Raw genomic sequence first — 116187 nt, 5'->3', positions numbered from 1 at the left:
ATTTGAGGTATTTTCTTAAAAAAAATTAAAAACCACAAAAAATACACCAAGTATCTACATTGTTGAAAAACACTGTTTGAACCACGACACTAAAAATAAAAAGCACCAATGTGTCCTTTGTAGTTGGTGAAAGCTAGTGCCCTCCAGATAAAGTAGGGAGTGTAGCACTCCTTAAAAGTTAACCTACTATCAAAAGTTATCAGATAAATTTAATTTATTTATTATTGTTATTATTTTTTTTTGTCATGGGCTGAACAAACAAACCAGCACTAACAAAAAGACTAATTCTTCTGTGACTCTGTTATTGTCGATGTGATGTCTTCAAATATTTTCACTGTTTTGTTTGCTGGCAGGTGCTTCCACTATCGTTTTAGCTAGCTATAGATTTTGATGCTCTTGAACCCACCTTATTCCATTTCTACCATAAATGACCATCAAAGTCCGAAAAATTGCTGCCATAGAAAAGGAAGACGCATGTCTGTGCTGATTAGCTAACTCCAAACGCAAAACGGATTCTGTAGAAGAACCCCGGTTTCCATGAAGAGATGACGACACAGTCAAAGCACAATATGCATGGCAGTTACAATAAGTCCATTATCTTTTATTTCAAATTAACCTCAACGTGTACGTAATAGAATGAAAAATTAAAATACAATTATATTTAAACAATTATTTGTATTATTTTTTTATTAATTTATTCAAAAAATAATTAAATTCTGAAGCTCATTGGTATAAAATATTACAGATATAAAACTAAAAAAAATTTTATTTGTATAAAAATGAGGCTAATAAATAATTATTCTATTTAATATATAATTAAGAGTATTTCTTTCTTTGCCAACGAATTATAGTTCAAATGACATAATCTCTTTATATTCATCTAAGAATTGGTAAAAAAAAAAAACACTTCTTTCCTTTATTAACTTTTTTAAACATTAATTATTTATTTTACATGCAATATAAAAATAAATGAATATAATATTTATTGAGTAGAAGTAATTACACAAAAAATTTTGTTGTCATAGTATTTGAACGAAAGAAAAGAAAATGTTATTTTAAGAAAAAATAATAATATATTTTTAATAATATTCTTAATACAAAATAATAAATTTAAAATATTTTTTTAAATAATATATATTAACTAAAATAATATAATTATCCCAAATAATATATTATAAATATAGTAAAATAACATATTTCAATAAAAAAAATTGTTAATAAAAAATTATATAAATATTTTTTTACATGAATTTTTGTTTCGGACAAAATAAAATTATTATATGTTTGTTTGCTTTTTACGTTGTATAAATATTTTTTTAATTAAATTTATATAGTACTAAATTTTTTATCATTCTGTTCATATTTAATGTTTTAATTTTGTTTCACACAAAATAAAATTATATATATATATATAATACAAAATTTTTTATCATTGTATTTATATTTAATATTATAATTTTATTTCATATAAAACAAAATTTATTTAAATTTTAATATTATATATATATATAACACAAAATTTTTTATCATTGTGTTTATATTTAATATTATATTTTATTTCACACAAAACAAAATTTATTTAAATTTTAATATTATATACATAATATATATTTAATATTATTTTTTAAGATTCTAATATATCTTTTTTTTTGGATTTAGTACATGAATTTTTAACTTATTTTTTATATATTATTTATTTTAATTCTAAAGCCGAATAGCTTTTTTTTTGTACAAACATATTATTTTTAATATTTATATACTAATTTTTTATTTTGAACTTCATCCCAATATCTGAGACTTGCCAAAAAAATTTAAAATTTGTAAAAAAAATAATTAACCTGATTAACAGGTTACCTTTTTAAATCCAGACCATTCAAATAAAATATAATAAATGAAGAGTTTAGATTTAACGAATTCACAAGGTGTGCAGCACTCCATACTTAGGCTGGGTTTGGTAAAGCTTTTTCAGGAGGTGCTTGTGCTTTTAAAAAGCACAAGCATGTCATTTTGCGTTTGGTAAATTAAAAAGCTCAAGTGCTTGTGCTTGCGGCTTTTAAAAGTTAGGGGTGCTTTTGAAAGCACCTAGGAGGGAGCTTTTCAAAGTTGGCTTGTGCTTCTCAAAATTTAAAAGTCTAATATAACCTCATATGTTAACTAATTTTCAAATTTAATGTTTGCATTTATGTCTATTATAGTATTTTTAAATTTTAAAAGCTATTTTACCAAACACAATTGATGTTGCTTATGTTTATTAAAAGTTGTTTTTGATTTGATTTACCAAACATAAATGCTACAACTTTTAAAAAGCCATCTTTTAAAAGTTAACTTTTATAAGCTACTTTTAAAAAGTAAAAGCTTTACCAAACTAAGCCTTAGTAAGGAGCGTTTAAGGATGAGCCTGTGTAGTTATGTTTTTGTGAAACTAATTCTATGCAAAATTAATTTTAATTTTTAAGTATTTTATTTTGATAGTTCCGATTATGGCAAAAGTAATAAATTTCTTTTCTCTTGGAATCTATTTGAGTCCACAATTAATTTTGATATCTAGAATCAGGAAATGGATAATGCCACTAAGTTTGATAATACTATTTCAGTATTTCTTTTTTCTTCAAATTTATGTATACATATAATACATAAAAGTTATGTATGGAGTGATATTTTATAAAAAATGGTAGTGATAGTATCATTTTTCATATAATCAAACAATATAACTTCTATAACATCCTCAAGCTAAAAACAATTTTTTTTCACTCTTTTCCATTTTCAACAGTTTATTCTCCATTACTAACCATGGTAAATTTGGAATAACAGATCTCAGGGTTAAAATAAGAAATAGATCTATATTCCATGGTAAATTTGGAATAATAGATCTCAAAGGGGAAAACCATAAATCCTTTACAACGAATAAAAAATTATAAGCAAAATATTCAAGTTGTATTTACAGTTTGAATGAGAAGTACAATAGCTAATTCGTTGGGGGTGTCTATATTCATCAACTAGTGAGGAACTTGTTGGGAAGTAAGTGGCTTAATGTCTCTACTTCGCATGAAACTCAGAAATTGACCAGGCAGTTCTTCCAATAGAGCTTGCACCACTGAGATACTTCCCCCTGTCAAAATAGCAGCTTCCTAAGGTTTAGGAATGAAAACAAAACAGCAATGTTTTTTGTGTTCACATTTCATACTAGATTGAACTACTTCAGTGTACAAAAAGTTAACTAGAAATGTTGCATATAATAGTGCAAACATAATTTTTTAAAAACAACTTCACAGAACAATTGTACTTACTTTGTACTTCTCTCATAGGGACAAACTGAACGATATCTCGTGTAGCGATACGACCACTAGAACCCTCTAACCGACGGCCATTATCAGCATCCAACACCTGCAAAACCCAACAAGCACATGTTATGTTATTATCTCTACCTATATGAAACTGTTAAGAGCATTCCAATGCTATTATGAATAGTTAATTTAGTGAGTTTGGAAAAAATTATTGGACAGGATTAGAAGGTAGATCACCTCCATGTTGGTGAAATCAGCACCTCCAACTCCAACTATAAGAACTGATAGGGGAAGATCAGATGCTTTCACAAGAGCATTTATTGTTTCTTGAAGATCCGTAACAACTCCATCCTATAAAATCAAGCACATTACTTGATTAGTCCTTCATCATAACCCCAAAAGGGAAGTTCTTTGAACAAGAAAACCACTTATACCCAATTGCTAAAATCTTCTCACCGTTATGATAAGTAATACGTAATACTTGGATCCATTATGTGATGCAAGGGACTTGGCAGCCATTTCTGCAGCAGTGTTGATAACTGGACCAAATAAAGTGGGTCCTGAGAGTGTGACATTGTGCAGAGCAGTTGCATATGCATCCATTATGCCTTCAACTCCTACAACCTACAACAATGGAAACCTACCTCTTAAATTGTTTTTCTCTTCAAGGTTGGATACTAGAAGCAGTGTTTCGTAAAATATAAATTACAAGTTGGTATTATTTGTACTCACTTCGCCCTGCACACCAAGTCTGGTTTCTTCACCCTTAGACATGGTGTAAACGGACGAGTGAATACAACAAAAATAGTTTTTCTTTTTGAGAATGATCTTCAAAAATTGAAAATTTTTCTCACCTCGGAGTCTCTCGGACTACCATTCAGATTAAAACAGTGGGAAACGGCACCAGCTGTGCTTCCTCCAAAGCCCCAAGCAGGAAACTTCCTATCAGAGTCATAGAACTGAATAACCTCCCCAACCTCCATTATAGCCTGCAAAAGATTGATATTACTATGCTGATTAGTGATTAGGCAAGAATTTTATATATACAGCATAATGTCACCTTATTATATTAGTTAGTCCAATCATATATCATTGTATTTTCAAGAATTTTGTTTTGAAGCACTATCACTATCATTATTGCAAAATAGCAGACCATATTCTATTGTGCTCCAAAAATTTCTGGATCAGAACAGCAGTTCAGAGTCATTCATTGAGAACAAAGTATAAAGCTTACCCTTTGATATGAATTTAACTGACCCGAGACATCAATATAATGCAAAGAATCTGAATATCGAGGATTTCCATTTGAAGCTGGACAAATTTTGAATCAGTTAGCATGATATAAGATGAATATGTAATTTCAGTAATCATCTTCACCAAGATAACAATATTTACTTACCAGTGAAATCCACAGCAACCATGAAGTTCAGTTCAAATCCACTGGATACATAATCAATAAAGCTGAATTGCTCCTTTTCACAATATTGATCCACAAAAAGTTGACCCTTCAGCATCTGCATAGAAGAAATTCCAAGAACTATGAGATTAAGCACAAAAGTGGACCATAAAATGTAATTCTATTATTGCATGGTCAATAAGTACCTTCTCTTCTTTTCTGTGGTGTGTGGATGGTATGAACAAATTTGTGCCTGTTCTCTCTTTTTTAAGCCTTTCTAGGTCTGCTATTGATGATCTCAGTTTACTGAAGGCAATAAAAATTGATATCAATATATATATATACACTTAAAATCTATGAATGAAAAAATGAAGGCTTACAAGAGTTTTGAATAATGAACAAAATAAAGCAATAGACAATAATTGCATAACTACCCAATAAGCACATGGTCACCACTGCTATTGAAATCAAAACACTCAATGAGTAATGGATTTTCCTGAAAAGTAACAATTTCGAAACTAGATAAATATCTTGCTAATGTGAGTAATCAAAATGAACTAGTAATCCATATTTTTTAAGATGATAAACCCACTTTACTTCCAAACTGACGGGAACTAAGGGTGACTGGTTTCCATGTTGGATTCAAATTGTTGTTAATAACTTCAGTCTTGCAAATTGGAACAGAACCTCCACTCTCAACTACTCTTGATATTCTTAAGAAGGGATCCTACAAGGAAAACAAAAAACAAATATGAGAAGTTTTACAAATGCAAACAAATAATAAGTAGAGAAGTTGTAGATGGGGATTGAATATGTACAGATTTTGAGAAAATGTCCTTGTTATCCAAATGTGAACATCTTAAGATCATCTCAATAGCAATCTTTGAAGCAACAGTCTCCTCAGCACGAACAGTGAGTGCCCCTAAGTTTCTTGAACCACCATTCCTGGTTTTGTTTTGGAGGTTTAAGGTTATGCTTCGGCTATGTTTAGTCACTATCTGAAACCACAAAGAAGAGGCACCAGTGTCAATAAAAAGCAGCATCCAAGTCACTTGAAAGTAGAGTTTTTCACAGAAATGAAATAGAAGTAAACTAATACAAATATTAGACCAAATTAGCGTGCTGGTCATCAATGGAGGTCAATAAGTAGAATGAAACTGACCTCAGATAAAGTGCAACTGGCTTGCCCAAGAAAGTCTTGGTCTTTCAGATTTAGTGTCTACAAGAGAATACAAAACTTTGTTTTAAAATATAAATTTTACCATCAAATAATAAATTTGGTTGGAATGTACACATTACACAGTACTGCTTTCTTATTTACTATTTTAAGAGTTTATGATTAAGTGATTATGGGGAACCATTACATACTTATGTTTTCAACTAACAAATTATTACCCTTTTGTTAATTTTTTTCCCTCTTCAGTAATTTTAGCAGGTCACAATTTCGCCTTGTCTAACCCAATTGAAAATTATCTGTAAAATCCTGGTCTAAGCTAAGGAACCAAATGGGGCAGAATTAATGGTTCAATTAAGCATAAAATGTTAAAAAGATATATAGTTCTTATTGTCTAATTTTTACAAACCTTAGTGGCAATACCATGATATTTTGAATCAACATCGTACACATGAAATCTGTAAGAGGGGCCAAATGACAAGTAGTTCCGAGTTAGTTACTCAAACAAGAAAGAATGTGAACACAATGTATCTCATAATAGGAACAGGAAATTAAATTATCAAAGGGGATAGCTTACTCAAGTGGTTGCACAATCTCAAACTGAAAAGCAACAGTAATTTTCTCTATCCACTCTGGATTCAAGTTATTCATTATGACCTCAGTGCGACCCAGTTCTTGCAATTTTCCATGTTTCTTTTCATATACAACAACCATGGGATCACTCTGAAATAAATTTTGAAGAAAAAGGAATTGAAGTAAAACTATACTAATAATGAATTAACAACTTGCAAGTACCAAGGAGTATATGCATCTTTATATACCTTTGATGTAATATCCAGATCAAGTAAATTTGATGCTGAAAAAGATAACTGCAAAAAGTGATTAGAAGAGCATAGATATTAGTTCGGCTTGTAGCTGTTTCAAGTTTCAACCATAAAGAGCAGTTTATATGGAAAAAATAATGCAGTGCACACAAATAAACTTAAAGAAATGACAAATAAATTGAAAGACACATAAAATACTAAACATGCTTAATCAAAATGGTGAAAATAACACCAGAATATTGCAAAAATTTTGACAAGCCAGTAAAAAAATGTGTCAATTTTTTCATCAGCTTGTCCAAAATTCCGATGAAATTGCTCACAAGCAGAATTGAAATCCTGGAATATGCTATGCTACTCTTCAGGGAAATCTGAAGATAAAAGCTCATTAATGATCTTCAAGTTTTTAAACATTCACTTTTAATATTTTCTAATAACTATCCATATTTAACATTGATTTTTATTTTCCACTTTTATATTCTTGACTTTGTTTTTAACAAAGGAAAATGAATTTTTGAAGATATAACCATTGAGGCATTGACCATTGTAATCTATAAGGAAGATAATCAATCTACCATTCTCAAAGTTTGATGTAACCTTGGTACCTTACTCAACGGATAATTTTATAAAAAGTTTTTGTGTGAAGAAAATAAAGAAAAATGTATAAGACAGAAATGAAAAAGAAACTAAAGGCAAAAAAAAAAATACTAAGCTATTTGTATGCTTTATTTTCTCCACATAATTTATCTTTTTTATGTGAGTTGAAATATAAGTTAAGAAAATAAAATTAAATTTAAGGATTGAATGCACGTATTGATGCTTTTTTTACTTATTATTTTGATAATTTTATCTCTTTTTAATATAGTAAAGGTATACAAGGAGCAGGAAAGACGGAAATAATATTTTTATTGATTGGAATTTTTTAATGAATGTTTTAGTTCTCTCAAATTAATTTTTATAACGAAAATATTCGAGTAACATCTCTTATTTTCTTTGTATTGATTCTTAATTTATAATTTTTTTTATGTATTAATTCAAATAAAGATATCTTCTATAAAGATAATAATAGAAAATTATTAGATAATTTGACATATTTAATTAAATTATTTAATATATAATATTTTTTACATGTTAGATATTATCATAACACAATCACAATTTTCATATGAATATGAATAATCACTTTTTTAATTATATAACATAACCTATTTATATCTCACTACTATTAAATTATGACTGAACTCCACTCATGGGAACATATATAGATGTATGTATGTTAGCTTAGTTTACTATAGAATTTTCTCAAAAATTAAGAGATTAATAAAGTAATACAATAATGAAATAAAAAATTAACCATCATTAAATTTATAATTTTTATTATAAATAAATTTTATTATTTTAATTTAAAACCGATTAGATATTTATTATTTTATTTTACCAGTCTCTTCATTCTAGAAGAGTTTAATCTTGCAATACTAAACTAATTATTATTCAAACTAAAAATATTCCATTAATAATGAAATCTCAATAGAATTAAATTTGCATCAAGCCGTGAAAAAGCATGAACAAATCAAACAAGAATTTATAGCGAGGGAAGTAAATGCGGGATATTTTTTATTTAAATAAAAAATTTATATTTTTTAATTTAATAATAATAAAAATAATTATTTTTTATATTATATTTCAATTTCACATCGAGAAACAATACAATTTACTTGATCTCTTTATATTATTTTATTGTGACTATATCTTAAAATCTAAGCTTGAATTCAAAAGCTATTGGAAGAAATCATTTTATTAATGACTTAAAAATTTCTGTAATGTAAACTATATGGGATCAAGAGGGAATTTGCGAGGATATGGAGTATGGAGCTTTTTGTGGAAGCTGACACTAGAGGTGTTCGTAATACGGTTTAGTTCGATTTTAAGAGAAAAAGTCATCCGATCCGAACGCTTAGATGAACTTTTTTTTGGAAATCTGATCTGATCTGATCCGATTACAAGCGGGTTGGATCGGTTTAAATTTGCGGTTTTTTAAATAAAAAAATTAAATACATATAACAAGTCTCAACATCAAATTTTAAATATCCAACAATGACATAACAAATCTTAACAATATCTTAAAAAAATCAACGATAACATAACAATAGAAATAAAATTATAGCTTAGTTAAAATAAATAATATTTTGAACATAAAGTATTTATTAAATAATAATAATACATGAATAATAGAAAAATATATAACAAATTGAATATATTATAAATATAATGGTAAATATAATAATAAAATAATAATATTATAGTACATTGTGCGATTTGGATTGGATTGGATCGGATCGGTTATGAAAAATAGATCTAAAATTCGATCCAATCCAACGATTTGCAAAAAAATAGAATCCAGTCAAATCCAAATTGGTACGATTTTAATCGATTTTCGATTTAAATTGAATTAGATGAACGATTTAATTTAAATCGGTACCATTTCGTCGGGGGATTTGAGAATGAGATGTCTGGAGAGTGGAGATTGCCACTCGTTTTTTGAGAATATCATTTTTAATAAATTTTAAAAAATTGTTAATTGATTTGTTTAAATTTATAAAATTGTAAAAATATATATTTTTTAGAATTTTAACTAAAATATAAAATTTAGGTTATTATTATTTTTTTATTGATAATTATGTTTTAAAACAAACTATATTTGTAGGTAAGAAATGTTAAACAAAACTTTCTATTATTCAAATGTGTGATAACAAAATGCAATTCTTTATATTACTCAAATCGAAAAGCATGAGACTTTTAATAAAAAAAAAAACAAGTAAATGTAGGTGGATTTTTATTTGGAACTAAAATAAAAAAAAGTAGTTTCTCAAATGAGTCTTAAAAAAAATGAATAAAATAGTTTATTTTTAAATATTAAATTGATATTTAAGAGAGGAATGCTAGATAAACAATGATTATCTTGAATAATATGGAATAGTCACTGATCAAATAAAAATACACTACACCCTAATTTAATGTTATTAATTAAATTTATTCTTTTAACCCTATTAATTCACATTGTTCACATATTATTTAAAAAAATTGTTAGTTACCTATACTTTTTCTATCCTAAAATAGTAATTCATCTTGTTATTGATAAAATGATTTCTAAAAAATTTTAAAATTTAATAAAAACATTCAAACATAGACGTCATATTGAAAAAAAATGTTGATTAAATTCAGTAATGATGGCAGAGAATTCTAATGACATTTTCGATAAAGAGAGGAGCTTGAAATTGTGACGATGACGTTTTTGTATTTTGTCCATTTCTCTCACTCAGAATCTGAACAACAATCTCAACAGTTAAACAGAGAGGCGAGAAATTGAGAATTGGAGTTAGAGTGAGAGGGGTAAAGTTGGTTATTGTCGCAACTGCAAACTCTTTTCCTCGCAGAAAAGGCCAAGTTCTTTCGATTGTCAGACCAGCAGCGTTTTTTATTCAATGTGATTTTATATTGTTTAGTTTGGGTATTTTTGTTAAATTTTAAAATCTTTTAAAGATTATTCTATTAATAATAAAAGTCAAATAGTACTTTATGAGTGCTAAAATTTTTTAGATATCAATTTAATATTTATTTTTTTATTTTTATTTTTGTTAAATAAGTCTGTCTCAAATCTAATTATTTGTCTATATAAAATGACTGATTTAAGAATTTAATTTTTTTTAAATAACTAGAGCTATTGATTTATCTACTTTTTTACTAAAATTTGACGCGATTGATATTTTTAACAAATAAAAAACTACGAATTAATTAGGATTAAATTATTGTACTAAAAATTCTTTGAAATTTAGAATATTACTTAAAAAAAGATAGAGCTTATGGAGTTATGGTAGAAGGCTATACCTCAACCTGAGTGAACATTGGCTGAAACCCTTTGGTTTTAAAGAAGAAATCGACGGCGTCGTTGTGGGCTCCATTATTGTTATCACCTTGATTTTGATTTTGATTCTGATGTGAACGAAACCCTACTCCCACTGCTTGCTTTCCCCCTTCCAAATCAGAAAAGCACCCTCCCATCACACTCGATCAATGTAACAGTAACCCTGACAGTGACGCGTTTTAATCCAATTTATTTCCAAGATTCCGATTACTCGATTATATTCTACCCAGATGAAACCACAATGCTGCTCTTTGAGTCGTTCTAATTTGCTTCTTCCTTTTCTTTTATAACTGAAACAAAACGCGTTGTATTGTACCGTTTCAAGAAAGCTTTATATTTTTGTATTTTTTTGAAGGCTTCAAAAATTTGGAAACTTACAGCAAATCAAATTTGAATGACTCTTAAGTGAGTCGTGTGTATCCTTATGACTATTATTTTTTTTTTTTGGTTACATTAGCATGATAAGATTTGAATATAGAATTTATAAATTATTATAAAAGCATATTGTAAGCATATGTCATGACTCCCACGTCAAGGCTTTATCATGTAGGATATATTTATTCAATGATAAATGCTATGCTATCTAAAAAGTGACATTTATTTATTAAAAAAATTAATATTTAATTTAAAAAATATAAAAAAATAATTTTTTAAAAATTAAAAATTATTATAAAAAATAAGTTAAACAAAATTTAGACAACTCATAAGTATTATAAAATTGTCTTATTCAATACATCAAATTAAATATGGGTTAATAATTAAATTAGTTTTTAAATGATCACCAATTGATTTATTTTTTAAATTGATCTATAAAAAATTAAAGTAATTATATTAGTTCCTAAAATAATATGTAAATTAAATTATTTCTTTCAATCTCTTAATTTAATGATGACATATCATATTAAGCGTCTTGATACATATCATTAATCTATCATATCATTATATTTAATATGATTTAATTAATAGAAAGAACAATTTAATTTGCAACTAATATGACTAATTTCATTATGTAGAGATCAATTTAAAAAATAAATAATTTTAAAGAATCAAATTTAATTATTAATCCAATAAAATTTATATAAAAAAGTTTTATATTTTCTATAAAATATTTTCATTTGTATAATCCTTGAGCAGAAGTTAATCTGCCATTATGATGCATGATTTATTTGACCGGGTAAATAAATTAATATTTTAATTATTTTAATTTTTATTATATAAAATATTTAATATAATATTTTTATTTTAATAAATAATAATATATATATTTTAAATTTATTTCAAGAATACATAATAAAAATAAGATTAGATACATATAATAATATTTAGATGTATTAAAATTAAAATATGTTTAAAAAAAATAAATTTTTTATTAAAATATAATTAAACATAAAACACATGTGTGTCGAACAAATAAATATATTTTATATTATTATTATTATTTGAATTAAACAAATAATTATCATTAATTTGTATTTACTTGTAATAATTATTGTTAGATACATTAGTCAAATAGATTAAACTATACTATATTATTTTAAAGATGAAAATATACATTTTATAAATAAAAAATATAATGTAAATATAAGGAGAAGAATATAAGGAGAAGCCAGCAGGGTAGTCAACGGAAATAGATTTTCTGTGTAATTGCAAGGCAAAGGCAGGCGAGCGCTGCTATGCTTCGTTGTTTACCAGCAAAGATGTGGAAAATAGTTGGCGACTAATATAGGAGAAAATAGGGGTGTACATGGCCCAGTCTCATTCAAAGATTCGGTTTGGTCTCGAATATTTTAGGAACTAGTTTAATGTGATTTTATTAGGTTTAGTATTGGGTAAGAGTCTAAAAAATAGATTCGGTCTTTATTTTGAATCGGATTCGAGCCATTACTTGGGTAATCCGAAATCGGCCTAGTGACTCAGTCATCATACACAATTAATATTTTGTATTATTAGTGATGGATGATGGCTATTCTTATGTGGAATTTAAGTATTGTAAATCTTAATATTTTGTGTTATTAGTTATTATAAGACTATAAGTTAATATTTTATGTTTAAAATGCATAAGATTTTAGACTAATTAATGCATAATATCATGTTATTTGTATTAATTTAAATATTTGGTGTTATTAGACAATATTAGTATTGATTATCGTTATGTTTTAATTTTAGAGAAGAGTTGGTTCTTGTTATATTTTTCTAAGTGAATTTTACCACGTCAAATAATGGTTGGAGTCTTAAAAATTTGGATATTTTCACATGCTAGCTTATAAAAAGATATTAAGGTAGTGTAATGTTGACGGCTCGGTTTTCACCCAGTTTTTACCCGATATAATCGTGGCCCGAAAGTATAATCGGGTTTAGGGTCGGATTCGGATCTCATAAATAGACTCGGTATATATTTCGGGTCGGGTCTGTGTTACATCAAACCCGGTTTCACCCGACCCATGCACACCTCTAGTAAAAAAAATATAAAAATTTAATTTTTAATTATTTAATATTAGTCAATTTTTAAGTTAGATTTATAATTTAAAATTTAAAGTTTTTCTATTATTAATAATCTTATTATGTATCATTATCCATTAAAACACATATTAATTAAATCTTTAAAATAATTAACTAATATTAATCGAATAAAATTGATTCTTTAACGTTATTTTTTTCTTTTTGTGGCGTAGACTTATGAATGTTTATCATGAAACTCCTAGGCTGACCCCCTTCCTTGGGTCTCCTTGGAAATTTGCTTTAATTTGTTCACAGGATACCACGCTATACAAACAAAGTGTCATTATTTATCCTGGAGACCTGGACTAAGAAAAAGAGCACGCAGGTTCTGAAAACCCAATGACTTATTAAATCGATAATAAACTTACAAATTAAAATATTTAATTGAAATTTAATAAAATAATATATTTATGTATATAATATATATTTTTTTAAAAAATAACTTTTATATTTTATTATTTTAAACTAGATAATTACTAAAAATTTAAACTAATTCAATTAATTGATTATTTTTATCTAATTTTTTAATTATTTAACCGATTTGTTTTTAATTAATTTTTTAGTTAAACCGAACTAGTTTAGTAACAAATTTTCGATTAACTTGGTTAAATTAATCGATTCATACGAGTCAATAATAATAAGAATAAAATAGTGTACATAAAGAAAAATTAAGAATTTAGGTTCTTTAAAATGAGAAAATTAATAAAATAATAAGGTGGAGAGTTAATTACAGTTGAATTTTTAATTTTTATGTATACCTCAATATTTTGATAATGTATATTAGAATAAACACAATAAAACTACACAGTCAAGCAATTTTATTAATTAAGTCCCAACTAAATTAAATACGCACACATTTTTTTAACGTAGTCATTGTTTCGTTATCGTCGTCTTCTTCTTTGTCATCGTCTTCTTTGTTTGTTTAATTTCTTCTCCTCATTCTTTTTTATCTGCATTTTCCTTCATTATCATTATTATTGTCCTTGTTTTTTTCATTTTCTTCTTCTTTTATATATATTCAAAAAATTAGAGCACATAAATTTTGATGTACAACACAAAAATTTTGGTATATAGCACAAATTTTTAAAGACTACATGAATATACACAACACAAAAATTTTAGTACATCACACCGAAGATTTGGTGCATAATACAGAAAATTTGATGCACAACACATATTTTTAAAGGATTACATGTTCAAAATATTGATACCCAATCCAAGAAAATACATACAGCACAAAAAATTTTGAAGGATCAGGACCACAATTAACTCATCCAACCAATAAAATATATTCACAGCAAAATTTTATATGCTATTTGTACAAATTTTTGTGCTATGTATAAAATTTTTTATGCTATATTAATAAATTTTACTATATGTAAAAATTTATGTTACGCGAAAAATTTTTTGGTACTGAGTTACTAAGTGTCTATGCTCTCCAATAAATTTTACTATATGTAAAAATTCATGTTACGCGAAAAATTTTTTGGTACTATTGGTACTATGTTACTAAGTGTCTATGCTCTCCAATAAAAAAATTCTGTGCTGAAAAAGCGTAGAGAAAAAGCGATGATGCATGTGCGCCTATTTTTTTTATATTGAACTTGTACCAACTTGGTTGGACTTGACTAGAAAAATACTTGTATGTGTAATATAACCCTTTTAAAAGTATTAAGTGTACGCTAAAATTAGCTACCAAAAGTAGTATATCTGTATATAAATATATATAATTTAACTAATGTGTATTTTGTATTTCAATATGTATTATTGACCGATAATTAATTTTGATAGCAATTTTAGTGTACATCTAATATAGTAGTGGTGGAAGTTTAGTATCCACTATCCATAACTGGACTCCACAGCAATGTTGCAAACTAAAAGGAGCTTAAATAAGTTGAGGATGGTAAAAGAAGTTCTTAAAACACTGTAACATAGCACCCATAACCATTATTCATTCATTTTCCGCCAACAAAGCTAAGCCTTGATTCACTGCTACAAAATGCAAATAGTGCCCACAAATTCCAAATCATGCATGTTTCTCCATAAGTTGTCTAAACAACTCTTCCGGTGCTGAAATTGAGAAAAGAAAAGAAAAATCATGTCAGCTATGTTCTTCAAATTATTTGTTCATCAATGGGAATTTAAATTCATGTTAATTATAATTACCAGGTAAGCCAGTGAAGTTTTTGTACTGTTCAAAGCCTTGGCGGATCAACATCTCTGTCCCATACACAATGGCAGCTCCGGCTTCTTTTGCCTCACGCAAGAGCCTGGTGTCTTTTGGTGTGTAGATTGCATCAAACACCAAACAATAATGCTTCAAAGCATGCTGCATATATGTTTAATCATTGAGTTCCTCAGCAAGCTTGCAGAGTTTGTGATTTTTCTTATTTATTGTTAAAAAAATAAGAGATTGGGAATTAAAAAAAAAAAAAAACCAAGAGTATACAATAGTGATATATTTGTCAAACTAATAACAAACTATTCAGGTTGATAGATAATAGAGTAAATTGACAATTAGATCCTCGAAGATATTGACTTTGGACTAATTTGTTCTTGAAGAAAAAAAAATATCAATTAGGTCCTCCAAGATAACAAACGGTGAACATGTATGTCCTTCTGTCAATAAATAATGCGAAATGAAACTGAATTGTCTATATATTCGTTATTTATAATGGTGCATGTCTCATTACTATCACATGAGTAGGAAAATTATGTAGTTTTGGACTTATCTTTTGAGTTTTCATATATTATTTATCAACTGTTCTCTATTTATCATAAATCCTATTAAAATAAGTGAAGTTTCACTTTAAAAATTGTTATTTACATGACTATCTTTCATAGATAGACATATCAAAATAATTAACAGTACATATAGGTATCACCGTTAGGTTTTAGTTGATGAATTAATAGAAAAACATCATTTGTCCACCGTTTGCTATCTTGAAGGATCAAATTAATACTTTTTTTTTCTTTAAGCACTAATTTATTCGAAGTCGGAATCTTCGGGGACCTAATTGTTACTTTAGATAATATTAAATGATCAGTTTTTGAAAGATTCTTGTAAAGTGAAAGGTTTCGTTAACGGCTAACTACTAAGTATAGTAATGTCGAGTATATCTGATTGTTGTGATAATTCTTAATTCATGAGTTGTATTTGATGATGAATAATAGTTAATACAAATGGGTGAAGGAACAAGCCTTAGGTATTGGAGTTTGATCCATGTTAGGCTTCATTCCGACAGAAGTTGTATTTGCAAGTACCATCCCTTCTTCTGGATGGAAATTTTCCACTTCACACAATGGCAGAGATTTTCCTCCAACTTTGTTAGCCAATTCTTTAGCGCGTTCTGTAATAAATAGACAACAGAAATTGTTTAAAAGTCTCTATACTACTCCCTCAATTTCGAAATAGCTTTTAATTTGAACATAACTTTTCTAAGATGGATGGAATAGTTTTAAGGAAGCATTTATCTGAATATCACTGCAAGATCCATATTGTCATACCAAATGTGCGGTTAGCTACCACAACTCTTGCCCCTTTTTGTGAAGCACCATATGCAAGTGATTTCCCGGCACCACCTGCTCCCAGAACAACAAACAGCTTCCCAGACAAGGGCGATCCGGGTGCCGGTTTTGCACCCTCCAAGGCTGTCATCAAAGAAACAAGAATCTAATAAACCATAATTTGAGAAATATTATTAACCTGAGTTTGCATTAGTTGGGGAATCTCCAATCAAGAACCTCGTAATCCATCCTCAATAGCGGTAACAGCGCCGATGTAATCAGTATTAAAAGCTATTAACTTCCCATCAGGCCTTCTAACAATGTTATTGATAGCTCCTATTTTCTGTAAGAATTGAAAGAACCATTTGTATGATCATGTAAAGTCTAGTAAGAACTATGCTGCACTTGCTTGTTTTAGAGAACATTGATTAGTACCTTAGCAATATGATCAACCTCATCCATGCATTTAAGTGCAGCCTCTTTATGAGGAATTGTGCAACTGCATTGTATAAGTAACCAATTCAACATATCAACTACATGTATAGACATTGAAAAACTTGAACCGAATCAAAGAGAAAGAGAACCTGCATCCAGAGGCAAAGTCAGGGGATGAGTAAGTATTGAAAAACTTTTCAACATCATCCACCAAGAAGTGCATATAAACTGCATTCAGCCCAACTGATTTGAAGGCTGCATTGAACAAAAGCGGACTCTTGCTGTGTCCAACCGGCTTTCCTATAATTCCATACACTTTAGTATCTGGTTTTATAAGCCTGAAATTGTACAATTCTAGCAAATCCTTTACTGTGGTTTGTCCCGGAGCCGAGACAGTATCTGCATCTAGTGCACCATAGGTGAGATAACCACCAAACTTCGGGCTAAGTAATCGCGAAAGCAATCCCCTTTCGCCTAGTGCGATTCCTATGGTTGGGATCTGGCATTTTTTTTCATGGTATATATAATATGGTCAATCAAATTAGTTCCTACTTGCTACACATGGATTGCAATTATGCATGACTTACTTGGGAATGGACAGTGATTTGGAAAATTCGGGCACAATCAGTAATGTCTGATGCAGTGGTCACTATCTTTGCAATGTCGGCTCCGGTGGATTGTATTCTTGCTATGAGATTGGCAATTGCCTCAGAGGATGGAGTGTCATGGAAGTTGTGTGAAGAAACTATGACTTTGAAATTATCAGGCTTCTTTCCATGTATGGAACTGTTGAACTCATGAGCAACCTGTATACAAAGGTTGGAATCATTAACAAATTAAAACTTGCAACAAGTCATAGAATTAGCAACCTATTCAATTATCAAGTTAGGTTGTCTACATTACAAACAGGGTAATGCTAGGGAGACAAAAAAACAGTCAGAACTTGCCTTATTTAGCATTTATTAATTGTCGCAACAATTAATGAATGCTAAATAAGATAAGTTACAGCTGTTTTTTGCTGATTTTCTTTGGTTATCAAACATTTCCGTTACAAAAAGGTGTGACCCTTTCTTGGACCTGCATTAACGCCGGATGCTTGTGTACTAAAGTACCCTTTATTGTCTAAAATTAAAAATCTCATGAATGTCTTATTATTTACTAAATGTTTAATTATTTTGTTGGTCCTTATAGTTTTACTAAATTTATAATTAAGTCTCTATACTTTTTTTTCTTTCAATTAGGTCATTTCTAGTGTAAAAGTCCAATTGAAAAGAAAAAAAATATAGAGACCTATTTAAAAATTTGATGAAACTATAGATACCAAGAAAACCTTATTAAATAAAAAAGTAGGTACCTGAAGTTCAACATCAATGTAATCAGCCCCTAATTCCATTGCTAAGCTAAGAGCATCCTGTCTTCTGTTTTCATCTCCTTCGTATCGACCGCCTTCCCATTTCGGTCTGAAAAATGAGCACAATCACAAAAATTGAAATTCTTATTCAAAGAACATGTAAGGAATCAAATCTTGGATTGTGCAAATTGAGTTTGAGTGTGTACCTATAGGTGACAATAGTGGGCAAAGGACACTGCTTGATGAGGGTTTGGAGATGGAATCTTGGGTTGAAGTTTGTCAAATAATCAAGGCGAATCTCAACAAGATCAGCACCAATTTCCTTGGCTCTTGCCATATCAACCAACATCTCATTAACGGTGGTTCCAAGAACAGGAGTGCAAACAAGTGTAGCACTACTACTACTCTTTTGTAAATTGGATGTGTCAACCTAACATATATGAATATGAAAATACTTTGAACAATGGCATCTAGCTACTAATTAAACATGCAAAATAATGATATTATTGAACGAAAGATAATAGTACCGAGAGGCTTCCCATCTCAGCTTGATGAGTAGTTCTTGCAAGATGGAAGTACAAAGTTGGTGAGTTGAGTTATTTTGATATATTATTTCATCTGCTTAGTTAGCATGCAAAGAAAAGTAGTTGAACCCTCAACTGAAATGCCAGTTGCTTCTTTTGTTTGGAAAATTTATTGTATATAGAAAAGTTTAACTTACTATTTTTAGCATATATTTATTTGGGTGATGAATGATTTTGGTGCTTAAGGTAGATCCTGAAAACTTTTTTCATCTCTACTCTTTTTTTTTTTTTTTTTACATTTAAAACAGTCTCTAAGTTTTAAAATTATCTTTTTTATTTAAATATTAAAATTTAGATAAAGTATTAAATTGGTCCCTTACGTTTGAGTGTAATCTTATTTTGGTCCTTAAGATTTAGAGTGTTCTATTTGAATCCAAAAAAATTTCATTTAAGTTCAATGTAGTCCAATTAAATAATTAATAGAATGTCTTACACGACAGCAGTACAAGAACAAATTCAATAATTTGGATAACAAGTACAAGCTCCAGAGCCATAAAATCAACCGTGGATGTATCAATACATTTATTTATCATTTTTCTTATAATTTAAATGAAATATTTTTCATAAAAGTAAGGAGAATGAGAAATAAATGTATTGATGCATCCACGGTAGATTTTGTGCTTTTAGAACTTGTACTTGCTCTCTAAATTATCGACCTTATTCTTGTACTACTGTCATATAGGACATTCTGTTAATTATTTAACTTTGACCTTACGGTGAAACTACATAAAAGCTAAATGAAATTTTTTAGATTCAAATAGGACATTTTAAGCCTTAAGTGCCAAAATAGAATTACGCCCAAATGACCAATTTAGTACTTTACCCTTAAAATTTTGGACCAAATTACCCATAACAAAAAAAATAAATAATAAAAAATAAAAGAAAGAAAGTGTTTCTGCTCCTGAGAAGGAAGAAGGGAAGAAGAAGAAGGAAAAAAGAACAAGGAGGAAGGAAAGAAGAAGAAGAAGTTATTCACGATTCACTTCTGTCTCAGCTCCATCTCAATATGATTTTGGTCTCTAAAGTAAGGATAATTTTAAAATCAAGTTAAATTTCAGGGACAATTTTGTATAAAAAAAATTTTGGGACGAAAAAAGTTTTTAACCAATACCTTAGAGACCAAAATCGTACTTAGTCTTATTTATTTATATGTTCTTAGAATATATTTAATATGGGTTAATACTAAATTAATAACTAGTAGGTAACATTTATTTTCAGAGTCTGAAATTAAAATTAGGAAATTGAGACTTAATATTATGTTTAGTGGTCAGAGACTAAAATTAAAATTTTAGTCCAAAAACAAAATTTAATCTCTTCAATATCTCCAAAAAAAGGGATATAAACAAAAATTTTAATAATATTTCTTTTAAAAAATATTTTCATTTAATTTTTTAAATCTATTCCCTCAATCTTTCTATTTATCTTAAACCTAAATATAATATTAAAATATAATTTAATTCAGTATATTTTATACTAAATATAATACAAAAATTTAATTTAATTTTTATCTTTTTATCTCTTTTTTAGTTTCAACCTCTCTTTCAAACGCAACCATAATATCTTCATTGATTCGTAATGCCATAGACCCATAATCAACCGAGATTCATAGATGAATTAATTAATGTAACCCATTTTGTTTGCTGAGTTTAAAAATGTAAAAAGAAAAAATAAGTAAAAATTAAAAGGGGAGCAAAGTAAAGAAAAAGTTGAGTTTGATTTACCAGCAGCGGAAGTTCAAGAAAACATATGGTAGACTCAGAACTAGTTTGTTTCGTTGACAAGCTCGTGTGTCATGTCCTAACCTAGAAATGCTAAGCAGCAATTGCCAAATTAAACAAGATTTGATTATTCATGATCACATAGCATATTACTCTATCTTTTCGTCAACAACACATTATTAATCCTAGTCTTAACTATGTAGTAATATTAGATCAATTTAGGTTAACCAAATAATTAATTTATTTATCCGCTTAAGTAAATATTACGAGTTCGAATTCTATTAAAAATAAAAAAAAAAACAATTAAAACATTCATTTTTCCTTTTTATATTATTATTATTATTATTATTATTATTATTATTATTATTATTATTATTATTAGAATAATATTTCATTGAGAATAAAATTTATTATTTTTTATCAATATTTGCCAATTTTATATTTTTAATGCTAAACTTAAGATTTTAAATCATAAATTCTAATAATATAAAAATAAAGTGTTGACTAGTATAGATAAATTATTATTATAGGGTCACAAAAGGATGAATTATTAAAGTTTGGGTCTTTTTTTTTTTTTCGGTCAAGTATTTCGTTGGTCTAGAAAATATGAATAATTAACTTCAACAAAACTCTCTTTCTTAAATATGAATAATTGACTTCAACAAAACTCTCCTTCTCTCTAGGGCTGATAATATTAATTCTATTTGTGAGTATTCAATTTGATTCACATATCGAATTGAAATTTGAGCAGGATTAGAATAAATTCTACCAGAACAACCCGCATTCCTAATATATATATATATATATATATATATATATATATAGTGAAGTAGATGGGAATTAAACCCATGTACTCTCCTTTTTAAAATTTTGTAGAACTAGTAAACCAATCACCTTAACTAATATTATAAACATTTATTTTTTCATAAATTCTATTTAAAATAAACTAATATATAAAACAAATTGATTTTATTACGGATAGAATAAGATACAATTTGGTGGAGAACTTTAGAGTGTAGATAGGATTAGAGTTAAGAGATTTTTAACAATAAAATTAAATTTTATGAAGATTTTTAACTCAGGTATAAAATTAGGATTGAGCACAAACCTTATCCTATTATATCCATTGTCGGCCTTATTTTTCTCATTTTTATGGTCAACATTATTTCGTTGCTTTGGTTCGAGGTCAACCTTCTTTTAGTCCAGTATTTTCTATTTTTATAGTATACCTTGCCTTTTCTCCCAATCCTAGATAGCTACCACACAACACATTGACACACCCACCATACATTACAGCAACAACTAGGATATTTTTTCGATCGATTGCAGCCGGTAGGACTCGAACATAAGACCCCTAAGTAGGAAGGAAGAGATTATGCCATTTAAATTATAGCTCGTTGGCCTATTTATTCACTTTTAATTGGGGGCTAGAATTGTATAAGAGCTCTTTTTGGGGTTAGCCTGCATGTTTGAAGAATTATTGTTGAACAATTTAAAGCACTCAAAAAGGTTGTATAGTTTTCCTGAATAAAAAAAGTTGTATAATTTTTCTCTTTTATTATCAGAGTAAGTTTAATTTGAATTTGACCGAGTATATATATTGAATATAAATAAAATCTCTTTATATATAAATGCTAACTAGTAGTAGTCTCGATGCTTAACAAGTGGATGCTGCCTATGATCGACACTTGGCATCACAAAGTTGTACTTTTTTTAGTATATATAAAATCCCTTTATATATAAAAGTCTGTATGTATAAAAGCTATCCCTATCAGAATAATATGTTTTAAAAAGTGGAGCTACATGCCAAAAAGATACACAGACTTCACATCCAGTCATATTCTTTTCTCACTAAAAGTTTTCATGTGCTTCCTTTTCAAAGTTTCTCCAGCAAAACCTTGGACCCAATAGGAGAAATATATGATTTCTTTGCTGATGTGAATGCGAAGAAGTAAGCATGGAACTTTAAGGTATATGTTGTTAGAAAATGGGAAGTCCTTAGCAAGTTTGGCCAGAAAGAGATTTTCTCGATCGAAATGGTGCTTCAAGATAGCAAGGTATGCTAACTAACTGAGATAGGTTTTCTTTTATTAGTTATTCTTTATCACTACATCTGGAACATTGACAACAAATACTGTATTTATATGTTACTTGAAAAAATCGCAGGGGACAAGGATGCACGCCTCAGTCCCTATGCCCATTTTTAAGAAATGGAGTCGTGACATAACTGAGTTTTAGATGTATACCATGAGCAACTTTATTATTCGACATGGAAAGAACAAGAAGACAAGTCACTTTTAAGTGGATCTTGGTTTTTACCCATAGGACCATTGTGAATCATGTCCAAAACCCAAGTTTTTCTCTGGTCGCATGGCACCTTAATTCCATTGCAGAGAGCTCTTGACAGTTGAGAAAGTCGAAGAATCTGAACTATTTGGTGAGAAGTTTCTTTTCTTTCAAAGCAAATTTATACTTGCTCATTCATTGTAAAAGTACTAACAAGTGGTATGTCCATGTTGGAATGTTACGTAGATTTAATAGTCGAAGTTGTTGGGAAGGAAGATCTAAGGGATTTGATTACTAGCAAAAGGATGAAGACTAAAGGTTTGGTGGTAATCCTGCAAAACTTAGAGTATGTTATGAAATAAATTTATTTTATTTTTACATTTTGACTATTTAGATTTTATGGAGAGTAGTATACCATGTGTTGGTGTTCATCAAAATGTCAGAAACAACCGTATCAACTGTATTTTGTTTGGTGATATGGTAGATCTCATTCTCCCTCATGTTGAAGATGGGAGATTAAAGCCATTGATTATGGTGTTTCAATATTTTAAAGCACATAGGTGAAATGGTAAGGGTTAATAAAATTGAGAAGCTAACAATTTATCCTAACATAATATGTACTTTACAAGTTATAATATGCAAATTATAACTAACCTCGATGTTGTGAAATAGGTACTACGTCGATGCAGAGTCATTTTTATGTATCAAAGTTGCCTTTTGACATTGAAATTAAAGTTGCTGGGTTTAGAAGCATGTACTCTTATACATAACATGTGTTTTTTATTATCTACAGTCATGCATGTTAAAGTTATGCGACATGGTTTAATAATTTTGATTAAATTGATATCGTGGATTTTTGTAGGATGTTATGTGGTACAACATCCAGTTTTACTAGGATAAGTCAAGTATCTTTGCAGGGCCGATGGTTGGGTGTTGAGGATTTGAACCAGGGATCTGCAGTTGCAAAGATCATCGTAGAAGTTTTGAACTCTTTTGAGATTACCCTCTCCAAGTCTCATTAAACTTAGCTGTTCATTAACATGGAGTGTTACTTGTTGATATAGACAAATAGTCGTGTTAATAATTTGCTATGGTATGGAAAGCTGTTATAGTTAAAGAAACAACATATACAGTGTACTATAAACTATAAAATGCATAGACACAATGTGTTGATATAAACATATAATATATATAAAATTGTTATTTTAGCAAGTGGAAGAAACTATTCTAATATGACGTTCTCCATGTCCCATTAAAACTAATTGTTTATAACATGGTGTGTTATCTATTGATATAGATAAATAGTGATGTTAATGAATTGCTCATGGTATGATAAGATGTGTTAGTTAAGGGAACAAAATATATACAATGTACTATAGCTTTTAAAGTGCATAGACAAAATGTGTTGATAAAAAATGCACACGTAGTCAATTGTTTAATTAAATGGTAAGAAACTATAAAAGCAACCATTCAGAAGGAACCATTACAAGGAATAAGTTCAAATACTGCTGCAATATCGCTAGGTATAGTTTTTAGTAGAACTAATTTCTACTTTATTTAAGTGCTGCCCATATTATTATTAGCCATGATTATCATTGTCAGAAAATGTATAAGTTTATTGTAAATAGTTTTACTAAGTAAAGTTTAAAAACATTAGCTACAATTGACTCAATAAAAGGAAAGACCTTATATTTAGTTTTTTGTATAATCTAAAATACTAATTCTTAGAAAATATTTTCATTCGTAAATAAACATGACCGAACAAGTAGATTTTTTGTTAGTAAATATTACGGTTATGTAAATGGATCGTATCTAGATTCATTTTTCCAATGGGTGCCAATTGTCAGGAAGGTCCTGTATAGATTGCTGCTACTATAGTATCCATAAATGCAAATAAGAGTGATTGGTATTACAAGTCATATAGGAGGTGCCCAAAGAAAGTTGACACTTCTATTGAAAAAAGATATGAATGTACCAAGTATAGACACACATGGATGTGTCGTCATTAGGTACGTGAAATAAAAACCTATGAACTTTGATAAATGCTAACAAATTTTTCATTTCATTTTTTTCAATGCTTCATGTTATCACTAATGCAACCAATTTCTTTTTCATGCAATAATAAGTACAAACTTGAGGTGATGGTATATGATGGAATATGGAGCATGACTTTGTTATTGTGGGACAAGAAAACAACACAATTGGCTAGAAATACTGCTAAAAAAATTATGGATGATGAGATAACTTCACAAATGATTAAATTATGTATAATTACCTTTAATTTCTCATGTTTGTGAGATAAAACTTATTAAATTGTACTTTATGTAAAGGTTGTTGATGAAAAATACTCCCACCCTCGATAATATCGTGGATAAAATGGCGCTATTCAAGATAAATGTTAGAGCGGCAAACATCAAGCAATACGATTAAAATTATACGGTTAGTTAGGTATGTAATGATGAGGAGCTTGTGGAGAAGAACATGCCCAAGGAAATGCAGACCAATTCATCTACAAACATCACACTATGGTCTCTTTTTCCACGTTAAATATTGTATTAGAATTTTACATGTACGTTATGAGTTATCAAGCATAGTATGTAAACAGAGATATGTGACTTGGGTAGAAAAATGGCTGTAGAAACTCGGTGGATATGTCAGGCCATGTTGTCAACCTTAAAACTGATATTGATCCTCATTTTAGCATGGTAAGAAATTAAGAATATATGTAAACTTTTTCATTTCAATAGTCGTCCATAAATCAATGTTGTATTGTGAATAGTTGACTAATGAGGGTCACTTATGTGTAGGATGACCTTGAAGATAACGTGTCAAGTGGCTAGTGTAAAATCCCGGCTAAAAATGCTTTCAGTGGGATAAACAATGCTGCGAAAAGCTTGCCCTAGAATGAAGAAGAAAGTCAATTTTCCACTAATCGTTTCAGTAGGAGAGCTAGGAAAAAATAGAAGATTCAGTTAATTGATGAGGAAAATTAACTAGCGAGTATAATGGTGTGCAAGATTTATCCAGGACTGTATTGGTAACTACTCTAACGATAATTACTTGAATTAAGTAGTAGTAGTAGTATGTGGGTTATTTTATGAAAATTTACTTGAACTATGTCGTAGTACTATGTGGCATATGCTAACCATTTTTTATTTGAAGTTATCAACATTAAATTTTTTCCCTATCTATAATCTAAAGATTTATTTAACTTTCTGGGTTAATATGTGGCAACAAAGATAACAACGAAAAAAGAAGGTATATTTTACAAGGAAGTCATTTTTTTGTTACTGAATAAAGGAAAATATCACAATAAATGATAATCTCTATTAGATCAATCATGCTAAAAACGCCTGCTAAATAATACATATTTCTTTACAAAAGCTAAAAACGTGAAAAAAGTGAAAAGGAAATATACGTTGCAAACAATGTATGGCGCAATTATATTTTCTTACAATTTGCAAGTAAATAATTTTACTACACCAGATAGTAAGAAATAGGTCTTTACAATTAGGTGGGCATCAATAACTAGAAAAACTCCATGGTAAACCTTCCAATTGTATATGACTAAATTGAAGTTAAACAAATAAAAAGTATTGACAATACCAATTGTAGTAATAGTAAGACAAAACATGACTTAGGTTTTTGAGTGTTAAAAGCAAATACGAAGGAAAAAAAGTTATACAAAATCTTGATAAAAGTAGGGTCTTCTTCTTAGATGGACAGATGTCAGTATAATAAGTTTTACTAGATGTGACAGATCTATATGGATGATATCCAAAAAAATCTTGAAGAAAAACTCACGAATCATTGCGTAAAAGATGAAGAAAAAATCAAATTAAAGAACCAACTATTTTGGAAAGTAGATTTTATTAGGACAAAAAAAAGACTCATAATATCATGAATAAATGGTGAAATTTTTAATATTCAAGCATATCTATGATAAATTAGTATATTACAATGTCAAAGCAATAATATAAGTGTAGTAAAAAATAGTATACATGATCAGTATCCGTGAATAGTGTGTATTAAATTACAGGACGCATGAATGCCTTTTTTGCTTTTCTAAATATTGACAAATGCATGGTCTTGGAATGATATTTATTAATATAGATTGGTAAAAAGAATACATAGACATATCAAGTTGCAATGAGAAATTAAGAAGTTTACAATAGGGGTGTAAGTTACCGAACCGGACCGAAAATTATCGCACAACCAAACCGAATTTTACAACAACCGATTGAAAAACTGAAAAAACTGGTTTTTTTTTCGAACTAAACCGATCGGTTCAGTTTGGTTTTCGGTTGCCTTTGCTAAAACTGAACCGAACCGAAGAGTGAGGGTTCAGTGGAGTGTATTTTTACTAAGTTGCCCTTTAACCTAGGTATAAAAGAGCAACTCAGCCACATAACCTAGCTTTCTTCTTCTCATTTTACGCCGCAAACCCTAAACTCAGTCTGCCAGTCACCCACACTTCTCTCCCCCATTCTTCGAAGGTTCCGCCTCCAACCTCCATGCTTGAGAGAAGGAGAGGCTGAGGGAGACACAAAACTTGCTAGTCGTCGCTCGAAGCCTCGAAGTCGTTCATTCATTGCTGTCACAGGGTTCCCGTCGCAACAAAGCCAAAGCTGAGCAGCACTCCAATGTCCAACCAGTCCGTCGCGGAGCAAGACTCCAGTGGCCGAGCCGCCGAGCAACCAGTCCCTCTCCTGCAAAAACCCAAAATGCAACAGAACAATGTCTTCGTCGGATGTTAGATTTTGTGCTTGGTTATATTTTTTTTACAGTAATTAACTAATTAATGTATATATTGTCAACAAAATCCTAGTTTGTAATATTTTTAGTGATATTGGTACTTGATTTAGTGGGATTTTTAGTGATATTTGTACTGTTATGTGAGTTTCTAATTGTATGTTGAGAAACAAAGGTTTTGGTGCAAGGTGTTGAAGGTGCAAGGTGTTGAAGTTGTTATCCAATGCAAGGTGTTGAAGTTGTTTCAACAATAATGCTTGTTATCCAATGCTTTTGATCCTTTTTTTTTCAAACAATTGAATAATGCATACACATATGCAGTTATGCACAAAAATAGTATTAAAACATAGAAGTTATTTTAACTTCAATTAATTAAGCTCATCCATTAAATCATGTACTGCACTTTATTGTGTTATTGATATTAAATGTCATTGCTATTCTTTCTTATTGTTGAGTGCATTCTTATGCGTTTAAGTCATCAATTCATTATTGTTGCTCAATAGTGGAAGATTTTAGTGTGGGCAACTTTGTAAGCAACAGTGTTGCTGTGCTGCATTATAACACAATATACATATATGAATGATCACAGAGAGAAATGAAGAGAGAATCAAAATTGTCCACTAACAATGGTTGATTTTGAAATTTTATAGTGTAATGTGCTTGTATCCATGCTTTAAAGGATTAATATACTAGCTATTGGTTTATTTTATATACAGGTTGTCTGTACCTTTTTTCATAGTAGTCTAGTTTCATCTTTGTTTATTAATGAACATGCTTACTTTGAAAAAAAAAACACTATGCATATACTCTTATAACAAATATCATTTTGACTTCAGTATTGTTATCAACCAAATTTATTTTCTTTGTTAATATATAATTAATTGTTGATTGGCTGCTTATGAGCTGTTGTGGTTTTGTTGCTGGAAACAAAACTGTTGGTGCTGTTCATGAGTTAAAAATGCTACTTTTTCATTGTTCTGTTTATATGTATGCAGCCAACAAGCAATGAGGTGCCCAATGAGTCTGGTGAAGATGAGAATGAGTCTGGTGTGGATTCAGATTAAACATGGTGGCTGTTTGATTTTTATTTGTTTTAAAGTGAATGTTTCGGTTTAAACTGTGTTTATTTTTGTTGTTTTGCTAGACATTTTTAATTGTCTTTGTTTTATGTTTAATTAAGTTAAATTTGTATTGGATTTGGATGTAATATACTCTTGTTATTCTAGTTTATTGAAGGTTTTAAACTTTATTTTATGGTATTTTAAATTCTGATAATTAGGTGGAAAAAAACTGAAAAAATTGATCGAACCAAACTGCTGTTGGTTCGGTTTGGTTTGGTTCGGTTGTTCAAACAGCAGCCAACCGAATGGTTGGCCTCTTTGTAGAACCGATCAGGTCGGTTGGGTTGGTTTTCGGCCCAAAATCGAATCGAACCTAGCTAATTACACCCCTAGTTTACAATGCAGCCAGCGTGTTTTATTATGCAGAGGTGCGGGAGTAGCATATTTTAAGCCCACATATCAATAACTTATGGCAATGAAAATATTTTTTTAAAGAATAAATAAATAATATAATATTTATTGAGAATCGCAATCTTGATAGCTATGAGGTTGATATACATATGATGAAATTCCTATGAATCTAATGAATCTAATACACCACCTAACTCCACTTCCTTTTCTTCCACCTAATGATTCTAATGCTCCTCATTCTCTTCAGATCAAAGTCATGCACAAACAAAGGAAACGAATAGAGAAAAGAACAAAACGAAGCTAAAGAGGAAGGAAGGAGCTATCCGCAGCAAGAAGATAGGCGCACCACCTCTCATCACTCTGAATCTTCGAAGCATCCTTGTTGGGTGAGAACCAGCAACTTTCCTTTTTCTTCTTCAAATTCAAAGAAAGAAATCTTGTTCTTCCCCTTATTCCACCTCTGCCATTCTAATTTCAATTCTTGCTAGAATAGTGGTAACCATAAGCAAGAACTCTTCTTTTGCTCAAGCTGAGGTCGGCCGTTTGTCCTTGGAAGAGAGGCTGAAGCTTCAATTCCATGTGGCTAGGGTTTTGATTCAGGAAAGAAGCAGAATATAATTTTTAACTTCAAAAGAGGTAAGGGTTAAGATTGTAGATTAGCTATGGGTGATTGTTAGATGTAATCTTGATTGATGATGATAAGCTAACATGATGTTGCTGAAAATTATGTTAATTGGTTGAATTATTGTTGTTGGATGTAATGAAGATTTTTAATGTTGTGAAAGTGTGATCGTGTTATGTTTATTGTGTAAATTCTTGATGTATATGGAACTGAGGCTCTTGGGTAGACTTATGGCATAATTCATATAGATATGGTAATGGGTAATGAAGATTATTTATTGGTATGAGTTAGAAACTTAGAGGATCAAATTTGGTTATGGAAAAATTAGGGAATCTTGTTGCAGAAATTCTGAAACAGATTGGACAGCAACTTAAAATAAATTCTGGGAGCAATCTGGCCAGTTTTTACAAGCAAAATTAATTTTTTAATAAACTTCAAGAGGTCAAGATTTCCCCATAAAAATTTCAAGGAATTTGGCCAATTGGTTTGAAAGATGTGAATTTTTGAACTTTAGTGGTTGCTGTAGAATTTCCTGGGTTTGCAGTATCAACTTCCAGCCAAACCATGAATTGACGCTCAAGGTTGGGACACCTATAATGTTATCCGTAACATTGACTACTCAGCTGAGTTATGCAATGACACTCGCTTAGTCATAACTAAACTTGGTAAACACATAATAGAAGCAAGGAGCCTAACAGGAGCAAATAGTAGCCAAAAGGTTTTCATCCCAAGAATGACTTTAACTCCATCTGATCATAGGATACCTTTCAAGTTTTAACGTAGACAATTTTTTATAATGGTATCATATACGATGGCCATTAATAAGTCAAGGCCAATCGTTGTCTAAAGTTGGGCTGATCCTAAAAAAATTAGTCTTTACACATGGTCAGTTATATGTTACAGTATTCAGAGTTATAAATAAAAAAATGGTATATAAAAAAGGGTTAAAAATATTGATATGCCACGATAAGGATAACAACATAGAAACCAACAACGTGGTATATAAAAAAGTGTTTAGGGATGTTGGTTAGAAAACTAAACAAACACTAGGCCAAAAAATTCTGTATGGCAACTTATTCTAGCATGAATGATTATACGCACTACAAGTGTTTTTAATTAAATAAAAAGATCACCAAATATCGTGAAAAAATACATTTCTCTCACGTATGAATAATGTACGCAATAGTCTCGCTTGACAACACATGGGAAAAGAAAATGGAAAACAGATTTTTTGGCACTACTAAAAACCTAAATATTGCAAAAGTATATAAAAGTTTAAAAAAAAACACCAGATGATAATTTAGGGGATGCATTCTTTCGATTTCCTCATTAACACTAGCGGCAAAATATATGTTGATAATAGAGTGTATCACTCGAACTAATAGCATAATTAGTTTATACTTTAAAAAGTATACTTTGTTGAAAGAGACAAAATATTATAGTAGTAGTTAACATATCGATTTTTTTGTTGGATGCAAACCATGCTTTGGTAGAATATTAAAGTATTTGAAATTTTTTCCTGCTACTTCTCCCCTCAATAATGCTAATGAATTATGTCGTTATATGTCTTCATTGAATCAGCTCCTCATGTCAATAACACATGTAGTTTTAGAATTATTTTCATCGAAGAAAATACGCAACATTACTAGCTAGAACTAATCACAACAAAAAATAAAGATTGGCATATAAAGTGTATATGTTCCTTATAGAGATAATATATATTAGTCAAAATTATTAGTTATAAAATAATTTCACACCATATACAGTGTTTGCTACAAATCTTTCATTTTTATGTTTAAAATATCGAAGTAGATCCTATATCAGAGAATTGTAAATCTTTTATTTATAGACAAAGGTTTCAGTGGGTACAAGAGAAACAAAATAGCAAAACATTCCGTCTTGACAGCGAAAAAAATGGAAGGAAAGTTATTTTCTACAAAATAGCATTTTGATGTAGACTTATTGTATTTCTATACATATTATTATCATAATCCACTAAGGATAGAGCATGCATGTTATTAACATAAACAGGTAAGCTAGCAGTCAAATAATTAGAAAAACTATATTCTTTTATGATAAAAAAAAGGAAGACGACATAACTTTATTGCACAACATTATTATCTTTTTCTATCAAAAACTCATTAAAAAAGCACAGATAAGAAATTTACTATTGATCACTATCTCTGTATATTTTATTTGCATTAAGAAATTATGTAAGAAAAATGATATCTACAATCATGTAAGAAATTATGACTTCAGTAGCAACTATATTCTAGAGCAAAAATGTTAAATTCATGATGCAAAAGTTTCTTCTATATTGAAGAGAATTGTTAGCTTATGTAGTAGTACTATACCGCATGATGTTTAGAACAGAAAATAGGAGTTAAATTAGGCATTAAATTCACGTGAATTTTTAGTAGACATATCTCAGCCCTAACTTGACAGGAATCAAATGAATAAAGAAACCTGAACATAGCCAACCAAGGTATCATAAGTACTATAGCATAGCTTAATTATTCACTTACGCTGCCCATTGAATCCTATGGTAGCAAATGCAGACAATATAGGAGTGTTAGGATCAATAGCAGGATAAAGTACTAAACCGACAATAACAACGAAGACCATCATATACGATCCACAACATAGAAACAGGGAACCACCAATATCCAATGGCAAATCGCAATGAGGATTTTTTTACCTATTGATCAAACTAACACAAAAGTAAGTAGCTAGAAGAAGCTCCTCAATTGTGTATGTATACAGCACATAAATGGCATTTTCAAACCTGAATAAACAATCTGCACTACATCATCATTTATACTACCTTTTAGGTAGTGTTGGCTACTAAATCAAAACCTTTATAAGAAAAAAAATTGTTGCAGAACCAGCAAGCATCCCAGCTACCCCGAACAAAAAGTACCTATTACAGAAAGAGCAACGAAGAAGTAATCAGTAACTATAAGATACCAAAATGCAAGTCGAAGACCAAAATAAGGATTTAAAGTACCCTGTCGGAAGTTCATATCCAGCCCATCCAGATTTGAATCCAAGGTAACCACTGGCTAAAATTACAAACATCAAATGACATATATTCACTGATGTGATTATACTTTGTACCATTGCAATCTGCATATATCATAAATTTATGTTGTTCAACTCATTTAATTTTTTATTAAAAATAATAACATAGTTGAATCTATATATTTTCTTAACATATCCTAAGTGGCTAACTCATCATTAGCATGATTTAATGATTCGTCGCTTATTTTCTCATATTCTCAGCTGTTTAGGAGAAAAAAACGGATTAACCAAGTCATCACGGTACAAATTATTTGTTTTTTCCTTTGTATAGTTCATAAACTTATATATGCATGTTAGTACTACATATTAGGGTTTCTAATTTAATGGCAATTAATCCTAATTATATATATATATATATATATATATATATATATATATCATAGTATTGAGATTCCATCATAGGAGTAGTCTTATAGGTACTGGAGATAGAAATATATATAATCTTAGCCAACATCCAATGCTTCAAGGGTATAACCCAAGCACAATTTTATCCGATAGGTACACATGTATAATCTAGACCGTAATTATATATATAGCTTGGTTAGTTGACTTAGTACCCTTATCTCTCTTTTACCTATGTTAAGTACTTATGTTAAAGCTATATTTATTAGTAAGTATTTGAAGTAAAAATATAAAGACAATGCGTTTGGTTTCTATTTTTATTTTTTGTTTTTTTTTTCAATGTTCTCAAGAAAAAAAGATAACAATAACATTTTATTTTCTGTTTTTATCTATTTTTCCATTTTTCTTTATAAATGTCTAAAAAAATCTAAAAAATAAAAATAAAAAATAAACATGTAAACCAAATACACTCATATCATGAATTTTTTTCTTTCACAAAATTCTAAAAATTGAAAATATGAAAATAAAATTAAAAACACAAACTAAATGCACATATTTCTATTTATAAGAAAAATTTCTAATAGAAATATACCTCTTTAATACCAAAACAAAGGAGTGCAGTGATAATACAATGTAAATGTTAGCAAAACCACACAAAAATATTTTTCTTCTAAATTAACTTGATCTGAATGAAAATATAATAAAATGTTTAGTAGTTACATTAATAAAAGGATGTATTACCTCTGAAATTCTTCATTTTTTGGATTTTTGATGATCCTTCTCATGAAGTATACTCTAGAATGGTCAAACGTGATTAGAATAATTAATAGCATTGCACAGTAGTATCCATCATTGATATAATTTAGCCTTTATACAAATTCATCCCATTAGATGTAGCTGTCAATAACACGTGTAGAGAATTACGTATTTTACACAGGGTGCAATAGCATGCACAATATTAATAGTGAGATTTACCTAGAAGTAAAACACATTGGGAGCACTGAGCACATTCATGCATAGTATAGGTAGGATTTGAAGAAACATATTGCGTTATAAAAATGACAACATTCACTCCATGTTATAAGTATTGTTACGAAAAGACTAACTAGGCAAAATACACAGATGAAAATGTACAAACAAAATAACTTACTGGACAATTTCATGATAAATTCTTATGTTGAAACAAATTTGCTAATTGATTGGTATGATGATGATATGATCCAAATATATTTATTTTCAATAAATAAACAATTTTCAAACCTAATAACAATTTATTACTATTAAGGATGTTGTACAACCATAGTCATTATATCAGGCCAACTAAAATAAAAAAAATTAGAATACAATAACACATGTATTTAGAAGAACAAAGGCTATTGGTTTTTTTTTCTTGAAATGGCAAACCCTGGCATCAAATATTCAAGACATATATCCAGCAAAAACAAATTTCACATATTCATGCACGCCTATTACCCATAAAGAATACACATACAACACACTAAAGTGGAACAATTAAGTTATCAACGGCAAAGAAAGAAATTACAATTACACTCTTACAAAGACTTCGTGAATAGTAAATAAAATGACAGCAAACACCTGTTAATAAATAGACACGAAAAATAGCGTCAAAGGAAAGGAACTATCTACACTTTCTCAAATAGCAGATCCTGTTGTAGCACTTCTAATGGTAGCCATGATCAAGGACTGTCAACACAGTCGCACAATCTAATCCAGCAATCAACCCCAACCAGAAATAAGTAAGATGATCCACACCTAACATCATTGTAAATTATAGAAAAAGTTCTTATTTTATTAATAACTATGAAATCCAAAATGATACTGCTACAGCTACACAAGATTATTCTGTAAGAACCATAGAATTGGATGTTTCTTACCTAAAACAATACAGATCCAGATACACAAACGTTTTTAGTCCACAAGATTGTTGCCGACAGACAAATTATGATTGACATGTCCGACAAATCGTCATTCTTCCTCTGGCGAAGCTTCTTTGCCAACAAATGAGAATGACCTTCATGTTCAATAGCCAAACCAAAAATTCAGCAAACCCTCAACAAAACCAGTTGGATGGATCTTATAATGCGGCAGCTACCATCAATAAAAGAAAACATACCAAGGGTGGTCGGGAGAGCAAGAATCATATGGCCAATTTGTGGGGGGATAACTCATGTTTGTGTAGTGCTACGAGTGGATCGAAGAATTATGGCGTTTTATAGGGGAAGACAATGACCAAGTGGGAAGGTCTTGGGATAACACGGTGGGTGATGACATTTCCCTTAGCCTGCGACATGGGCTCATATAAATGTTTAGATTTATCTAGACGCTTTATCGGTGGCTGGGGTAGGTGGGAAAGTCACGAGGCATAAATGCGAAGCTCCTCTCCGGTAAATAAAATCAATATATTGGTAGTTCTTCAAACATTATATTATTGCATAGTAATATAATCTTAAAAAAAGAATCTTGATAAAGAAAGAACAGTAACAATATTTGATTGGACTTGATTAAGTATTTTAGTTGACAGTAGAATTTTTTTCATTATAGAATAGATTAGCTTGTGTATATTTACAAATAACGTACGCAAAATCTATCAATTAATTCGAAGAGTAACTATTTGGGATGATGGAATTCGAATGGTGTACATGCCAAAGCTAATTACGCTATAATTAAAAAAATATTATATGAGGAACTAACTCCTCCTCAATTTAGAAGGGAACTGGTCAGACTATTGGGTCACTGGTTAATTAGTTCAATCGGTAGGTCATTGATTGAATCGGTTGACCCGATCCTATGTAAATAAAAAATAATAATAAAAATTTTAAAATTAAAATTTAATATACATATTTTCACTAATATTTTAAGAATATTTAGCTATTCTAAAATAATATGGAACAGAAACAATAAGTATTTTGTTAATTTTACTCTATCATAAATATTTTTATTTTATTTTTATATTAAAATAACTATTATTTTCAAATTTCAATAATTTATTAATTAATTTATATCTATTATATTATTATAAACTACAAGTATTTATTAAAAAATAATATTCATAGATATTATATAATTACAAAAAAAATAAGTGAGTTTATAATTCTTGTTAAATAAAAATATAATTAATTTAAGAATGAGTGAATTTATAACTATAATTAAAATCTATTAAATAGAAATAAACTATTTGATAGAAGATATCTATATGTATTATAATTTGCATATATATTAATAATAAACATGACAACCTTGTGGTTGTGAAGGACATCTCTTATTGAGGACGGGTTCAACTTACCTCAAACATTTTCAAAAAACTTTAAATTTCAAATGGTTCGATTGGACCGATTTTCACCAAATTTAATCCATTTTTACTGGTTCATTTTAAATTTGACCGATTTATTCTAATTCTTCACTTTATACTGTTCAAACATTGAACTGATTGGATATAGATCCAGTTCACCGATTTTAACAACTATGGAAGGAAATAAAAAAAAATTGGAATAACAAATAAAAAACAAAATTCTACATTCATTAATTCACAATACCAAAAAACAGGGGTGTGCATGGCCCGGCCCGACTCGAAGATCCGGCCCGGTCCCGAATACTTTAGAGTCTAATTTGGTGTGATTTCATCGGGTCTAGGGTCGGATAAGGGTCTCAAAAAATAGACCCGATCATTATTTTGGGCCGGGTCCGAGCCATGACTCGGGTCACCCGAAATCGGTCCGGTGACCCGGTCATCATACACAATTAATATTTTGTGTTATTAGTGATGGACGATGGCTATTCTTATGTGGAATTTAAATGTTGTAAATCTTAATATTTTGTGTTATTAGTTATTATACGACTATAAGTTAATGTTTTATGTTTAAAATGCATATGATTTTAGACTAATGCATAATGTTGTGTTATTTATATTGATTTAAATATTTGGTGTTATTATACAATATTAGTATTGATTATGATTATGCTTTAATTTTAGAGAAGAGTCGGTTCTTGTTTTTCTAAGTGAATTTTACCATGTCAAATAATAGTTGGAGTCTTGGAAATTTGGATATTTCTACATGCTAGCTTATAAGAAGGTATCAAGGTAATGTAATGTTAATGGCCTGGTTTTCACCCAGTATATTCGTGGCCCGAAAGTGTATAGATTTCATCGGGTCTAGAACCGAATTTGGGTCTAATAAATAGGCCCGGTATATATTTCGGGCCGCATCTGGGTCACATCAAACCCAATTTCACCCAATCCATGTACACCCCTACCAAAAAATACTTTTGTATATGACACGTTTCTTTCGACCTACTTCGTATATTCAAATGCAACAACTAATTTTAGTTTATTATTATTATTACAATCAAATACCCAAATAACCAAATAACAATAATAAAAAGCAAAAACCCGACGAGTTTAGTTCCCATAGCTATTTTTTTTTTGGTCAGATGGATTAAACAACCTCTAATCTTAAGCATTACTCATGTATTACACACCCACACAACACACTCACACACAATACATGAGTTCATTTAAGGGTTCATTTTTCTTCTCATGGAACTTGAACCTAAGTACAGCTACTTACGAGACAGAAGATACTACCACTAGCACCAAGCCTCGGCTGCAGTCCCATAGCTATAAATCATATGGATTAAAGAAGATCCCTTACATGGGCCAGGCCCATGAGCTTTATTATTGAAATTATTTTACTGGACCAAGAATCATGCCTTTTTTTTCAAACGCACCTAAGATGTTCTCAGCCATTTCTCACCAACCCGGTTTAGCTAAAGCAAAAGCAGCTGGAGCCTGGAAGACGATAACGTAATAAGTATACTAAAAATTAAAAAAACCATGGTTCTCATATTTATTTCCAACGTGGGCAACGCACTAGTGCTACTTGAATGTAACAAATAACTGTGGCTACTCTGGTACATAATGAAATTGTGTGGAACATACAGAAGAAGAATAATAATGTATGATGAATTGTGTAACCCGCCACTTTTTTAAATAAAAAATAATTTCACTATCAAATATATTATACCAAATAATATTCAATTTAATCCCTAAATTTACAAGCGAATCTCAATTTAATCTCTGAAGTATCAATTTTCTCTGTTCAATCCTCAAACATTGCTAGTGTGACTCATATTAGTTCCTAAAACAATTTTTAACGTAGACGTTAACAGAACACTAGCATAGACAATCGGATATCACGCTGTATTCTGTGAAACGACATCATTTTTATTTTGGCACTCAAATAGCCCAAAACAACATCATAAGTGATGTTTATTGAAACTTTTCCTCCCAAAATAAGTGATACAACATTATTTTTCAACTATTTGAACGTCAAAACCAAAATGACATCGTTTTACAAGTTCTAGTATGACATCTGACTGCCTATATCTGTGTCCTATTAGTGTTTGTGTTCCGAAAATGATTTCAAGGACCAATGTGAGTTACGTTTACAAAGTTTAAAGACTAAATAAAAACAATTGAAATATTAAAGACTAAAAAGGTTTGTATACAAATTCAGGGACTAGTATTAACTCAGCACTATACTTTATGTATATATTTACTCTATATGTGAGTATTGCCCACAAAGAATATGTACCAGGCTTTATTTTTTTATTAATAATTTAAAAGCAAGTCTTAGTATTTATGTAGAAATAGTAGAATGAGGTGGAGATGGTTTTCACTTTTCATATCTTTACAACTAGAACTGAGGAAGTAGCCGTCATTATTTAGAATGTAGAAGGGTAAATTGTGATCTAATTTGATGATGGACTTTTAATTTTGTTTGAATTTCTTGATAGCTGCACCCCAATCAAAACTTGGATAGAACAATTTCCCGCATAAATTGATCAGGTGCTGCACAAATAAAACAAAAAGCAGCAATGAGATACACATCATAAACTATATAACATAGAATACTAAGAATCACATGTTGCAATTGAGAATTGTACCTTGAAGACCCGTGAAGAGATTGAATTGCCCTCTAGCCTGGCGTAGGAACATTTCTACCCCACTCACTGTTATTGCTCCAACTGCTTCTGCTGCTTTCAATAGTCTTGTTTTTCTTGGTGTATACACAGCATCAAACACCAACTCATAATCTTCCAAAGTTTCCTTTTAAAAACATATCAATTAATAAACCAAACTCAGCAAACAACACCACCAACCCTTTGATTTATAGTTTTAGTTGAGGAGTAAATAACCTTTGCCATATCTGACCATTTGTCCAAAGGAAAAAACGACTCTCCACAATTCGAAAATTGTCCTCAACCATTCAAGTAATTTGTCTAAGCGGCCCTTGTAAAAAGTGACATGCTGATGTGTCGGGGAGCCTTTAGACCAGTTACTTGAATGATTGAGGACCGGTTAGAGATTTACAAATGTGGAGGATCGCTTTGTCCTTCGGACAAATATTGAGGGACTGGAGAAGGCATTTAGTTAGTTCAGTGTAATTATATTTTCTAAACTAGACTCTCATTAAACATCATTTCATTATCTAAAAGAATTTAAAGTAAGAATGTAGAACCTCTGATACTGAAATTATGTCTGCAATATTAGGATGCATTCCTATTGGTGTTGCATTTGCAAGAATTGCTCCTTTCTCTGGCTGAAAATTGGCCAAGTCTTTGTAATGCAGAGCTTCACCAAATACAGCACTTGCAAGAGATTTTGCTCTGTCTGATTCAACAAAATGAGACTTAGGAAACAATATCCTTAAAGAAGTTCAAATAACAGTTCAATTTGTGAAAGGCATAATAACATGCTTTTAATACCAAAATCAATGTCGAAAATGACTACGCGAGCTCCTCTACTCTTAGCACCAAATCCCAGTGCTCTTCCAGCACCACCGGCACCAACTAGCACGAACAATCTTCCAGCAAGAGGTGAACTTAAGCATGCTCCACCATCATTGCAACCATGCTCTAGAATTGGTTCATAGATATATATCAATATCATTATATCATATCAGATAAAATTACACCTACTATAATCTGATCAAAGAACAATGACATTGACAACTAAAGCGCAAAATGCGCATACGTTTAACAGATTTCACTTTTAAGGATCATACAAAAACATTTGACAAGTTCAAAGCAGTTATAAACATATCATTTGAGGAGTATAACCTATGAGAGCATCCTCAATAGCAGTGATTGCACCCTCACAATCTGTATTGTAGCCAACTAGCTTTCCATCAATTGGTCTTCTTACAATAGTATTAACAGCTCCTATAGACTGGTGAAGCACGAAGCGAGATGATTTTATCACTTAATATTTTCACGAAATCACAAAAATTTAAGCTGATAGGAAGAGGTATACGAATGACTATGTATCTAACAAATACGATCAGATCATTTCATAGAAGATGGACTTCATCACAAAAGGACATGCAAACCTGAGCAAGAGGATGGACTTCATCACAAAAGGTTAGAACTTTCTCCTTGTAGGGAAAGCCAACACTGAAGAACAGAAGAAAGAAGCAGGTCAGAAATCACAAAATAAGAAAAAGGAATACCAAACATATATATAAATATGGCATACCTATAACCCGCAAAATCGGGGCTTGTGTAAGTGCTAAAGAATTCTTTAAGATCATCAACAAACATGGGGACATACATTCCATTAAAATTTGCATGTCTGAAAGTAGGATTATGCAGCAAAGGGCCTTTGCTGTGGCCAACTGGTTTTGAAATTAGGCCAAAAACTTTGGTATCCTCATTTACATGTTCCAATCTATATGCTTCCCGGAGAGTTTCCAAAGAAGGCATACCAGGGATTGGATTTCCATCCAAAGATCCATAGACAAAGAACCCTCCGAATTTCGGACACAGAACCTGGCTTATTAACCCTCTGTCTCCAACAGAATAAGCAATTAATGGTACCTACAAAATTGTTACCACAAAGAAGAAACAATTACTATGAAAATTCTTACATCCATGTGAATTAAAACTAATATGAAAATCACATGCCTGAGAATAGGGAAGTATACTAAATATTCTTTCAATTTCTGTAATGTCTTGTGCATTTGTGACAAGCTTGATGATATCTGCTCCAGTTGCTTTCATAAGTGTAACAAGCTTAAGGAGTTCTGATTTTGGAGGGGTCACTCCATCCACATAGGATGAAACAATTATTTTTCCATGATTGCTATGGTTTTTCTTATATTCCATCATGCTCTTAAGACAAGAAGAAGCTGCCTGAGAAAACATTAAGACATAAATGAAGACAAATTGGACCAACCATAATATGTTTTTCTCCAAGAAACCAAACACACCTTAAGCTCAATGTCTATGAAATCAGCTCCCAATTCCATAGCAAGTTGTAATGCTTCCAACCGAATATTCTCATCTCCTTCGTATAAACCACCCTCCCATTTTGGCCTTCAATAACACATCAAGCACAGTATTAACCATCATGGAGTAACAAATGTATAGAACAGAAAATTTTGAATTTATATCTTATCAATGTTTTCAAAAAATAACATATATATTAAATTTTTACGTCATTTAATTTTCATGCACTATGCTATAAAACAGTTTTATACAGACAAGTATTGTCACGTTAGTAAAAATAACTAATTTTTAAATTCATTACTTAAAAAATAATATACATATAAATCTGATTGAATGACACCATAAAACCTTTTACAATACATAAAAAATTAGACTCATTTTAAATATTAGAAAAATAATTAAAAAATAAATTAGGTCTTGCAATCATTAAAATATAAGGCACAACTATTTCTGTGCATATAGGAGGCACTATTTCATAATTGTGTAAAGACAAAAAATAAAGAGACAATGAGAATTTGTATTTCTCTCCTTTTTTTTAATAGAAAAAGTCTAGGAACTAACACTTTTATTAAAATATAGCCATCACTTAACCAGCAAAAAAAAAGTGAGTAATTCGACAATATTGGATAAAATCTCACACCGTTAAAAACACCAATAATAACTAATTAATGACTACAAATCACAAAATTTACCGTCCTCTAGCACTCCTCTTTTTTATATATGTCTATATCACTATATTACGTGAATACTAAGATCAGCTACTAAAGTTAGTCACAAGTATAAAATACACATTCAAAATAAATTAAACCATACATATATTTATATATGCGCAAATATATTGGTAACTGATTTTAGTGTAAGAATAGCATTTTTGATATCCATAACTCAATCTTGATACAATCTATGAAAATGAGATGTAATTACCTATAAGAAAAGAGGATAGGGAGAAGCTTATTGGTGAGGATGGTTTGAAGGTCATTGTGAGGGTGGAAGTTGGTGATATGGTCAAGGCTAACCTCAACAACATCAGCACCTTGTGCCTTTGCTTCATGCATTTCCTTCAAAATTTGCTCAACACATTGGCTTCTGATTGGGGCACAAATCATAAGTGCCTCTGCTGAAACTTCGTTACTACCCATTTTCTGAAGGAACTGCACAAACACCCCTTCAACAAAAAATAAAGAATGAAGAGAACTGAAGTCAAATGTTGCATAAAAGTGTGTATATATATAGAATCAGAGGGAGGGAGGTGAAGTTGTAGTTGGTACAAGTCCTTTTCTACCATCCAATCAAATTGAAATGGAAAGAGTTATGTTGATCCAATATCATTTTTTTATTATTTATGCCACATAGGACATTTGGTGACTCTAACGATGGCAAGTATGTGTACTAATCATCACAAAATTCAGTTTTATTAACAAATTTTGTAATTATTTCTTAAAAAATCTGAGGATCAAACTTTTGTTTTTATTCAAATTAAGTTGATGTACTAATAACACACAGTACACAGTTTTATTGCCGAAAGAATTCTTGTAGTTAAGATTTTTTTTTTTTTACACAAAAGAATTCAACACATTAAGATAAAAAAAAAATAATAATAAAATAAAGACAAATCTAAGGTTGTTATTCTAGCATAGGAGTGTTAGGTAAATAATAATTATATTGAATAATATGAATAACCACCAATCAAATAAAAATACACTATACTTTTAAATTAATCATTTATATTTTAATATTAAAATAATCATCCATACACCTAATAAAATGAACATTCGATATATCTATTATTCACATTATTTAATATTTTTATTGTCTATTTATACTTTTCTATTCTAATATTATCATCAACAATAAACGTTATCAATATCATACCACTTTTTATAGTTCATGATCAATTTGTGTATGACATCCGCTACATCTGATGTTTTTTGTTAAAAAATTTTCACTTTTTTTTTTTCAGTCACATATTTTTAAACTACAGATAAAAAGGTTAATAAGATAAAAACGAACTTGACTATTCAAGATTAATTAATTTTTTAAAAATGATTTTTATTTTAAATTCTAAACTTTAAATTTTAAATATTAAAAAACAATAGTTATTTTATAATTAAGAGTTAATTATACAAAATTTAAATAGAAACTAATTGTCACAGTCGTGAAGTTCCATCCAAGAGGTGAAGAGGGTAAACAACCACAAGCAAAGGATGAGGATGACAAAATGGAATTTGGACATCATTACCTGAGGGAGGTTCAATTCAAACAACTTGGATAAGATGACAAAGAAATATTTGCAATCTCGGTGGCGGAGCTTAGTTCAGACAAGCGATGGTTATGGTCTTCCAAATTTTTTATAAAAAAATTAGTAATACTTTTTCAAAAGATAAAAAATAATTCAATTGGTTTAAATATTTTATTATGACTTAAAGTACTCAATAAATTTAATAAATAACACTATTTCTATCTTTAAATTTAAATATACAAAATTAGATATTATTTATTTATTTAATTTAATATTATTTTATATTTTATTATTTATTTAATTTAATTTTTATATAATAAAAAATAATAAAATATTCAATAAGTAATAATATTATTGTATTTATATAAATTGATAAAAAAATTCAATAAATATTATAAATTTTAATATTTGTCTTTCTAACTTCTTCTTTAAATATTCTATAAAATATATATTCAAATTTTTATATAAAATAATAATGAAAAATCAAAGAATTGATGTATTTTTAAGAGGAAGACTAAAATTTAAGAAAAACATATAATTTTTACAATATCAACACCTGTAGATAATTCTTCTATTTTAATGAATTACGAAAAAAATGAGATGCAACCTTCAAAAGTTCAAAAAGTTACCTTAATTTTTTAGAACGAAACCCTGAAAAACGGTTTTAAATTTGACAATATCACCCAAACCAGAGAAATGAGATTAGACAAACTTATCTTAAATGAGTCCATATCAAAAATATTTTGACAATTATTTTTTATGTGGTCCCAAAATTTTCTTTTAAATTCCACCACTGTTTGCATGATATATAATGCTAAGCAGGTTGGAGCACAGAGGATGCAAGAGTAAAGGCATGCAGCCAAAAATGTAAATGTAAATGAAACAGCAAATTGTTCTTATTATGAATATATTTTTAGTAAATTTTGATACTTAATTTATTAAAAATAATTAAAATAAAAATAAATAATTTAAAAATATTAAAAACTTACCTTAAAAGAAAAATTAGAGAAATTGGACGTAGGAAATGAAAATATTGAGAATTTTACTGTTGAAGTGGTAGGTCAGCAAAGTGAATAAACAAAAAGGAGGGGGTAGGTGAGAGTAACTGACTAGATGGTGTAGTCAGCATGAGTTGGATCCTTGTACTCAATCTCTGTATTGACCAGAAAAGGACAAGTGGTTAAGACTTAAGACACAGATCTCTCTTATCCATTTAGGGTTTTTTCTCTCAAAAAATTGTTAGCCGCAGCATCTTCTGCTCTATTTAAGGCATATGCTCGGACGAAACACATTTTTTAAGGCATAATTTCACTATAAAATATTCAATTCAAATCGTATTCTGCCATATTCGGCAAAAAATTCTGATATTAATATATATAGAGAGAGAGAGAGAGATAAAAGGTAAAATATTCACAAATTTTTATTTCTGTCCTTGTATCTCTTAAAAAAGCAATTTTATCATTGAATTAATTTTTTTAAAATAAAAGAATTAATAAAATGATAAAATAAAAAATAATTATTTTTAAATTAAAATAATCAGACTCAGATATGATAAAAATTATAAATTTAATAGTAATTAATCATCTACTTTATTATTTTACCAATTTCTTAGAGAATTTAAATTTTTTATTGTTAGATTTCTTTACAAGTGCTATTTCGACAAACGAAAATATTTGATAATCAAAATAAATTAACCAAAAACAGTTAGAACTTATCTTATTTAGTCTTAATAATAAATATTAAATAAGACAAATTTTTGTTGTTTTTTTTTCTAATATTACCGCCTACAAATTACAACTAATTGAAAAATTTCATCCCTTAAAAATAAACACAAAATCTTTTATAACACTTAAAAAGATGTAACTAAAATTAAAATACATTTTTTAATTATTTTACAACACTTTTTAATTTAACCACACTTTTTTTTTTTCAAATTAAAGAGTATTATTAAATAATAAAATGTGTAATCTTAATTTTTACTACATTTTTTAAATATTGCAAAAAATTCATAACCACATAAAATGCACCATTATTTATCCGGTTGTGAATTGTGATAAATGATCATCTCCGAATCCAAAACATTCGTTCATTTTAATATCTTAATTTGTTCAAAATAATTATTTATTTAGAAGAATTAGATAACGTTAATTCTTTTTTACTAATAATAATGTTAAATAAAAGAAAAAGAACTATAAAATAAAAAGAGTTAATAAAAACAATTTCGTACAATTAGTCTAAACAGAAACTCTGGAGGGCCAATATTTTTTAATATTTTTTATTAACATTTAATTAGTACAATTATCAAATTATCTTCAACAAATAAATTTTATTAATTCATGTATACAAATTTTGATAAATATAAATACAAATTATATTAATTTATGTGTACAATAATAAATATAAATACAAACTATGTATCTTTTGGATGCAAACTCCTGTAATTATAAATAGAAACTATTATTGATCAAGTGCTGTTTTTAAAATGATAATATTTGTTGATTATGTAACATTTTTATAATGTAAAATTAAACCGACATTTTGGCAGGTAAATAATTCATTTAATAAACTAATCATTCAGATCATCAAGCTAACTGTATGATGCAAAATTTGGGATCTTACATACGCTACATGTATAATTGGACAAACGAATGGTAAGGAGAAAAAAAAAAAGGGGAATAGATGACGAGTTAACCCATGCCCAATTCTTAGGGATGGGGGTGGGCACGAGATGAAGAATGTTTATTGTTTGTTTTTCGATTCAACCCGACCCGTATTTTGTGTTTTTTTTTGGGTGTGGGGGGCGGAGGAGGAGGAGGGTCAGAACCTCAAAAAAGATTGTATGGAATATTGAAAGTTCCTTGTAAGCAATGGATTAGTTTAAGATCGTCATTAAAGAAATCACCCTCTACCAAATGGTGATCGGTACAATAAAATTATACTATCGTAATCTCCATACAATTTGCATCCGAACCAACAAGTTCCTCAGGAGCCCTTTCTATACAACAAATTCAATAACATTTGATAGCGTAAAGATGGCAAAGTAACAATTCCCAGTCAGCAAATTATGCAAAAGAACTTGCAGACATGGTAACATTGTTCTCACTTCCATCATTGACATAACTGTGAACTCATCACGCTTTTACACGTACCACAAATGAGCCTGCACGATTATGTACAAAAGGAGTGGTTATAAACAAGGAAAATGTTTCAGACACAAACATTGCATATTACTTCGCCATTTCACATTGTGTACAAAGACAATAGTTTGTCATAACAAAATATAGCAAACCATTCGTCAATATTAATGAAATTAACAGCATCAAGTATTCCAGATATAAAATTATAAACAAATTAAGCCAATAATGTCAATATCTCTATCAAGTTAAATTGTTAATATCTTGAGTCTTGACCCTACAACAGTTATCTCATTCTCAGGGTATAATACTATAATGGATAGTAAGAACAAATAACCAACTCTGTTAACAAGTATAAACAAAAAGGGAATATTCAAATTAAACCTCAATTTTGATTTCGGTATTCAATGTGTGTGAGAATTTTCTACTAACAAGGCTACAAAATAAAACTTCCTAACTTGGAACAATCAATTATTGCAAGGGTTGCTGGATTTATTCCACATGGGAAAGATTTGGAAGTCATGAAATTTGAAAGCTAAGTCATACAATCATCATCAAGCAGGACATTAAGAAACTATAACATTTTTGAAAATTCCAGAACTGTTTTTGCCTACAGCTGGATGGTATTCCTTGGTGCAAAGGCAAATACAGCAGCCTGTCTGTGATGGCATACGGCTGGTCGCATGGTACACAATCAACATGTAAAAATGATACTTATAGTCTATAGAGTGAAAATACCCTATAAACTTCTCACCATTAGCCATTAGATATCAAATAGACTGGACCCTTTTCAAACCTTTTTCAAACAGTTCCGATAATTTCACACAATAACTCTCACACCCAAAAAGAGATAATCATCACTCAACTTATATAAGGTTATATTATAATCTGTACTCAGAAGAAAACATTCATAGTGAATGCAAACTATTCCTTACAATCTCTTCACTAACAAATGCAAACTAAAGAGAAGTACTCACATGCTGGAAGATTTGATATATCTGCAGTAACTGCACAAGTAATTCCCAAATTTGAAAGAGCTCCTCTAATGATGCCACATGGGTAATAAAGATGCATGCTTATTGTGCTTGCCGCCTTGTTTTCAGCTGTAGTCAAAGAATCGTCCTCGGCTGAATTAACTTTATCAGTTGATGGATCAATCGATATCCGCTCAAGCCAGGGGAACTTATTATCTTGCAATACAAAGGTACCCTGCAGCAAGTAGCAAACGAATACCATGACCATCCATTCCAATCTAAAACCATATAACAAACACACCACCAAATGAATACAGCTCCAATCTGAACTCACTCTATGGTTTGTTTTCAAGTTGTCTATTTGCTTCTTAAAGAGCTCAGTCCAAAAATCCTTGCAGATGAACTTTATGGCTTCCAGATGATCACTGAATCGCGGTCGCTCCATGGTGTACCTGACCAGTCACCAGAGTATGTTTAAACACACCAACACTTTCCTCCAATTCATCAAAATTTCATGATCAAACCATTATAAATAGTCATTAAGTAAAACTATAAAGAGAAGCAGAATCATGAATCATAGTTAAAAGGCTTAATTTATTGTGGTGCATCTTAATTTGCAAGTTAACTTTCTAGATCGGTCCAACTAGTGTTAATGAATTTGGCAACAGATCTACATCCAGAAGCTGAAACGACGCAATGGTGGAAATTAGGGTTTACCTTTCGGAGAGTTGATGACCGACCTGGTATCCAATGGCCTCGATTCTGCGGGCGGCGAGCTCAGGTTTGTTCGCGTAGAATCGGTTGCAATAGCTCGCAACCATCTCCGTCAACAAGCTATCAACGCAACTCTCTGCAACTTCCCTCACCATTTTCACTCTCTCTCTCTCTCTCTCTCTCTCGCAGAAGATGGAAAAAGCAGAATCACTGTTCACTAACCCCGATCCACGACATCACTGGAGCAGGAATCAACGCTTTCTCTTCTCGGTTTTGGTCAGAGAAGAATCAACTCTACCATGACTTTGAGTTTAAAATGGACCTAGGCCCATATCAATTGGGCTTGTGTATTGTTGAAGTTTTCCCAAATAAAGTTGGTTCTCAAAAAAAGAAAAAAAGAAAAATGAAGTTAGCTCCGACTCGGACGAGAGGACTCTTTCCCATGACCAAAAAAAAAAAAAAAAAGAGGACTCTTTCGTACACTCAGGAATGACGGGTCCAATTTCACGCACCTACTTATTCTCAGCGTTCTTCTCTCGCTCACACTCTTCGCATTCTCCGCCACCTTCTCTCCTCTCTCTATTCATTTTCTTTTTCTTCTGCGCTCTTTCGCTTCAACGCACGCAGTATCACGATGGCGGCAAATGCACTTACCGGAAACTCCATCTCTATGCGCCCTCTCCGCTCTCAGCTGAATCAAATACCGGTATCGTTTTCATTTTCATTTCCAATCGATCTCTCCTCTTTAATCAGTCGTAACTACTACCACGAACTTAACTTTATTCCTTGTGTAGTGAGAATCTGTTACTGATTTTGCTGCTGTTTTCTTTCTCTAGTGCTTATTCTTATGGCTGTGATTCAGTTCTGTGCTGTTTTCCTTTGATTTAGTTTTTTACTAATTGATTTGTCAAAAATTTATGAGATTTATAATATCATTTATCTATTATCTTTTGGTAGTTCGTAGTTGTGCAATTCAGTAGCATACTTGTAGAACGTGACGTGATTGAGGTTTATACTAGTAGTGTTGCTACATGTGAAACCCTGCGTTAGCGTCTGCCTCTCTAACGCGGGACCACATAGGCTTTGATTGAACTCCCTGAGCTTCCTAGGATTGAGAAATGGAAATGTACGAAATGAATATAGAGTTGATGTAAAGCTGAAAATTTTGGCATGCACTTAGATCGCTCAGTAATAGCTTATAATTTCCCCACTAAATTAAACTGAAGCAGTTTTCTTAGGAATGTATTTATTTTAGCTTATTTTGGTGTCATTTCTTTTAAAATTGACTATCTGAATAAATTTGTTGAACAGGCATGTAGTTTAATTTCCAGCTCAAGTTCGGTTTTAACTTCCAGCTTTGGGCGGAGGAATGTTTCTTTTAGCTTGCGGCCACGCTCAATTCGCCTCACAGTTTCCTGTGCGGTATGTAGCTAGTGAAGTGTTTCAGCGTTTATTTTTCAGAGATTAACCATCATTTGCATGAACATCAAATCACCATATGTTAGACTGCTTGAAACTTTAAAAAGGACTTTGTCACTGGGTTGCACCTTTAACAAGTTATATTATCTGTTTGGAGCTAATTAAATTGATAGAAGTTGTGATTGGAAAAATAAAATGATACACGGTTTATAACCTGTGATCACAAATATCAACTATGCTTTTCTATTAAACTAGGGATTGTTTTTTCATTGAATTAAATACTGAGCACATAAGATATGGTTTGGACTGAAGAAACGTGAGTAAACTAGCCAATAGCCGTAACCGTTTTCTTAGAATATGTGAACTAAATAATATAATGGGTTCTGGGAACATGTTATCTGAAGTCTCTACTTTGTTTATCAGATGAAGATTTAGTCTGACACTATGTCACTTGCCTATGATAGTTCGTTATCCAAGAATTTTTGTTTTCCTTTTATTTATTTTTTCATTGAGTATACTGCTATTGAACGCCATAACCAGGCTAAACAAGAGACAGTAGACAAGGTGTGCGCAATAGTAAAGAAGCAGCTTGCTCTACCTGATAGTTCTCCAGTTACTGGGGAGTCAAAATTTTCAGCTCTAGGAGCTGATTCTCTTGACACGGTAATCAAGTAATCCTTAACATGCTATTGTTTAATGCTCATTTCTTACATTACATTCACCACTTTGTTCATAAATTAAGAACCATGGGTCTTGAAACTTGACTTAATTGATGATATCATGCCTTTTAGGTTGAGATTGTGATGGGTCTTGAGGAGGAATTCGGTATTAGCGTTGAAGAGGATAGTGCACAGAGCATCACTACTGTTCAGGAAGCTGCAGACCTTATTGAAGAGATCATTCAGAAAAAGTGATAAACCATGTATACCGGAAGATCTTGGTACACATGGACTCATTATCAGAACTGTTCAATATCTATGGTGTGGGATAATTTTGTGTGTCGTGTTGTAGCTGTGTGAAGCTGCCAAAACAAATTTGTCAACCCTATTGTTTGTCGAAATGATATGGAACCTTTATATTTCATCAAGTGGGTTATAATTAGTGCTATTTCATGTTATCTTCATTGGAGCAACGGTTGTAATCTCATATATTGATGTGTTATAATAGCAATTTCAATTGGCCGTTGCTGCAATTCATGTTTTTTCCGTCTGCTTCCAATAATAACAATGATGATATGGCCTGGCTTGAGAAAATTAAACATGTTCATTTTCGGTTAGATTTGGCCACCTTATGAAACCATAATTGGAAGGAGATTCAGACTCATTAAAAGTCGGTTCCGAACTAAAAATGCGCGCTTAAATACCAAATGAATAGATTATATAGTTTATTCAAGTCATTGATTGCTTGTAAGCCGTTTGTATTAAATACCAAATGAATAGATTATATAGTTTATTCAAGTCATTGAATAGTTTATTCCATGAAGCAAAAGAAGTCATCGTGTGCCAGTAAAAGAAAAAAAGACGCATCAAGCTTTCCAGTTCCTCATGCATTTCTTAACCAAGGATAATGAACTATCGTGCATTTCCAAAATCACTGAAGCTTGTCATATATCTTGCCTTAAAGTTAAAACTATTCAATGTCCACTGCATGTTTGACGCAACAATTATATAAACAAAGCTTATGTAGAATAAAAACAGATCATATGTAATAGAAACGCATAAACTAATTTTTAAATTCCCTACTCAAAAGTCATCTAAATGTATAAATATGATTGAATGATGGTGTAAAATTTTTTATACTATCAATACACTAAAATTAAACTTTATATGAGGGCAAATGACATGTATAAAATAACTGAAAGAGAAATTTATGCAAATACAACATTCTAAAATGCATTATATTTGAGTCCTAACTCTATTCTATATAAGTTGCTATAAGTTACATGGTTTTGGTTTTTGAATTTATACGTAAACTGCGAAATCTTGTCGCGAATTATGAGCAGTAATAAAAACCCATAAACTGCTTGATTCGGGTAAGTTCTGTAAGAATAGATTAAGTGAAAAAATGTTAAGATGAGAGCTTAAGAGTAAGTAAATTTGTGAGAAAAATGCTTCTATTAATGGCAAATATGCAATACAAAAACTAAAGATAAGAAATAGAGGTGAAGAACAAGTGTTAAGACCTTCACTAATGTCACAAAAGGATAAATGAATTCTTTTAGAATGGACAATGGTTAATTAATCATGTTGTTGGAACACCCGAATGCTAATTTTTTGAATTTTTGTTTGAAGTTGATGAACAAAATGAAAAACAATGAAAAGAATTAGAGAAGAACATGTGACATTAGTGAAAGAATATCTAGTTTAGTTTCTTTTTAACTAGATAACACTCTCTACACTTCAAATCTAACCAATCCACTTCCACCAATTTAGTTTCTATTAAAGAGAAATTCAACTCTTCATGGTGTTCTTTGAGGTTTTATCCTAACACCTCTAAGAAGAACTTGGTTCTTTTTTCATGTTTTTGGGTCATTTTAAAATTATTTTTATACAAAAAAAAAATTCATATTTTTTATGCACCATCATAAACGCCCATTAAGTCTTTGAGGATACAAAATGTTCTCTAGACTGCATATTTTGTATCACCATACTTGTTAGGATGTCTTGAGATATCAAATATTCTTTGTCTTTGCATCTGAATATAATTTTTTTTGGTTCTCATGTAACCCATCTCAACCCCATGTATATTGGATTGTTACTTCTTAAATCAGCTACAAGAAAAAATGTCATATCTTCATTTATACATGTTTCCAATGACAATACAAATAGACAAAAAATAAATTAAAAATTATGAGTAATACTAATTTTTTTTTTGTGATTTAAAAGAAAATAAACAACAATAAAGACTGTTGAATACTATTCTCAAACTCCTTCTAAGATAACGGAAACTCCACTTGAAAAGAAAGTGTCCTCATTATGAGCAATACTCATTTGTAACAAGAAAATAAATTTTTAAACATATTAAAAAAAATATTTGTCTAGCATAATCTTGAGAAATTCGATTTTTTTTTTTAACTTAGAGCAATTTACTAATGGAATGTTAAACATTTGTATTTCCCTAAAACTGTAAACTTAGAATATCATACAATACATTCATATACTTCACCAAATAGAATATGAGATTGCAAGGGTATGGAGTCAATGGTTTTATCATGTAAAGAATATCATAAATAATTTTATTACCTCTAATTTTTCTTCATTAGAAAACTTCCTAGTTGCTCCCTTAACTTGCAATGTTCTTTGGCTTTTTGAATATTGCTTTCAAAAGATTGAGGTATTTAAATGCTCCAATGTTATTTTCTTTTAATTCATTATAGTTGTTGATACATAGTTGAAGACTTTTGAGAATGTGCCTTTATAAATTGAGCAAAGATTGACGTTCAGTGTTTTGTATTTTCTCTTTTTTTATTTTGAGTTGGTGTCCTTTGAAGTGATGTTCTTTATAGAGGTGTTTTTCGAACAACATTCTTATAATGGTATAGAATTTTAAAATTGAAATTGTTGTTTACTTCAGAAAAAGTATTAAAATCATATTGGGGAAAGTAAAGAATGATAACTTTCTTGATTTCTTTCATCGGCGACATCTTCTATTTTGAGATTTTTGGAGTTAATTGGAAACTCTTTCATTAGGAGGTTGCTTGATAATATATTACATCTTTAACTTTTCAAAACCTCTATCAATAGGCATACTGAAGAAGTAGATGAGTCTCCTTGCCCAACTTTATTGGTTGATCGTGTATAACATAATTTTGCACATTGACAAAAATATTTAAAAACACTTGAACGGACAAATGTGATATATAATATGCATTCATGTGCAAGTGTTTGTATGATTTATAGATACCTCGACTTTAATTAATTAGAGCATAGCCATGATCAAAAGACTCTACCCTTTAACTTGTTTAATATAACAGTTCCTTAATGAATAGCAGCATTAGAAAGTAGAAACAGTGATATCAACGTATATATATAACTAAGGGAGTTACTTAAATAAAAACGTTTAAAACGTTTTTTTAAAAGATATTTTTTAATGATTAAAATTTAACACATATAATCGATTAAAAAATGTTATTTTTGTTAAAATTAAGCCAGACAAATTAATTTAACTAAAAAATAGTGAATTAAATTTTGAATTAGTCTAAATTAATATTATTTTTTATAAAGAATGATTACAATATTCTTATTATAAAAAATGACTAAAATACTCCTATTATATATATTAATTTTGAGAATCCAAAATTTTAGCATTTTTATTCTTTGTCATCATAGTGTTAGGATTTAAATTTTTTAAAATTAATATATATATAACAGTAATATTTTAGTTATTTTTTATAATAAGAATATTGTAATTATTTTTTATTTAATTAGTTTTTTGACTAAACTAATTTATCTTGTCTAATTTTAATAAAAATGACACAATTTAATTGATTATATATTTTTAAATTTTAATTATTAAAACATATCTTAAAAAAAATATTTTTGACATCTTTATTCTAGTGGGCCTGGTATATTAAATAACTAAACAATATTTTTCTTTACCCATATTTTCCGTACCTTTGTTCTAAGATCTTGACATTATTTTACACTGATATTTCCAGAAATCTTGGTGGTATTAACACTCGAAAAAATGATATATAAGGCAATAATGGTCGTATAATTGACATGAAGTTCGGAGACAGTTACAAAATGGAAGGGTTCGGGGGAGAATCCACGTCACGCTAGCAACCACTAGGCCTTAGAGATCCATGAATTCAGTTGCCAATGCCAATTCTCTCTTTGTTCTATTCACCTCCTAATAACTTCTAATCTTTCTGAACCATAAAGTTTCTCAGGCAAGTTTCACCAAATGTTTACAATCCTTGCCGTTCCATAACAATGTGATCACTCACTCACTCACTTTTATCTTTCTTTTCAATTTTGAAGATGGATCGGCGGAGATCTTACGAGAGGCAGCAGAGTTCAACGCCGACGACGCCGACGTCACCGTCGTCGGGTACGCCGCAGAACCTCCACGCACGCGCTGGTTCCACGGGCTCCGTCATGGCGAACCCCCGGAGAGTGCAGAACATCGCCGCCACCAAAGCGGCCGCTCAGAGATTGGCACAGGTGATGTCGCATTCAACGGTAGACGTCGACGACGAAGACGAAGAGGAAGTTTCTCTCGACTATTCCACGCTCAGTGTCGGCATTGGCCTCGGAGCTGCAAGACCTGCTCGACCTCACTCTCCAATGGTAACCATATATCTATCCATATACATATTCATTCATAGTTACTTTGCCTTCTGAATCTGCTTCCAATTCCATGTTATTGTTGTTGCTGCTTCTATAAGAGAGTTCCAGCTATTCCAGAGCAACCTTCATCCTCAAGATCGCGTTCACCATTGGTAATATAATCTCAATCCTGCGATATTTGAATTGTTAGAGTTGGATTTATCATTTGATAATTGATTGTTAATTAAATTTATTTGTTTCTTCTGTAAATTCTATTAGCTAGTTCGGCCAGCTCAAGAACAGACTCCATCTGCAAGACCACAGTCACCGGCGGTAAATTTTCCCCCCTTTGTTGTGTTCAATGATTTGAAATTATGCTTAATATTTGAAAAGATTTTATGATTTTTTTTTAATTTTGTTTTTCTATATTAGTCAGTTCGTACCGTTCAAGAACGACCGCAATCTTTGAGAAGCATATCGAGTGGTAGAACGCTGGTAACTTCTGCAAATAATGCTGTTGCTGCTGTTGACCAGCAACCGGTGCGACCATCGACGTCGCTGAATAGTGTGGCGGCAGAGCAGCCAACTTCTGCTCGTTCAATGATGTCGAACAGAGGACCGGATCAGTCGCCTACTGCTCGGTCTATGATGATTAATCGGACACCTCAGCCGCCACTTCCCAGTAGCACCACTGGCGATCAGCCTCCGTCTGCTCGTGCATCGGCGATCCGTCCAACTCCGGTCAATAAGGTGGTTATGGTGCCGTCTAGTGTACCCATCACACTCAGGCGTGATTCTTTTGCAAATATTCCTCCCTTGGATACAACTACCTTAGATTTTAAGAAAGACAGAAGGTATTCCCTTACACTCAGGCCAACAAGCTAATGGTTTTTAGTATTGTATTCGAAATGCATGCTACGTATAAAGTGAAAGATAGACACTGAAATAAAAATGAAGTTTTAATTTAATTTACATAAAAGATAAAATTAGAATTAATTAATTAAAATGAAAATATTGTAGGTATAAAATATTACTAAAATTTTAGTTTTTATTTTCAAAAATTTTAGTCTACATTGTCCTTACGTTTTGAAAGTATTGAAATACTAAAATTTTGGAGACAGAAACTGAAATCTAGTACTAATCTCTTTATTAACAAACACAATACCAAGTCCCAGTCTCTCATTTTCCATTCCAGTATTTCAAAACAACCGCTACCTAAACTATGGGTTGAGTTTGAGATTCAAAACTTTTAGATTCAATTTATAGACATCACATGTTCAATGATTAAATTCATATTGTGAGACTAATAAGTTCTGGGACTTTAGCATGATTATGCTTAACACGTTAATTAACATGATAATATGTTTTTGTGGGATGACTTTATTGATGCAATGCAATTTTGGTTTTGCTTAATTTTTAGTGTATTAAAAAAAGGGGAATGCTAGGGGGACAATGACTTTGTTGAACAATATGAACAACCACCAATCAAATAAAAACACACTACACCTCCAAATTAATCCTCTAAATTTTAATATTAAAATAACCATCCATACACTAGTAAAATGAACATCCGATATATTTATTGTTTACATTGTTTAATATTTTCATTGTTCACCTATACTTTTCCTTAAAAAAATTATTCACACAAATAAAAAAGTGTAACAAAATTTCTGTGTGAAGTTTTTTATTGCATTATTACAGTTAGTTACTTCGTTTTCAAATTTATGGCATTAATGGTTAAAGATGTGATATCTATAGTTTTGGCAAGTATCATTATTGAAAATTTACCTTCAAGTTTCTGCTGCATGTTTCTGATGAACATGTAGAATGTCATTCGATTTGGGGAGCATGAAAGTAAGATCAGAACCTACCAATCAGCGTCCTCCTACGGAGCTTGAGGATGAGGTATTGTACTGTCTGGTCCATGTCTAGTTACTATACTCATACCTATGGATGACCTATTTTGTTAGTTGTTTGTTACTTTGTTTCACTTCAATTTCTATTTATTCCTATCTTCTATCATCTTTTAATTCTGATCTGCTGCTCCTGCGTGCATTTCATATTCTTCAACTGCCGTGGAGCGGTGGAGTTGCATGAGTGCATGGCTGTTGCTTCTTTTCTGCAATCTACTGATGAGATGTAAATTTCAATGTAGCTTGATATACTACAAGAAGAAAACGAGAGTTTGCATGAAAAGGTAAAACCCAACGGATTGACTAATTTTGTTTCTTATATATAAACACCGGTTTTGGGCACAACATTTGATATGTGTTTCCACAGCTTCGGCTTACAGAGGAGAAGTGGGAGGAAGCTGAATCCAGGATTAGGCAACTAGAGCAACAGGTACTTTCAGTTGGAAAATTAAATGATATACTCAAGAGTTGAAATTAAAGATGTACATTAATTAGCTGATAAATTGTGCAAATATTAGCAATTTTTTAACAAAATAAAAAAATATTTTTAATGGTAAATAATAGATGATGACTTCTATGGTATTTATTACTTGGTGTCTAAATTTTGTTGAACTTATTTTTTGTAATAAATTTTAAATATTTAAAAATAATTTATTTTTATACTTTTTAAATTAAACATTAATTTTTAACATTTTTTAACAAGTTAGACACTACTTTTTAATTAGCCTAACAATTACCATAAAAAATAAATTAACATAAGATATGATGTAAGTAAAATCAATTCACCTAATTCACTTTACATTCCTAAATAAAATACTACATCAATTAAAAATCAGACGATGGGATATGTTGACATTTGACTACTTCTGACTTTCACATACCTTTTTGTAGCTTGCTTTTGCTAATCTTGCAGAAGGTACAACTTTGGAGGCTCGCCTTTTAAACAGGCAAGTTTAGCATTGAGACTTGAGAGTTTGAAACCAGAATCCAGATGGTATGATGATAAAAAAAAATAAAAAAAAAAACTCTGTCACATGCATGCAGCTAACACACTCGGTGTGGTTTGGTCGTTTGGCATAAACTGGAGGTTGGAACAAATAATTAGTAATCTCAAAATATTGTGACTTTAATTAGTTATGAAATCATTAGCCAATAAATTAAGAACTTGTTTTTATTTGGTGTTCTCCTATGTTCATTTTCTAGTTTTACAATGTTTTTCACAAAATTTTTTTCATACACAAGAAGATAAACAACTCCACTAAAGGAATCTTGGTACCTTATATGACATCGTAAATTTTAGCGAGTAGGTTCGTCTTCTTTTCATTTTATATAAACAACTCAACAACAAATTTTGCATTCTGAAAAATGTTCATTTTATTTGTTCAGGAAGGAAGCAGCAATGCAGCAAAGAGAGGTTCCTCTTCTTTCCATTTCTCTTGATCTTTTTTTTCTGCATACATGTTTAAGTCCTTCTGCTAGGATAGGTTTTATTACAAGTAGTTACCCTTATCCTATCACTGATGGCAATCCGATATATAAATAATTAAAAAAAAGAGAGTTAAATCATATTATATCTGCCAATTTTTTCCCTTCCATCATGAAACGGTCTGTTTAATTAAACAGTAGTTAATTGTAGCCTCATCACATGGCCAAGGGAACTCATGAAACGCAAATGTGTTCTTAAAAGGAAAGAACATGCATGTGATTAGCAAATTGAACGACGAAAATCATATCGTTTCCATTTTCAGGCTGCTCTGAGAATTGCTTCTAAGGGTCGTGGAAGTTTGGAAGCTGCAGCGCAGAGGGCAGATGCTGAGGTATCCAGCACTTTACCTTGTACGTTTTATGGTTTTGTTTCAAATTCTTTTTTGCAAATTCTAATAGGTTATAAAAGGTAACATCTCGTGCGTATGAAATTTAATTGGAATTTCTTTTATTCTTTTGCACTAGGTTGAAAACGAGGAGGTGGTGGCTGCATTGGAGAAGCTCCGGCTTGTGACTCAACGAATGATACTTACGGCAGAAGAAATGGTTTGGTTCATTTATTACAAATTTTTAACTTTATTTATAACCTTTTTCTTAGTTGAGTGAATTTTCTGCTTTGTTTCGTGTAGGAAGAGGTTACTTTAAAGAGGTGTTGGCTGGCACGATATTGGGGTTTATGCGTTCACTATGGTAAAGTCATTTTGCAATTCGTTTTGACTTTCTAAGCCTAAACTCCATCGTTATTAATACATGTATTTAGTTAATTGTTGACCAATCAATAAAAATATGTTAAGCTAATCTCAATATTTAATTCTAAAAAAGGAAAGCAAAATAGAAACCAATACATGGGTCCTTGAATATTTTTTATATAAAATGCAATGCAATTTGCCAATTTCATCTTCCTGTTTCATAAAAGATTTAGAAAGTATTACTTTGTATTAGAAGAAACTTCCATTTTGTTGCAATTGATGGCTCTGAAATATATTTCAGGTATTCACGCTGATATTGCTGAAGCAAAATACAACTATTGGTCTATCTTCGCACCTAATCCTTTTGAAGTTGTATTAGCTGCGGGAAAGAAAGCGAAACTACCAGGAGGAGGTGGTGACATTACTTAGGATTTTTATTTCTAACTTTTCTCATTTGCCTTATTCAACTCTCGACAATTAGTTGCATTGATTGACTACTCTCAATTGTTTCTTTTCTTTTCTGCTACACATAGGTCGCAGTGTAGATGAGGAGGAAAATAAACGCGACTTGAAGGACCTTACAGGGGAGGGAAATATTGAGAGCATGCTTTTTGTTGAGCAAGGGTTACGGGAATTAGCTTCACTAAAGGTGTCTTTTATATCTTTAATTTAAAACTGTTCAGGCATGCCCTTCTTTGAGTTTAGTTTAATGGTTTGTCTATGCAATATGCAGTGAAAGGAGAGCCTCTAAAAATTTGCTCCAAATTAGTATGAACTTATTCAATGGCAATTACTAGTTACCATAGAAAACTTTTTGACTTGCTTATTCTTTGAATGGTTTGAAGGTTGAAGAAGCATTGGCAGTTGCAATGGCTCAACATAGGCGACCAAATTCACTGAAAGCAGGTTTTACAGGTGTAAAATTCTATAAAGCACGCACTAAATGTCCTATTATTGAGGTTATTCAAATGTTCTTTTTCTAAAAAATTTCTATATTATACGTCTGACTCCTTTTTTTATGCAGACGATTTGAAACTGCCAATTGAAGGGCAATGTGACGCATTTGGTAAGTTTTCAATGTCATACTTTGTCAACCTTGAGAATCATTCTCACAAGTCACAACTTGCATGCAGATGTCTATAAAACACTTGAAAGTTAACATCTATGTTCTATACTTTCTATATGACCTTAAAGATTTTTATTTATTTGTTTATTTTGGCATTCAGAATTGACCCAGGAAGAGGCCGAAGATGTGTCTTTTAAGCAGGTACTTCAAGAAGGAAAACCCAGTGAAATCTTTACACATCTTTTTATTATGATGGATTTTAGATTTAACTTGGAATTTTCTTGATAAGTTGTCTCAATATCAGCTTCATTTGATTATATTCGTTTCTTCTCCTTCATTATGTTTGTTAAGGCCTGGCTTACATATATTTGGAGGAGAGCAAAAACGCATGAAATTGAAGCAGACATAGCAGACGATCGTTTGCATTTCTGGATCAACCATACTTCTAAGACACCTAGCTCACAAGATGCGGTTGACGGTACAGTCCAACCTTAATTACTTGTTTCTGTGTCCTTGTCGTATCGCGTGTACGTTTCATTGTCCATTTCAGTGGTTGGTATGCTACTGTCTTCTGCTTTGAAGATTGAGAGAAACACACTATTATAAATCTTCCAACTCTAGTGGTTGCATGACTTGGGAATATAATAGACTCGGATTTACCACTTTACAAGCAAGTAGAGAAACAATGCTGATTAACCTCTTAGCAAATATTAAGGCTGCCTTTTGGAATAAGATTTTGTAGTACATTATCCCTTTGTGCAGTTGAGCGTGGACTTGCTGAGATCAAGAAGTTGGGTATTGAAATTCAGCTGTGGGATGAATCACGCAGAGAGTTGCTGGAAGAGCTAGAAGATGAGAATACCAAAACACCCAGTCGTGCTGACTTTTGATATATACAATTGAATTGAATTGAATTGAAATAGATTCTTCACCAAATTATTCCTTTCACACAAATTCCCAAAGAAGTATGATAGGCTGTATTTTAAGTGAACGATTATTATATTTATAAGCCAATGTCATGAATTTGTTGTGAGAGTGTAAAAAGTACTAAATTATTTATAGATTATAGTTTAATTTTCTGTTTTTCTAAATTGTGTATGTATCAATACATTATTGATAATCCGTAAGAATTTTAGAAGTACACATAATACTTTAGAATAAATCTAATTTGGAAACAAAAAAAATCTAAATTTATTACTGGCTAGTTTTTTCTAGACATTAAAAAGATAGTTCTTGGCAAGTTACATTATTTGTATGCCCAAATAAAGAACTCTTAAGTTTTGAGGAGGATTAAAAAAGAAAAATACGGAACCCCAATCTAGAGTATGTGAAATTTTGTTTCTCAAGCGATTTTTCACATGAACATAGGGTAGAGTTGTTGTGTAGAGTAGAGGTCGAGAGGACTTTTATTCTTTTGTGTTGGACTTTGACGGTATTTTTAAATAATGTGAAAAGTTATTGTGTTTTTGTTTTGTGTGGATGCCACAGATCTAAGGTCATATTTGTAGTTTTTAATTTTTTTTATACTATAAATCTGAAGGTTAAATTTATAATTTTTTATTTTTATTCTTTTTAAAAATATAAATTAGAGGATCAGATTTGTATTTTACGAATAAAAAAAGTTTTAGCATACAAATCGAATCTTTTAATTTGTTTGAAATCGAAAAAAAATTTAGCTCACTACAAAATATAAATCGAATCCTCTAATTTATACACTATGAAAATCTAACACTCTAATTTATATACTATAAAAAATTTTAAATTTATATAAAAAAATACATCAATTAACTAGGATTACACATCATTTTTTTCCATTTCTAAAAAAATTAATCGAGAGTAGACAGTGAATGGCAGGGGAAAAAATCTGGCAGAGAAAAAAATCTAAAATAAAAAGTTAATAAAATAAAATGAATAATAAATTATTATTGAATCTATAATTTTTATATGCAAATTTTATTATTTTAATTTAAAATTATTAAATTAATTTTTGTTTTATAAGTAAATGAACTATAGTTTAAACAATATAATTTTTTCATACTTAAAAATCTTGAGTTTCAGTCTCACTTTTAATTTAAAGAAAAACTTTTATTTTATCATTTTTTTTTATTTTTACAAAAATTTTGTTCTTGATAAGATGAGGCAGGATTTGAATTAAAAAAAATTAATTAATTAAATAATTAATTTAGACTCTACCAACTTAAATTAATTAAAAAAATATTTAAATTTAGAAAACTAAATAGAAATTAAGAAATAATAATGATGGAGATGAGGTGGCAGTTGGGTAGGTGAACGTGGCAGCAAATGCTGGTGGTGTATTGGTCCGTGAAGCTCGTGGTCTTACACTCTCACTATATAACAAAAAAACTACACCTATTCGGCTATTCCTCTTCAAATAGACACATCTCCTTATTCTAGATTCTTCTTTCCCTTCTCAGTCAAGGGGTTCCCTGAGGTAACATACCTCCTATTTTCATTTTCTCTTCTCTCACTGACATTCATTTCTTCAATCGTCTCTCTTCTCTCTGGTAGTTTTTTGTTTTTCTTATTGTTCTCGCTGAGTCTCGCTTTTTGTGCTGTTTTTCTTCGATTCATCATATCCGAATGCCTCTGTGCGCTATTAATGGACCGATCAACTCAACTGGCAGCTAATTTAAGTTGATAATCAACTAATTGAATTCCGTCGCTTCTGTTTTTTTTTTTTTTTCATTTAACTTGAGTGATTTAACATATTACTTCATGATTTTGATTTTTGATTTTTTAGGTTTTAGAATCGCTATGTAAATTTGTTAGTCTCTTTAGTTATTGATGATCGATTTAGCTTTTGTAGGCAGCTGTTAGTTTTTTCTAAATCTGAAATGAATTATTTTTTATTTTATTTGTTTAATTAATTAATTAATTTTTCAGATCACAACTGAAAAAATGGTGAAGGCTGTGGCAGTTCTTAGCAGCAGTGAGGGTGTCAGTGGAACTATTCACTTCTCTCAGGAAGGAAATGGTAAGTTTCCAATTAGCGGAATATTTCTGTTTCTGTTTGCTTGTACTTACTATAAAAGTTTGCAATCAAATGAATTGTTATTATTGTGAATTATTGTTGTATAGGTCCAACCACTGTGACTGGAAATCTTGCTGGCCTTAAGCCTGGTCTTCATGGGTTCCATGTCCATGCCCTTGGAGACACCACAAATGGTTGCCTGTCAACGGGTATGCCCGTTACCCATTATAATGAGTTCGAACTGATTGTAAACCTGTAGTTTCGGTTGAAATAATATTCAAACTTTCATCGTGTGAGATAGTATTGAAATGCTTAATTTCTATGCTTTTTTGTATTCTAGGACCGCATTTCAATCCTAACAACAAGGAGCATGGTGCCCCTGAAGATGAGAACCGCCATGCTGGTGATTTAGGAAATGTTAATGTTGGAGATGATGGTATGACTTTGTTCCTTTAGTACCCTCCTTATCAAGTTTAGTTGTTGGTTCCTTTTGCTTTACATGCATTTCTCTATTTTGCCTTAGCATTTGACATGCTTGTTTGGTCTTTGTTCTAAAATTGGTTTCTTTCATTGTGCTTCAGGAACTGTTAGCTTCTCCATTTCCGACAGTCAGGTATGCTATTCATCTCCTAGTTTAACGTGATTGTGTTGGACATGATCATGTTAAGAGAGTGATTAACTCTTTAAATAAGTGGTCTCTTATTAAAACATGTAGGACTCAATTTGAATAATTGTGCCCATTTCTCTCTCTTTTGTCATTATGCTTTAGATATAAACATAAAACATAAGAGGATCCTGACTTGCAAGTTTCAGTTTTTGATTAGTTGTGTAATATTTGCAGATCCCTCTTAGTGGACCAAACTCCATTGTTGGAAGGGCTGTTGTTGTCCATGCTGATCCTGATGATCTTGGGAAAGGTATTCACCAATAATCTATTTCTTATTTGGTGGTATCTCCTTCACTGATCATCCATTTAGTACCGTCCTTCATGTTGTTTCATGCATAAATGAAATATTTTGATTCACTTCTTTTTTTTTTTTTTTTTGCAAATGCTTTCTATGTATTGTGGCCGACAACTTATGGATATTATTTATGTTGTGTAGGTGGGCATGAGCTTAGCAAATCCACTGGAAATGCTGGTGGCAGAGTAGCTTGCGGTAAGCATGTTTCACCACAGTAAATGTTTATGTTGACATTCAAAATTACAGATTTAATTTCAATTTCCTCCCTTTTTTATTGTGAGGGAAAGGGAAAGGAAGGTTCTCTATAACAAAATGAGGGGTTTTAAAATTGCAAAGGCATGTGAAACCCCATACTTCTATCCTCTTTCCTTTCCCTTTCCCTTTAGACACATCTTGTTATCTTTTCTTCGTGTTATTCCCAAACAAACCCTTTGTCAAGTTTGTTTATTTCTTATAATCTGATGTCTCGTTTCAATTTCTTTATACAAGAGACTAGTGTTGTTGTCTGCTAATATTGACTCTGCCATTCCTCTTGTTGTGTAGGGGTTATTGGTTTGCAAGGCTAGATACTCCTTTCAGCCCCTGGATTATCATGCTTTTTCGCGCGGCCAAGCTTTTCTAGTCGTGGAATAAAACTTTTACCCCTTTCCGTTTTTTGGTTCGTTCTGGTCTGTACTTCTGAATTATCTATTATGCTGCTGTGTTATCTGATGGGCTATGTGCTGGTATTCGCTGCTTAAATACTGATAATCATAATACATTGCCTCAAGTTGCGTCAGGGTTAGAATTATTGTCTCTATCTGAAAGCGCTGCTAATAAAATAGATTGACCGCGAATTTAAAGAAAATTATAAGTTTACATTTACATAGTTTACAATATTCGTGTTCCCCTGTGGTTATTGGCCATCAATGCCACTGATTTTGGGTGTTGCGTTCGGTTGGTGTACCGCGTTCGATTGGAACAAAGCCCCTGCCACCAAAAACTGGACGCATAAATGAGTTATCGAATTTGCGCCATAAGCGATGAACAGAGTGTGTGGGAGTGGATAGTAAGTCACGAATGCTCCTTGGAGTTCGACCATAAGAACTTTCTTGGGGTTCAAGATTTGCTTCAGAGTCTGCGCCATTCGAGAGAAATGGTACTGTGATAGCTTTTGGAGAAGCTGAATCTACTATGTTCGCGGTGCTGTTTTTCCGTTTCGGCGTAAGGCCGCTGGGCACAGGCAGCAAAAACCTTATTAATGGCTTTGTCATCAAACCGAACACCTGACAAGTGACAAATAATTGTTAGTACTTACTACTTAGGCTTTACTAGCAAAAAACTGTTAAAAGAGACATTAAAAAATCACGAGTAGTTGCCGCCTTAATTAGCGGAAATGTCATGATGTAACAGGTAACAAGTAACAGGTTGTAAATAGAGAGCCCACTGTGTTGTCGTTAGGTACTTCAAAAATGACCATAAGTTCAGAATAAATTTTTAAATAAATCTAAATACTAAACCCTAGACAAATCTTATAAGATACGGGAGGATAACTTTAGAATATTACAGAGTTGATAAACCCAATTAATAAAATTCAAGAGATTGATTATATTCGGGATAACTTTAGCTTATAATTATAAAAGGACATGTTTAAATTGGATGCTTTGACATCCAAAAAAAATTTTCTCAATATTTTTAGAATTATTTTAGTAAAATAAAGTGGTCCTTTTGCCACGTTGAATAAATTTTTTAATATACGTGTTAAATAAATAAATTCTTAACAAATTTTATTATACATTAATTATATTTCTAAAAAATATCAAATAAATTAATTTTTCTTATAGAGGGATTAATTTGTCTGGAAAATTTTTAAACTAATCAAAATTTATTAAGATTTAAAATATCCTATCTAAAATTTATCGAAATTAATATGAGTGTTTACTTTGAATATATTTTATTTTACGAAAGATTTCCTTTAATATAGGAACTAGTAGCCCAAATAGTTGAGGTTATTCCTAACAAAGTAACATATTATAGGTGCATGCAGTCATTATATAGTAATTTTTTTTTAGTTTTTTTTTTTTTAACATATGCATGGTTTTATTATAACCGTAATCATCACTGGTAATTTTTGGTGGAAAATAGAAATAGTAGACAAAGGGTCTTACCACTGTACTGACTAACACAACAGTGATGGTGCTGGTGATCATAATGGCATTCGCTCGCTTTGCGGTATGCCCTAACAAGGTGAACTGCATTAATACTAGTGTTAGTGTTTAACATATCAAACTGAAACGACCTTTTGTTAGTTGTTACAGTGATAACCAACACATTTAAAAAAAAGTCCTAATTCCAACCTGATTATAAGCAAGTGCCATTGAAACAGCTCCTCTCATAAGACCAGCCCACCAAATAATCACCTAAAAGAGAAATAATGAAAAGACTTGTCACAAAAAAAAAAGGTCTCAAGAGATTCTGTAATGTTGTCACATGAGTCACACCTGCTGCCTGAAGCTTATGCCCTCTTTTGATGACTTCCTAGTGATGTTGGATATGAATGATAAGAGGAAAACAAATGCTGCTCTTCCAGCAAGTACTAGACCCAACAATACTGAGCTCACAGCAAGAGAAGTTGCAGGCCTGCAGAGCAAACAAGTGTGGCACATGAAAGTTTTTTTATTATAAGAAAAATGGAAGTCTTGAGAGAAAACATTCGACAAGAGTGGATAAGATACATTCATTCATTTTAACAATCGAATGGTGTTGGTCACTGGTCTTGGACCAAAAAAGAAAGGAGACCAGAGGCAAAAATGTGTCTAGAAAAAGAGAGAGAAAAAAATGGTCCTTTTTCAGACAATCTTTTAGATGTTATTGTTATCATGAGACAATTTCTAAGCAAATTTTTTTTACATCTTCGAAAAAGAAGGCAGCACTAGAGACGTGTTTCGGTACTTGGAAAACATAATTGCGGTGCTGCAGTGCGTACCTGTCGCTGGCAAACCTCCATTTATCAATGTCCAAGGCATCCATACCAACATAAAGGAAGATAAAAGTCTCGGCAACAAATGACAAAGTAGCAAAAGCATGTCTGTAAAAAGTTTAGTTAAATGTTCATTGAATTAGATAATGTTGCTACATCAAAACAAAGAAATGCATTGATTAACGAAGTCTCTTTGGAAGACATACTTGGTAGTGATTCTTGAGCTTTCAGACACATTATGCCAAGTATAGTGAGACATTGTAATCCCACAAAAGAACACAGTGAGAATTCCACTCAGATAGCATAACTGGAGAACATGTAGATGTAGCAGCACAATTTTAATGATTTATGTAATATATGAATCAGAAACATAAATAACATTTAAAATAAAAAAGACCTCCTGTAAAGTTATCTTTAAAACTTACTTCAGCCATCATGTAGGAAAGGTATGCCATTAGCATCATCAGAGCAAACTCACGATTTGTTGAGTGCCTGCAATGAGTATCATTAAGTTGTGTACTACTTAATTTTGATACGAACTAATTTAATTGCATATATTGCCCAAAATATGGAATTGGAAATTAGAAAAATTCAATTCAAAATGATACCTGCCAATGTAAAGCTTCTTAATAATGTAAGCACTGAGTAGACCAGTCTGCATGTGGAGACATATTAGATAAAAGCCATAAACATGCACTGTGTGTGTGCGTGCTATGTGTACAAGAGGGAATTAGAGGGTGCAAGATAATTACAAAAACCCCAAGAAGAGTGCTTGTGGTAAATAGATACAAGAAGTTGCCAAAGAAATGCAACCCTATTGATGGATTAATTTGGTTGATGTCAAAACTTTGGATTGCATTGAAAAGCACCACTGATGTAGCATCATTTACAACACCCTCTCCAAATACAAGACTGTACAATAAAGGTGTCTCATCCTGATTTAGCACCTGTATCATCATTTACTAACAAGTTCAATGCTTAGCATTGACAGCTTAGTTCATATAAGGCTGCAAATATACAGATATATATATATATATATATTACAGTTCCAAACCTGTAAGGTGCACACAGAATCCGTAGCAGAAAATATTGCACCAATTGCTGGAAATGTTTGGAAAATAGTGAGCCACACAAATAGAATGGCAAGTAGCCAACAATATGAGATTGAAAAAGACAAACACCATAATACCTAGATAATCCGCAATCTCCAGTGAACGAATTCCGATCTTCTTAAAAGTTTTTGCGACACCTGAAACGATGCTTCAAAGAGTTCAATAAGAACTAGACAATTTCCAATTAAGTACAGTTTCCTTTAATGTGATTGGCTAGTTTTTCTATTTTGAAACCATAAAGAACTACTCCATGTGTCAAATACTCAAATTACAATAATGTGAGAGATGCCAACTATTTAGTACATTATGTTAAATCTTAGAGAAGAACAAAAGAAATCCATAGGCATACCGTAAGTTATGATGGCACAACTTATCAATGTACCAATAGCACCAAACATCATGATGGTGATAAAGTTAACAAAAAACTGCTTCTTTTTCACCTGAAACCTGAGACAGTGCAACATAAGTTGTTCATGATTCAGATCTCTATTTCATGTTCGGATGTTCCAAATTTTGATTAGCAGAATAAAAATTTTCAACTATTTAGTAGCATGAATAATAATCAAGATATCAAATTGGCCAACTGTGGCCAAGAGACAAGAAGACACATTCACTTAGAGCAAAAGGAAATTTTTTACCAAATTTTTAGAAAACTAAGATGTGAATTGTTCATCAAATATGCCACTAGACCTCTTTCAAGTTATCATGAGATATTGAGATGCGTCATCGAATCTTGATTGATAAATACAGGGTCAAACATTTTTAATTTAGCTCATTGGACAAATACTCTAGTTGGTGTAAAAAAATTTTAAAACGAAAAAAAAAAAAAAAGAACAAAAGTTACCCGGCATTAAATATGATAGGTGGCAGAAGGTATATGAAGAAAAGGTCTTCGCTGAAAACAAGAATATGAGAGCTTCTACCACCGCTAAGCATCAAAATGAGTATGCCGGTGCATATTCCCTGAGACCAATCCACATGGAAGTTGAGTCATAATTACTGTATGCAATACTTCATTGGCAAACAAGCTGTTAAAAGAAAAAAAGAGAAATATTCTGGTACTCATTTTATCCCGTAAATTGAATTGATAGTTTGATACACATTTCTTTATTATTAAATTAGCACAGAATTATAACCCAAATAGGATGAACATCTTATCCAACGAAGAGAGTGTGTATGTCCGTACAACGTGGAAATAGGCGCGGGTATGAATCAGGCAACTCATTCGAAAAGTGAGGTTACTTACTATGACAAGGGCAGTGATGGATTCATTCATCCAGCGATTTTCCTCAAGAAGATGTCCAATGACAATACAAGCACACAGAAGTGCCACAAATATGTTCATGGACACAACGGAGCCATGATCTGAAGTCGATAATGCTTGCAATTTCGCAAACAGAGAACTTATATGATCAATAGCCATTTTCTCAAATTCTCTAGAAATAAATAATCGCAGAACCAATTAGATTATTGCTTAGGAACCAAATTCAACGCCACATTTACAAGCCAAATTTATGCCTCGGAATCGGAGCTGCCATGCTCATCATATTCAAAAACCGTTGGATCTTATCAATAAGGCTAATAGAGTTTCTGCAATTAGAGCATGAAACATACATATAAGATTTTGACAGAATAATGAACACGAAAAAACATGTAGAAAATAATGCAATGCAATATAATTAGAATCTTTGAATCACGATTTAGTGTTTCATAATCATCAAATAATCACCGAAACGCAGAGACTTTGAACGGAGGAAAACTCACCAATGCGATTCCAGCAAGCATATGCTAACGTAGCAGTGTTAGAATCACTTGAAGGTTTCTTTAATTTCCTCTCTTTTTTATTTTTTCGGTCAATTTTTCAATGATTCCTTACAGAAAGCAAGCTCATCACAACTAGCTAATAAAAATGAGAGAGAATGCAATTGGAAAGGTTGTTGTAAGTTGTAACAGAAAAACGAAACGAGAAATGGAAAGATAGAAGAATCAGTTAAGAAAATGAGGAGAAAGCGATAATAATAATTGTTCGAATTTGATGACATTAGAAGAGAAAATCACGCAAGCGACGAAAGCTCTGAGAAAAATGGAAGACAAACGTTGAATTCAGAATAAAACAAGCGTGAGCACACAAACCAGAATAGTAATGAGTTCTGCTACCCTACAACCGCGATCACGTTAAGCTCAATCATGAATACAATATTCGCCGTTCATCATTGGTTTCGTGAGTTATGAGGCGGGGAGATTTCCTCTACCTTATATATGTTAAATTAATTATTTGGTGTTTGAGAAGACCAACATAATTAAAACCTTAAAATAAATGGAATTAAATGGGTATAGCTAGCGACGTAGCTGACAATGATAATGTGATTCTCATGCAATAAACAGAGTAGTTACTTTGGTAGACTTCCCATTGACCAAAAAGTCCTCCGGTCAAAGAAAACAAAATGTTCCGTAAGGGCTCCGAGAACTATGTGGGCCTATCCAAAGTGAGTCCAAAAAAGCCCAATCCAACTCCTTCAGTCTGTCTGTGACACATTCAGTACTTTTTCTCCATACTCCAAAGACTTGGACACTCGCTCAACTAGTCGGAAGAATCTTAAGAGGATGGGTGCGCCGAAGAAGAGCGGCGGCGGAGGCAGGGTTTCCGTCACAGAGGATTCCGACGAACTGGTTCGTGTTCCGTTGCAGGCCATCCTCTTAGCTGATAGCTTCAACACCAAGTTCAGACCTATCACCCTCGAATGCCCGAAGGTCCTCTTGCCTCTTGTCAATGTTCCGATGATCAATTACACCTTGACCTGGCTCGAATCTGCCGGCGTCGAAGACGTTTTCGTTTTCTGCTGCGCCCATTCCAAGCAAGTCATCGACTATTTGGACAAATCCGGTTGGCTCTCTCAGCCTAATTTCTCCGTAACCACCATTGAATCGCACAATTCCGTCAGCGCCGGTGACGCCCTCCGCCTAATCTACGAGCGTAACGTGGTATCTATTTACATTTTTGCCCTTCCTTGCTATCCATTTGTTATTGTTCTTGTAGTGACCAGTGACACTTTTTTTTGGATACTTTGTAAGATTCATGGAGACTTTGTCCTCATCAGTGGTGATACTGTGAGCAACATGTCGCTTACTCAGGCACTTGCAGAGCACAAAGAAAGGAAGAAGAAGGATAGTAATGCCGTCATGACAATGGTTATCAAACGCTCAAAAACTAACCCCGCTATTCATCAGTCTCGGCTTGGTACCGATGAGCTTTTCATGGCCATTAATCCGGATACCAAGCAGCTTTTGTATTATGAGGAGAGGACTGACCTTTCCAAAGGGATTATGCATCTTGACAAGTCATTTCTTGCTGATAACCCTTCCCTCACCTTGCACCATGACAAGCAGGTGAATTACATGCTTTCTGAAGGAATTGGATTACTGGTGATTATGCCTATCGAAGTGTGTGAAACGAATTTTCGCTACCGGATTAGCTGTAGTTAAGGAGTCTTTCAATTAATTCATTGATTAATTATCTACTGTTGTTACTGATGTTTGATTTATTATTATCTTGTTTGGTTATATTTCTCAGTGATATATTTTCTGCAGGATTGTTACATTGACATCTGCTCGCCTGAAGTCCTTAGCCTGTTTACGGACAATTTTGATTACCAACATCTGCGGCGTCATTTTGTGAAGGGATTGCTTGTTGATGATGTAATTTCTCTGCTGTGTGCTAAATTGAGTCGTGCTATTATTTATGAAGTTTTTCTTTAAGTCCTTAGTGGAAAGATAAAAGCTTTTCTCCATGAATTTCTTTCTTATTGTAAGAGAACAACCAAATTCCATCACTTATCTTCCCTCAAAGTTGATATGTTTGATGGATACATAGTCTCCTGTTTTTTGCATTCTATAACGGATGCATTCCTTGCTTCAAAATTAACTGTGTATTGCTTTCAGATAATGGGGTACAAAATTTTCGTGCATGAAATCCACTCAAACTATGCTTCACGGATTGATAATTTCCGGAGCTATGACACTGTTAGCAGGGATATAATCCATAGATGGACATATCCAATGGTGCCAGATGTTATGAATTATGGCAACACAGCTACTAAACTTGAACGACAGGGAATGTATCGTGCTTCAGGTATGAATAAAAGTTTCTGTGTTCGCTGGTGAAGAATTTCATGCATACCTGATAATATTGCTGTTGCACTCTATTTAGTATTTATTTTGATGAATTCATTTCTCCGTTTTCAGAAATATCACAATCACAATCCGCTGTTATTGGTCCCTTCACTGTTCTAGGATTTGGCACCAAAATTGGGAATAACACTATAATTTCGGATTCCGTTATTGGAAAAGGATGTAAAATTGGATCAAACGTTCAGATTAAAGGTTGCTACATATGGGACCATGTCACCATAGAAGATGGCTGTAAACTTAACCATGCTATTGTTTGTAATGAGGTGACTTTGAAGTCAGGAGCTGTTCTGGAACCTGGTGTTATTTTGTCATTCAAGGTTTGTATGGTTGTAGTATCTGTACCATTTCTTCAGTTGCCTGAATTATGTCTTTCATGTTTGTCATATGTTTGGGCATGTTTCAACACTGGTTGTGCTCAAACACAATAGTATGTGATTTGTCTGTCACTCATTTCAAGATTGAAAGATTAGGACTTTATTTTTTATCTTTTATTTATTATGTATACAGATCTGATCCGATCAGGAATTTTATGCTTCCAGGTTGTAGTTGGGCCAGAGTTTGTTGTCCCTCCTTATTCATATGTATCACTATTACAACAGCCTGTTGAGGAAGACAGTGATGAGGAGCTTGAATATGCTGACAGTACTAGCGGTATTGCTTCATTTTTCATAAAACACTTTTATTTGACGTGCTTTATCATGGGTCCTACTGTCACTGTTTGGCAGTCAATCTGATTATGATTATGATGTCTGCCTTAATACTGTCATTACTTCAGTAACAACTCTGAAAACAATTATTTGTACCTAAGATATTGATCTTTTCAAACTAGTGCTGATTGATTGTTAAAAGCATATTGTTACACTTGGTTCGAGAAGCTAATATTCCAGAATAATTTGATTGAACAATAAACTAACTATTCTTATTATTATGAAGTGCTTTCATAAATTAAATGCACATCGTAAAACTTTCAATTGCCAATTTTCTGAAAGCTTTAATAAGTTAAATGCACATTTTAAACCTTTCAATTGCCAATTTCTGGTACAGTCATCACAAGCAAAGTGGATAAGTCGGATGAAGAGGATGCATCTGAAGTACCAGAGGCACGTATTAGCTCTGTTTCAGAGGTTGGTTTCAGAAGGCTTCGCAATTTATGACTCATACATTATTTGCTGTTGTGCCAGATGCAATAATGCTTGATAGAATAACTCAATGTGGCTGAGTTGCATGCTAGTATAGCTCTCTGCTGGATTAATTATACACATGAAGTAATGTGAATAAAAGACCACTTAAGTATGAGTAATATCAAATCTATATGTTATGCTACACACTAAACAGGTGATTATTAAACCAAATCATAAAAGGCAAATTAAAGATACCTAGGAATATTCTACAATCCCACTTATGCAGGAGCCTATAAATCATATGCTCCAAGCTGGTCATATATAAATTGTACTGAGGACCATCTATCTGGTGAAAATTTCTATATATTATCTTATCTCTCACAAAATGAAAGTCAATGAAAATTTCAGGCTGCCACATTATTGTAAATTATTTCTATCTTGCCTAGTTCACACAATTTGAGTTCCTTGTTCAAATGTTCCATAAGTTTGCATGTGGGAAGAAATGAAGCAACTTTTGCTGTATATCTGGCAGAAACAAAGTATACATTTAGTTTCATACACTTACAAAATATTAGATTTCCACATAAAATTATTATTATTATTATTATTATTATTATTATTAGTTTGCAAGTCTTTTTAGATACCAAGATTGTTTGATATAATGTTTTATAGGACATGGAATTTATTGTCTCATTACACGTTCTTTTTATTGATCAGCTAGGTATGGGTGGGGTTGGTTACATTTGGCAAAAATGTGAAGGAAGCCAGGAAGAAGAGTGGAGGCATTCAGTGGCACCTATTCCTGCAGATAAAATTTCTGAGGCAATGAAAACCATGGAAGATGATCTGGAGTTAACTCATGATGGCAGTATTCTCCCACCTTCTGGAGAGCTGATACCTGATTCTAATGACTCAGATGAAGATAATGAAGACTCCAGGGATGATTTCTTTGAGAGAGAGGTACAAACTTGAAACTTCTTCAGATGCAGGTTGTAGATTCAGATTTTAAAGTTTTCCATTTACTTTATTAATTGCAGGTTGAAGCGACATTCCTCAGGGCTGTGAATGAAAACATACAAGAAGACCACTTGATCTTAGAAGTTAACTCTTTGAAGTATGCATATAATTGTGGTTATGTATATTGTTCAAAGTTGAATGTAGATTGTCGGAGACCTATGCTTTGGAGTTATTTTTGCATGTTTCTTTTGCTTTCATTGTATGACTTTTTTGTTTCCTTCTGCCTAGTCTCTTGTTTATAAGTTACTTCCCCCTGCTTTCCTCTTACAGCCTCTTGATAATTTAACCTGTCGGTCTCTCAAATTTAAGTATTTGTTTTGTGGTATTTTTCTTGGCCGAAGTTGATCATTAGCTGATATGCATGAGAACTTTGAAATGAAGTAGGTTGACATGTTTTTGCTATTGCAAGGAGTTTTTATGTCTTAAATCTTGTGGGAGGAATCAAAGGATAGGACTAAGTACTAGCGTGCATTTTGCTTGACCATACAACTGTAAACTGCTCTTATTTTAAATATTATATATGTCAAATAATTGGCACTCTATTTTTGTCTACAGGACATGATATCTTCATGGAATATATTTGGACTTTTTACCAATTGGATCTTTATGATTTTTATATTTTATTTTTTAACCACTAATGTTTGCAATATATGCATTAATTGTTTTATGGGCATCAACTTATACAAACACTGCCTTTCTCTGTGGCAGGTTGTCATGCAATAAGCTGACTGCTGATTGTGCGGGAGCTGTGTTTTATGCTATGATGAAGTATGCGGTAGACACTCCCCATAGTTCACTTGGTAAGCATTCCTTCCTTCTTTCTACATCTACCTGATCCTTTTAGACTTTTCCTCTTTTTTTTTTTTTGCAAGTTGTTGCTTTCCTGTTAGGTCAAAATATTTCCAGAGTTTAGTTTAAGGATGTAAACTTGCTTGGAAAACTTGTTATCTTGCCCTGCTTAGAGATACCAGATACAAAATCTGCAGAATGATGGGATATAATGAATCAACTGGATTATTCAGTTTGAATAGCAAATCAAATGTAAGGCAGGGCAATTGAAAGACTTAGGAGAACTAAGAAACTACTCGGTGGAATAATTAAGAAACATATTCTTTTTATTGAATCCCCACCACCCAAGCCCAACAGTATTGGTTGATCCAGAGTTGACTCCTCCTAGTGGGATAATGCTAGATGGTGCATGTCTGGCTTGACTAATTTTACTTTTAGAACTCTGTTTTGTATTATTCTCAAAGGTTGCTTACTGTTTACTTGTTTGATTTATGAATTTCCCCAGATGGCTTGATGCAGAATGTTAAGGCTGTTCTATCAAAATGGAAAAAGGCTCTTACATCCTATCTGACAGACATAGATGAGCAGGTGTCTCTCTCATTACTTTAACATCTGTGTAGTGATTCATGCTCATTTGTTGTGATTAATGGATATGCATTGTGTTATGCTTTTGTCAGTTTCAATAAGAATGCAGCCATTTAGCACATGCTGCCAAATTTGATTCCCAGTTCTTCATGTTCTGCCCTCTATTAATTTGTTTTTATTATTTAACTCCAGATTGAGATCATACTGAAATTCGAAGAAATTTGTTTAGAATCTGCTAAGGAGTTTGCTCCATTGTTCAGTAAGGTATGCTGCTCTTTCACGAGTTAGCCTTATTGATGTGTTTTCATCTGTCAGTATACTCATCATAAATATGCATTGAACTATATTACATAGTTATGCACTGTACATTCTGTCTAAAGCCTTGAGTTAACAATGTTATGAAATGGATTCATATTTTTCACGCTAGATTTGTTATCTCTTCGGACCCTACTATATTGTTATGAAATGGATTCATAAAATGTTTTCAGATTTTGCTCTACATGTATACTGAGGATATTATTGAAGAAGATGCTATTTTAAGTTGGGAAGATGAGAAGAGAGATGCAGATGAGGCAGATAAAGTATTTGTTAACAAGGCTCAAGATTTGATCCAAGTGAGTTTAAAACTAGGTCACGAATCATGATACCTGTTTATCTTTTTACCATCCTGATGAGATGCATCGATATCTTATGTGCAGTGGCTAAAAGTGGCTGAAGAAGAAGATGAATAGAAAGTATAGGAAGGATTTCGTGTGGCTAAAGATGCTCCGTATATGATAATGCCAGGTTTTTATTTTGTGACATGTTTTTGGCGTATATGATCTTGAGGATTTTAATCTAATGAAGTTCAAATGCTTCAGAAGAATGTAACTCCTCAAGTCTCAAGTGTGTTGGATTCTGTGATTACTAATGTCAATTTTGTCCACACATGTTAATGAAATTCTCAAATTGGAATTTTGAGACCTTGTTCTTAAAGAAAAATAAGGGGGATGGTAGCCTGATCACTGTTGGACTAGGATTTTGAAAGACACGAGTTATCTGTAGTACTGTTATTAGTAAGGCTATTTGATATTGAAATCTTTGTTAAAATGATATAATCAAGATTGAAATGTAAAATAGTAATTGCAAAACGCAAATAAATTGTTCTGCATATTTTCCTTCTCTAGTCATCTTACGACAAATACAACTTTAATTTTCGTGTTGAATGTAGGATAATTCAATTTTGCGTATTTGACCTGAATGTAATACGGAGTTTATTTCGAAGTCTAGTTCAAGTTTGGGTGTGTTATTTTTTTTTTTTTTTTGGTCGGTGGATTGGACAACCCCCAATCCTAGGTACAAGGGTTTGAACCCTTGACCTTTGATGTGGAGAGGGGGAGAGATGCCATTAGAGCCAAGGCTCATTGGCAGTTTGGGTGTGTTTAAGCTCAATGATAGTACATGAGCTTTCAGTTTGGAATTTTTATTTCTTTTTTTTTTTTAAACTTTTGGTTGCCAACTTTGGGTCTTTTAGTGTTAATGAGGGAGGTTTCAGGGTTTTCTTTTTAATTAAAAAAAAAAAAGAGGTGTCTTCTTGGTTGCCAATTTTGGGTGTATTTGAGCTGAATGTTAATAAGGGAGCATTCAGTTTTGGAACCAGTTTTTGTTTATGATTTTGTTTTTATTTTTTAAAATTTCTTGGTTGCCAATTTTAGATGTGTTTGAGCTGAAATGTTAATTGAGTTTATTCTGAAGACTAGTTATGGGTAAAAAAAATGACTTGAAAAAAGAATATCTCTTAGTAGAAGAATTTTAGTTCAACAACAGCAATAATAATGCTAATAATTATCTTGGAATTTAATTTGAATACGCTCTGTGCATATATCTAATTGTATAATTCAATAAAAGTATACTTAACCCTGTTATTAATTGTAATTTGTTATTTTATATTCACAATGAATCTCAATTAAATACAACATTAATTATCTTCTTATAATTAAATATATATCTTTTTATACGTCAGTAAAATCATGGTTTTCTTTTCTGGTTCGAAATCTTAGCACCCCCTTTTTATGGCATAATGCAAGCAGCTTTACTGCACACTGAACCCATGAGGCAGGCAGTTCTACACTTCTATGTAAAATCAACCTTAACATATATGTTTGCATAATAAACATTAGGAAATTAAATACTTAAACTACACTCTTCAGGAGGATAGAAATGACACATTGCAAGTATGCGGAAAGTGGCATTTTATGATTGGCATTCCCTTCCCTAATATATATACCAATCCAACAAACAAAAGAGCAAGCAAATGAAGCCATTTTCAGTTGGTGATGATGCTTGTTTTATTTCACTCTTTGGTTTGGAACAACCATTTTATATGGTTCATCAGAAGTGAGGGGGTCCTGGAGGTCCACCAAACATTGGTCCACAACAACTCTCCAAGAGACAGCAGCAGCACAGTAAGTATAAGCTGCCATCAAATACATACAACAATTTCAATTAAAGAGTTCACATTCTGAATCACATAGATAGATAGATAGATAGATAGATAGATACTGACCAAGAGGATAGAAGGCCACATATACAATTGCAGAAACCGCCGCCAGCAGGAGGCCCTCCCGGTGGTCCCCAAGGTGGTGGCATATTTCCTCTCCTTTTCTTTCCGTTCTTTACTTTCTCAATTCCTTTGTTGAATATAATGTCGTTACTTAGCTTGTAGTGTGAATGTATAACAGAGTATTATAAGAGGCAGAGAGAGATTGGGTGATTAAGTTTCTTGCAGAAGTGACTAGTGACTGAAAGATGGCGTTGTTTCTATACTCTCATCAACACACCAACTACCATTCGCTAACCTTCATTAGCTATATATTAATCAACTACCATTATTCTTTCTTCCCTTCAAACTAGACAACTCGACAACCGTTAGTTTAAACCCACAAATAACCTTCCTAAGATCACTGCAAAGACACTCAACAACAATACAATAATATATATATATATATATATATATATATATATATATATATATATATATATATATAAAGTAAAATAATATGGGTAATTTACATAGATAAATTGAATGAGAAAAAAATTATAAAAATATCCTAAATTGAATTTTGTTACATGCATATTTCTTTTGACTCTATATAATTTGAATTTAATTGATGCAGAATCTTTTTATATTGTTAATAATCTGTATTAGTAGTAAATCGAATTAAGCTAATTCGATTTACTATATATGTATTGTAGAATAATAAATCAAATCAAATTTATTCGATTTACTATTGATATATACACAATATAAATCAAATTAATACTACATAGAATTATAAATAACATACATATAATCCAATTTAGTTTAGAACATTAGTATAATTTTGAATTGAATTTTTTATATGTCTGAATTACCCTAATAATATACTAAGAACAAAAACAAAATTATTAATAATGTATATTTACTCTCTATTATACTCTTGTAATAGAGAGAAAATGAAAAGTCTCAATCTAACTATATTTTTCATAAATTTCACTTGTAGAACAATAATATACATATCTTTCTTTATATAGACATGAATTGTTAATAAACTAATATTTTAATGACCAAGTGACAAGGTAATTTGCAAAAGTTAAATTCATCTTGCTTTTATCTTTGACTTGTCAAACTTGTTTATGAGTTGTCATATTGAACTTAAAAATTTTTTCATATGAAAGCTAGTCACAATTTAATATTTCATAGAGCTTCTATAATAATATCTTGATCAATTCTTATCGATTCTTGCATGAAATTTTCATAGAGCTGCTTCATATCTCACTGTCTGGGCATTAGACCGGAGGTACATTCTGTTGCATAGAAGAGGAGAAAGATGCCGTCAAAAAGGGCAAACGAAGTAGTCAAGTAAATAACTAACTGCCAATGAGCTTTGGCTCTAATGATATCTCCCCCTCCCCACCTCAAAGGTCTAGGATTCAAATCCTAGAGAATGCAATCAAGGAAAAATGTGATAAAATGTGTAAGGAGTGTGTGCTGTGTTGTGTACTTAAAATTGGAGGTTATTCAATCCACTGGGGTACTAAGATTAGAGGTTGTCCAATCCACCAACCCAAAATAAAAAAAAGCAAATAACTAACTTGTTGGAAGTCGATTTTATCAGAGAACATGACTATTCTATATGGCTATTGAATGTGATTCTTGTAAAAAAGAAAAATGAAAATAGAAAATGTGTGTGGATTACTCAAACTTTAATAAAACATGTCTAAAAGACTCATTTTCCCTTTTCAACATTGATACTTTAGTGAATGCAGAAGTAAGGTACAAGTTTTTAAGTTTCATAGACACTTACTCGAAATACAACTAGATTCCAATGCATTAACTCGACGAGGAGAAGATGGTGTTCATAACGCCCGCATACTGTTACAAAGTTATGCCGTTTGGCTTGAAAAGTTCGGGAATAATCTACCAAAGATTGATGAATAAGGTCTTCAAGGACCACATAGGTAGGTTGGTAGAAGTCTACATTGACAACATGGTAGTTAAAATAGCCGAGCCGAGTAGTTTAATATTCGATCATCAACCTTTTTATTTTGGGACAATACGGTATTTTTATTAAAAAATTCGTTAAATAATAACAAAAGTTAGTCTTGTGGGGGTTTTATTTGTATTTTGTGGGGGTTTTAAACCTTCACAAACTATTAATCAATTTGTTTTTAAAAAACCCCTTTATTAATAGTGATTAAGTGAAGAAAAACTATTGATGAAAATGATGCCGTAAAAAAAAGTAACTATAGTACAAATATCTTAAAAAAAACATCAAATAAGAAATGAAAGAAAAAATTTTTAATGTTGATAATATTGGTATTAGTGATGATGACGGTACAGGAGATAATGATTGATAAAATAATAAAAATAATAAAGGCAGGAGTGATAATAATGAAGATGAAGAAGCTAGTGATAGTAGTGGTAATAATTAGTTATATTGTTAAAAAAAATTTGTAGAAGTTTAAGACTCCTACAAAATACAAATAAAATCTCCACAAAACTAATTTTTGTTATTATTTAACAGATTTTTTAATAGAGAAATCGTATTATCCCAAAATAAAAAGGTTGAAGGTCGAAATGTCCCTTTTTTTAGATAGAAATCACTTTGTCCTTCATGAAAATGGATAAGAACCGGATTGAATGTTTACTCATTATCTAGTAGAGTAGTAGAATTGTATAAAAAATTTAGGTTATTTTTAATAGAGTTAACTCAAATTTTAACGGTTAAATATTTTTGTCAAGACGAAACTTATTTTTAATGTGTACAAAATTAATTTTGTTCTTTTATAAATAATTCGATGAGCATTTTGAACATCTATGAATTGAAATTGTAGTTTTTTTTTTCCTAAAGGTTTAATACGAGGACCTCATATTAAAATCGAACAGATAAAATTTATTGTAATATCAAATGCAACAGTCTCCACTTCCCCTGGCAGTGTTATAATTAGGGGTGTCCATGGATCGGATCCGATCCGCATATCCGCGGTGTTTATCCGAATCCGATCCGAAAATTGCGGATATGGATCCGATCCGCAAGGCTTTCGGATCGGATCCGCACACTAATCGGATCGGATTGCGGATTTTGTGTTGGTATCCGCATATCCGATCCGCATATCCGCGTATCCGCAAAATTAAAGAAATAAATAAATAAATATTCTTTTTATGTTTTATTTCAATTAATAATTATCATATATGTTATATTATTTTAATTTATTATTTAAAAAAAGTATGTTTAATATTATTTTAAGAGTAAACATATTTAAAAGAATAGAAAAAATGAATTTTATTGATATTTTTTTAATTAAAATAAGCCTTTAAAAATATTTTTGTGTTTTGCGGATATATCCGATATCCGATCCGATCCGATCCGCAAATGTGCGGATCGGATCGGATCGGATCCAACCTTAAAAGTTGCGGATATTGGATCCGATCCGATCCGATGATTTTAATGCGGATCGGATCGAATTTTTGGCCATATCCGATCCGATCCGATCCGCGGACACCCCTAGTTATAATTGCAATTTGACACGAAAACCAAAGCAAATGAAGGTGATTCGTTTGTAGCTTATGGCACAATAAATATATAATCAGATTTATTTATTCAAATGTCTGTGTAACATAATACAATATCAAGTGAATATGCATTGGTATGATATGGCAGAACCGAAATTAGTTATTACATAACATAACACAAGCTAAATAATAATTCTTCTTGTTCTTCCTCCGTTGACACCCAGAGAGAGCAAACTCAATCTAATACAAGAACATTACAAGATCGTTTCAGGTAACGAAAAGAAGAAGGCGGCGTCTTGAACCTGGGAAGCTCATGGAGGGCCGGGTGGACCGGGAGGCCCAGCCGGCCCAGGTGGGCCAAATGGACCCCCAAAGCAATCTTGAAACAACCAGCAGCAGCACAAACAGCTCAGGCTGTCATATCCAATATCCATCATCAAATGGAATCACAAAATTCAAAATGACATAACGATAGAAGCAAATTAACTTCACTAGTTATAAAGCAGAGAATTTTCTTTTAGCTACATCATCTCTATATAACCATTTAATGTCAACTTATGATTCTTAATTTGTGAAAGTTCTTATCACTACTTTTCATTATCGGACAATTGGTTGCTACATACATAAGATAGAGTTCAAATTCCTATACTTACTTAAACGACAAACAAACTAATACTCGATCAACTCAAGTTAGTTCACTGCTTTCCATTTAAATAAGAAAAATGATGTTTTTACACCACTTTTTTTTATACATTCTTTATATACCTTTTTTGTAGTATAAAAGAGTCGTTTTATCTTCTCCTTTTTATTAATCACTTTTAATATCAAAAGTATAAAAGATAAAATAAATGTAATGCATATAACATTTTTTTTGTTTTAAATAATGCATTGCTTCTCGCATATAATTTACATTTTCGAAACTCAAAAAAAGTCCAAATTATACTTACCAAGAACCAATAATATCGCAAAAGCCACCGAAGAGTCCTGGGCCTGGCGGGCCTGGTGGACCCCAACCAGGAGGACCTGGGCCTCCTGGGCCTGAACCGCCTGGCCCCATATTTCTATGCGGGAATTTGTCTTAAACCAAATAAAATGCAAGACTCTGAACCTAAGAAAAAGGGCAAGGCTTTGATTTTGAGAGTCTTCAAGAATCAAGACTCTGAAAATCTAAACACCAACAAAAAGAAGAAAACTCTATGAAAAGATGTATGAAACCAAGAGGCAGAGTTGCAACTTGCAAGTGAGAGAGGATTCCTTTGGGATTTTTATAGAACACTAAATTAGTTAGCTTAGCCTCGAAGCACCTATTTATCTACTTGTTCCCGCACCTAATATTCAACTCAAGTTCAACCTTACTTTCAAACTAGCTTCTGCTTAAGTTGAAGGTTATTACTCAATAATAATTACAATTTTTGATATTTCGGAAATATTGGCTTTGAATGATTTAAACAAAAAGTAAATTGTTGAACTATATGAAATTATATGCATTATCATATTGGTTATGTTTCCCTCCCCAATATCAGAAAATAGGACACTCCCTAATGACGGGTTTCATTTCTTCACGATCATGCCTGAAAGAAATGATAAATATAAATACTTTAAACGAATATACACTTCAATATTTTAAATAATATAAGCCCAAATTATGATATTAAGTGGTCATTTCATAATTTTGGTTTATATAGAAATATTCAAGGCAAAACGTGTAACCAATTTTAATTTAGAACATCTACATCATTTTAAACTCCTTCATTTTATTAGCGTAAATTACCCTAATTATTATTTTACATTTTTCATGTTGCAACCGGCAACAAGTATTTATTGTAATTTTGCTTCAAAAATGGGGTAAGGGGGGAAAAGATTATATATAAAAAAAAAAGTAAAAAAAAAGGAACAAAAGGATCATAAAATACAGCCAAACTGAGTTATGGCAAATTGATATTTTTTTTGTTTGATAGATATGACAAATTGATGTTAAGTTATTAACATTTAACAAGACTCTGCATGCCAAAGAATAAAAGGCATGCTGCAATAACCCCCACTGTGCTTCAGTTATGTATGCTGACTAAAACCAAATAATACAAAATATAAAAGATTTTCCGATAACATATCTGATTCATGTGTTGGTGTTTGCTATAACAAGAGAGGAAGATCATAAAATCTACTACTTCCACTCAGTTTCCCACTTTCTAAGGTTGCAGGTGCGAAAATGTTCCTGTCACCCCTTGTTAGCAGTAAATAAGAAAAAACCCAAAATATTATGATTAGCTCACCCTGTACACAAAACCTTCCTGGAGCTCGGAATATTTTACATTATGGCAGCCAATCCCAAAGGTTCTCCATCATCAACTCTGGATTCAGAAGCATTGCCTGAGCTGCGTGGTCTTGCTGAAAAGCAGAAGTACCAGATGTAAAAAAAAATAATACCAACAAAACAGGATTGAAAAACTAACGCACAAAAAGCCATTGCTTACTTGAAACGTTTGTAATGATGTTCACACTTTTCTGAGCTGCAAGTGCTTTCAATTTGTTACCAGTTGCTAAGATAAGCAAGCTTTTCATGTGCTGCTTTTGCTCCTTTGGACTCAATGTTTTTGTTAGAGATTCCTCGAAAGCAAGCAAGTCGTGAGGGGTAATAGAAGGCAGAGACATTAAAACCTAAAAACGAGTTTGAAAGAAACATATTACTCAATAGCAATGTTCCGGTGTCAAATACTCTGCAAGGGTATGCTAAATGCAGCATTGGAAAATCAACTTACCTGCCGGGGAGCCGGGTGTCTATCACAAAGATACACAAATATTTCACGGCAAAGACCAATTAGATCAGCACTGATTATTGCATTTGATTCAAGGGCTAAGCCTTGAATAATTGCAGAAAAGAGATCTTTGGAAACAAATTCCACTAGTTCTGAATGATTTGTTACAATCGAAAGAGCTACCAACACAGAGCAATAAGAAGAAATCTTTGTCACAGCTTCACCATCCGTCCATGTAAAAGCCTCTAAACACATACGTAGTGTTGGAAGAGCCAAACCATGCTTCAGAAGGAAACTGTCGCACAAGAAATTGTAAGGAAAAGAATATAGAATCTCAATCTTAAGTTACTAAATACAAAAGAACTTCCATAAATGAAACAAATTACATGACAAGCAGAAAGCATACCCAACCATAGAGCTTGATGCAAATGTGTCCAAGCTTTTCAGTGAAGACGTGTCTAATCGACTAACGTGCCCAGACTGTTCCAAAGAAGGGATTCCAGGATTAAGGGGAGGAGAAGCAATTACAGAGAGAAGTGAACATATCTCTCGTGTGAGATCTCTCAGAAGCTTTTCCTCCATCACCTCCACTTTTAGGTCTGATCCGCTAACAATTTCAATAACATCTGGAACCTTTGCTCTACCGTCTTGTAGAAGACATGACCATGAACAGCTGAGCGCCTGCTGAGCATGGACAAATAATGGATGCAGAAGCTTTTCTAGCCAAGTCTCCCACATATTCAAAGGGCAATGCTTAACCAAAGGTATCAAAGCCGAATGAACAAGCTGCCTTATATGCCTGAACTCCATCGACTGTATGTTCTCCATTAGTGCAAACGCAACAGAATGCACATCCAAAGTTTTGAAAAAGGAATCCCCAATTGTTGTGGACAAACCCAATACATTATATCTGTCCATGTATAGCCCAAGGATCAATTGCTAAAATGGAAAAGTATATATACAATAATAAAGACGTCATAGTCTCTCGGATACAGAACTTTCTATTCACCAGGAAATTTTTATCTTTTGGTCTCTTTAGACACTTATTGCAAAAACAACACAATGAAGGGGGAATACCATTGAAGTCTTTCCTCATAAAGTATGAATTGTAATGAAAAGAAATGTTTTTTTTTCCTTTCTTGTAAATATGTATATGTGTGCTTACCCGCTGTCTCTGATTCCTTTTAGCCAATTTCGTATATCTGATTCATTAGGTTCAGCATATCCTTCCTTACTCTTGTCAACATTAGCCAATGAACCCTTTGGAACCTTGGGGTTCCCTTCCCCAAGAAGAGTGAACCTTTCAACATCACTCATGATCATTGCAGCTTGGATCTCTCCAGGTAAAGTTTGACGTACAGATGGAGACCAAAGGGAATGTATAGTGCGAAGTAGCTGGGAAATAAGACCACAAACCGCTTAATACAAAGTACTTAGTGAACATGCAAGATATTGAACCTTTTACAGAAGAATATTAGAGGAAACACAGTTTAGCAAGCCTCTTAAGGGAAGAATGCATACTTTCAACAGAGGAGTCAGCATCCATGATACATGGGGGGCTATTGGATTTATAGGAGTTGAATCCGGTGTTGAGCTGTTTTCAGGATTCCAATTAGCTTTCTTGATTCCACTCCTCTTAAGTGCCTTCTCAAAGAATGTCACACTGTGAAAACTTGACCACATAACTTGTGCTTCTGAGAACAAGTAAACCAGGCCATATGGTTCAGATAAATACTTATCCTGCCATTCCGAATGTGTCCACTCTTGGCTCAAAGGTTCCAATAACCATGCTAAAACTTCTTGCTGCTGTTGAATCCTGTGCAGTTAAGGAATAACAAGAAAAGGTTAATTAGATATCTTAACTGAGTATACACGAAAATGAAAGGAATATTGACAGAATTATCTGTTATATACGATCATTACCCAGCAACAGAAGCCATCACAAGAAAAGCTTCACCTAGAAGATTATGCTCTCCTCGAAGCAAACAACCTTCCCTTTGCAAACATCCAATGGTATTGGCAATGCCCTGCATATAACATTGCAAGAGTAAATAAACACACTAGATCTCCCAAACTATGCTCTGGACATCAAAGCACTTTCAACTTAAGATTATATGAATTGTCCACAAGACCAGCTACTTGAATTGTTGAACAACTGATGTTTAAAGAATACACCTTCATATGAGGCAGGATACTTTTATCAGCTGTTTTGGCTATCCGAATAAATGATGTACAAATCTGCAACCTTGCACGCCGTGCACTAGAAGTCGAAGTATCCTAACATGAGAATATACAATATTAAACTCTCCAGAGTTTCCCAGTAGTTGGAAATAAAGAAAAGGGGTTATAGAGGGAACCTTGACTGCAATGGGAAGGGATGTGAGAAGTTCAAAAAGTTTATTGATAACACTGCCAACTGCATCTGAGGAATACTTCAAGAAAGGGCCCATTGCATCCAAATAGTGACCAAGTACTTCCACAAGTGCAGGTTCCGTCCATTTCAATGAAAGAAATTGCTGAAGTAAACCTTCAAGACACAGCAACCAAAGATATTAAGGCAGTCCAACTACACATACCTAAAAACAGCATAAATAAGAATTAACTAACCATCAAATGTTCTTCGTAATGCAAACTGCATTTCAGCATTTGCCTTGGCAAAATAATTGGATTCATCAAAAACTGTACTCACAATATTCTCTAAAATCAACTGCATGCTTTCCATCAATGCTAAGTCCTAAAGTGAGAAAAGCACAATTCTTGATGGTCAGTTACACAAGCATGAAATGAAGTTGAGAAGACAATTAGAAATTATAAAATGTTAAACAATATTACAGTCCATTCAAAATCCAAATAGAATGTCTTTAAACCTGAGTTTGAGTTGGTGAAACCAAGAGATTCTTGATGATTGCATCAATTTTTTCGGAAACTTTAGCAGCTGCCACCAAGGGTTTGCAAGAGGAAACGAACCTAATCAACTCCAACTGTTTTGAGAACCAATCAGGGGTCAAAATTTTTATTGAAAAGGTTAAGCTGACTTGAAGTTCTATATATATGAAAAAAAAACGATGGGTAGAAAAAGAATTATAGCAGCAGAAAATAAAGTAAAATTGAAATAACAATAAAGGAAATTTGAGTTCACTGAAACTAAACTTACAAGTTTCCTGTACATATGCAAAATAAAAAAAAAAAAACAAAACAAAACAAAAAAATAGTTTTGTAAAAGGAAAACTAAAAACAGTAACATTTAAGCTTCAAGGAATATCAATAGACCACAAGTATTCTATTCTAGAAACTCGCAAAGTGAGAATTCCTTGAATCTATGCTGAATAAAAAAGTTTCCCGGAGATTCACATAAAGTCAATGGGAACTTTCAAAGTAATAAGTTGCTATTGGAACTTCCATATATACATCCAGATTCAGCAACATAGGAATATAGCAAATACAATCACTAATTGAAATTTTTATAGTAAACATAAAGCATATCTTAAAAATGAAAAAAAAAAAACATACTGTAGCAGACTATATTATTTAACGTAATGTACGAATGTTAAACATACCAGCCTAGAGCGATATTGGCTGAATTCACCCTTCCCCTCAAAGTCATCACTCCACAACTCCAACACCCCTAAAGACAGTGCAGTCTCAGGTAGGATTTTCTCTCTCTTGAGCATGTGAGGGAAAGATGTTTCCAAAATTGCACCACAGAAATCATCATTCACAAAGCTTAGAATCTTTTTCTTTACATTTTCAACATCTCCAGAACCTGAACTACTAACGGCTGAATGCGAGGAACTTTTTGGTTTTGACATTAAATCCCTCATTAGCACCTGCAAGTTGGGGCAAGAAATAGCAGTGATGAATATTTGGTACACAGCTTTGGCTAAAAAAGCCAGAACGACGATTTTATACAACAATTCAACATACCAGCCAGAAGTGCACAGATTGGAAATGAATGGCAAACTTGAAATGTCGGAAAAACCCCAGCATCTAGAGAGAAATACATGGAAACAAAATGAATGTTAAATCAAAATCCACAATAAGCACATTTCCAGTAAAATAGTAGTAAAATGATATGGGGAAATTTTCTCTTGAAAAATATAACACATGGAAAGAATTTTGTTAGACAAAATTTTGTAAATGTATTAGAAAGTCAGGATATTCTGTTAAGATGTAATTATCCTTTCAGTCAAGTTTCACAAGAACTAAAGTCAAACAGATGTATGAATGATGTTAAGATTAAAAACAAGAATATATGACAAATTTGTCAAAGAGAAACCAACCGAACATCTAATTCAATATTTTATAACTAATAACTAACTACCTGTTCAAGATAGAAAGGAAGTATGCTGCTATCTCCAGCAATACTTTGCAAGTTAGAAGCGCCTAGTGACACCATATTTTCACATATAAATTCCACAAATTCATATTCACCCTCATCTATAGATCCTGGATTTGAGCCAGATCTGTACAAAAACTCTCTAGATATGTTCATCAAGATTTGAAAGATAATAATCATAGCTTGGTCAAATTTAGAAGCAGAAGCATCGATGGGCCTCTTCCTACAATGACAAATTTAGGGTAAACCATGATACTGTTGATCAGTGACAATGAAAAAAAGAATAATATAACTAGAATATTTCAGCTATTACAGAACAACAATACATACCTTGGGGAGACAAGTTTGAAAAATTCACAAGCATGAAGCCGAAAATCAGGAGCAGATAGTAGGAAACCACATCTGTTGAGAGTTGGCAGAAACCAATTGGGAGGAAAAGCAAAAAGCACACAAGGTTATATACCAAGATTATTATTATTATTACATTGAGCTTGATTATAAATAAAGATATCTACCCATTAATGATGCCAGCATCGGCAAGATCGGACAATGGAGCCCACTCAGCATATGCATTTATTGCATTTAGTGTAGCTGTTACAGTAGCAGCATGCAGTTTGGCAATTTCCATCTGGTTTCTACCAGCTTCATTTAGTGCAGCTGCAAAGTGTGTTTCCAGTAACTGCAGGAAGCCTCACAACATTAACAATAATACTTGCATTTGGCAACAACTTCTAACAAGATTTGGGGAAGAGATTTACAGTGTATAGGAGTGGCAAAATTTCAGGCAGTGATTCAGTTAGGCCACGCAAGAGTAGCCTTCGGCGATCACCTGAGTACATAAAAATTGCAAGTAAGAAGGGCACCTAGCACTTCACAGAAAGGGAAGTCACTCGAGACCAAATGTGTTGGGTTGGGATCGTATATGCGATACTCTCCTTTACAACACCTAGTTTACTCATATAAACACACTCCAAGATCCAAAATCACCACTTTAATGTACCCCATTATATACAGCCCCTTCCCACATGGCCACATCATTGACTCCTTTTATTTTTTCGTTGTTTGCCAACATGGATGGTAGAGGGTTGAGTGTTGGTGAGAGAAATGGAAAAAATTTCACAAATACAAAATAATGTTTAGTCAATTATTAATTAACGGGGAAAACCCCTAATTCATAGAGTGGCTGTACAAAGTTTTAACTAGAAAACTGTGTATTACATTCTTTCACACACACAACCCCCTAGGTTAGAAAAATGAAGGCATTGTTAACCTTCTAAGTCTTCATTATGAACTGTAATATCTTCAGGAAGCCACCGAAGAATCATTGAAACTAATTCAGCCTGATACATAATCACAAAATGTAAGAAGCAAAGTAAGCATTTGAAACAGAATGAACTCCGGCAGTGAGGCAATAAAAATACTGCAAGTGGGGTAACATGAAAATTACTTGTATTGGACCCTTGCTGGATAGAGAAACCAATGATGGAAACATTTCCTTCCATAAATTAAGCCCCTCTCTTCTAATTATCTGTAAAAGAGCCACCAATTATAGATTATGCAATGCCCAATTGCAACTGTGAAAGAGTAACAAGCAACATAAATGAACATGAAGAGCATCATGATAAATACCTCAGCAACGAGGGCAGCCGTCTGGCTTTTAAGAGCCCAATCTTCACAGGGATCGGCAGTCTCAGACATTAAATCAATGGAGAGATTTGCAAAGTTCTTGTGCTCTGCGGGGCTTAATTCATCCCACCTTAATCGCACCAAATGCTGTAAAGATACATGGGTTTTATAAGCACAAGGGTAACAACTAAAATAAAATTATTATTGAAAAGCAAGATAAAACCCCTAGAAAAGGAAGGAGCAACAGGATTTGAGCTCGAACCTGCAGCATTTTAAAAGCATGTAAACGGATTTCAGAGGACCAGTTCCTTTTTACCAAAAGGAACGACGTGTTTGCCAATATCCGAATATCACCAGCCTTGATCTGAAGAAGTGTTAAATAGAATAGAATTCGGTAGTTAATGCCTAATAACAAACTACAAATATTAATCACCCTTAAGTAGCAGTTATAACAGGCTAATAGCACTACTAGTACCAGCAAGAATGGTAGAAAGAAATTAAATTTACATCAACAATGCAATGATACATAAGTTATTGACGACACAAGCTACCTAAAAAAATTGTAATCAATTAGGCTAAGGTTATCCTTTATTTGTATTTTAAATTGCAAATAAAATAAAATAAACCTGTTCTAAAAGAATATCAAATGAAGCAATCAATTACTACATCCCAAAAATATCAAACACAGACATATATAAAAGTAATGTGATTCCTGCCATCTATCATTCTCTAATTTCAATCAACAAAATGATTCCCCTTAGATGCGCATTAGCTGCACTCACTTCTTCCCAAAGCTCGGTTTCCTTAATTCATTTCCCTTTTGTATTTTTGGTATTTGTATTTTGAGTTGCCACTTGAAATCTTAATTTTGATGCTTAATGAATTATTTTAATTGGCAACGGAAAGTATAACTTAGAGATACACCCAATAGTAACCTATAATTACATAGCAACTTATGCCAGAAAACTTGAGAAGCTGGATGATTTCAAACTATAGATTAATAATTGCAGCTGGGAGCCTGTGCCATTCCTTTGAATCAAACACCGCACAATCTCTAACTGTTTTTCTAAGGAGTGTGTTATATATATACTAGGGCTTCATAATGTTGATTTGTCTACAAGGAACGATTGCCAAGCTTTCCAAAGGCAAATGAATCAATATATAAGGTCGGTTTTGTATTCTATCTCTGACTCCATCTTCATAAACAAATTTGTTTCTATCTCTTCTGATACAGTATACAAAATTACAAACGCAGCATAGAATATATGACTAGGGTTATTCCTTTGCAGTGAAAATGAAAAACAAACAAGCAAAGAAATGAGCAGAGATAATCATGAGATTTTACTGTGGTTAACAGAAACAAAGCGCAGAACAATGGAAAATGGAACAGCGAGATTATGCATAAAAGTGAATGTATGCAATGCATGATGATCGGCATGATGAAAGGAGAATGGAATTGAGCAGCGATGCCCTAAAGAGAGAGAAAGAGAGAAAGAGGGGGTTACAGAATCGAGAAAAGAGACGGCGGCTTTGCGAGCGTCGGGAGTGGAGGACCAATCAAGGGCAGTGGCAATAGCTTGGGCGACATTGTTGGCGATGGAGTTAGTGTCTTCCATTCTTTCCTTGCTTCACACTCTTTCCTTCCTTCCTTTTTCTTTTTGGTTTTGCTTTTGTTGAATGTTGAGAGAAACTGAAAGCCACACTCTTCTTAGTGAGTCAATCACAGTAAAGAGGCAGAGAAAGAGAGGGGGATTCCGTTTTATACGAGTGAGTGGGGAGATGGAGAATTGGAGAGAGGTGGGTGTTGGGTTTTAGTGACCACTTGAAATTCGGAAATTCTGATGCCCCTACTACACTCACTCTTCAAATGTTTTAAAAAAAAAAAAAATTGGAAACTCACGTGAACTTGATACTTGAGAGTGATTTGTTGAAAATTTAGTTAAATTAATTAAATTATCTAACAGCTTTTATTTATTAACTTCATATAAAGTCAATTGTACCTAAGTTTTTACCTTTAAAAAGTTATAACTTTTAAGCACATTTTTTTAATAATATAAAAGATACTCTTTTCTTAACTTTTATCAATTATTTTTAATATTAAAAATAAAATTTTCAAATAATATATCATATATGTAACATTTTTTATCTAACCAAATATTTATGTCACATAAAAAATATTTTTATAAAAAATATTAATTAAAATATAAATATATTTATATTAAATAATTTAATTAAATATATTAAATTATCTAATAATTCTTAATTATTATGATTTTATTCTATTGATAAGACATATTTATTTATGGATATAGCAATAATTGAAGAATTTAAATTTTTTAAAATAAAAAAATTGGTAACATAATAAAATAAAAAATTAATTATTATTAATTTTATAATTTTTATAAAATATATATTCTATTGTTTTAATTTAAAAATAATTAATCTTTATTTTACTAATTTTTTCACTTTAAAAGATCTTATCCATAATTAATAATCAACTCATCATATGATTAGCGGATTAAAGGATAATTAACCATTTTATATTTTACAAAATTGTCCATTTTAAAACAAATAAAGGGATTTTGCTTTAGACATTCATTTTTACTCCATTCAGTTTTTTCATCTCTATACTTAAATATGTCTATAAAAACATTAATTTATACGGAGATAGAAATGAGTCAAATGACAATAAAATAGAACGGGATGAATATTTTATTACTCATACCCGCTTCAAACATTAACTATTTGTTATATTACTTGCTATATTACAAGTATTTTAATTACAAACCTATATAATTTTCCATATGATATAATTGACAATAATTTGAACTATTATTAATTCATTCAACTATTTATTAATATATTTCTTTTAATTTGATAAATCAAATTAATTATATTAATTATTTATAACAACTAATTAATTTGATTAATTTTTACAGATATTTTTATTTAATTTAATTAAAATAAATATCAAATTATTTAATATTAGTGATGAAGTTGACACAAAATGTTCTTAGATATGTTTTTTATTTATTTTTTTAATTTATTAAACCAAATATATTAATTATTCATATCAATTAATTGATTTGATAAATTCTTAAAGATATCTCCTTATTTAACTTGTCTGATTCACTTCAATTCATTATATGTTATTTAGTTTAGTTTATTGTCCATCCTATGTTTTATGTATCAAGATAGTAAATACAATTTTATTTTAATTTTATTTTTAATATTTAGTTTTAACTTTATTTTTTATGTTTTAATATATTATAGTTATATCACTAAGATAAATAACATTAATTATAATTAATAAATTATATTAATTATTTAAATTGACCAAGCTAAATATTAAATTATTTAATAAATAATAAATAAAGAAGTGAAATAAATGAATTTAATTTAATTTATTTTTTTATTATTTTATATATATATAAAATCAGAATATGCTTTATATCTCTTTTCTCTATCTTTTGTGTTTCATACATAATTTTTGTAATTTTTTATTTTGTTTATCTATTTTGTCATTTTTTTATGATTTTGTTTTATATTATTTTTTTGTATTCTGATTAATATTTTTTAAGAGTGTTATTATTTTATTTAAAATGTTTCTAATTTTTTATAATATTTTTTAGAATTTGATTAATAATTTTTTGTAATGTTTTTTATTTTTAATAAAAATATATTTTAATTTTTGTTTTTTATCTTTTATATTTATTAATTATACTAAATTTTTTTATATTATATTATTAACGATACGTATTGTCTTTCCTTTTTTTTTTACTTTTTTAAATTATTTTTTAATCTTATTTTTAATTATTTATTTTACTTTTACTTCTCGTATATTTATTATATTTCATTTTGTCTTAGTCTTAATCTTATGATTATCTTTTGATTGTGTAAAATTAAATAATTTTTCAAAAAAACTTAAATATATTATTTATTGTATATAATAATTAGAATAAACAAATAAATATAAATTAAATATATAATTTATTTTGAATTTAAATTAAAAATTGAATAAATTATCATAAAAATATCAATCAATTTTGTTAGAAGTTTCTGCATAATTTTATTTAAAATTTAATTACTCTATTGATTCTTATAGTTTTACAAAATTTATAATTAGATCCTTATATTTTTTTCTTTTAGTTGAATCTCTATATTGCTTTTAATTTTGTAATTAAATTCTTATCGGTGTAGAACATATTAGAATTAATAGAATAATTTTTTACAAATTGAAGGTATCAACAATTAAGAATTTAAGTAGATCTTTGATCACACATGTTTTAAAGAATATTTTATTAATTTTAACGTTTTTTATACAAAAATGACTTGATTATAAAGTTAAAAGTATTATAGAGACTCAATTAAAAAATATATATATAAAAATTTAATTACAACTTTTATAAAATTATAAGACCAATAGAATAATTAAACATTTATTTAATAGCAAAAATCTCTTTTCAACCACTAAAATCGTTGATACAAAAAAAGTTATAAGTTCTCATACAATAAAATAAAATATATATAAAATAAATAACACATGAAATTTCAAAGTTATTAATTATATAGACTATGGACAATTTTTTAACAAAATTCCTATGAATCAACATATAATTTTTTAATATTTTTTACATTTTTTATATTTATCCAAATTGATCAATATTTAAATTGTTTATACATTATTTTTTTAAATATTATGATTTCACAAGTTATAATATATATGTGATATTAGATATTGTTATATATATAAAAATTACTTTGTCAATCAAATTATAGAATAGTATGATCATTTATTTTTTTTTTAATGACAATTATTGTCAAATTAAATAGTATAAGAAATTAGAAAAAAAATATTTATCAATCCAACAGATAATAATTTATTTTCTTCTAGAATAAATTATTGAATAAGTAAAGTTATTATGTTTTTTTTTACACAAACTAATATTTAACGATGTTATTTCAGTAATATTACCAAGAAACATTAACCAATTCAACCACTTTTATAATGGCACAAGTTTATAAAATTTGAAATTTGAAAATTATGTAAACGTTGATTATATTGTTTTGACTTCAAGAATAGATATAATACCAACAAATAAAATTGTCCCACATAAATTTTAACAAAGTGAAGACTCACATGCAGTCATCTTCATATGAAGTTGATAATTGAAAATCGTTAGATAATTTAACGTGTTTAACTAAATTTATCATTTAACAGTTTTCAATTATCAACTCATATGAAGACAAGTGCATGTGAATTTTTACTTTTCAATAAAGACAAAACTCCATAAGTATTGTTATCGATGAAAAATTATTCTCCTTTAAAGATAAATACTATTTTTTGCATAATATTTTTCAACTCTGCAAACTTTAAACACAAATACTAGTTTTTTCTATGGTATTTCTTAATTTGGCAAGTCAAAAACTAATCTACCTCGAATTAAAACTCCATTAAAAATTATTGGTTAGTTAATAAATTGGTACACATAATACAGTATTCAAATTCTTGATACTAAACAAATAAATGAAATAATCATTCAACTAACTTAAATTAGTTGAAACAAATACTAGTTATTTTTAATACTTTTAACATTAAAAATTATTACACTTTGGTTTTAATTGTAACTTTGTAAACAGAAATATATACTAATTATATTACAAATTTTAAACAATATTAAAAAAATTAATTTATCAAACTAAATTCATCAAATTCAATAATTTACCCAAGCATTTATTTATGTATGTATAGGGTAGGTATGAAACAGGTGTTGAGCCATGCGACCACTTCTTACACTAACCCCTTACCCAAACAATCAATTTTATGAAGTATTGCTCGAACCGAGATAAACCTATAACGGTTGAAAACATGTCCCATATTGTGCCAGGTCAAGCCGACTCAAATTGGTGTTTAAGCGTAGAGATAGATTACTGGCCCAATGTGGAATGTGAGCTGTCACATTTTCCCATACCCAAGCGTAGAAATTACACAACCCTGCTTTGTGCCATTGGAAACCTTTAACCATTGGATTACATACTGTGTTAAGTTGTCTCTTTTCTTGGAGAATAAGATTTTTTTTTCTTTCTTATTTAATTTTGGTCCCATTTAGAGAATTAAAGGTAAAAGATCACACTTTATTCTCTCAAGTGTTTTTTCTACTGGAGAGGATCCATTTCCAAAAAAAACTAGATGCTGTCCAGTGTATAATCCTTTCTCTCTCTTATTTAATTTTGGTCCCACTTAGAGAATTAAAGATGAAAGATCACACTTTATTTTCTCAAGTATTTTTTCCACCAAAAGAATCCATTTCCCATATTATAACCTAGTTTCTTTAGGAGTTGCTCTCAATTGTAAAATGTTACTCTATATTTAGAGGTAAAAGAATTACTGATCACAAAAGAAGGCAAAGGATAAAAGAAAATAATTGTTTTGGAGATATATTTTCTGAAAAAAAAAAATTTAAATAATAAAATTTATTATTTTTTACCAATATTTTTAGTCCACAATTTTATACATTAGAGTAACAACTAGTCAAAAATAATAAAATATACTGACTTTCTAACCTTCTACTTTTATATTTAAAGTTAGGATTTTGCTAACTTATACCCTAAAGACATAAGTTAAACATACCATAAAAAATATTTTATAAAAATTATTGCAAAAATAATTTTTTTTTCATATTTTCAATGCATTGAATACATCAAAAATATTAAAAATTTTCTATTATTGTATTTTTAAAATATACTCTTAGAACACAAATTAGCTAAATTCTTAAAGTAATATCATGTCTTAAAAAACATTCATTGCTAGATCTCAGATATTAACAAAAGGGACTTCTTTTGAAATGAAATTTACGATGTACATCATGGTAATTCTCTCACCATAAACAAAGGAGGGTAAAAAAGAAAGAGCATTCATCTTAATGAAAACAATTTTTTTTTTAAGAAAAAAAGAAACTAATATAATAATAGCCATTACTCAGCAGAAGTATATATTCTTAATTTGACTCTATATGAATGTTATCAAAATCTAAGCTATGGTTTTCTTTCCTTTAACTTTATCCTTGTGTGAACCTTTATGTGGTTTTGATAAATCCAACGCATCAGTTGCGGTGTGTCTCTTGTTTTTTGGCACTCCAATTTCAGCAGCAGCATTACCTATAGGACCTGACCACGCTTGGAATGGTTCCTTTGAATAAATATACGACGTTGTTGAAGTGAAGGAGACATCAATAGGAACAGTATCTGGATCAATACGATGGGAAGATCCCAATGGAAATCCAAGTTGTCCATCTTGATGTGGCGGTGGGAACTTTTCACTCTTGCTCTTAGCATTTGCATGAGTTATTAGACGCCTTCTCTGTTAGGTATGAAATCATAACAAAATAAAGGGTCAAATATAAACAAGCAGATATAACATAAATGAAAGTTGCCAAATCTAACTCTCCTTCATACTCAGCCCCAACCATTGCATTTTATTAAAGCATTTGGAATGAAGTCTAAAAGCATCACATATGTAATTTGTGATTAATGATAGAAGCAATTTTTTTGACATCAATGTTGGATTGAATCTCAGCATTGGCTTCAGGAGCAGGAATAGCTTTCACGGCACGATCACGCATGCGATGCTTCCTTGGACCATTAGCCTGAGCTTTGCTTGCAGCCCTTATTCTGATATTCACATTGACAAAGTGTCTTAGAGTTTCTCAATCGTAATAAGAAGGCTAAACTTACACTAGCAGGAATAAACAATAACAACAACAACAACAAAGCCTTATCCCACTAGGTGTGGTCGGCTACATGGATCAAATGACATCATTGCATTCTATCATGTCTATACTGAGACTGTTGACACGTATATATGGCAGTGTCCATAGACTGTAGGTAAAGTTATTGGTGAGGGGTTGGGAGTGATATCTGTTAAATAGCTTATCTTAGGTAATATCATGGTCAACGCCACACATTTTGTTCAGAAATTCCTATCTTCCTCCCATTGGCTCTCTCGAATCTTTTTTAAAACCTTTGTTCAAACCCGCACAAAGTTCTAGCATGCAGAAAGTGAAATTTAAAAGCAATGATACCTTCTGGCCTCTTCGTCCTGCCGTCTAGCATCCATTTCCTTGCTTGGAGGATATTTTGGAAGACTTGAAGGATCACAAGCATATGGCTCTGTGGTGAAGAACTGCAAAATGTAGAATAGACTAGTAAAGTAAAATAGGAGATTGGTACTATTTTAATTTTTTAATGGGAAAACTATCCAGACTCAACAAGCATAATATCAAAACTGGATTCAAGATCATTTCACTTTATAATTTCATACACCTATATTGCATTAATTATGTATAGGTACTTTATAGTAACCAACCTCACTTCGCAAAGCATCTGAGGCAGTTTTCCGTTCGGCAGGATCAAATGCCAGAAGACTTTCGATAAGGGGTAGTGCAGAAGGTGGAAAATCTTTAAATGTCTCTCTTAGGCATCTCTTGTATGGCTCTCGAGGCTTAAACAAGGTGGCGTTAGGCAACTTCGACTTCTTCCAATATTCATCAGAAGGTGAACCACATAGTTTGTATATCTTATGCAGTTGCTCCACCTAAGTCATGCATTAGAGAGTGGGACCAAAAAACAAAGAAAGTATAAACTTAATTGATGTACGCATGGAGATATTACTTCATACAAACTACACAACTATCTATACATGGCACATTAGAATTAACGTGTATACCTGGGAGATTTAAAGAACATAGACATGAAGAAACAGGTAAAAGTATTGTAGACAATACATGGTAATTATTGATACATGTTGCAAAATTATTGTTTATATCCACATCATTCCTAGTACCTCTAAGTCCTCGTGAATGCATAATATAAAACAAATTCATAAAATTACAAAAATACTTGTGATCTAGATAACCACGGAACTAAAATATCCTATAAGTAAAGCCAAGAGATGTAAGTTACCTCTGTACGACCCGGCATAATTGGCTTTCCAGCCAATAACTCTCCTAAAATGCATCCGGCACTCCATAGGTCTATACCCACACCATAATCGGTGGCACCAAGAAGCAATTCTGGGGGCCGGTACCAAAGAGTTACTACTCGACTAGTCATGGGATGCTTATGGTTTGGATCGAACAAAGATGCCAGTCCAAAGTCAGCAATCTTAAGTATTCCTTCATTGTCAATGAGAAGATTTGATCCTTTAATATCACGGTGAAGTACACGACGCTTATGACAATGCTCAAGTCCAGATAGCAGTTGATGCATGTAACATTTGACCTACAATTGAAAGAACAATAGTTGGCAATTTGACGACTTCAAGTACTGCTGTTTGAAAATAAAGTGTACTAATTATCAAAGGAAGACTATTGAATCGTAAAATTATTAAGGCAAACCTTGTCTAACCTGAGGTTCCGTGAACCTGATTCGTGGGCTCGCAACAAGTCCAGCTAAATCATGCACCATGTAATCAAACACCAAATACAGACTGCAGGACATCCTTGATGTAACTAAGCCTTGCAACTTTACAACATTTGGATGATCCAATCTCCGCAAAATAAGAATCTCTCTAGCCATGAATTTTACACTCTCAGGTTCCAAATTATCAAATCGAACCTTCTTTAGAGCAACAATTTTGCCTGTCATCATGTCTTTAGCTTTGTACACATTACTATATGTTCCTTGGCCGATCTATTATGAAAGGAATAGGAAAAGAAACTATGAGAATTAAAGAAATATAGTCCCTAATTCCTATATTCAACTGACTCGCATAGTGTGGATTTCATTCCTTTCAATTCTACCAACAAATATAGAGTAATGGACAAAAGGACACATAAAAGAGTGTGGTAGTCAAAAATACATACCAAGATTCGTAGATATCATGGTGCATCCAGAGATTGTTTTGGACTGACAAAAATACACACAAAAGATTCGCAAATATCAAACCCTTACTAAGGGCATGACACTTTTGTCCATCCAAAAACAATTTCTGGGTGCACTTTGATGTTTACGAATCCTTGGTGTGTACTATTGTCCTCTCAAAATTCTTTCATATACTTTTGTCCATTTACTCCACAAATATATCAATAACTAAAATGAGTTTTACTTTGGGAAAAACTATATTTGCGTCCAACATAATCTGCATTGATGAACTTCAAACCCTATCCACACATGGAAAAACGGCATAATCAATCAAATACTTTTTTCCTTTTCATGTTAAACCGCCACAACAATGCACACGAAATCAGTCAAAATTAACTAAAAAAGAAAGCAATAACCTTATCAATCTTCTCAAATGTGTCAGCCTTTCGGGGAATCCAGCCGTTAAGCGCTTCGCCGCACACGGCGGTGAGCCAGGGTGGCCAGCCAGCCGCAACCTGCTCACCTCTTAAATGCTTGGGAGGATTGCTTAGCCGCGGATTCGGTTTCTTCGATCTTCTCCTTTCTCCCCTCGGCTTCTGAACTTCGCTGCCACTCTTCTCTTCCTTGTGGTTACCACCATTGTGATTCCGATTCTGATTCTGAACCTCTACCGCGACTCCATCAACCTTATTATTGCTCTTAGAATCAGCACCGAAACTCTTCTCCTCTTTCACCTCTGCGATTATTCCAGAAGACACCTCCCTGCTAATCACACACCCCATTTCTCTCTGAATCCAAGTTTCATCACGCGAACTCCTCTATCCTTTGTGTCATCCTGCAAGAAATTGAGGAGAAGAGACTGATCTGAATTTGAAATAGAAAAAGAAAGTAAAAAAGTTGACCGAGGAAGTTCAAAAGATAAACGAGAATGAAGGGATTCTCAGTGATCTGGTCCGAAAAGGAAAGTGAAAACGAAAGATTTATTAGGTAGCAATTACCCGAGATTTGATGGTTTCTCCAATTAAAAAATAAATAAATAAGAAAATATTTTTTTTTCTTTTTCTTTTTCTTTTTTTTTTTTACCCTGAAAGGGAAGAGAGAGAAAGGGATAGATGGTTAGCAGAAGCAGAAGAGTAAAGAAGTGTATGAAAGAGTGGACGATGGTCTTGTCTCTGCTTTTTAGTGTTAGTTTTGTGATGTTCTCTTTTGGACAGCCGTCTTTTCCGGCTCTTAACACACAACAAAACAAAAACAATCACAATACCAATTAGAGAAACACACAGATCTCTCTTCCTTCTCCTTCTCCTTCTCCTTCTACTTCTCACAACTCAAATTAGCCCATTTGGAGTAACCTACTAATCTCATCCTATGCTGACTAATTTAGGATTTTAATTAAGTGTATTCTAATTCAGGAAATATAAGGAGTCAATGGAGTATCTGTATAATGTATATAATGGAAGTTTATTAATGTTCGATTCAGTAGGATAGTAGATGTTTATTATTCTGGATAGTATAAATGTATTATGTTTAAAAAATTAGTAGTATTTTATTGTGAATGTTCATTTTTTAACTCATATTAGGTCAAATAAATAGTCTATTGTACACATTGTACAAATAATTCATTGGCTCCTGTGATTTATTCTAATTTAATGGTAATGTAGTAATAACTAATATGTTAAGCAACTAAATACTCAAAAAGTTATTTGTTCTTTAAGAATATTTTTAATTTTCTAAAAGTTTCTAAAATTATTTTTGTTAGACAGAATATCTGTTAATCATTTTAAAGATAGAATAAGTTTTTTTTATAACAATATTTTTTACTTTTAATTATCTTAGAATAAAATTTATTTGTTCAATATAAATATTAAATTATTAAAAATAACAAAAACTAATATATTTTTCTGAAACATTTTTTTAAATTTTAAAAATAAAAGTTATTAATGAATAAAATATTGATCTAAACTTTAAATAAATTGTTTTTAGATATGATTAAATTATTTTTTATTCTTTATAGTTTAAATAAATTTATATTTTACTTCTTACATTTTAAAATTTTATAATTAGATTTTTATATTAATTTTAAATTTATAATTATATTTTTATTATTTTAAAAAATTTTAATTTAACAAAATATGCTAAAATATATTCATTAATAATATAAAATAAAAAAATTGTTTTTATAATATTAATTATTAAAATAAATCTAATTATAAATTTAAAATTAATATATAAATTCAATTAAAACTTTTAACATATTAAAATTTAATTATAAATTTAAAAAATATAAAAATTAATAGAATAATTTAACCTTGAGATATTTACCCGATAAATTTAGGTTATCCGAAGAAAAAAGTACTAGTAGTATTTTATGATTGTTTGGTGTTTCGTAATTCATAATCTAAGTAGTACAATTTTTGAATACTTTATTGTTATTGCGTTAGGAGAAGGACAGTGCCCTTTTCCATCTCTGTCGCAGCTTACCCGCTGAAATCTATGAATTTGTCTCCTCTCTAATCAATGTAATAAACTTCTCTTGTACGTACTATATTGGAAGATAAATTATTTTAAACAGTTATGTTACGCATATAATTTTTTTTAATTAAATTCAATTAAATTATAAATTCACAAAAATTAATTTTAAATTAAAAAAACATATAAACATGCATTCTCGCAATTATTTAATAGCACAAACATTAATATGAAAAACATTTTTTTTTTCTATTAAAATTAAAACGATCACATTCAAAATCTCTCAAAATCTTTGCGAAAATTCAAGAAAATTTCAAAGTTACGTTTGAAATCTTCACTAAAAAACGCAAAAACAGAAGACAAAAAATTAGTAAAGGACCTATTCACTAATCGTCCAGTTTTTTCATTTTTTGCATTTTCGATTGCGAAACACTAGATAGTTACATTTCTGTTTATTTAGTAAATTCATTATTTTGTGTTCTTGCATTAAAGTACATACCTGTTCTCATTATACTGTTCATTTGATAATAACATTGTTAGGTAAGTGTAAAAATGTTATGTAGTGTTTCTTGTATAGTTTAACTTATATATGCATGTTTTTGAGGAATTTGAATATGTTTTTGTGCATGTTTGAGTGTTTGCATGTTTTGAATTGAATTCGTGTGCAATAATGAATAACAACTTTCGATGCATTTTGTCTGAACTGAGGTGCACTTGGTGTTGTGTCCACTTTTTGTTGTAACTAGGCAACATAATGTTGTTGTAGTGCTTTTGATGTTATTTTGTGCATGTTCGAGTGATCTGCATGTGTTTTTGTCTATTTTTGAGAGACTTTATTCATTCATTTGTTGTAATTTGCCCATAGAAATTTATTGTAGCGCTTCTATTGTCATTTTGTGCATGTTTGATTAAGTTGCATGTATTTTTGAACTAATATTGGGTGATGCAATAAAGAAATAATAGTGGTGTATTTGGTTTGTGTAACATCTTTATTATCAGAATGTCACGCTTTCGGCTGAACTATTCTGATAGAGCGGATATTATGACGACTTCTATACATATATAATAATAAAACAGGAGTCTTTAACTCGAAACCGTATCGCTGTTTTCTATAAAAAAAAAAGGAAATACTTTTTCTTTCGTTTTACAAACATTCATATTTACAATACCAATCATAACACTTTCCAATTATATATATATATATATATATATATATATATATATATATATATACACACACACACACACAAAAATCCTTTAATACATGTAACTTACAAATATTAATCATCATTACAATCACGATTCCTATTTCTCTTTACACAAGTATAACAATAATAGTGAGGAAAAAATAGTAGCTAAGCTAATACAACAATATCGCATAACCAAAAGCGCAAAAAACTCTTTATAGGCTTCTTCGTCTGTTTCCTTAAAAGATAAAGCTGTAGGGGGTGAGAACCTAACCACATAATCTCACCAAAAAATTTTAGAATTGTCATAAGAGAATATATACAAAGACAGTTGTTTTCATCTGTAGTGATCATCGCTCGTCTTATGAACCACTTCGAAAATCAATAATCAGTTATTCAAAAATCCAAATTCATAGTTCAATCATAAAAATCTTAAAAGTTACTTAAATTGTATGAATAACTAACATGTTCTTAGGGGTGGCAAACGGGCCTAAATCCGCCGGGCCAGCCTATGTAACCGCCAGAAAAGGCGGGCTAGACTGGAAAATCGGGACCGCCAAATAGCAAAAGCCTGCCTAACCCGCACCGCTTAAAACGCGGACTTTGGCGGGCTTTGGCGGGGCGGGGCGGACTTCTCCGTCGGGCTAAGATTTTTTTTAGTGAGTGGGTATTTTTGCAATTTTTTTGCCGAAACCTAATTTCCCCCAACCTAACTTACAAGAGTATGAAGATAAAAATTGAGTGTTTTGAATTATGTTTATGTTATTTTGGAGACAATATTTATAATTATGTTTTGGATTATGTTTATTTTGCTTTGGAGAGAATATTTATACTTATATTTTGAATGAAAATTTGGTTTATAATTATATTTATTAAATATTTATAATTACAAAGACTTTAATGTTTGTGAATATAAAAATATAATTTTTTATGCCATTAGAAATTATAAATTTATTAATATGGTTGTGAAATTATATATATTACTTAGTAGTTAATAGTAAAATAAAAAAAAAAAAGAGGAGCTTTGGTGGGCTCAGCCCGCCAGCCCGCCAGCCCGCCAGCCCGCAGTTAGGCGAGGCGGGCTAGGATTCTAGGACCGCCTCACTAGGCGGGGCGGGGCGAGGCGGGCTTTTTCGCTTGCCACCCCTACATGTTCCAAGTATAGGTTCATTAAGTCTATGCTGAACCAATTTGATTTTTCATACTTTATTAAACTTCAAACATAAATCAATCACGGTCTCCGACCCATCACATAAACAATCACGGCCTCTGACCAAAGCAAAATCAATCTACACTTAAACCACCACAAGTCAATGTACATATCAAACTTACCAAGGCATATAACTTATCAATCACGGCCTCCGTCCCAAACAATCACAGTCTCCGTCCCAAACATAATCAATCACGGCCTCCGACCCAACATATAATTAAATCAATACTCAAACCACCATAATCCGAACCAACCAGTCACAAACACAAGTAATAAAGTTCAAACATAGTCAATAGCAATTACAGCAAGTATGACAATTAGCAGTTAAAACAGAAATATTCACATAGACAAATCCAATACAATATGCACACCCAAACAATGCCATATAGATGCATATGATGCATGCATGTCCTACTGGCCATGAGCTCACGTGTCGATTAAACTTTCAGAATCCGACACACCCGATAGCTAACCCGGATATCGTCTATCTGTTATACTTTTGCACTCTTGGGATAAAGTGTTCGCCGCACTCTTGGGATATAGTGTCCGCCGCACTCTTGTAATATAGTGCCCAATATTTTTTCTGGGACATAGTGCTCTCATACTATTAGGATATAGTGAGCCGCCATACTCTTGGGATATAGTGCCCGCCACACTTTCCAGTATATAGTGTTCGCTACACTCTTGGGATATAGTGCCCGCCACACTTTACAAACAGAGAGAGTACGACGCAATAAAAGGGAAACATATCATACACAACTAAGATCACAAGCAAAATCACAACTCAATATAATCATTTTTCAATCAACCTAATCATAATCACAACCACCATCCATAAGGAATATAGTACCCGACACACTCTTAGGATATATATAGTGCTCGACACACTCTTGGGATATAGTGTGCATCACACTTTTCAATCATTATCATTATCATCATCATCATCAAACTCATCATTAACATACTCAAAATCAAGCATAATCAAGATCATAAGCAAAATTGCAACTTATTATAAACACCACTCAATCAGACCTCACTATATCATAATCACCATCTATCAGAGATATAATGCCCAACACACTTTTAGAATATCGTGTCCGGCACACTTTTTGAGATATAGTGTCCGCCGCACTTTTCAATCATAACCACAATCCAACATATCATAATCAAACTCAAACCGTGAGCGGGATATAACCGCTGTCCTCACCGCAGGTGGGACAAAACCACCTTCCCCGCAACATAATAACGCACTGAACAAGCGGAATAACACCATCAAGGCAATCAATTTATCAAACTTAAATTCATTAATCCCAATCTTTTATCAATTCTCATTAACTTAAATTCTTCAATTCTCCATCCCACTCAAACATATCAGTTTAATCTACTCAATACACTTTCACTCGTTCTAGAGCCTAAGAACTAGTTAGCGGATCTTAAACAGGGGTTACAGAAGTGAAAAAACAGATTGGATAGGCAAAAAAACTAAAATCAATATTTTCTGAAAAATAGGATAGTCGTGCGTATGCCTGAGCTCCGTTTGGTGCGTACGCACAGAAACACACACGAAAAATATTCAATTCTGTAATGCAAGTCGTGCGTGCGCAGGACTTGACTTTTGTGCGTACGCATGGTATACGCACGAAACTCTTTCAATTCTGTAACACCCCTCATGCATACGCATGACCTCAGTTTTTTCCGACTTCTGTAGAATTCAGTTTTTAACCATAAACTTCAAACGTGCATAACTTTTTTGTTAAAAATCATTTTTCATCCGTTCTTTGAACGTCATGACCTAAACAAACCCAATTTTTATTTAAGATAAGTTTCGTAAATTTAAGGGTCTGAGAACTAAGTTATGACCTGTTAAAGTTGGTCAAGAATTCTTTTTTACTAAAATCTACAAAATACCACTTTTCACAAAATCTCCTTTCAATTCAATTTAACACACCCCAAAATCATTTCAAAGCATTCTCAACATTCATTTATCAATTCCTACCCATCCAATCCCTAACCAACCCTAATCCAATTTTCAATAAAGTCTTTAACACATGGCACTTATGCATTCACAATTCACAAACAACACAATAATTCAGGGTATGTTTGGGGTTCACGTTGAGGAAGAGAGAAGCCCATTTGAGCGTCTTGAACATTCCACTTTTATGTTTGGCAATCTTTTGGAACTCTCAACCCAGAAGTGCTTACACCTCTAAACGTACGTTTACCTTAAGCAAAAAATTCTAGCTTCTGCGTTCACGTTGGGGAAGTTTAGTTACCATTGATAAATCAGATGAGAATTTTTTTTTACCAACCTTACCCTTCATTTTCTTCTATAAAAAAAATGCAAGTAACCATATAACTTTTTTAGTAGTTCTTTGTGTATGTTCTTTGTTCTAACTTTTCTTTTCATACAAATTTATTTCAATCACGGCCCAGATAAAAAATTTATTATTTTTTGTTTATATAAATTCTTTTTTCTATCTTTTATTGTACTATATTTATGTTGTGTATAATTTTTTTTTTTATTTGATTTTATTCATATGAATTTTATTTACCTCTTATTGTAATTTTTTTTTATATAATATATGTTGTTGATCGTAATTATTATATACTATGTTTGCATGATTTTTGTTTCGTTTTTATTGTACTTCTGACTGTACTTTATTTTCGTTTTTATTATATACTAATTATAAGTAACAAAAGAGTCATAAATAATAAAAATTTATAGTTCAAAATGATACTAAATTAAAGAGTACCAACGGTATTAAAAAAATTATAGAACATTTTCTTTTTCTTTGACATTATAAAATATATAATACTATCTTTCATATTTTTATTTTTTATTGTATTTATTTTATTTATATAATAAATATTTTTTATATTATTTTTTTAGTGTTCTGCTTTTTCATATATATTATTATTTTTATTGTTTTCTAGTTCATATAAAATTTTCTTATTATATGAATTTTTTATGATATTCTTATTATTTTTTATGTATTTTATTAGTATTTTGTCATGTCTCTTAATAAGATCTATTCAATTATCTAAAGTAAAATAATAGAATAATATAAAAAATTATTTAAATTAATGTCTCTTTTAGCAATTTTTTATCTAAAAGTGATTTTGAGTAGTATAATCCAAACAACATTTATTTTACTATAATCCATTTTGATATAAAGATTGTCAAATATAAATCACGTTAAAACAAACTTACTTTTCATCAAAATCAAATTTACAAAATCAATTTTATATAAACTACAGTTTGCCCTGTAATCCAAACACACATTCAATCATCCAACTCATTCCCATTATTTCAGCAACAATTCACACATGGCAATTGCCACCAACTTACCATAACTTACCAAATAGGAAATACCCCACCCTATTATGACTTTAGGCCCAAACTCTCATATCAATAATCATAATAGGCAATTAAACTACACCATTATAATTATGCACACATATTCATATATACATCCATATTATAATTCAAGCTACCATCTAACCAATTAATCACCACAACCATCAAACATAACATTTACACTAATCCATCATCCAAGCACATCAACAATCATACATACCAATTCATGAGATTCACATAATCACCAAAAATATAATTTTCATATCGATATCGATTTATAATAATCCTTAGTTATAAAATAGTTTTAAGAAAAATTCCTATCTTGTTGACGGTAGTTTTTTCAACACTTAGATTCTCTTTTCGATCACACCCAAGCCTCCATTCACGGAATCAAACCTCCACCAAGTGCTCCGAATCAAGTTAAGCCACAAAACGCAACACAAACTCAACCCAAGTAAGCCATCATTCCATATTAAATCTAATTACACCAACATTCACATTCCAAGCTAGGGTTTCATACATAATTAGAAAAAATCAAAGAAAAAGAGTTCTCTTACCTTGTACCACGTGTTCTTGGATCAAAACCTCACTAGAACTCAAGGTTAAGCTTTTCCTAAACATCAAAATCCAAAAATCTTAACACCACGCACCCAAAACGCAAAATCATAGGAGAAATAAAAAATGGGACAAGGATTTCAAAGTTTTTTACCACAATATTTAGATAGAATTAAAGAGAAAGTCGAGACAAATGCATAGCCACAAATAGATTGTCGATTGGAGTTACAGATTGAAAGTTATGGGAATTTGAATATGGTGATGAATAGTGACAATAATTTGTTCTCTCTCTCTCTCTCTCTCTGAAGAATGAGCTGAATTGTTGAATTGAAATAAGCCTTGGACTTGGCCCAACATGGATCCATTTGTGATTTCTTGGGTCAAAATCTTTAGAATAAGTATTCGAATCTTTACTTTAAATATTTTTTCTTGTCATTCATAAAACAAAGTGTAAATCTCAAATAAATAATATTTTATCTTTTTAAAAATCAAGAGTCTTACATCCTACTCTACTTACAAAATTTTTATCCTCTAAAATTATCATAATATACAAATTATTACATAGCTTATTATCTTTTATCAAAGCATGAAGAAAAACATAATAGGGTACAATTTAAAAAAGATTTACAGACGTAGCTAGATGTGCCAAACAGAGTGTTAAATCGCATTTCAAGAAATCTAAGTCAAAGAACTTCGACAGAATCAATTGAAAAGATAGTGTCTTAGATTGAAACAAGTTCAAGTTGAATAAGAGAATTTTGTCCATTTTTGAGGGATTTTGTTCATGGTATTATGATAACTAGCCAATAGAATTTTGTTTTAGTGCTTCTGGTGTCATTTTGTGTATGTTTAATTGAGTTGCATGTCTTTTTGAACTGACATTATGTGATGTAATCAAAGAATCATAGCGGTGTATTTGGTTTGTCTTTCGGTATATTTTAGATGAATATACTGTATTCCACCTGATATTTAGCTTTCTTTGGTTTTTAGAGCTTGATGATCTCTCAAATGAAGGTGTTTGTCGGAGCAAAACTTTAGATAGACAATGATGAGGGAGTCGAAGCACTATATGTTAACATCAGTGGACAACATACAAGATATCAATCTTTTTATCTAAAAAATTTTACTGTGTTTTCTATTACTGTCCTATTTTAATGTGTTATTTCATTTTTGTCTTTAGCCAAGATTGTGTAATATATGTGATGAAATGGCTAGAAATAATTAAACTGAAAAATATCAAAAAGGAAAAATATGCATGGAGGAATAAAAAACAGGTAGCTATCCTTAAAAATAGATAACTCTCTATTACTAAATTAATAGTGTTTAATAAATAAATTTTTTTAAACTATAGAAACAAGTTAATTATTTCAGAGTTACATATGCTTCACTCATTCCCTTTAATGAAATAAATCAATTGAGAGATAAAGCCATTCAAGAATTTGAAGCCATCAGACTCTCCAAGCCATCTGCTGCATTATTAAGTCTTTACTGTAAATTTTTATTAGGAAATATTGATAGTAGATAATTTGAATGTTATAAATTGTTAAGAATATCTATACTAATTGTTTATTGAATTGTTTGTGCAATGTATAGTTAAAACAAATACATACTTTGTATCTTTGTAAATATTCTATCCAAACTTTTTATAAATATTTTTGCAAAATTAAACTTCTATAAACTTATCTGTACTGTATTAAAATTCTATTAATATGAATGAATTTATGTTCACAAAGATGCAGAAAAAGAAGAATAATTTCTATAATACACTGAATTGCTACACCGAATACACTGAAAGCTATTCAAATAAACATTGAAAATGCTTACAATTTTTTCTGTAAATTTTTATGAGGAGATATAGAAATTGTGTAGGTTAAATTTCTATACTGCTTAATTATTGAATTGTCTGTGTACTGTATATTTAAAACAAATAAATTTCTTGAAAAAATTGAAGAAACTAATTTCAAAACAAATAGTAACATGGTAAAATGAAACAAAATAAGAAAGTATAAAAAGTAAACCTCATTTTCATAAAAAAATATCACACAGAAACTAAAAATACACCGAAAGCATTTCTAAAATAAACCAATTTATAATTTTAAATGCACCGAAACGGGAAACAAAACTGAATCATCAAAATAATAACTCAGATTCAGAACTTCTACATTACATTTAAATTCAAACCATCAACTATGAATAACAATTTTTTCAAATGAAAACAAAATTATTAAATTATAAAATTATAAACTACTAACGAACTACATTAACTAGATTTAAACCACACCTCAATTACTTAATTAAATTTAAAACAATAATTCAATTCGCTTGGTTTAATTGATAATAAGATAATTCATTTTTTGTTTTAAATAAAAAAATCGAACAAATTACGTACAATAAAAAAGCGAGGCCCAATTTTTCCAAATTTTTTTATAGAAATTAAAAAATTAAGTTAAATAATAAAAATTTTTATTATTAAAATTTTCATTATTTTATTAATATCTTTTTTTAATTTTTTATTTTAAATTATTAAATATTTTGAAATAAAACTAAACAAATATCTATTTTAGAATAGAAAGAAAGAAACGGAAATATTCTAGAAACTAAAAATAAAAAAAATTTGAAATTCTTTTTGAAATATTTTACTTTAAGATTTTTTATTTTTGATTATCTAATAAATTTTTTAATAAAGATATATTTTCTTTTCATTCATTTGAAAACAGGCATAAATTTCTTATCTAAAATTTTCTTTCTGTTTAGAATTTTATTGCTTAATTTTTTTCTTTCATTTTGAGAGTTTCAGTAATTATTAAATTTATCTTAAAAGATTTTTTCTCTTGTTAAATAGTTTATTCTTTTTTCATTATTTTTAGAGAAGTCATATTTTTATTATTTATTATCTTAAAATAATAAATTGAGTTTGGATAGTATTTTTGATGCGGCTATTGAAATAGTCTTTTTGGCTGTATTTTCTTTGACTCCTTTTTTTTTATTATAATACATTTTTTTTAAAAAATTGTTTTATCCTTCAGATATATTCGAATTGTATCAAATAAGAATTTAAATTTTTTAGGCGTTATATGTGCATGTTCCAGAAAAAATACAAGTCGTTTAAAATTTAAGATTAGTACTTATTTTTAGAAAATTTATAGTACGTTGATAAGATCCACTAGTATATAAAATAATGAAAAAGTGCTTTTGTGGTTGTGGAGTAAGAAGTCTTCGTATTTTAATACATGTATTTAATTTAAATGCTCGCTTTACAATTTTATTGGTTAATGGTTAATGATGCACGTAAGTATGATTATATTTGGCTATACAGTTCTCAATAAACTAGACTCAGGCTTTGAGTTGTTTCATGCCACAAATAAACTCGAACACTTAAGAAATCTATAGGATAGACGGATTCGCACCTCTTACAATTGATACAGTCCTCCGTCTTAGGGCAAAAATAGATTTTAACTTATATATGTTAATAACTTGAGTTTCAGATAATTAAAAAAAAATATGCTCAAATAATAAAGTCAAAAACAGATAAAATACCTAAATATTGAATCTTGAATTAAGAAATAGATTCTAAAAGCTAAAAAAGACAGAGACAATATGTTTCTTTTGAATCATTTATTGTTTTTGAAAATGAAATATATATTCAAAGCTGATTTTCTGTTTGATTTCAAAAAAATTGATCCAAATCTTTAAATCAGATAAAAAATATTGATTTTGAATAAAAAGAAGCAGAAAATAAAAAGAATACAGAGAAAGAAGAAAATACAAAGAATATGAAGAAGGAAGAGAATGTAAAGAATACAGAAAATACAAAAAAAATTGAAAAAAAAAACGAAATTCGGATAAAAAAAATAATTATATATATTCATGCATTAAGTTAAAAATTTATTTGAGATAGTAGTGCATAAAGGTGAATTAAGTTAAAGCTATTCGGTTGGATTTAGTTAATTAAATCACTTTAACGTAGAGATTAATTATATTTTAAAAATCATCTCACATACCATATTATTAAAATAAAAAGTTTTATTAGGCATTTGGCCAAAATAATAAAAATCCACAAAATCATATAAAATTTACGTACAAAAATATTAATTTTTTGCGCATCAATAACAAGGACCGTATGAGCAGGAGGTGAACTGTTTATTATAATTTATATGACGAATAATTGACCATTTGTACCCATGATAGTTCAGAACGCTGACAAATGTACCCATCTTAGAAGGAAACTAACTTTGTAACCATGAGAGATGGGCTCCGTGTGACAAAAATAGCCTGGCTTGGGTTGGCACCTGCTTCGGGTTTGTATAGTCCTACATGGCAATCCGAACCTCGCAAAGCCCAATCCACGTGGAATATAACATTAAACAATTTAACGTTGACGAGAAATTCGCGGGACGTTGACTATGCCCTAGCAGAGAACGTCCTTCTGTTTCCTAGCCGGAGAAGACGCCGGGAACACTCCGAAACCATCACCCTGAAGCAACGGCTTTCAACGTTGTAATTCGCAAGTTGGGAAAGGCATTTGGAGCAGTACAGAGCCATCAAAACGAGAACGTGGTAGAGGAACTTGCAAGGAATAGGCAGCGGAGCTCGAACCCTGGGATTTCGTCGCCGACGGTGTAGAGGTCACCCCCTTTGCTCGGCAGAGAGCAGAGGTATGTCATTGCCAGTGTTAATTTATTTTAAATATCACTGAGACTAGTTGGACAGATTACATTACCATATGAAATCGTGGGTGAGAGTTGGTAAATTAGTTGATTAATTGATTTAGGGTTTGTGTTAGGTGCTGAAGTAGTTGATTTATGGTTTGTATTATGGTTAGTAAAATCCACTGTTATCTTAGAATGTGTTGCTTTATTTCAGTTTCAGGAATGGCCACCATCCATATAACACTGTGTATTAATCATAGAGGAAGGTTTGAGAGAGGGCCGTGTGGGAAGCTTACTTATGTTGGTGGTGAAGTCACGGAGATAGAGAGGGTTAATGTTGATACGTTGAATGGTTTTTTCGTATCTGATTTGGTGAAGGATATAGGATATACATCTGTTTCTAAATTGTTGTGGCTGGAACCTGGGAAAGGGCTTGATGATGGGTTGAGGGAGATCAAGGTTGACATGGACATAGTTAGGATGTATGAGGCAGCTGTGAAGAACAGTAACAGAGTTAATGTTTATACAGAGCATCCGGTGGATGAGCCCGTGTTAGTAGAGGAGAACAACATGACTCCATCAAAGAGGAGGGTAAAGAGGTGTGCTAAAAGGGTTCCAACTCCGAAAAAGAGTCCCAAAAGAAGGTTGATAGTAGTGGAAGATGAGGATGATGCTGATATTGTAAGTAATCTGGAAGTTGGAATGGATGACCGAAAAAGGAGTGAGGCACAGAGCAGGGAAGGGGCCTATGAAGCACATACACAGGCTGGTTTGGATGCCCAAAAAGAGGACAATATCACTATGGAAGAGGAGACAGCAGACCCACAACAGGTTTCTCAGCCTCCCCCAACACCTGGCATACCAGATAAACCACCATCAAGTCAGTCCCAACCTTCCCAGCCACCTATTGAACAAGATCAGCAACCAACACACCCTGCTTGTTCAGACTCAGTCCCTGCTTCTGAACCCAATGTCTCTGCACCTCTTGAACCAGAACAAATAACCCAATACACCCCTCATCCATATGGGAATCCACTCTCACAATCAACCCCTCAGACAGTCCCACCCTCTGACACCAATAGGACTCCTCATAATGATCAGAGCAAGACTTCAGAGGAGGTTCAGGGAAGGCCAAAGGTGAATAAAAGGAGATCAACTAGGAGGCCCCCCGCTACAGGCCAGTCTTTCATTCCAAACCCCGATCCAGACAAGCCTCCAACCTTCTACGTCCCCGTTGATGAGGATGATTTCTCTGATGAAAATCCTGGTCATCATTGCTATGAATCAGAGGAATTGCATAGCATAGCAAGTGACGACGATACCGAACAGACTCCAGTTTTTCCTCAGAGCAATCCTGATGCTCCAGTTAACCAGGTTCGGTTAGAGGTTGGGATGGAGTTTGAAACTCTAAGCCACTTCAGGAAGGCTGTCAGAAAGTTTAATATCAATATTGGAAGGAGCATATTCTTTGCTCGATGCGATTCTACAAGATCGAAGGCTATATGCTATGATGAGGAGTGTCCTTGGCAAATATACTGTGCCAAGAGAATATTTCCAGCAAGTTTTCAGGTAAAGACATTCGTAAATGAACATACATGTAGTAGGGACAATCGATGCAAGTCAGCAGATGGAAAGTGGGTCATAGATGAGTTGGAGGAGAGGATTCGAGTGCAGCCAAACTTGACAGTTAGAGAGGCTGACCAGTATTTCAGATCCGAGTATGATGTTCTAATCAATGAAAGGAAAATTTATAGATCTATGAAGAAAGCAAAAGAGCGGATTGAAGGTTCTGAGATTGCACAATATGCACGACTTCGTGATTATGGTAACCAGATTCTGAAGACTAATGCAGGCTCGACAGTAAGGATCCAAACGAATCCCATGCCTGATTCAAATCCAGTTTTTCTGAGGATCTATGTTTGCTTTGAAGCGTGCAAGAAGGGGTTTGTCGGAGGATGTCGACCT

General features: G+C 31.3%; 11 protein-coding genes across 15 annotated transcripts; 4 read left to right on the top strand and 7 right to left on the bottom strand.

Annotated features, from left to right (window-relative positions):
• Window positions 1-2782: 2782 nt before the first annotated feature.
• LOC130935416 (protein BONZAI 3) lies at window positions 2783-10834 on the bottom strand. Its single transcript, XM_057865156.1, has 16 exons — window positions 10561-10834; window positions 6676-6723; window positions 6432-6577; window positions 6264-6312; window positions 5843-5899; window positions 5499-5678; window positions 5273-5407; window positions 5115-5176; window positions 4887-4986; window positions 4684-4798; window positions 4519-4595; window positions 4139-4273; window positions 3741-3908; window positions 3522-3635; window positions 3288-3384; window positions 2783-3109 (listed from the first exon to the last, which is right to left on the bottom strand). The coding sequence occupies exons 1-16, from the start codon at window positions 10732-10734 to the stop codon at window positions 2997-2999; spliced, it is 1770 nt and encodes a 589-aa protein (XP_057721139.1). The 5' UTR covers window positions 10735-10834; the 3' UTR covers window positions 2783-2996.
• Window positions 10835-15075: 4241 nt separating this feature from the next.
• LOC130933520 (bifunctional 3-dehydroquinate dehydratase/shikimate dehydrogenase, chloroplastic-like) lies at window positions 15076-18931 on the bottom strand. Its single transcript, XM_057863151.1, has 11 exons — window positions 18917-18931; window positions 18596-18819; window positions 18393-18498; window positions 17626-17844; window positions 17188-17537; window positions 17039-17102; window positions 16841-16946; window positions 16604-16747; window positions 16298-16446; window positions 15263-15425; window positions 15076-15166 (listed from the first exon to the last, which is right to left on the bottom strand). The coding sequence occupies exons 1-11, from the start codon at window positions 18929-18931 to the stop codon at window positions 15123-15125; spliced, it is 1584 nt and encodes a 527-aa protein (XP_057719134.1). The 3' UTR covers window positions 15076-15122.
• Window positions 18932-38726: 19795 nt separating this feature from the next.
• Window positions 38727-42758, bottom strand: LOC130936356 (bifunctional 3-dehydroquinate dehydratase/shikimate dehydrogenase, chloroplastic-like). 2 transcript variants are annotated; one of them, XR_009068098.1, is made up of 10 exons: window positions 42478-42758; window positions 41535-41640; window positions 41230-41457; window positions 40802-41142; window positions 40656-40719; window positions 40387-40495; window positions 40033-40182; window positions 39786-39933; window positions 39211-39373; window positions 38727-39115 (listed from the first exon to the last, which is right to left on the bottom strand). XR_009068098.1 is itself a non-coding variant. In XM_057866420.1 (10 exons), exons 1-10 carry the CDS (start codon window positions 42690-42692, stop codon window positions 39072-39074), a joined length of 1572 nt encoding a protein of 523 aa, XP_057722403.1. In that variant the 5' UTR covers window positions 42693-42757; the 3' UTR covers window positions 38727-39071. The 2 variants fall into 2 exon arrangements, 1 of the variants encoding a protein (XP_057722403.1); XM_057866420.1 differs by having other exon boundaries at window positions 39786-39937; window positions 42478-42757.
• A 3888-nt stretch (window positions 42759-46646) lies between these two features.
• On the bottom strand, window positions 46647-48896 carry LOC130935538 (uncharacterized). Its single transcript, XM_057865325.1, has 4 exons — window positions 48618-48896; window positions 48235-48352; window positions 47904-48135; window positions 46647-46952 (listed from the first exon to the last, which is right to left on the bottom strand). Exons 1-4 carry the CDS (start codon window positions 48767-48769, stop codon window positions 46924-46926), a joined length of 531 nt encoding a protein of 176 aa, XP_057721308.1. The 5' UTR covers window positions 48770-48896; the 3' UTR covers window positions 46647-46923.
• A 244-nt stretch (window positions 48897-49140) lies between these two features.
• On the top strand, window positions 49141-51225 carry LOC130935539 (acyl carrier protein 1, chloroplastic). The gene is made up of 4 exons (XM_057865326.1): window positions 49141-49320; window positions 49926-50036; window positions 50574-50696; window positions 50825-51225. The coding sequence occupies exons 1-4, from the start codon at window positions 49249-49251 to the stop codon at window positions 50945-50947; spliced, it is 429 nt and encodes a 142-aa protein (XP_057721309.1). The 5' UTR covers window positions 49141-49248; the 3' UTR covers window positions 50948-51225.
• Window positions 51226-55015: 3790 nt separating this feature from the next.
• LOC130933519 (coiled-coil domain-containing protein SCD2-like) lies at window positions 55016-61346 on the top strand. The gene is made up of 19 exons (XM_057863150.1): window positions 55016-55324; window positions 55423-55476; window positions 55583-55636; window positions 55736-56157; window positions 57130-57208; window positions 57459-57500; window positions 57584-57646; window positions 58108-58167; window positions 58607-58630; window positions 58965-59033; window positions 59167-59247; window positions 59331-59391; window positions 59692-59802; window positions 59936-60039; window positions 60236-60278; window positions 60388-60456; window positions 60617-60657; window positions 60808-60934; window positions 61219-61346. The coding sequence occupies exons 1-19, from the start codon at window positions 55016-55018 to the stop codon at window positions 61344-61346; spliced, it is 1941 nt and encodes a 646-aa protein (XP_057719133.1).
• Window positions 61347-62805: 1459 nt separating this feature from the next.
• LOC130935077 (superoxide dismutase [Cu-Zn]) lies at window positions 62806-65188 on the top strand. 2 transcript variants are annotated; one of them, XM_057864639.1, is made up of 8 exons: window positions 62806-62908; window positions 63361-63451; window positions 63556-63657; window positions 63789-63884; window positions 64030-64061; window positions 64290-64365; window positions 64552-64605; window positions 64954-65188. In XM_057864639.1, the coding sequence occupies exons 2-8, from the start codon at window positions 63376-63378 to the stop codon at window positions 64974-64976; spliced, it is 459 nt and encodes a 152-aa protein (XP_057720622.1). In that variant the 5' UTR covers window positions 62806-62908; window positions 63361-63375; the 3' UTR covers window positions 64977-65188. The 2 variants fall into 2 exon arrangements, with proteins under 2 accessions (XP_057720622.1, XP_057720623.1); XM_057864640.1 differs by having other exon boundaries at window positions 62846-62981.
• A 91-nt stretch (window positions 65189-65279) lies between these two features.
• On the bottom strand, window positions 65280-70743 carry LOC130935079 (sodium/hydrogen exchanger 1). The gene is made up of 16 exons (XM_057864641.1): window positions 70615-70743; window positions 70246-70381; window positions 69728-70071; window positions 69326-69444; window positions 68831-68928; window positions 68559-68618; window positions 68424-68470; window positions 68122-68316; window positions 67978-68024; window positions 67795-67861; window positions 67576-67676; window positions 67376-67477; window positions 66891-67029; window positions 66747-66809; window positions 66558-66641; window positions 65280-65675 (listed from the first exon to the last, which is right to left on the bottom strand). The coding sequence occupies exons 3-16, from the start codon at window positions 69902-69904 to the stop codon at window positions 65316-65318; spliced, it is 1659 nt and encodes a 552-aa protein (XP_057720624.1). The 5' UTR covers window positions 69905-70071; window positions 70246-70381; window positions 70615-70743; the 3' UTR covers window positions 65280-65315.
• A 293-nt stretch (window positions 70744-71036) lies between these two features.
• On the top strand, window positions 71037-77270 carry LOC130935849 (uncharacterized). The gene is made up of 14 exons (XM_057865754.1): window positions 71037-71463; window positions 71554-71868; window positions 72070-72177; window positions 72421-72610; window positions 72724-72986; window positions 73209-73320; window positions 73714-73793; window positions 74508-74750; window positions 74828-74904; window positions 75516-75607; window positions 76102-76184; window positions 76374-76445; window positions 76670-76795; window positions 76880-77270. Exons 1-14 carry the CDS (start codon window positions 71086-71088, stop codon window positions 76910-76912), a joined length of 2172 nt encoding a protein of 723 aa, XP_057721737.1. The 5' UTR covers window positions 71037-71085; the 3' UTR covers window positions 76913-77270.
• A 6880-nt stretch (window positions 77271-84150) lies between these two features.
• On the bottom strand, window positions 84151-92724 carry LOC130933138 (protein HASTY 1). Its single transcript, XM_057862670.1, has 22 exons — window positions 92439-92724; window positions 91196-91297; window positions 90937-91080; window positions 90755-90835; window positions 90578-90647; window positions 90066-90136; window positions 89823-89986; window positions 89638-89709; window positions 89293-89530; window positions 88896-88958; window positions 88529-88798; window positions 87839-87952; window positions 87579-87705; window positions 87329-87498; window positions 87147-87248; window positions 86895-86998; window positions 86493-86787; window positions 86137-86366; window positions 85378-85881; window positions 84975-85266; window positions 84690-84873; window positions 84151-84603 (listed from the first exon to the last, which is right to left on the bottom strand). The coding sequence occupies exons 1-22, from the start codon at window positions 92547-92549 to the stop codon at window positions 84524-84526; spliced, it is 3588 nt and encodes a 1195-aa protein (XP_057718653.1). The 5' UTR covers window positions 92550-92724; the 3' UTR covers window positions 84151-84523.
• Window positions 92725-97831: 5107 nt separating this feature from the next.
• On the bottom strand, window positions 97832-102024 carry LOC130933139 (probable serine/threonine-protein kinase At1g54610). Of its 3 annotated transcripts, none has more exons than XM_057862672.1 (8): window positions 101793-102024; window positions 101211-101629; window positions 100339-100623; window positions 99895-100212; window positions 99299-99526; window positions 99015-99115; window positions 98487-98604; window positions 97832-98293 (listed from the first exon to the last, which is right to left on the bottom strand). In XM_057862672.1, exons 2-8 carry the CDS (start codon window positions 101574-101576, stop codon window positions 97964-97966), a joined length of 1746 nt encoding a protein of 581 aa, XP_057718655.1. In that variant the 5' UTR covers window positions 101577-101629; window positions 101793-102024; the 3' UTR covers window positions 97832-97963. The 3 variants fall into 3 exon arrangements, with proteins under 3 accessions (XP_057718655.1, XP_057718656.1, XP_057718654.1); XM_057862673.1 differs by having other exon boundaries at window positions 101878-101895; XM_057862671.1 differs by lacking the exon at window positions 101793-102024 and having other exon boundaries at window positions 101211-101754.
• Window positions 102025-116187: the final 14163 nt, after the last annotated feature.

Source organism: Arachis stenosperma, chromosome 6 (assembly GCF_014773155.1).
Source record: "Arachis stenosperma cultivar V10309 chromosome 6, arast.V10309.gnm1.PFL2, whole genome shotgun sequence".
Classification (NCBI taxonomy): Eukaryota; Viridiplantae; Streptophyta; class Magnoliopsida; order Fabales; family Fabaceae; genus Arachis; species Arachis stenosperma.
Note: the sequence above shows the minus strand (reverse complement) of the source record. Positions and strands in the feature narration are given on the sequence as shown.

Excerpts from the sequence above, each read along its gene's own strand:
- LOC130933519 (XM_057863150.1), top strand. The coding sequence starts at position 55,016 with ATGGATCGGCGGAGATCTTACGAGAGGCAGCAGAGTTCAACGCCGACG. Across the intron at positions 55,325-55,422 it reads CTCGACCTCACTCTCCAATG|AGAGTTCCAGCTATTCCAGA; the intron begins GTAACCATATAT and ends TGCTTCTATAAG. Across the intron at positions 58,168-58,606 it reads CTCGCCTTTTAAACAGGCAA|GAAGCAGCAATGCAGCAAAG; the intron begins GTTTAGCATTGA and ends TTGTTCAGGAAG.
- LOC130936356 (XM_057866420.1), bottom strand. The coding sequence starts at position 42,692 with ATGGGTAGTAACGAAGTTTCAGCAGAGGCACTTATGATTTGTGCCCCA. Across the intron at positions 41,641-42,477 it reads CCTATCCTCTTTTCTTATAG|GCCAAAATGGGAGGGTGGTT; the intron begins GTAATTACATCT and ends GTGTTATTGAAG. Across the intron at positions 39,374-39,785 it reads ACATAATTTCAGTATCAGAG|GAAACTTTGGAAGATTATGA; the intron begins GTTCTACATTCT and ends TGTTTTTAAAAG.
- LOC130935079 (XM_057864641.1), bottom strand. The coding sequence starts at position 69,904 with ATGGCTATTGATCATATAAGTTCTCTGTTTGCGAAATTGCAAGCATTA. Across the intron at positions 66,810-66,890 it reads GCATAAGCTTCAGGCAGCAG|GTGATTATTTGGTGGGCTGG; the intron begins GTGTGACTCATG and ends TTTCTCTTTTAG. Across the intron at positions 65,676-66,557 it reads TTGTGTTAGTCAGTACAGTG|GTGTTCGGTTTGATGACAAA; the intron begins GTAAGACCCTTT and ends GTCACTTGTCAG.
- LOC130935416 (XM_057865156.1), bottom strand. The coding sequence starts at position 10,734 with ATGGGAGGGTGCTTTTCTGATTTGGAAGGGGGAAAGCAAGCAGTGGGA. Across the intron at positions 4,799-4,886 it reads ACCACAGAAAAGAAGAGAAG|ATGCTGAAGGGTCAACTTTT; the intron begins GTACTTATTGAC and ends TCTTCTATGCAG. Across the intron at positions 4,596-4,683 it reads GGTTGCTGTGGATTTCACTG|CTTCAAATGGAAATCCTCGA; the intron begins GTAAGTAAATAT and ends AAATTTGTCCAG.
- LOC130933139 (XM_057862672.1), bottom strand. The coding sequence starts at position 101,576 with ATGGGGTGTGTGATTAGCAGGGAGGTGTCTTCTGGAATAATCGCAGAG. Across the intron at positions 100,624-101,210 it reads CATTTGAGAAGATTGATAAG|ATCGGCCAAGGAACATATAG; the intron begins GTTATTGCTTTC and ends CTTTCATAATAG. Across the intron at positions 99,116-99,298 it reads CAGATGCTTTGCGAAGTGAG|TTCTTCACCACAGAGCCATA; the intron begins GTTGGTTACTAT and ends TACATTTTGCAG.
- LOC130935538 (XM_057865325.1), bottom strand. The coding sequence starts at position 48,769 with ATGGTGAGGGAAGTTGCAGAGAGTTGCGTTGATAGCTTGTTGACGGAG. Across the intron at positions 48,353-48,617 it reads GGTCATCAACTCTCCGAAAG|GTACACCATGGAGCGACCGC; the intron begins GTAAACCCTAAT and ends GTGACTGGTCAG. Across the intron at positions 46,953-47,903 it reads TATATCAAATCTTCCAGCAT|GCTCATTTGTGGTACGTGTA; the intron begins GTGAGTACTTCT and ends ATAATCGTGCAG.
- LOC130935539 (XM_057865326.1), top strand. The coding sequence starts at position 49,249 with ATGGCGGCAAATGCACTTACCGGAAACTCCATCTCTATGCGCCCTCTC. Across the intron at positions 50,037-50,573 it reads GCCTCACAGTTTCCTGTGCG|GCTAAACAAGAGACAGTAGA; the intron begins GTATGTAGCTAG and ends CGCCATAACCAG. Across the intron at positions 50,697-50,824 it reads GAGCTGATTCTCTTGACACG|GTTGAGATTGTGATGGGTCT; the intron begins GTAATCAAGTAA and ends CATGCCTTTTAG.
- LOC130933138 (XM_057862670.1), bottom strand. The coding sequence starts at position 92,549 with ATGGAAGACACTAACTCCATCGCCAACAATGTCGCCCAAGCTATTGCC. Across the intron at positions 89,987-90,065 it reads TTTTGCCACTCCTATACACT|TTACTGGAAACACACTTTGC; the intron begins GTAAATCTCTTC and ends GGCTTCCTGCAG. Across the intron at positions 86,367-86,492 it reads TGCTGACTCCTCTGTTGAAA|CTACTTCGCACTATACATTC; the intron begins GTATGCATTCTT and ends CTTATTTCCCAG.
- LOC130935849 (XM_057865754.1), top strand. The coding sequence starts at position 71,086 with ATGGGTGCGCCGAAGAAGAGCGGCGGCGGAGGCAGGGTTTCCGTCACA. Across the intron at positions 72,611-72,723 it reads GGGAATGTATCGTGCTTCAG|AAATATCACAATCACAATCC; the intron begins GTATGAATAAAA and ends CTCCGTTTTCAG. Across the intron at positions 72,987-73,208 it reads GTGTTATTTTGTCATTCAAG|GTTGTAGTTGGGCCAGAGTT; the intron begins GTTTGTATGGTT and ends TTATGCTTCCAG.
- LOC130935077 (XM_057864639.1), top strand. The coding sequence starts at position 63,376 with ATGGTGAAGGCTGTGGCAGTTCTTAGCAGCAGTGAGGGTGTCAGTGGA. Across the intron at positions 63,658-63,788 it reads AAATGGTTGCCTGTCAACGG|GACCGCATTTCAATCCTAAC; the intron begins GTATGCCCGTTA and ends TTTGTATTCTAG. Across the intron at positions 63,885-64,029 it reads TGTTAATGTTGGAGATGATG|GAACTGTTAGCTTCTCCATT; the intron begins GTATGACTTTGT and ends ATTGTGCTTCAG.
- LOC130933520 (XM_057863151.1), bottom strand. Across the intron at positions 17,103-17,187 it reads GACTTTGCCTCTGGATGCAG|TTGCACAATTCCTCATAAAG; the intron begins GTTCTCTTTCTC and ends TATACAATGCAG. Across the intron at positions 15,167-15,262 it reads AAACTTCACTGGCTTACCTG|CACCGGAAGAGTTGTTTAGA; the intron begins GTAATTATAATT and ends TCTCAATTTCAG.